This window comes from Heterodontus francisci, chromosome 7, assembly GCF_036365525.1.
Source record: "Heterodontus francisci isolate sHetFra1 chromosome 7, sHetFra1.hap1, whole genome shotgun sequence".
Classification (NCBI taxonomy): domain Eukaryota; kingdom Metazoa; phylum Chordata; class Chondrichthyes; order Heterodontiformes; family Heterodontidae; genus Heterodontus; species Heterodontus francisci.
This window is the reverse complement of record NC_090377.1, coordinates 61324165-61468343: the sequence shown is the minus strand read 5'-3', so window position 1 is coordinate 61468343 and position 144179 is coordinate 61324165. Positions and strand designations below refer to the sequence as shown.

Here is a 144179-nt window from a genome sequence, read left to right as displayed (position 1 = left end):
AAAGCTTCTGTAACTAGGGAGCTGTAAGCACCCAAACCAGAACGTTCCTCCTTACTCAGATTTTAATCAAATGATACAACTAACAGACAAGATGTTTTGTAGGAAAGCCGATGGATATTTCTAGTTTTTGTATTCCACGTACTGGCAGATCTCACGTGGCATTGCTTGCCATCATCAATAAAGGTGTTCTGCTGTGTGGCTATTACAGTACATAGGAACATAGGAGCAGGAACAGGCCATTTAACCCATCGAGCCTGCCACCACCCCCCACCATTCAATATGACCATAGCTGATCATCCACTTCAATGCCTTTATCTCACACTACCCACATATCCCCTTATGTCATTTGTATTTAGAAATCTGTCAATCTCTGCTTTAAACATACTCAATGACTGAGCTTCCACAGCCCTCTGGGGTAGAGAATTCCAAAGATTCACAACCCTCTTAGTAAAGAAATTTCTCCTCATCTCTGTCCTAAGTGGCTTCCCCCATTTTGAAATTGTGTCCCCTGATTCTAGACTCCCCAACTGGGGGAAACATCTTAGCTGCATCTACCCTGTCTATCCCTTTAAGTATTTTGTAGGTTTCAATGAGATCATCTCTCATTCTTAGAAACTCTAGAGAATACAGGCCCAGGTTCCCCAATCTCTCTTCATAGGACAGTCCTGCCATCCTGGGAACAAGTCTGGTGAACCTTCTTTGCACTCCCTCTATGGCAATAATATCCTTTCTAAGGTAAGGGGACCAAAACTGCAGTCTAACCAAGTTTCTATACAATTGAAGCCAGACTTCACTACTCCTGTACTCAAATCCTCTTGCAATAAAGGCTAACATACCATTAGCCTTCATAATTGCTTGCTGCACCTGCATGTTAGCTTTCAGTGACTTATTGACAAGGACACCCAGGTCTCTTTGTCCATCTACACTTTCTAATCTCTTACCATTTAAGAAATACTTTGCACATCTATTCCTCCTACCAAAGTGGATAACCTCACATTTTTAGTGTACATTAATGTTAAAGCACATTGATTTTTGGTGGCTGATTAAGCCAAATTGTGTTTTTATTAAATGGTATTGGGGGATTTTTGCCAGTGTTTTGCAGATCAATATTTTATGATTCCATACATATTTCTGTAAAATCTGTAAATCAGGACCCTGTACCTTTGTTAAAGCCCAGAATGCAAAGAAGGATGGCAGGTAGGGAGTATTAGGTATTTAGCAACCCTGAAGAGGGAGGGTGTTGTGCGATTTACTAGTACTGGGGGATCTTTTGTTTTAATAGCATTGGGTAAGGAGAGAATCCTGATTCTTGACAGTTTTTGGTAGTTCTGGAGTTTAGCAGAGCTGTGGTGCCTATTCAAAACTTCTGCAGCAATGAAGATGGGAGTCCTGGATTTTGGTAGTACTGAGACTATGGTCCTTCGGCATTATGGAGTCAAGCAGCACTATAGTGGGGGTCCTGAAAATTGGCTGCACTAAGTGGGAGGTCTTGGGACCTGGCTTGGGTGGAAAGGGAAATAATTTGAAAAAAATTCTGCTCAGTAACAGTTAACTCAGTGTTTTTAATTAAGTTTTGGAAAATAAATAAAGTTGTGATTTTGACACCAACATGGCTACTTTCATAACAAAACTGAATATATAAAAATATTTCCAGTACTTACATTGCTCTTGTGCCAAAAATGAGCTCAAAAACACTCAAAGGTTAACAATATGCTCTGTTTCCAGGTAGATGCTGAGATGTCAAAATGTGGAATGATGTACATCTCTGATGAAAGAATTTGGAAAGAGGTCTCTAAACCATCTTCCTAGAAATAGTGAAACAAGTGTTTTTGATTGGTTCAGAAAATAAAGAATCAGTTTTCCTTAACGGCTGCATCTCTCAAATTCTCAGTATAAAGAAAATAAAACACAGGTGCTCCAATCAGTGTTCTTTATCTGTCTGTCTGTCTCTGAACTAGTAACCCTCAAGTAAAACATTAGCATTTGATAATAGTTTTCCTCTGAAACTTTAGATCAAAAACATATAAGGCCCAATTTTAACTGTAAGTGAATGGATTTTGAGGGAGTTCAAGTCTCATAAAATCTCTCTTCTGGCCTGTTCCAAATCTTTTATTAAAAAAATAAATAGTTAGGTCCTGCCATATCCTGAATAAAGACATACTTTTGGATGTTGCATTGAGAAAAATAAATCATTTTCTGTTCTTTGATTCACATTATAAAAATAAAGTGCAGGTTCTCTGATCACCACACCCTTTCCTCTCTCTCTCTCTCTCTGGAGCAAAAAGAAAGTACCTGGAAATGGTCATTTCAAAAAAAGTTCTAAAATTCATGGCGTAGCTTATTGTGAAAAGCTGCTTTAGGTGATTTAATTGATTCACTTTCTACCCCTTTCTATTAGAAGTTGCCCTGCACTCTTAGGAATTCTGTCATCCAGTAAAAGAAGAGGCTCAGACATTTGAATGTGGAGAATGAGTCAGGAGGAATGGGAAGACATACTTTGAAGTGAGTACCATGACAGCAATTAGGGAGGGGCAGAGTTGTTGGGTTTGGGGAGAAACATTGTGGAACATGAAGTAGTTCAGCAGTCTAGGTGAGGGAGAAACCAGAGGCAGGAATTTCCCTGCAGGCCTCTGGACCCTGCTATCATGGTCAAATGGGGCAGGCAGAAGCCCACACTGTGGCGAATAGTCACCCAGCTGTGATTTTCCCCGAATTCGCCAATTAGTGGCCAGAGGGCGGATTCACCATCCAATTAAGAACATAAGAACTGGGAGCTGGAGTAGACAATTCAGCCGCTCGAGTCTGCTCCGCCATTCAATGCGATCATGGCTAATCTCATTTTGGCCTCAACTCCACTTTCCTGCCCGTTCTCCATAACCCTTCAACCCATTTCTAATTAAAAATCTGTCTATCTCCTCCTTAAATTTACCCAAGTCCCGGCATCCACCACACTCTGGGGTAGTGAATTCCACAGATTCACAACCCTTTGAGAGAAGTAATTTCTCCTCATCTCTGTTTTAAATCTGCTACCCCTTATCCTAAAACTATGACCTCGCGTTCTAGATTGCCCCACAAGAGGAAACATCCTCTCTATGTTTACTTTGTCAATCCCCTTAATCATCTTATATACCTCAATTAGATCTCCTCTCATTCTTCTAAACTCCATAGAGTAAAGGCCTAAACTGCCTAAAGGATGGCAGACAGGCTCTTGAATCTGGAGGGCCAATCAGAGGCTCTCCAGAACTAAAAGAGCGGAAGCTGGCCTTTCCAGGTAAGTGAAAGCGAGGGCACCCCTACATGAAGGCACACCCTCTTCAACTTTTTTAACTAGATTAAAAAATGCCCTCAGCAGCCGGGCCACCATTGTGAAGGTGGGACGCCTCCACAGGCGGGCTGTAGCTGCAGCTGAAACCAGGCAGGCAGAGAGGGCCTCCGAGGCTGCCTGAAGTGCTGGCCCCCTGGTCTACTGCCAGGAGGCTGCCTCCAGGCAGCTACATTGTTCCCAGTAGCTTCTGGCGAGCTGGAGACTGACTAGAAAATTCCACTCAGCCTCTGACAATAAGCCTTAATAGGCATTTAACTAGGCCAGTTGGCTACCCGCCGCTTGCAGGCAGGTAGCCCGGCCTGCCTCCCATCCCCCAAGCCCACCATCTCACCTCTGAGAAAAAGGCCCGGGGGTGGGATAGAGCCGGCAAACTGACATGCTGGCCAGTGTGCAAATTTACATGTCCATCCACCTCTGTCTCTACCTAAAAATACAGCCCCAGTGTTCTGTTAGGCGAAGGTTATTATGTTTCTTGAGACAACGTTGTGGATAAGAAGGACCATGATATTCTGAATAATATTCTCAAACAAAAACTCGTCAAGAAAGACCCATCATTGGCTCACTCAGGAAGTTGAGGAGAGTATTAGACTAAAAGAAGAGGCTTACAATGTTGCAAAGGATAGTAGCAAGTCTGAGGATTGGGAGTGTTTTAGAAACCAGCAAAGGGTCACCAAAAAGTTGAAAAAAGGGAAAAAATAGAATGCGAGTAAATTAGCCAGCAATATAAAAACAGATTGTAAGAGCTTTTATAAGCACATAGAAAGGAAGAGAATAGCTAAAAGTAAACGTTGGTCCCTTAGAGGCAGAGACGGGAGAAATCATCATGGGAAATGAGGAAATGGCAGAGGCATTGAACAAATATTTTGTGTCTGTCTTCACAGGAGAAGACACAAGTTTCTAACAAGAAATAGGCAGTAACCTCGGGGCTAAAAAGAATGAGGAGATTAAGAAAATTGATATCAACTGTGGAGAAACTTGAGGGACTAAAATCAGACAAGTCCCCGGGACCAGATAGCCTACACCCTAGGGTTCTAAAAGAGATAGTGGATGCACGAGCTATGATTTTCCAGAATTCCTTAGATTCAGAAATGGTCCCATCAGATTGGAAGTTGGCAAATGATACACCACGTTTCAAGAAAGGAGGTAGAGAGAAAACAGGAAACTACAGGCCAGTAGCCCAACATCAGTCGTTGGGAAGATGCTGGAAATTATTATTAAGGAAGTCTTAATATTGCACTTGGAAAAGCATAGTTTGATTAGAACAAGTCAGCATGGTTTTACTAAAGGGAAATCCTGTTTGACAAATTTATTAGAATTTTTTGAGGATGTAACCAGTAGGGTAGATAAAGGGGAACCAGTAGATGTAGTGCACCTAGATTTCCAAAAGGCATTTGATAAGGTGCTGCATAAAAGATTAATAGGCAAGATAAGGGCTCATGATGTTGGGGGTAATATATTAGCGTGGATAGAGGATTGGTTAACAGACAAGAATCAGAGAGTGGGTATAAATGGGGCATTTTCAAGTTGGCAGGCAGTGAATAGTGGGGTGCCGCAAGGATCAGTGCTGGGGCCTCAGTTATTTACACTCTATATTAATGACTTGGATGAAGAGACGGAGAGTAATGTATCCAAGTTTGCTGAAGATACAAAGCTCGGTGGAAAGGTAAGCTGTCGGGCGGACATAGAGAGGCTGCAAAGAGATATAGATGGTTAAGTGAGTGGGCAACAAGATGGCAAATGGAGTATAATGTAGGGAAATGTGAAGTTGTTCACTTTGGTCATAAAAATAGAAAAGCAGAATATTTTTTAAAAGGCCTGTAACTGGTAAGTGTTGATGTTCAGAGAGACTTGGGGGTACTCATACAAGAAACGCATAAAGTTAACATGCAGGTGCAGCAGACTATTAGGAAGCCAAATGGCATGTTGGCCTTTATTGCAAGGGGATTGGAGTGCAGGAATAAAGAAGTCTTACTAAAATTGTACAGGGCTTTGGTGAGGCTGCACCTGGAATACTGTGTGCAGTTTTGGTCTCCACATTTAAGAAAGGATATACTTGCACTGGAGGCAGTGCAGCGAAGATTTACTAAATTGGTCCCTGGGATGAGGGGGTTGTCCTATGATAAGAGGCTGAGTAAATTGGGCCTATATTCTCTGGAGTTTAGAAGAATGAGAGGCGATCTAATTGAGACATACAAGATTCTGAAAGGGCTTGATAGGGCAGAAGCGGAGAGATTGTTTCCACTGGTCAGGGAATCTAGAACACAGGGACACAGTCTCAGGATAAGGGCCGATCGTTCAGGACTGAAATGAGGAGAAATTACTTCACTCAAAGGGTTGTGAATCTTTGGAATTCTCTACCCAGAGGGTTGTGGATGCTCCATCATTGAATACATTTAAGGCTGGGAGAGAGAGATTTTTGGTCTCTCAGGCAATCGAGGGATATGGGGAGCGGGCAGGAAAGAGGAATTGAAACCCAAGATCAGTCATGATCGTATCGAATGGGGGAGCAGGCTCGATGGGCCATATGGTCTACTTCTGCTCCTATTTCTTGTGTTCATGTGTTCTTGTGAAATGTGAAAGCTGAGGGTATTTGGAAGCCTGTGAGGAGCAGAAAGCTTACTGATGGAGCAAGGGACAGTTTGAACAAAAGTCAGGGTCCACAGCCATCAGAAAGTAGTCCAGAGTCTGTGTGGGGTCTGGAGAATGATCTGGAGTTCTTGTTCAGAGGCTAGGGAGTAGTGTGGGCTCTGAAAGGAACTTGGATAGAGGTTGAAGAGTAGTCCTGTGAGGTTGTAGTCACTGCTTTAGGCCAGGGTAGCAGAAATAATAAGGCAAACATCACCAGAGATCTGCACGATTCCTAGGTGTCTGGCTTGGAGCAGCAGCAGAGAAAATTCAGCGAGCAGCGTTAGTGCTGAAACAGTTTGCAATGTATAGGCTGTTCACAAGGAAAATGCACCAGCAGATCACAACAGTGCTGATATTTAGTGCTGAGGTATGCTAGCCAATGACTGAGAACAAGTCAGTGTGAACTAGGTGCATTGAAGTTGTAGGCCCAAGGCACACCAAACATTGGGCCTCAGGCCTCATTAACATCATACTGGCGACCTCCAAACACCAAATGGGGGTCCCCAGGCAGCTCACAGGAAAAGAGGCCAGGAAGATCAAGCTGCTTCATTGCCAGCAGTGGCCCTTGGGTAAGTCCTGAAAGGAATGTGGATGAATGCGAGTTGGCGGTGGCCACGATGGAGGGCAGTGGTGGTCATCAAAGAGGGAGTGTATTGTCAGTGATGCGACGGGGTGGGGGGGGGGGGGTGTTGCGGTGGTTGAGGTCGTGACTGAAGGGTGGACTGAGCAACGGCCAGCAGAAGCCCTTAGTTTTAAAGTGGGGCCAGGAGGAACACTTCTGTTCCTTCCAGCTCTACCTTCAGGCAAGTGTTTTTAACAAACATACCTTTTTGGCAGCCATCTGTCTGTTAGGCAGCACATAGACCTGATTATCCTGAATGCAATCGGCACTGCAAACCAATATTGCAGAGGGGCCCTCAGGAAAGTGTTAAGCCCCTTATTTGCATATGCAAAAAGTCTAACAGCTGCTTTAGCCATGGGCTCTGGTCACCTATCTTTATGCCTCTGGCAATATGCCAGGCAACGCAATTGCAACTCATAATGGAAGTGTGCTTTCTAAGCACCATATTGGAGGCTTATACGTCCATTTAATGACTGAGAAATGGGCATGGTGCCATTGATTTTCTAGGTTATTATTTCTAATTGCAAGTGAAGAATGGCTTGTGAAAATCAATCTGCCAGTCAGGTCAGCTATTGTGTTCTGGATACAGCAGGATTGAGGGAAGAGCTCTGCATGGTCAGACAGATCTGAACCCCTTATTATCTTCTGTGGCATGTAACATGCCATGCAGTGCTCATTTGTCAAATAAATCACTGTGACTCCAATGCTTAATGCACCTCTCACAGCAAATTTTGTGTGTGGCTCATACCTGACATCACTGCCTCACTCTGGGGTTCTTTGCTGCAAGCTTCAGATCGGAATTCCTGATCTTGTGATTGATCATGAATTCTTGTCTGCTTGCAGGAATTCCTCTCCCCAAAAAAAAGCAGCAGTATCAGGAAGTGGCGGCAGCTGGAAGCAGTTTTGATTAGATAACCAAGGAGAAAAGAGTGACTTTGTGAACTGAAGGAACCATATGAAAGTGCCTCTGAAGTGTGGGGGTGAGGGGGTGGTTTGGAGGGGAAAGTAGTTCTGTAAACTGGAAGGCAATGTGTGCCTAGATGAGTTGAGGGAGTTAGTGAAGAGGGGAGTGCCTCTGTGAAAGGGAGAGTGGTGTCCTTGTAGTTTTTGGGCAAGTGATGATGAGGTTAGTCTGTTGAATAAGGACAAACTCAAATGTCACTTAATTTTCCTATAATTTTTGATATTAAAAAATCTATTAATTGTGAAGGTGAAAATGTTCAAAGTTAACTAGATTGAACTATTGTAATGTAAACATTCAACATTTACAAGGTACTATGCCCCGAGATCCCCCCCCCACCACCCCCACAAAAAAAAAACAAAATGTGCCAATGACTTAGGTGAGAGGGGATAGACCCTGTGGACTGAATTTTACCAACCCTTTGGGGATGGGCTGGGAGGCAGGAAAGCTGGCATAATGGTGCGAGAAGGCATCGGGGTGTGCCCGATGTCTTTCTTCTGCTATGCCAGGTTGCCAGCAGTGGGAAAGCTGGCAGATCAGCCACTCGCCAAGAAGCCAGTTGAGCCAATTAAGGGCCACTTCCCGCCTTAACAGGCATTTTGGCAACATCCAAGGGCCCTCTGTCACGTGGCGGAGACCACCCAGTGAAACCTGGCAGCCTCCCAGCAGACTCCAGATAAGACACCCACTGGCTGCAATGGCCACCCCTGCAGCAACAGCGCCACTTGCCCTCAGCAACATTCCCCACCATTCCAATTGCTGGGCCCTGCCTGCCAGGCCCTGGCTATCCCCACCTCACTTACTCCTCTTCGAGGGTGCACAGCTATTGAGGCGCTCTCATCCTGCAGCTGCAGCCTCGGCAATGCTGAGCTGCCGGTCCTCTGATTAGACCAGCAGCTCTTGGGGGTGGGCTGCTGTCCTTAATAGATAATGGCGGCAGCAAAATGTGGCCCACCAGAGTGGGATCACCTCCCGCTTTCGGCCCCGGTGGCGGGACTTCTGCCACCACAGAAAAATTTCGGGCTGTATCTCTAAGTGTATACAGTTCAAAATTTTCTGCCTACAACCCTGATACAGAAGTGCCAGGTTAGATACCTGGTCTGTGCTGTGGTTGTAGATCTCAGCCAGGCCAGCAATGGGAATACTACACATAGCCACTCCGTTCCTGAATTAGGTAGAGGGACAAACTACTCAGATATCACTCCCAGTTCCCACAAAGAATCTCAGTAAATACCATGACTGAATGAAATAACATCCTGTAAACAATAAGTAATTTCATGTGTTTGTACTGTTGAGCAGTTATCCAAACAATAAAACATTAGCACTTTTACAGACACTTTAATTACTGTGTTTTGGAGGTCCAGCATCAAAGCAAAAAGAGTTATTCAATCAACAATGACTGAAACAAGTATTCTACCACACCACCTAAAACATATCCCACTGTTGGAAAGCTGAATCTGCATAGAAAATGACACAAAGTCGTTTCCCTTTTTATATCTTGTTCCAACGAGTTTTCAGTTCTAATTTGCACAATGGCACACCTTGCACAATGCTGCGTGATACTATTACTGCCATATGTTTAAACGCCACTGTTCAAACTGAGTTTCAACAGCAACTGAGGTAAGGAAAATGTTAGGACTGCACAAAACAAAATATACCTCTAATGGGATAAGTAAAGTATGAAAATATAACAGCTGGACACAAATGAACAATTAAAATATAGAAAAAAACTATTGAGGTACAGTAAAGTGATTTAAAAGGTTAAATAAAAACTACAATTACTGGAAATCTGGAACAAAAACATAAAATGCTGGAAATTATCATCTGGAATATCAACATCTGTGCAGAGAACAGATAAGTTAACATTTCAGGTACAACCATTTTGTTTTAGAAACAGTTTTGTCCACTTTAGAGATAAAGCGAAAGTCCTTTTTGGCATAAATCCAGTCATATTTGTACAATCAATATATTGATCATGCTCTGTGTTTGCTCAGCCTTTCCTTCAGTTATCAATTTGTAATTCCTATCATTTTAAGGTGTAACATTGATTTTATTTTTGCTTTCCACTCAAACAGCTTACTTTCTGGACACAAAGCAGAGGAAGGAGGGACAGAGAGACACTAGATCCCTACAGCAGGTGCAAGTGTGGAAATGTTACACAAATAAAGTGAAAAGGTTATAATAGTGTCTCTGTCTCACTTTCCTCTCTCATCGCCAGGTAGGCGCCCATTTGGAGGTGCACCCAGAAGAAATAGGTCTTGGGCCTTATCAGAGAGAGGCACACACAAGGACTTGGAATAAATAGTGAATGCATTGGACAACCTGAAAAGGAGCTGCCAAGTCATGGCTGAGAGAATAGGGGAGTCTTGCTGCAGCATGTGTGGTTTTCTGGCACAAGGCATTTACTTCTCTACAGTCTACCATAGAAAGTTCAGTTTCCTCTGGAAACTGCTAGGCAATGTGAGAGCTTTTGTCACTAGCGATGGCTGCAGTTGGAGGTTCTATCAAAGCTGCCATTCAGACCCCTGCTTCCACCATCTCCTCCAGCTTGGAAAGGCTGCCAGCTGTGTCAACAGGCAGGTTAATAGAACGGATATTAGATAGGTATAATAGATAGGACCTTTGATCGGACTATAGACCACGTCCAGTCTGTTCTCACATAGATCAGTGGGAAGGTTGATCTGCTGCCTCCTGGGAATAGAACTGGCAAAATGAAGCCAGGGCAGTGTGGCTGCATGCTTGTCACAACAAAACAACAACAATTTGCATTAATATGGCAACATTAATGGAACAAAACATCCCATAGTGTTGTCAAACAAAATTAAACACCAAGCCACATAAGGAGATAGTAGGACAGATGACCAAAAGCTTGTAAGTTTTAGTAGTGGCTTAAAGAAGAAGGGAAAGGTAGAGAGGTTTAGGGACAGAATTGCAGAGCTTAGGGCCTAGGCAGCTGAAGGCACAGCCGCCAATGGTGGATCGATTAAAATAGATAATGAGCAATTGTAAGAGCACAGAGATTGTGGATGGTTATAGGGCTGGACGAGGTTACAGAGATAGGGAGGGGTGAGACTACAAAGCGATTTGAAAACAAGGATGAGAATTTTAAAATTGACCGTGGGCCAATATAAGTCAGTGAGCGTAGGGGTGAATGGGACTTAGTGCGTGTTAGAGTATGACAGCAGAGTATTGGATGAGCTCAGGTTTATGGAGGGTGGAAGATAGGAGGCTGGCCAGGAAAGCATGGGAATTATCAGGTCTAGAGGTAGCAAAGACATGGATGAGGGATTCAGCAGCAGATGAACTGAAGCAGGGCCAGAGTTGGCAATGTTATGGAGGTGGAAGTAGGCAGTCTTGGTGTTGGAGTGGATATGTGATCGGAAGCTCATCTTGAAGCCGCTTATGACACCGAATTTGCAAATGATGTGGTTCAACTTCAGAGAGTTGCCAGGGAGAGGGAAGGAGTTGGTGGCTAGGGAATAGAGTTTGTGGTGGGGACCGAAGACAATGGCTTTGGTCTTCCCAATATTTAGTTGGAAGAAATTTCAGCTCTTCCAGTACTGGATGTTGAACTAGCAGTATGACAAATTATAGACTAAGGAGGGGTCGAGAGAGGTGGTGGTAAGGTAGAGCTGGGTGTCATCAAATATGTAGAACTTAACTTGTTTTCTGATGATGTCACCAAGGGACAACGTGTAGATGAGAAATAGAAGGCCGCTAAGGATAGATCCTTGGGAAACTCCAGGAGCAGGGGGAGTGGGAAGGGAAGTCAATTCAGATGACTCTCTGGCTATGACAAGACAGCTAAGAGTGAAACCAAGCACTAGAAAACACAATTGGTAATAGCTGAGTAATTGTGACTGTGTTATTTTGGTAGTTTTTGAAACCAATAAGATTTGGAACCTTTGGATATTGTGTGTGTGCATGCAGTGGTTTGATGTTATGGTTACAGCCCGGATTTGCGGATGAAAGGGAAGGATATTGCAGAGGGTCGCTGTTGGTATGGGTGTGGAGATGTGGGTTGGGAGAACTTCATGCGAATTGCTGCTGAATGCCATTGTCTCTCAATGCACAAGCTGCATAAACCTCACATTACAGTCACTGCCAAGTTGGACATTGAGCTAGTAAAATCCTTCCCAATTAAAAAAAAAATGTGCCTGTCTCATGGGGAGGTGCCCTGATGGCCATGTGTGTGTAATCTATTACTCCTTGGACATGGGGGCAGCCAGCAATCCCAAGAAGCCAACATCTGCTCATGTTGGTTCCTGCTCTCTATGGGGAAATACATGTATGTGCTTATTTTCAAAAGTAAGGACATGATATTTACAGAATAGGGTGTCGGTGAGGCTAAAAACTGCCAAAGAAACCGGCAAGACAGGGGACACAGACATCTTACCAATCTTATTGGCAGGACCTCATACACATCTTGTAGATCTGTCTTCCGCCTGACAGCCAGTCAAATGGACAATCTAGCCAGCAGACAAGCAGAAGGGAACACAGCAGTAGGAGGTGTTGCCTCCTGCAACTAAACTGCATAACCAGGTCAGGAGATGGTAGCATAGTGGTAATGTTACTAGGCTAGTAATTGAAAGACCTGATCTAATACTCCAGAGATATGGGTTAAAATCCCACCCTGGTAGCTGGGGGATTTTAAATTTCAATAATAAAAAAGGTCTTAGATTAAAATGTCATGCTTACTAATAATAATCATGAAACTAGATTTTTGTAACAAACCCATCTGGTTCATTAATGTCCTTTAGGCAAGAAAATCTGCCATCCTTGCCTGGACTGGCCAACATGTGACTCCAAACCCACAGCAGTGTGGTTGACTCTTAACTGCCTTCTGAAGTTGCCTAGCAAGCCACTCTTTTCAAGCGAAATTAGGATGGACAATAAATGTTAGCCTTGGCAGCAACATTCACATCCCAAGAATGAATTTTTAAAAAATGAAAACATTTCTGTCTTCCTTGATGACTTTAGATCCACAACAACCACCTCGTTAAAGTCAGGTGCCAATGGCAGACTTATAATAAGACATGGGTCAATATTTCTTACAGATTTCACAATTCTCTCTAATCTCTTCTGTTAGCCTCATATACTCTTCATCAGCGATACCTGCATCTTTTAACAGAATTATTAACTGTTGCAAAGTAGGGTGAGCAAATTGTCTATGTAACTTTAAGGCAATTTTTTCTGTTATCCTTACCATATGATTTCATTGATACTTGCTTAAGATGCAGATGAGAAACGTAAGGGGATGCAATAATATCCCGACTGGGTAAATTGCAGATCAACCAACTTCCCAAAAATTATTGCCTTATTGAGTTGCATGTCAAGTTTTATTTGTGCCTTTTTCATGGAAGGTTTACTCAACGGCATAGGTGTCTCACTACAGTCTACATCCATACTTGTAAAATGGAATTACTAATCACCTTAAGATGCTATCATCACCAAAACTAAAGCAAGTGGCACTTTTATATTCCTTAACCTTGCAATCATCATCAATACTTAGTGAATCAAGGTAACATTTCAACCAGTCTATCCCACATCCCGGACGAGCCCTTGTCTCTTGGCATTTTTGGGTGGCACAGTGGCACAGTGGCCAGCACCGCAGCCTCACAGCTCCAGCGACCCGCGTTTGGTTCTGGGTACTGCCTGTGTGGAGTTTGCAAGTTCTTCCTGTGACCGTGTGGGTTTCCTCCGTGTGCTCCAGTTTCCTCCCACATGCCAAAGACTTGCGGGTTGATAGGTAAATTGGCCATTGTAAACAAAATTGCCCCTAGTGTAGGTAGGTGGTAGGAGAATTGAGGGAAGGTGAGGATGTGAGAGGGAAAATGGGATTAATGTATAAATGGGTGGTTTATGGTCGGCGCGGACTCATTAGGCCGAAGGACCTGTTTCGGTGCTGTATCTCTCTAAGACTCTATGACCACTGAAGTACATACACTATCTAACACTGCACAATTAAGGGAGTCCACAACTAATTCATTGATCATAGGATTAAAACTCCTCTCTCTCTTCATGTAGCGTCCTTGTCGACTGAGGGTTGCGAATCATGGCTTATACCGTGACATCACTATGGGATAAGGTGAGGAGGCAGGCCCCAATAACTACCTCAGCGAGTATGGAGACTGAACCAACGTTGTTGGCATTATTCTGCACCACAGTCTAGCCTTCTAAGCTAACTGACCCCTAAAAGTCCTTGCGACCAGTATAATCTGCTCAGATTCATCACTATCTTTCTCCTCCTCCTCAGAACTATCTTCCTCATGTGTTATTTCAATGACCCTGCTTCTTTGTCGTGGGCAATTCACTGATGCTTAAAGTCACATCTAAAGCATCCATTCACTTTTCCTTGGGCATTCCTGTGATTCATTCATCTATTATTACTGTTCCAATTCCATCCTTAGCTGATATAACCAGATTTACTATACGTGCTTTCATTACCATTCTGTCTTTAATCCTTCCATTGCATTGACACCTGCATCCGGTATCTGGAATATTTTGAAACCTGGTAACCATCGATTCTTCCATTCTTTGTGTCACAGAAGAATGTCTCATTTGTTCCATGAAGGCTGAAGGGACTGACACTTTCCCCAGGAATATTTTTAAGGTAGCAGACATCTGATCCAACAAAGTCTCCTTCTCCAAGAACTGGTCACCAGTTAGAACCAGTTGCCTGTCCATTTGAGACATTATAGCACAATCTAGTAACTTAAACGCTAGTACCAATACAGGGATCCCCAAATTGAACTTTTACAAATTGTACAAAAGATTGGCAAAGTTCATGAAATGACCATCTATCAAATTCTGACTAGGCCTTACACGCATTTAACAGGCCGTCTTTCTTGTAGTAAAAACAGAACGTGTTAGAAATACTCAGCAGGTCTGGCAGAATCTGTGAAGAGAGAAAAAGAGTTAATGTTTCATGTCTGTGACTTTCATCAGAACCCCTTTCTGTTTTTAGTTCAGATTTCCAGCATCTGCAGTATTTTGCTTTCATCTTTCTTGTAGATTTCATCCAGGAATCGTATTAGAAAGTCCAAACATTCATCACTATCAAACTTACTGGCATCCATCTCAGAAAATACCTTATTTCTGACTTTACCTCATGCAGGAAGTGACAATGCCAAGGCCATGCCTTGTTTTCTCTTTGGTAGAGTAGTAATCCATGTCTGCATAGCAACCTCATTCTTCCATATAGTTCAGACTCCAAGAACATTGGAGGGTAATCATACCCTGACAATTTAAACTTGCCTTCTGCCATTTTCTACAACGGCTGCTTGGATTTCAAGTTTTATGTTTAAAAAGAAAAAAATGATTTTCGGGTGGTTCAGAACAATGTGAACAGTGCAGGTTCAATTCCCATTCTGGTCTGAGGAAGGCAATGGGAAGTCACCTCATATACCCTCTTCCCTAGTCATGTTCATCTCTCTAGGGTGGAGAAAAAGAGCAGAGGACCCGCCCTTGGTGTAGACCATCACCACGGCACTGTGTTACCATGTTAGAACTTGGATAGCCAGGCGGTGAAAGATAAACCGTTGAAGTTAAGTCTTTTATTCACTGATTAGCTTTGATTTGCAGAGATACACATTTCATAGCATGCACCCAAAGCAGCCCTCTTTCAGCCTGTTCCTATATATGAGCACAGGTGAGTCCCCAATTAATACCCTCCACATGAATACAATTAACACTCAATTAATGGGCATGCTGTCCTCTATGTTGGGTATAAGACCAGACTGCAGCAGATGATAATGTATGGTTACAGTCTCAGGATTGAACAACAGCTTCCACAGTCGCGGGCCCATAAAGATGTTGAGGTTTGTGACCCTGATCATGATATTGTCATCTTCTGACGATACAAAGTTAGGTGTGAAAATGATCTGTGAGGAGGATGCAAAGAGGTCCCAAAGGATTTAGACAGGCTAATTGAATGGGCAAGAATGTGACAGATGGCATATAATGTGGACAACTGTGAAGTTATCTACTTTGATAGGAAAAATAGAGAGCAGAATATTTGTTTATTTATTTTCCATGGGATGTGGGTATCAGTGGCAAGGCCATCATTTATTGCCCATTCCTGGTTGCCCTTTAGAAGATGGTTGTTAGCTGGCTTCTTGAACGGCTGCAGTCCGTGTGGTGTAGGTACACACAGTACTGTTGGGGGGAGTTTCAGGATTTTTACCCAATGACATTGAAGGAACAGTGATTTATTTTGGAGTCAGGATGATGTGTAACTTGGAAGGGAATTTGCAGATGGTGGTGTTCCCATGCGTCTACTGCCCTTGTTCTCCTAGGTGGTGGAGGTCACAGGTTTGGGAGGTGCTGTCAAAACAGCCATGGGGCACCAATCACCAATCAAGCAGGCTGCTTTGTCCTGGATGGTGTAGAGCTTCTTGAGTGTTTTTGGAGCTGCACCCATCCAGGCATGTGGCGAGTATTCCATCACACTCTTGACTTGTGCTTCAGGAAGTCAGGAGGTGAGTTACTCGCAGCAGAATTCCCAGCCTCTGACCTACTCTTGTAGCCATAGTATTGATATGGTTGGCCCAGTTAAAATTCTGGCTAATGGCGTCCCCCAGAATGTTGATGGTGGGGATTCAGCCACAGTAATGCCATTGAATGTCAAGGGGAGGTGGTTAGATTCTCTCTCTTGTTGGAGATAATCAGTACCCGGCACTTGTGTGGCGTGAATGTTACTTGCCACTTATCAGCCTGAGCCTGAATGTTGCTGGATCAGATGGATGATAAATGGTGAGAGAATGGAAAATGTTGGTATTCAGAGGAAGCTGGGTGTCCTTGTAAACAAATCACAGAAAATTAACATGCAAGTACAGCAAGCAATTAGGAAGGCAAATCATATGATAGCCTTTATTGCAAAGGATTTGGAGAATAAGAGTAAAAACGTCTTAGTGCAATTGTATAGGGCCACATCTGGAGTACTGTGTACAGTTTTGGTATCCTTGTCTAAGGAAAGATGTTCTTGCCTTGCAAGGAGTATTAATTTTCACTATGCTGATTCCTGGGATGAAGAGATTGTTCTATGATGAAAGATTGAGCAGACCAGGCCTATATTCGCTAGCTTTTAGAAGAATGAGAAGTGATCTCATTGAAACATGTAAAATTCTTAAGGGGCTTGACAGGATAGATACTGGGAGGGTGTTTACCCTGGCTGGGGAGTCTAGAACATGGGGTTTTAGCAGGTTGTGGCTCCTCATGTTATTGCTGTACTACTGCTGCTTCTCTTTCCGCTCCAACAACCATACGAAGGTAGTGAAACTGCTCTAATTTAAATGAAATTTTTACTTCTAACAGGCTTTGTACATCCAAAAAAGACTTCAACAGTCTCTTCCAGAACTCTCAAGAATAAATAATAAATAAACAATAAATCCTGCGAGAACAGATCCTATGTTTCAGCTGGTTACCTATGAGAGCCCCTTTAATAGAGTTCCAAACCAACTCAACTTCCCACAACACCCAGTTTCCTGTATAGGTCCTGCCCTTGGCGGTCTTTCTTCTTTGGCCTCCTTATCTCGAGAGACAATGGATACGCGCCTGGAGGTGGTCAGTGGTTTGTGAAGCAGCACCTGGAGTGGCTATAAAGGCCAATTCTAGTAGTCTGCTGAATTGTCTGCAAAGTGAATTAGGGTGCTATCTGCATCATAGAAGATTACATTTGTGTATCTCTATACATGCTGCCCTGTATATTTGATCTATATATTAAATATCTGCAAAATGAAAAAGTAACATGCATTATGCAAATTACACAGCTAAGCTTTACAGACTGGTATGAACCAAATGTCTTTCCATTTGAATAGTTTAATAATGTGGCTCTGAATCCTAGCAGATGCCTTGGACACCTGCATCTGAACCTGAATCAAGATTGCAGTGGCAAGTGCAAATGAGGTGGTTAGTACTGCACCACCAATTTTAGCCTGTTCCCACCACATTCGTACCCATCTTCTGAAAGAAAAACAAGGACTTTCCAGTATCTTGGCAAATATTCCTCACACAATCATTACCACCAAAAACAGATTATTTCGTCATTCATTTGCTATCTGTGTGATCTTGCAGGGCACAAATTGGCTGTTGTATAGCAAGAGTAATCCATTAGTTGTAAAATGCTTTGGGACTTTCTGAGGAAGATTTATACGAATATCAGTGTGTTCATTCATTCAAAGGGTCATGTTTCGTTTTCAGGATTAATTTAGCAAAAAATGTTCAGTTGGTACTAACAGTACCAAACTGCAAATACAATTCCACGCTTATCTACATTTTTCAAATTAGCAACAGTTGTTATAACTTAATGAGGTCAAAGAATTACAGTGGAGTTTACATAGTTGCTGGTTCATGTTTATTTTCTGTATTGGAATGAACTGGACATTCATTAACATGGAGATAGATGAACTGTATTGGTGAAATTGTAGCAATGTTTCTGAAAATCTTGCAAGAATGAGTGGGTGGGGGATAGGATGTAGTTAAGATATATTTCAAGTAAGTCCTTGTAAAATCTAATTATAAAATAAATTAAAATCAACTGTCCAGGAAAAGGAATGTGAGTGGTTTAATTTTATATGCATCAGCCTTGCCGAATTGGTGGCACCCCTGTCTCTGAGTCAGAAGGTTGTATGTTCAACCCTAATCCCAGACTTGAGTATGCAACCTAGGCTGACACTCCAGTATACATGCCAATGTAAAAAGTTGACAAACAGTGCTGACAACTCACTGAAAGCTAACAGCTCAAGAATGGCCCTGACATGTAAAAACAAGTAGGCTGCACAAGTATCTTGCCTTAAACTGGAGGTATACACAACATTCCTTCATTTGTACCGGAGGAATAAAAAACATAGTACATGAAGAGAAAAGCCAAATATTTAGGGCACAAAATTGTTGGTGCAAATCTAGCATGATCTGAGACACAATCACCCTGGAAAAATTTACTTTTATTTACATTAAAACTGACGCATTACCTTTGAGCATCTTTGTACTTCATAACTAATAGATTTTTTTTTGAGAAAGAAAAGGTGATATTTGAATTATTAAAAAAACTCTTACTTAAAATTCACACTCCCACATTTAATCCCCCCATACACCAGGTCACACCAGCACTCCTCCCCATTTAGCATCAGTTTAGAAAAACATAATGCAATCAGACAGAGTCAACTTTTTTAATGAAAGGGAAATCATGTTTGACAAATTTGTTAGAGTTCTTTGGGGATATAACAAACAGAGTAGATAAAGGGGAACCGGTAGATGTAGTGTATTTGGATTTTCAGAAGGTGTTAGATAAGGTGCCACATAAAAGGTTATTGCACAAAATAAGAGCTCACGGTATTGGGGGTAATGTGTTGGCATGAATTGAGGATTGGCCAACACACAGAAGGCAGAGAGTCGGGATTAAAGGGTCTTTTTCAGGTTGGTAAGCCGTAACTAGTGTGGTGCCACAAGGATCAGTTCTAGGGCCTCAACTATTTACTATCTATATTAATGACTTGAAGGAAGGGACAGAGTGTAGTGTATCCAAATTTGCTGACGGTACAAAAATAGGTGGAAAGGCATGCTGTGATGAGGACACAAAGAATCTGCAAAGGGATAGAGATAAGTGAGTGGGCAAGAACTTGGCAAATGGAGCTCAATGTGGGAAAGTATGAGGTCATCCACTTTGGTAGGAAGAATAAAAAGGCAGATTATTATTTAGATGGAGAAAAACTAAAAAATTGCTGTACAGAGGGATCTGGGTGTTCTTGTACATGAAACACAAAAAGTTAGCATACAAGTGCAGCAAGTAATTAAGAACGCAAATGGAATTTTGGCCTTTATTGCTAGGGGGTTAGAGTTTAAAAATAGGGAAGTCTTGTTACAACTGTACAGGGTGTTGGTGAGGCCACACCTGGAGTTCTGTGTACAGTTTTGGTCTCCGTATTTAAGGAAGGATATACTAGCATTGGAGGCAGTTCAGATAAGTTTGCTAGGCTGATTCCTGGGATGAAGGGGTTGTCTTATCAAGAACGGCTAAATAGGTTAGGCCTTTATTTTTTGGAGTTTAGAAGAAGAGAGGTGAACTTATTGAAACACATAAGATTCTAAGGGGGCTTGATAAGGTAGATGTTGAGAATATGTTTCCACTGGTGGGGAATCTCGAACTTGGGGACATAGTTACAGAATCAGGGGTCACACATTTAAAACTGAGATGCAAAGGAATTTCTTCTCTCAGAGGGTAGTGGATCTCTGGAATTCTCTACTTCAGAGAGTTGTGGAGGCTAGATCACTAAATGTATTTAAGGAGGAGGTAGATAGATTTTTGAAATCTCAGGGAGTCGAGGGTTATGTAGAGCAGGCCCGGAAGAGGAGTTGAGGACTGGGACAGATCAACCATGATCTTATTGAATGGCGGGGCAGGCTTGAGGGGCTGAATGGCCTACTCCTGCTCCTATTTATTATATTCTTATGTTCTTAGTTCACAGAAACATCGCACTCCATTCAGTCCCCACCCTTTCATAAACACACAAGCCTAGAAATTGTGGGTCAGTACTTTCACCTGCAATACTGTTCAGAGGTCACCCACTAGAAATTGCTGGGTCATTTAACTAGAATGTTTAGGGACATTGCAGGCTATGTAAGTTTAGCCTGCAATCCAAGATACACTGGGGCAGGGGACAATGGAAAACACACGAGGAGCTGGGGATAATGTCACTGATGTGTCCTGAATGTTCAGAACATTGGGCTGGGAGTGTGGATGTCATTTCAGGATAGAAATATAGGATACCGGGTGTAGCAACAGGATATAAAACCTTCGTCCTTCGAGATGAGTAAAACTCCCAGAAGCGACGGCTTACCAGTCAAGTTGTATTCGACTCTGTGGGACTGGATCCGCCCAGACCTGCTGGAAGTGTACTAGTGTATTCTTCTTGCCAGCAGCATTTCAGAATCCATGAGGAAAGGCATCATCACCCTCATCTACAAGCAGAAGGGGGAGAGAGCGGAAATCAGAAATTGGCGGCCCATCTCACTGCTCAATGTAAACTACAAGATCATGTCCAAAGTCATCACCAGTCGGGTCAAGGCTGCTCTGGAGTTGGTGATGCACCCCGATTAGACAAGTACTGTACCCAGCAGGAAGATCTCTGATAGCCTCGCGCTACTCAGGGATACAATCGGCTATGTACGGGACAGGAGGGTGGACACCTGCCTCATCAGCTTGGACCAGGAGAAGGCTTTTGACAGGTTATCCCACACATACATGATGGGCGTGCTGTCCAAAATGGGGTTTGGGGAGGGAATCCGCAATTGGATCCAACTGCTCTACACAAACATCAGTAGTGCAGTCTCAATCAATGGGCGGGAATAGGAAAGTTTCCCGATCAAATTTGGAGTCAGAAAGGGCTGTCCTGTCTCCCCTGTCTTGTTTGTTTGCTGTATTGAACTTTTTGCTGAGTCCATTAGGAAAGATGCGGACATGAGAGGGGTGACAATCCCAGGCAGCAGAGGCGCTCAGTTCAAAGCCTCCCTGAACATGGATGGCATCGCTGTCTTCTGCTCGGATCCTCTGTCCGTTCGCAGGCTGATGAGCATCTGCGACCAGTTTGAACTGGCCTCGGGAGCCAAAGTAAATCGCTGCAAGAGCGAGACCATGTTCTTTGGGAACTGGGCTGACCGATCCTTTATCCCCTTCACCATCAGGTCAGGCTACCTGAAGGTGCTGGGGATATGGTTCAGAGGGGCTGAGGCGTATGCCAAAACTTGGAAGGAGCGAATAGCCACGGTAAACCATAAACTGAGCATGTGGGAGCGGCGTTCTCTCTCCGTTGCAGGTAAGAACCTGGTCATCAGGTGCGAGGCGCTCACGTTGTTACTGTACGTGGCACAGGCCTGCCCATACCCAATTCCTGTGCCATGGCGATCACCCGAGTCATTTTCCGCTTTATCTGGAGATCAAAAATGGACCTTGTCCAGAGGGACACAATGTTCAAACCTCTAGATAAAGAGGGAAAAACGTACCCAACGTTGCCCTCATCCCAATGGCTACCTTTGTGTGCAGCTGCATCAAGCTGTGTGTAGAATCCCAGTACACAAACACCAAGTGTCACTACGTGCTGAGGTTCTATCTGTCCACGGTGTTGTGAAGGATAGGTCTGGCCACATTACCGCGGAACACTCCATCCAGTTGGACCATGCCATACCACATATCCTTCGTGGAAAAGTTTGTGCAGAGAAACAACTTTGACCACCAATCCATCAGCCAGTGGTCTGCACAGAATGTCCTCAAGGTCCTACGGGAAAAGGAGATGGTGGATCCTGTTGGATGGTTCTCTGAGCAGACTGCCAAAGTCATTTGGCAGAATGCTTCATTGCCAGAACTTTCAAACAAGCACCAAGACGTAACTTGGCTGGTGGTGAGAAGGCCCTCCCAGTCAGATCCTTCCTGCACGCCCGGAATCTCACCGCCTCTGCATGCTGCCCTCGAGATGGCTGTGGTGGGGAAGAGACTGTTGCCCACCTCCTTCTGGAATGTGCCTTTGCAAAGCAAGTGTTGAAAGAGATGCAATGGTTTTTGTCGAGGTTCATCCCGAGCAGCTAGGTAACACAGGAGTCTGTGCTCTACAGACTGTTCCCAGGGATGTATACCGAGATAAACATCAACTGCTGCTGGAGGACCATCAACTCAATGACAAACGCTCTTTGGTCTGCCCAAAACTTGCTGGCCTTCCAGTGCAAAGACTTGTCCACGACCGAGTGTTGTTCCACAGGTCCAGGACTACATGCTGAAGGACACAGTAAAGCTTGGGACAGATGCCACAAAGGCTCAATGGGGAAAGGCACAGTGTAAGGCCCTCCCACCATTGTACACTGAAGGCCTGGAACCCGTGTAAAACCCCTCAGGCTGTATGCACCAAAATATGGTTTTGCTGTGTAATGCCAATGTACATTGCATGTAAAATGGAATGGAAGGATTGTGAGGCAACGCACGTTCTGTATTGAAGGAAACTGTTTTGAAATATTTTATAATGTATTTTTTACAGGTTTTAATGAATAAAGTATATTTTTGGAAAAAAAATACAACCTGCTGCAGCTTAACATGGAAATGGCAGTATCGGAGGATGGAATACAACTGGGAGCAGGAACGATAACAGAGTGAGCAAGAAAGAGAGATTACAACTTTAGGCAGTCCAAAGTCAATTTTCTTTGGAAGAGATTAGAAGAAGAGGGAATTGACTGTTTGAGTTTAATTCTCCAAAGATGACAGGCCCTGAGACTCCCATAGCTGCAGTGCTGTTTTATGGGAAGGTATGAAACATAGAAACATACATAGAAACAGAAAATAGGAGCAGGAGTAGGCCATTCGGCCCTTCGGGCCTGCTCTGCCATTCAAAAAAGATCATGCTGATCATCTAATTCAGTATCCTGTTCCCGCTTTCTCCCCGTATCCCTTGATCCCTTTGGCATTAAGAAATATATCTATCTCCTTCTTGAATATATTTAATGACTTGGTCTCCACTGCCTTCTGCAGTAGAGAATTCCACAGGTTCACCACCCTCTGAGTGAAGAAATTTCTCCTCATCTCGGTTCTAAATGGCATACAAAGAACAAAGAACAAAGAAAATTACAGCACAGGAACAGGGCCTTCGGACCTCCAAGCCTGCGCCGATCTAGATCCTCTATCTAAACATGTTGCCTATTTTCTAAGGGTCTGTATCTCTTTGCTTCCTGCCCATTCATGTATCTGTCTTGATACATCTTAAAAGACGCTATCGTGCCCGCGTCTACCACCTCCGCTGGCAACGCGTTCCAGGCACCCACCACCCTCTGCGTAAAGAACTTTCCACGCATATCCTCCCTAAACTTTTCCCCTCTCACTTTGAACTCGTGACCCCTAGTAATTGAATCCCCCACTCTGGGAAAAAGCTTCTTGCTATCCACCTTGTCTATACCTCTCATGATTTTGTACACCTCAATCAGGTCCCCCCTCAACCTCCGTCTTTCTAATGAAAATAATCCTAATCTACTCAACCTCTCTTCATAGCTAGCACCCTCCATACCAGGCAACATCCTGGTGAACCTCCTCTGCACCCTCTCCAAAGCATCTACATCCTTTTGGTAATGTGGCGACCAGAACTGCATGCAGTATTCCAAATGTGGCCGAACCAAAGTCTTATACAACTGTAACATGACCTGCCAACCCTTGTACTCAATACCCCGTCCGATAAAGGAAAGCATGCCGTATGCCTTCTTGACCACTCTATTGACCTGCGTTGCCACCTTCAGGGAACAATGGACCTGAACACCCAAATCTCTCTGTACATCAATTTTCCCCAGGACTTTTCCATTTACTCTTGAATTGGATCTTCCAAAATGCATCACCTCGCATTTGCCCTGATTGAACTCCATCTGCCATTTCTCTACCCCTTATCCTGAGACAGTGACCAAACAACCCCTATTGTCAACAAACAACCAATATCCAGTTCTTTTTTATTCTCCATCACAGGAGAAGGTGTCCTACAATAATCATCAGTCACAGTCTACAGACATCCAACACCTGACACCATAGCTGATCCTATGGCCGGAATTTTACCGGCAAGAGAGAAGTACCAACAGTAGGCAACAGGACCACAGAGGCTATTTTACTGGTGGTGGCCAATTAAGTGGCCGCCACTGGGACCGCTGTCCAATTAAGGATGGCGGCCTTCCTTTCTGGGCTGCCGGTCCAATCAGAAGACCAGCAGCTCAGCAGCCTCAGCAGGGCCACAAATAGAGGTGTCCACTTCTGAGGCTACAGGGCGGAGAGGGTGCCTTTATGTTGAGGTGCCCTCAAAGGGTGGAGGTGAATCTTTTTTAATATGCTGGGACCAAGCAGGCAGGCCCCAGTGATCGGTGGGGTGAATCCTCCAGTTGCAGCGTCAGAGCCGCGAGGGCAGCAATTGCCACTGGTGGGCCCCTCCGTGGGCCATGGAGTGACCAGAAAGGAAGGCCCTCCCACCCCGGGAAACTGCTGGGAGGCTGCCTCAATGTACCGAGCGGTCTCCCCAAGCGGCGGCCGGCAGTCCCGACACTGCTAAAATGCCAGCGGAAGCGTAAAATTGCCATGAATTGTCCAGTTAATTAAATTAATTAGCCGCCTGCCCCCAGTTGGTGGGTGGTTGAGCTACTGCTGTTTCCATTTCTGGGAATATCCTGTGGCAGTGGGAAGATGTCGGGCTTCCCTCCCGTCCCTTCCACCACCATTTTACGAGCCCTCCCATCTTCCAGCCCATCTCCAGAGGGCTGGTAAAATCCTGCCCTGTATCCATAAATGATGCCACCAAGTGGCAGCATATAAACACAAGGACTCAAGAAATAGGAGCAGAAGGACACCATATGGCCCATCGAGCCATTCACCACAATCATGGCGGATCTTGGGTTTCAATTCCACTTTCCTGCCTGCTCCCCATATCCCTTGATTCCCTTTGAGACCAAAAATCTATCTATCCCAGCCTTAAATGTATTCAATGATGGAGCATCCACAATCCTCTGGGGTAGAGAATTCCAAAGATTCACAACCCTTTGAGTGAAGAAATTTTTCCTCATCTCAGTCCTGAATGATGGGCCCCTTATCCTGAGACTGTGTCCCCATGTTCTAGATTCCCTGACCAGTGGAAACAATCTCTTCGCTTCAACCCTATCAAGCCCTTTCAGAATCTTGTATGTCTCAATTAGATAGCCTCTCATTCTTCTAAACTCCAGAGAATAGAGGCCCAATTTACTCAGCCTCTCATCATAGGACAGCATCCTCATCCCAGGGACCAATCTAGTAAATGTTCGCTGAAATGCCTCCAGTGCAAGTATATCCTGCACACAGTAGTCCAGGTGCAGTCTCACCAAAGCCCTGTACAATTTTAGTAAGACTTCTTTATTCCTGTACTCCAGTCCCCTTGCAATAAAGGCTAATATGCCATTTGCCTTCCTAATAGCCTGCTGCATCCGCATGTTAACTTTGTGTGTTCCTTTTACAAGTACCTCCGAGTCTCTCTGAACATCAACACTTACCAGTTTCACACCTTTTAAAAAATATTTTGCTTTTCCATTTTTATGACCAAAGTGAACAACTTCACATTTCCCTGCATTATACTCCATTTGCCATCTTGTTGCCCACTCATTTAACCTGTCTATATTTCTTTGCAACCTCTCTACATCCTCCCTGCAGCTTACCTTTCCATCGAGTTTTGTATCATCAGCAAACTTAGATACATTACTTTCTGTCTATTCATCCAAGTTATTAACATAGAGCGTAAAGAGTTGAGGCCCCAGCACTGATCCTTGCGGCACCCCACTATTCACTGCCTGCCAACTTGAAAATGCTCTATTTATGCCCAGTCTCTGCTTCTTGTCTGTTAACCAATCCTCTATCTATGCTAATATATTACCCCTAACACCATGAGCTCTTATCTTGCCTATTAATCTTTTACGTGGTGCCTTATCGAATGCCTTTTGAAAATCCAGGTATACTACATCTACTGGTTCCCCTTTATCTACCCTACTCGTTACATCCTCAAAAAGCACTAATAAATTCGTCAAACAGGATCTCCCTTTAGTAAAACCATGCTGACTTGTTCTAATCATACTATGTTTTTACATGTGCAATGTTAAGACATCCTTAATAATAGTTTCCAGCATCCTCCCAACGACTGATGTTAGGCTAACTGGGGTGGAGTTCCCTGTTTTCTCTCTACCTACTTTCTTGAAAAGACGCATAACATTTGCCAACTTCCAATCTGACGGGACCATTCCTGAATCTAAGGAATTCTAGAAAATCATAGCCAGCGCATCCACTATCTCTGCAGCACAGACGAAGCACAGAGAGCTAAGGATAAGTCCTTGAGATAATCTGATGGTGCAGGTCATTCTCTACATACTGTGCAATAATCCAGGCTAAGAATATATTCAACCTGCCCTCAGTTTTCCACCATTTGCTTCAGGAAAAGCAGAGAGTGATGCTGAGTGAGTCTCATACATGCTAATTCTCAATGGTTCACACTGACAATCAGTGTTTTGGAGATCCAAAATTAGTTTTCTGACAAAAAAAGTAAGCATGAGCTGGACCCAATCGCCCATTTCCTGCTCTCACCAATGGTTCCCCTACTGTAATTTTGGCTGCTAATGGACCTGACTTTTTGTCCTCTCCTCGATTCCACTCATAGCAGTGATCCTGCCCACTGTATATTGAGGGTGAGAACAGGAGTTCCTGCCTACAGTGTACATTGGCTGGAATCACAGCCATTAGCACTGCTAAGGAGAGGAGGTTTTGATCTGGTCCATTATTGGCTGACCCCAGGTAGGATATGATAGCAATAAAGAGGCAATTGATGGCAATGAAGGAAAGAGGATGTTCTAAAACGGGCGACTGATCGTCCTCATTCACAGCTGTCTTGTGATCCTGTAGACTGTCTAGTTGAGTTAAAGGGGGAGTGGGAAAGGAGTGCCAGTATGAACAGGAGGTTGGAGGCGAACTTTCCTCTGAAAAGGTAGGGAGTAGGATTGAGTACAATGACTCTTGAACTGGATCTGAAGGGGCAGAGTACCTCCACGAAATGGGGCTGGATCTGCGAGTGTGTCAATTGGGAAGTGATGGTCGGGCTGGTTTGTTGAAATTCCAAATATTACCCATTTTTGAATTAAGTATATATTAATTCTGAAATATAAAATTGTTTAATTTAATCAGAATGCAAAACTTTTCATGTCAAATGGCAACATTTTACAGAGGAACATGTCCATAGAGCCCCTCCCCCTAAGAAATGCATCCCAAATTTTATGCCTTCATCATTTGGATTTCCCCTTCAAGCTTTCACGTAATTATGCATTTTATCCCCTCCAATACAGGAAGGACACTTGGGTATATCTACAGTTTAAATTACAAAGGCTGTGTGACTACTTATTTTCACAAATCATTGACTGAAAATCAGGACCATTCTTGAAGCTGCTCATCAGCCATTGTTCATTTTCTAGATTGGCTTGGATGGTTTCTTCTTCTAATCTCACTTCTCTTTCTATGAAGTAGTGCCTGCCTCAGATTTCAGTGGAGATAGAAACCTGCAAATGCTGAAAATCTGAAATAAAAACACACAGCAGATCAGTCAAATCTGAAAAGAGGAAAGGCAGGATAACATTTTGGATGCAAGTTCTTTGTTGGAACTAGCAAGGGGTCTAACACAAAATGTAAATCTATCTTTTTCTTCACATGCTAATGATACTGCTGTGCATGTCTAGCATCAGGGTTAGAGACTGACCAATAGCCACAAATAGGTAGAAAGCAATGTACTTGTCAGAGGCATGCAAAAGAGCAAAAGCTTACTATCATGAAAAAGATACTTGAAGGAATTCACCCACAAAGCTGGCTGGAGGTACTTCCCTAATAGCATCACAACTTGCTCCTAGCTTGAGAAACTAGTGTGGAGTTCCTGAGCAGGAGTTATTCGCAGCATAATTACAAGAATGAGGAATGAGTCTTTAATTTATTAAATAAAATTCAGCAGCAGTTATACTTAATTTATTCAACATTCGCCAATGCCACTTATTCATTCAAAGTAACACATTGACTGACTGAGTGGGAAAGGGTAGTTATTTATAATTAAGTTAATGTAAAGGAAGTGGGAAGGATTACTGGAATAATTTATTGGACCAATAATTTATTGATGAATTTCTATGAGACAGTCAAAGAAGACTTATAATTTATTTATTATTGTGCCTTAAAGGGTTGGGGAGGGCATTAATTAACTTACTGGAGAGCTGCACAGGAAGACTGTGGGAAGTAAGTAGCCGCTCAGGAGCTTAAGGGAGAAATTGTATTATTCTCTAACTTATTGATAAGTGTCTTAAAGTGGACAATTAATTAAAAGCAGGGTACGAGACTCAAGGTAAACATGGATGGCTTCCAGTGAATTAGACCAAAGTAAGGAGCACTGTATTCAAGGTACAGTAATAAGTTCAGTAGCAACAAGCAGGGTTCACTAGGTTTCAAGGTATAGTGGCAGGCCAGCAACAACTGTGAGCCAGGCAGAAGCCACAATAGGGTTCATTGTCCTCACTTAATGTACTAGGCGGTAGGAGCAATCTCATACATCAAAAATGTACTTTGTTAGTATAGAAAGTTGAGCCAAACAAGCTCACATATAGGACAGAAACACCGGCTGGAATTTTACAGTGGGCAGACGGGAGCCGGACTCCGAGGTAAATGTCAGTGGCGAACCCGCTTCCGCCCAGCCTGGGGATCCGTCCCGTATTTTATGGATCCCAGGTTTTAATTGGCCCGACGCAGGACTTCCACCCACTTGAGGGAGGAGGTCCCGCCTCAGTGAGCTCTTAGTCTCAGCAGCGTCACCAGGAGCGGTGGCCACTGCTGGGACTGCAGCCCAGCCGACCGGGGAGGATACCATGGAGCCAGGACTGAAGGTAAGTTTGGGTTGCCTCACCAGGGGAATCGGTCATGCCCTGGTGAGGCTAGGGTGGTCGTTTGGGGGGAGGGGGGCGTCTTGGATCCCGGGGTTGGGTTGGGAGGCAGGGCCGACCCTCAATCGGGCACCCTGTGCCCGACTGCCATGCCCTCACCCCCCCGGGGTGCGGAAAGGCCAGCAACTATAGCTAGGTGGCCTTTCACGTCCCTGGCACACCCGCTTGCCATGGGTAAAATACCCGTAGAGGCGGGAGAGGACCCTTAAGTGGCTGTTAAGTGGCCACTTAAGAGTCTTGATTGGCCTCGGGTGGGCGGGCCGTTTCCCACCCCCGCCCCCTCGCCGGACCTCCATAAACTTGGTCAGAGGCGGAATCTAGGCGGGTAGGCCTCTAGAAGCCTGCTGCTCAATTTTACACCACCCTCACGCCACCACCTGACCTGCTGGTGCAGCGTAAAATTCCGGCCACCATGTGGCTTGTACTGATCCACTTTGTAACCTAACAAATCACCAAACCTTTCAATTAGTTCAATTTTTTTTTGGAGCTGCTTGTTCCATTTCTCAGAAACAGGAAATGTTTGTTAACAGGATAACAGGAAATGAAATGAACCCAGTATCAATGCAGATTTCCTTCTTGCCAGCAACATTCCTTATAACCGCAAGAATAAAGAGTAGAAGAGAAAGCAGGCAAATGTGCAATGTACCTCATTCCATCAGAGAAAGCTACCTAGCCAGAAATCATGCTTTTTGAAAGGTTAACAAAGAGCATAGCAAGTCTCCTAAATCAACATTTCCCCAATCTGAGATAAAGGTTTGTCCACTATACACGATAAAAGCTTTTCCCTTCATTGAAAAATTGTGTAATGACCAGATCCCTGAACATCTTGGTGACATTAAAAATCTGCACACATTGTCTAATTGAAACCTTCCTTTCGTAAATCCCTTCAATCGTGGCCAATTAAGCACCATAAATATAAATACGGAAGTACACAGCAGGTTCATCAGCAACTGTAAAGACAAAAGATATGTTAATGTTTCAGATGTGGATTCTTCCAGCATTTTCTATTTTTACTCAGATTTCCTGTATTTGCAGGTTTTTTTTCTTTTTAGTTATAAGGACACTAACAAGATTTTTCCAAATTACGGTCCAGGACTTTAGGAAAATTTGACAAACTGTATTGATGAATAAGATATATCTGTGCCTGCCGCACAACGTTTGGGGTTTTCCTGGTTTAGAGACAACATAAGAATATAGGAAAGTTCAGTAAAAAAAAGAGTACCTGGCTCATTAAAGCAATTTATCTATTAACTCCCCCAGCATGGATCCTGAATGTATCTTGAAAATATATATTTGCTCTATCTACACAGTGTGCTACAAGTTTTGGGATTTTAGATATTCTCAGGTTCAGCAGATCTCACATCCCCATGACCTGGAGTGCACTTTTATTCTGCCAGATTTATTGTTAAACAATAGCATGACCCATAGATCATAACAGCGGACTATTTTTCTGTACACTGATTACTGAGATATGATGCATGCTGACAATTGAAGTCACCTCTCTACGTAAGACAGATTGGAAAAGCATTCTTCTGAGACAAAGCACAGACTATAAACCAATAATTGGTCTATTTACATAAGGCACATGAATGAACAGTACACAGTTTCCAAAACAAGAACAATTTATTTAAGAACAGGTTAGATAGGTTGTTGAGGGAAAAGGGATATAGGAACGTGAGCACATAGGATTAGGACTGTGGTCATATGGAGGATAACCATCAACATAAACTAGCTTGTTTCTATGTTGTAATTTCAATGTAATACTATTTAAACTGGTGCTTGGTTACGAAAAACAGAAACCCAATTGTTATATAAATTCTTTATCCTTTAAACAGATTCATAAAGCTGCAGACAATAATATGTCTGATAATTCACTTAATCTATTATTGACAGAATCCTAAACACATACACAGAGCAATACACATCAGCCTTGCATCTACAAAGATCAGAAACCTGGGTGAAATCTTGTCCATTTGGTCACTGCCTTAACAACGAGACCGTTTTTGGGTAGGAAACCTGACTAACTGATTTGTGCAACTTGTGGTTGCTCTTTCCCAGATCAATGCAATTATTATCCCGCCTCTGGGTTCCCTGACCAATGAGGGAGGGTGGGCAGGATGATGTGCCTAAACTAGCGTTGAAGGATCTCTATTTTAAGGGACATCAGCAGGACTCATAATGGCAACAGTGACTGCAGGAAACAATCCAGTGTGAGGGGACGAAGACCTGCAGCATGCATGGAATAAGTGGAAAGGCTGCCCCTGGTTCACAGGCCTTTTCCTGGAGGTGATGATTCACGCAGTGAGGATACAGAGAGAAGTCCTCTTCACTGAGAATGGCAGGAGGAGGCCAGCCAGCCTCACCAATCAGGTGCAGCTTCAAGGCACACAGGCTATCAGTAGCCAAAGTGTTGTGCCCAGGATGTGGGTTTCAGTGAAGGAAAAGGTTTAATGACCTCATGAGGTCCAGCAAGGTGTGTGTCCTGTAACTCCCAGCTGGCAGCCATCGCTCTCTCACCTCCCTAGCATTCTCCTGTACAGCACTCCTTTGACCGACACACCTTGCTGTCACACACCTTCCAGCCTCCTCCTAAAATCCCCATCTCAACAGCATGAACAATCACTTACAACCTATTTCCCTCTCGCTCCCATTCCTCACAGTCATCCTCCTCAAATGTCTACCCTTCATCCTCAACAATCAGTGTACTCCTCCTAACTCTCTTCCTTTTCTTATTGCAGGATAAGAGAGCCCACAACTCCAAGGAGAATAAGAGAACCGAGGGGGTGGTGTGGAGCTGCAGCCATTGCAACCCTAATCACAAAGGAGGAGGAAGCCCTGGAAATTGGCAGGGTGGCCCCTGTATAGGCCGTTACTGATGGAGAGATGGGGGTGGCCCTGAGATCTGGTGACAGCAATAGATATCACACTGCTACTAGGCACTTAACTGCCACTCATGTTGAATCGATGTCACTAATACATTAATACACGAGTCATAATCTGCACTATGTTATCTTGGAACCCAATTTCACCAAGGTTCAGCACTAAGTCATGTCTTACATCTTTCATGTATTGATGGTGCTGCCAGAGGAGGTGAGGGAGGAGCCTGAGGAATCCTCAGAGTAGCACGAGCACCCAGAGGATGCATTGTCAGATGACTCCTGCGCCCCCTCCACCAGTTCAGATACACACACCTTGCTGGGTCCAGCTTCTCAACTGGATAGAGTAGCACATAGTGAGGAGCATATCACATGTGAGCAGGAGGATGCAAGTCCCTTCAAGATCGGCTGAGTTGGACACAGATGCTGAGCCTCAGGGTTAAACGGGTATTTGTGGAGCAGCAATGGGAAATGTGCGTGCATCTGTCAGAATTTCCAGAGGACGTGCATGGCCTTCACAGAAAATGAAGGAATCCATCTTGAGCATGAGTGCTGCGATGTCATAGGCATGCGCTGATGACCACGTCCTGTGAAAGAGTAGCCAACCTCATGCAGAGACAGATGCAACAGACCACCGAGTGCATGCTGGCCCTCACGAATGGACTGCACACTATGGGCTGAATTTTATCAACCCGTCATGCGTCCCGGTGGCGGGATCAGATGAGGGTGGCGTTGCTGCTCATCGCGTGTGCAGCTGGCTGATTGTGATCATGTGGCGGCTGGACCATTTGAATACAGGAGGCATAAGGCCCATCTTATTAAAGGACGAGGGCAGGGGGCAAGATGCCTAGCACGTCAGTGGAGAACGCAGATGCTGGTGCCATATTTAAAGTGTTGACAGCCCTCCTTAAACTGCTGCTTTGCCTTTGAGGCTGCTTTGCCTTTGCTGCCGCTGTGCTGCTGACCCCCCTGCCTGGAGTTCCTGCACTGCTGACACTCCTGCCTGGGGTTCCTGCGCTGCTGACCCCCCTGCCTGGAGTTCCTGCACTGCTGACCTTCCTGCCTGGAGTCCCTGCACTGCTGACCCTCCTGCCTGGAGTTCCTGTGCTGCTGACCCCCCTGCCTGGAGTTCCTGTGCTGCTGACCTCCCTGCCTGGAGTCCCTGCGCTGCTGACCCCCCTGCCTGGAGTTCCTGTGCTGCTGACCCCCCCTGTCTGGAGTTCCTGTGCTGCTGACCTCCCTGCCTGGAGTCCCTGCGCTGCTGACCCCCTTGCCTGGAGTTCCTGAGCTGCTGACCCCCCTGCCTGGAGTTCCTGCACTGCTGACACTCCTGCCTGGGGTTCCTGCGCTGCTGACCCCCCTGCCTGGAGTTCCTGCACTGCTGACCTTCCTGCCTGGAGTCCCTGCACTGCTGACCCTCCTGCCTGGAGTTCCTGTGCTGCTGACCCCCCTGCCTGGAGTTCCTGTGCTGCTGACCTCCCTGCCTGGAGTCCCTGCGCTGCTGACCCCCCTGCCTGGAGTTCCTGTGCTGCTGACCCCCCCTGTCTGGGGTCCCTGTGCTGCTGACCCCCCTGCCTGGTGTTCCTGTGCTGCTGGCCCCCCTGCCTGGAGTCCCTGTGCTGCTGACCCCCCTACCTGGAGTCCCTGCACTGCTGACCCCCCTGCCTGGAGTCCCTGCACTGCTGACCCTCCTGCCTGGAGTTCCTGTGCTGCTGACCCTCCTGCCTGGAGTCCCTGCACTGCTGACCCCCCTGCCTGGAGTCCCTGCACTGTTGACCCTCCTGCCTGGAGTTCCTGTGATGCTGACCCTCCTGCCTGGAGTCCCTGCACTGCTGACCCCCCTGCCGTGAGTCCCTGCACTACTGACCCTCCGCCTGGAGTCCCTGCACTGCTGACCCCCCTGCCTGGAGTTCCTGCACTGCTGACCCTCTTGTCTGGAGTCCCTGCACTGCTGACCTTCCTGCCTGGAGTCCCTGCACTGCTGACCCCCCCTGCCTGGAGTCCCTGCACTGCTGACCCTCCTGCCTGGAGACCCTGCACTGCTGATCCTCCTGCCTGGAGTCCCTGTACTGCTGACCCTCCTGCCTGGAGTTCCTGTGCTGCTGACCCCCCTGCCTGGAGTTCCTGTGCTGCTGACCTCCCTGCCTGGAGTCCCTGCGCTGCTGACCCCCCTGCCTGGAGTTCCTGTGCTGCTGACCCCCCCTGTCTGGGGTCCCTGTGCTGCTGACCCCCCTGCCTGGAGTTCCTGTGCTGCTGGCCCCCCTGCCTGGAGTCCCTGTGCTGCTGACCCCCCTACCTGGAGTCCCTGCACTGCTGACCCCCCTGCCTGGAGTCCCTGCACTGCTGACCCTCCTGCCTGGAGTTCCTGTGCTGCTGACCCTCCTGCCTGGAGTCCCTGCACTGCTGACCCCCCTGCCTGGAGTCCCTGCACTGTTGACCCTCCTGCCTGGAGTTCCTGTGATGCTGACCCTCCTGCCTGGAGTCCCTGCACTGCTGACCCCCCTGCCGTGAGTCCCTGCACTACTGACCCTCCGCCTGGAGTCCCTGCACTGCTGACCCCCCTGCCTGGAGTTCCTGCACTGCTGACCCTCTTGCCTGGAGTCCCTGCACTGCTGACCTTCCTGCCTGGAGTCCCTGCACTGCTGACCCCCCCTGCCTGGAGTCCCTGCACTGCTGACCCTCTTGCCTGGAGTCCCTGCACTGCTCACCCTCCTGCCTGGAGACCCTGCACTGCTGATCCTCCTGCCTGGAGTCCCTGTACTGCTGACCCTCTTGCCTGGAGTCCCTGCACTGCTGACCCTCCTGCCTCGAGTCCCTGCACTGTTGACCCTCCTGCTTGGAGTACCTGCACTGCTGTTCTTCTGACCAAGGCCTCAAAAGGCCAAGAGCTCTCCGGAAGCCAAGAGGTACAAGGCAGAAGACACCAAGTGACCCCACAGTTCAGCAATGACTCCCTGCGGATTCTCCTCCAGGCTGTCAAGGAAAGGCAGGAGCTCCTCTTCCCAAGGGACGGCATGAACAGACCCTCCCACCTGACCAAGTAAGCCTAGAAGGAGATCACAGAGGAGGTCTGCAGCTGTGAGATCACCCTCTGAAACTGGGTCCAGTGCCACAAGAGGGTCAATGACCTCCTTCGCTTTCCATACCTATCCCATCTTTGGGCTTGTATGTGGTCACAAGGGAGAACATAAGAACATAAGAAATAGGAGCAGGAGTAGGCCATTCAGCCCCTCAAGCCTGCCCCGTCAGTCAATAAGATCATGGCCGATCAGTCCCAGACCTCAACTCCTCTTTCAGGCCTGCTCTGCATAATCCTCAACTCCCCAAGATTTCAAAAATCTATCTACCTCCTCCTTAAATACATTTAGTGACCTAGCCTCCACAACTCTCTGAGACAGAGAATTCCAGAGATTCACCATCCTCTGAGAGAAGAAATTCCTTTGCATCTCAGTTTTAAACGTGTGCCCTCTTCTTCTGTAACTATGTCCCCTAGTTTGAGATTCCCCCACTAGTGGAAACATCTTCTCAAGGAGAAGGAGCGTGACATGGTCAGGGAGTGGCTACAAAGGGGGTGGCAAGGTGCTGAGGCAACAGCAGATCATGTCGGATGTATGACTACATCTCCAAGACAGCTGGACTTCTGTCCTAGCTTGCCCCCTGCACGTCTCTTGATAGCGGACATGAGCAGGAGGCATTCGGGATTCCCAGTCAGGGGCCAAAGGGCTGACACTAGAACGATGTCCTGCTGGTCTCTGTGGGAAGACTAACATTGACCTCTTTCTGCTTACAGGAGAAAAAGGCCCACAACCTTAGGGAAAGGGCGAAGACTGGAAGTGGGATCCTGGACATCCAAGAACTGACCCCAGCAGAGGAGGAGGCTCTGGACCTAACGGGCTCCCAGACCGGCCGATCCATAACAGACGGATAGACTGGAGTGTCCACCCAAGAGAGTGCGAGGGCATTGTCATGTTCTGACCACCGACCTTCTAGAGAACCACATCACGCATGGTTGGCATGGACAGATCCAAGCAGCAGAACCCCGAAATGTTTACATTTGCTCATGCAAGTCATGGTACCTCAGAGGGAAGATCATCTGCTGCCACCACTGGAATCCTGCCATCTCTGAGTACGAGGAGGAAGAATCCTCAGAGGGTGCACTGTCACACTGCACCCTGCACCAGCATAGATACTCTCACCTCAGTAGGTATGCGCTCAGGCTTAGATGCAGGGTCACAAGCGGGTGACAGCACTACACATGCGTCCGAGCTGCTGACAGAGGCCGTGACTGGCGAGGCCACTGACAGTTGGAGGACTGTGAGAGGCCTCACCCCTGCTGAGTCCCCCAGCTGATGACAAGCCTCTGCTGTTGGCGGCACAGAACATACTCGAGTTTCAGAGAGAGGGGAGGGAACATCTGGTGGAGCTGCCAGAAGCAATGCGCTGTCATATGCGGACGATGGAGGAGTCCATCCATGCCATGAGTGCTGCCATGTCTCAGGCAAGCGAGTGCATGGCTTCCTCCATTGAGAGGCTGCTGACCCACCTGGAAAGCCAGATCCCAGAGATGTGCACAGATCTGCACACCATTGCCTTGGCCATGAGTTCAAAGCAGCAATGGCAAGGCAAAAGGGGGACGAGATGAGAGGGGCACAAGGTGCCTGATGTTTTCTCCAGGTCCTCATCTGTCTATGGGAAGTTCAAGTGAGCCTTTAAAGGGAGGAGGAGAGGCTGACCTGCACATCTGGGGCACCCCTAAGGGCGCTCTGAGTGTGGGCAGCGGCTCCTCAGCTCTTCCGTCACTGAGCCCAGCTCCAGTAGCAACAATGACTGAGTAGGTTCCTGCACCTGTGCAGGAACCCCTCAGACAGCTGGGACCCTCCAGGCCTCAGGCACCGAGGATGCCCGTCAAAGTCATCACAGGCCATGGAGCAGTGCATTCAGAAGCCAGTGCAGGCAGAGCATTTCTTTGAAGCTCATGGAAGCGCATGAGGAAGAGCACCTAGACACACTTAGGGCTTCACAGGTATGTGCAACTTGTTATTGGGTATTGTAAACCTTCAATAAATGGATGTCACTTTCCTTGCTGAATCTATCTCCTGCTTTCTCTCCTGCCCTGTCAGATGCCAACTTCATACTTGCTCCCTCAGTGGGCTCAGTGCCATTGCAGGGGTAAGCTGTGTATGGGCACCTTCTCAGCTTTATACATTTACCTGGTGAGCCTTGGTGCAAGGCGTGGGATTGCGACAGTAAAGAGACAACATGCAGAATACACTGAGGTCAGTCCTTATTGGATTTCTTGGAACAGGCATCATGGTGGCAGAAACCAGGTATGTATGAGATTGTCCAGAGCCTCCCCTGCTTATCTCTCAATGGACCTCACCTCCGGTTCAAGGGCTTCAGCATTCCACAATGCCTGCCCGGCATCCTCCTTGTCGGATGACAAATAGCATTCAATCATGTCCTCTTGATGCAAGGCCTCCCCCTCTGCATTGTTAGATTGTGCAGAGCACAGCAGACTACCGCGATACACGAGACCCTCACTGGGGCATACTGCAGAGTTCCACCGGATTGATCCAGGCACCGTTATCTTATCTTCAGCAGCCCAATGGCCTGCTCGATGGTCGCTCAGGTGGAGCAATGGCAAGTGTTGTACCTCTCCTCTTCTGCAGTGCGAGGGTTCCTCACAGGTGTCAGTAGCCATGTCTTCAATGAGTAGCCCTTGCTCCAGAGAATCCATTCCTGAAGGCAAACGAAGGGCCAGAAGTGCTGGCACCTGGGATTACCAAAGTATGCAGGCTTCGTCACTGCTTCCCAGGACGTGGGCACAGGCCTGCAGGAAACGTTTTCAGTGGTCACAGAGCAGTTGAACAGTGATGGAATGGAAAGCCTTCCTGTTGATGAAGATAGCTGGCTGCTCTGTGGGAGACTTGATGGCCACATTCATGCAATCAATGACAACCTGCACCTGGGGAAATCCAGCGATGGCTCCAAATCCAATGGCCCTCTCGGCCTGACTGTCAACGTCGATCCGTTAATGCACATAGTCGCCAGCCCTCCTGAACAGTCACCTCTTTGATGCAGCAGTGGGCTGCTGCCTGGGACACCCCACACATGTCCCCAGTGGATCCTTGGAAAGATCTGCAGATGTAAAGATTGCATGCTACAGCAATCCTCAGACCCAAGTGCATAAGATGACCACAAAAGCCCAGGGGCTGCAGCTCATCCTGCAGCATGGCGCGTAGATTGGTGACAGCCTCCCTGGAGGGTTGCAGTCTTCATTGACACTGGATCTCGGACATCTGGAAGTAACTGAGGCACGTCCGATACATGCTCTGCCGCAGATAAGCCCTTTTTGGTGCGGCCAGCTGTGGTGGCTTCCCTGGTCAATCTTCACCAGCTTTCCCAGCTGCAGCCTGGTCCTGCATCTCTCTGAGTCTCTGCTGTACAGTGCGGGAACTACAAAGACTAGTGTATGAGAGCGGGTCGCTCTCCTCCTGTGCGCTGTCCTGGAGAGATGAGCTATCCTTTGGAGCTTTTCCCTTGCCACTCCCCTCTGGTCACGGGCCAATGCCCCTCTGCATCCACTATTGCCATAAGCGCTTCACCCCCTCTGCACCCACCCTTGCCGGGAAGGCTGCATCCACTTTGCACCTACCCTTGCCATGAGGGTGAATGCCCCTCAGTGCCCACCCTTACCTCGTGGGCTAATGCCCCTCTGTGCCCACCTTTACCTTGTGGGCTAATGCCCCTCAGCACTCACCCTTGCTTCGAGGGCTGGACCCTGCTGTCAGGCAAAGCTGCCACACCCCAATGTTCCCTTCCTGGTGTCATGCAACTCTTCCCATGGCTGCCTTCCCGTGAGGGTATTGAGGTCTCGCCTTGGCACTGCCACCTTTAAAAGGCTGGTGATCTAAAGGCATGCAATCCCCGTGCGCCATTTACTAAATAGGAACCCATTAAATCCAAATCAGGCCTATACAGATATATGCTAAATACCTTGTCTGCATTTATAATCACTGTCCTGTCGCATTGTAGCAGCATCACTGCCTTGGAGCTTTCCCGCCACTGACAAAATACGGATCCAACATCATGATGTTGGGTTGTCGGGCAATCGCCTCCCTCCCAATTTTTCAGACCCCAGCCCTCCATGCTTGCTCCTTTTTTTTCTCCAAAAATATACTTTATTCATAAAATTCTGTAAAAAAAAAATGCATTACGAAACAGTTCAAAACAGCACCAAGTTGACATTTCAGAAAGTGCAAAGGAAATTAGTTTTCTTCAATACAGGAGTGAGTTGTCTCACAACCCTTCCATTCTATTTTACATGCCATGTACATTTTACAGCAAACCTATATTTGGTGTATACAACCTGAGTGGTTTCCCATTGGTCCAGCCCCTCAGTTTACTATGGTGGGGGGACCTTACACTGTGGTCTTTCCCCATTGAGCTTTTGCGGCGGCTGCCCCAAGCTTTAGTGCGTCCCTCAGCACGTAGTCCTGGACCTTAGAATGTGCCAGTCTACAATACTTGCTCTCAGACAACTCTTTGCGCCGGAAGACCAGCAAGTTTCGGGCAGACAAAAGAGCGTCTTTCACCGAATTGATGGTCCTCCAGCAGAAGTTGATGTTTATCTTGGTGTGCGTCCCTGGGAACAGCCCGTAGAGCACAGTCTCCTGTGTTACCGAGTTGCTTGGGATGAACCTCAACAAAAACCACTGCATCTCTTTCCACACCTACTTTGCAGAAGGAGGTGGGCAACAGTCTCTTCCCCACCACAGCCATCTCGGAGGCAGCATGCGGAGGTGGTGAGATTCCGGGTGTGCAGGAAGGATCTGACGGGGAGGGCTCTTGACACCACCAGACAAGCTATGTCTTGGTGCTTGTTTGATCGTTCTGGTGATGAGGCATGCCTTTGCCAAATGACTTTGGCAGTCTGCTCGGGGAACCATCCGACAGGATCCACCATCTCCTTTTCCCGTAGGGACTTTCCCGTGCAGACCACTGCCTGATGAATTGGTGGTCAAAAGTATATTCTGCACAAACATTTCCATGAAGGATAGGTGGTACGGTACGGTCCAACTGGATGGAGTGTTCCGGGGCAATGTGGCCGGACCTATCCTTCTAACACTGGGGACAGATAGAACCTCAGCATGTAGTGACACTTGGTGTTTGTGTGCATCATGTATGCATGTGATATCCTGTCAAAAGCCTTCTCCTGGTTCAAGCTGACGAGGCAGGTGTCCACCCTCCTGTCCCGTACATAAGCGATTGTATCCCTGAGTAGCACAAGGCTGTCAGAGATCTTCCTGCCGGGTACAGTGCAGGTCTGATCAGGGTAAATCACCAACTCCAGAGCAGACTTGACCTGACTGGCGATGACTTTGGACATAATCTTGTAGTTTACATTAAGCAGTGAGATGGGCCACCAATTTCTGATTTCCGCCCTCTCCCCCTTCCGCTTGTAGATGAGGGTGATGATGCCTTTCCTCATGGATTCTGACATGCTGCCGGCCAGAAGCATACTCTCGTACAATTCCAGCAGGTCTGGGCCGATCTAGTCCCACAGAGCTGAATACAACTCAACCGGTAAATCTTTGCTTCCGGGAGTTTTACTCGTCTCGAAGGGCCTGATGGCCTTTGTCAGCTCATCCAGAGTTAGCGGTTTGTCCAGACTGTCCCGCATGCTGTCATCTAAGACCTCGGTGATAGTTGACATGGAGAACTGGGAGGTCGTGCTGTCCAAGGGCTTCAAGTTGTACAGCCCAGCATAAAAGTATTCACTAATCCTTAGTATGTCAGACTGAGAAGACTTTACCGAGCCATCTTCTTCCTTCAGGCTGCTGATCACAGAGCTCTCTCTGTGTACCTTTTGGAAGAAGAAACGCGAGCACATCTCATCCTGCTCAACGGAGTGGACTCTGGACCGAAGATGATCTTGGAGGCCTCCATGGCAAAGAGTGAGGCCTGCTGGCTCTTCACCTCTTGGAGATCCTCCTTGACCTCTACCCCCATCGACTGCAGCCAGAGCAGATTTTGCATTCTTTTCTGGTGTCGGGACATTTCCCTCTGTCGTTCTCTTGCCCTTTGGACACCTTTGAGGATAAAGAACCTCTTGATGTTTGCCTTGATCGCTTCTCACCAGTGAACTGGAGACTCAAAGAGGAGTTTCATGGTTCTCCAACCTATGTAATCCCTTTTGAGTTCCTCAATGTTCTCTGGCATTAACAGCGTAACATTCAGCTTCCATGTCCCCCTGCCAACCTGCTGGTCATCCTGTGACAGTCGGCCAGTAAAAGGCAGTGGTCAGAGAAGAATACCGGCTTGACGTCAGCGGATCTGACCGTGAAAGCACGGGACACAAACAGAAAGTCAATCCTGGAACGGGCAGACCCATCTGGTCTTAACCAGGTGTACCTGTGCTGCGCTCCGTCTGCAGGTTTGCTGAAGACGTCGTGCAGCATGGCATCTTTTACTGTTTCCATTAGGAATTTGGACGTTGCGTCCTGTTTGCTGTCGTCACTGCCGGATCATCCAGCTGCGTTAATGATGCAGTTGAAGTCACCACCAAGAATGACCGGTCTGGATGTCGCCAGCAGCAGTGGGAGCTGCTGGAAGATGGTCAGTCGCTTGCTGCATTGAACCGGGCTTACACGTTGATTAACCGGAGCGGAGCATTGTTGTACATTACATCTGCTACGAGGAGGTGACCGCCCACCACCTCCTTAACTTCGGAGATGGTGAAGTTACATCCCCGCAGCAGAATACCCAGGCCGGAGGAACGGGAATTATTTCCCCCTGACCAGATCAACAGCCTGTGGGACGACCATCGCGACCATTGCCTGTAGGTGCTGAGGTGTGGGATTCCACACTCCTGCAGAAACAGTAGGTCGGCTTTGACCTTGGCGAGGTAATCCATGGTTGAAACACATCGCGTAGTGGATTTAATGTCATGCACATTAATCGAAGCAATCTTTATACTCATTTTAAAGTTGGGTGTTGCCTACCACACCAGGTGTCCTTGCTAGTCCAGTCCTTGGGTATGTTCCTGCATACCCATAGTGTACACAAGCTGTTTCACATTCATCGGGCTCAGTAACCCGTCCTGGTTACTCATGGGGGTTTTGTTCCGCTGAGGTGACATCGAGGGGCGGGGGGCACGATCTTGTAGGCAGCAAGGTGTGGGCTGTCCTCTGCTGGTGGTGTCTTTCCCCTCTGTCCCTCCTCGAAGACATCACTGCTCCCGGCTTCCCAGAGCTGCAGTGTGCCAGACGTTTCGCTACTCTCAGTCTCCCGGAACTGGGGTGTGCTGGGCATCTCGCTGGGTTAGGCGCTTTGGGGGGCTTGTTCTGCTGGGGGAGTTGCTCTTTCAGCTTCTTTGAGTTCTGCCGCTTCTTTTGCAGGTGCCGTCTTTCCGGCTCTTCTTCGTCCAATGAGGAGAAGCTGCTGTAGTCTGTCTCAGACGGTAGCCTCCTCTTACCATTGGTTTGTGTGGTGATCTGTTTCCTTTTTGGAGGCTTTTTCTTTGTTGTTTTCCTTTTTACCACTTGCCACTGACCAGTTTGTCCATCTGCTGCCTCCTCCTCTATTGATTCTGTCTGTTGAGGAGGAGTTTCCAGGCACAGGGTTGGTATTGACTTGCTGGTTGCAGTTACCTCCCCTTTCTTCTTCTTCTCAGATAGACTTTCCTCGCTGTGGGGAGGATTACTTGTCTCCCTCTCAGCACCAGACACGGTTACCGTTCCTTCTCCCGGCCTTTCCTTGGACCTTGCCGCCTGTGCATGACTGAGGCAGCGTTTGGGGCAGATTTTGTAGAGGTGGCCTGCCGCACCACACAGTTTGCAGCACTTACTCTGTTTACAGTCCTTGGTCTGATGGCCTTCCTTCTTGCAGTTCTTGCAGGCGACTGTGTTACAGTTTTCCGCCATATGACCAGATTTGCCACAGGTGCGACAAACTCTGGGCTGCCCTGCATAGACCAAGAAGCCTCCAGCCCCCAATAGCGAAGCTTGAGGCGGGGATGGATGATGGCTCAGTTGGCATCGATCTTCAAGGTCACCTTGACCTGCCGCTTGCTGGTCCAAATCCCAAACAGGTCCTTGACATCAGGACTGCTGCCGGCCACCTCAACGTACCTGGCGAGGAAGGTGAGTACATCCACGACAAGAACATGTGGGATGTAGAGGTGGATTGTCACCACCCGGCCGTGTTGCGATGGCAGCGTGAAGAGTGGCTCCTCTGTGAGGATGGACAGCGGCACCTGGTTTCCCTTCTCTTTGAACACCTTCAGGAACTGGATGCATCCCGTCACATTCTTGAATGTCACGTCGAAATATCCACTACTGGGGAAGTCCTGCAGGCAGAAGACGTCTGCAGCTTGGAATCCACAGCAATCAATAAGGACTTTCTTAATGAAGAAGGTACAGTCAACCGGTGCACCTCCTTCATTCTCCTTCACAACCACCCGAACGGTGTTACGTACTCCCTGGCCTGAAGCTCTAGAATTGGTTACAGCCATTTTACTCAAAACCTACCTGGAACAGGATCAAAGGCCACTGATCATGGTCTCTCCCCTGCCAGTTAAGTATGCCTCCACCCTTGCTCCTGCTGGCTGGATAAAATCCAGCTCTATGGCTGCCAGTTTACACAACATCAATCAAAGCATCATCTTGGTGGCTGACACCACACTCACATGCAGTCGAGTGCTCTCCCGCTCTTGGTTAGCAGGGTTAGTGGGGCCTGAGAGGGAAGATGTCATAAGGGCTGATGTCAGTGGGGACTTTTCTCAAGGTGCCCACACTCTGACAGAGCCATACACGATGTGTCCTGTCCCAATGGCCAAGCCTGCCCCTGCATAAATGCAGTGGGGGGCAGTCTTTGGCGGGACTGTCAAGGGCTCCCAAACACAGAGGACTTCCAGCATGGGCATTTCATGTGTCAAAATAGGGGAATGAGCAGCTCTGCTGAAGCCACAAGGGTAGCACCATGTAGAAGTAATTAATTGAAAGCATTTTAGAAAATTCTTAGTTGCACAAAGGGTGCTAATACATTGTTACTGTTTCATTGATGCTCTTTATTTGAATGAAAGAATCAGTTTTTGTGAACTACTCATTGTCATGGCCTCTATTTTGTTGGATCCCCATTGACCCTAGTCAGTTCCATTCTGGTGAATGGCAAGAGCCATCTTAATGAGGAGGCAAGGCTGTGAATGTGATGGTTGGCTGGGGGACAGTAGGGAAGAGGTTTGGTGGTGTTGAGGGGAGGGCGGGGAGGTTTGCACAGGATTCGGGATGGGAAGCTTTCAATGCTGCAAGCACACTTTTCAAGTGAACTGTGTCTGGATGAGGATGTTGCAGGTTTCTCTGGCAGGCAAGTCTGCAGCTGCAGACATCAGGGGAACGTCAGGATGCTTTTCCACATCCTCCTTCTCGGAGGATGCTGGGTGCTCTCCACCTTCCTCTGGCTGCAACTCCAGTCCTCCCTGCTGTGCCATGTTGTACATGGAACAGCACACCACTACAATCCTGGACACCCTTGCTTGGGCATATTGTGGGGTGCCTCCAAATCGGTCAAGGCAACGGAACTTCATTTTGAGCAAGTCAATGGCTTGATCTATTGTCGCCCTGGTTGGGAGATGGTTCCTGTTGTACCTCTCCTGTGCCTCTGTGATTGGGTTCCTTATTGGGGTCTTCAGTGGGTATTCTTTCTCTCCCAGGAGCCAACCGCTGAGGCTATCTGGTAGTGAGGGGAGCTGTGGAGTCTGTGACTGCCAAAGGATGAATGACAGCTCCCTGGACACTAGGTGCGCACTTGCATTATCCTCTTGCGGTGGTCACATACCAGCTGCTCATTAAGGGAGTGGAAGCCCTTCAGATTTACAAATACGCCTGGCTGTTCTGATGGTGGCTTCATTGCCAGATGGGTGCAGTTTGCAACATCCTGGACCTGTGCAAATCCCGAGAGAGAGGCGAAGCTGATAACCCTCTGGGTTTGTTGGCCTCATTCATCTCAAAATGAATATAGTTGGAAGACATCAGAAACAAGGCATTCGTGACCTGGCTGATTAAATTGTGGTCTACAAATTGTGAGATCCTATATATGTCACCAGCTGATTTCTGCAAAGACCCGGACTTAAAAAAATTGAGGGCTGCAGTCACCTTGACAGCTACGGGCAATGGGTGGCTACCTGCTCCACTTAGGATGAGATCATCCATGAAGCTGCAGAGGACTGCAACCACTTGCAGTGAGAGCTGGAGCCTTCAGAGGCACTGCTGTTCAGAGAGGTCAAGTAGCTGACCCTTGGCCTGTAAACCTTGTGCTAAGGTTATCGCCTCCTTCGAGGTGCAGCCCTGTATTCATTCCCTCTGTTCTTTGCAGCTACAAGTGGCTGCTGGAATTGCTGCCCTTGTCACTATGGCTGCTGAGCTGGAGGATGCTGCACCTGCTTCTCAGAGGTCCAACCAACATCAGAATATATAGACCCCATGTCACCGGGAAGTCTCACAGGCAATAAGGTGAGGTTACCCTCAGAGGTGTCCAAGGCAGTTGATTGAAGTTGCCCAAAGTTGCTATTTCCAATGAAATCAGTGATTTTAGGCTGAATTAGGTTGTCAGTATGAGCCTTTTACTGTGGCTGACCATATGCTTGCTAGTTCTACCCTTTATACTGCTCATATCAGGTTAGTTTCACTCTATGATCAGTTCCCACCATGCACTTGCCTTCTCCAACCTGGCAAGTTGAAGACACAGCATGGAATCCATGGGCTGTTGGGAAAGAAGGATTTCATACTTAAAATGGCTCTTAATTGCCTTTTAAAGTACCTCAATTTCTTTCCTGCCAGACCCATTGGGGTTCCCTGCTGGACTCACAATCTGGTCTGGGGAAAGCTGGAAGAGAGAGGGATAACGTCAGGATCTCTGCATGACATCAGTTTCTGGGACTTTCCCACCCCGAACGCTCCGGAACTGTCTCCACCTAGTTGGGTAAATTTTGCCCCTTGGTTTCTTTATATTCTTTGAGTAATGCTTGAGGTTTTTTTCCAAGTATGTAAGAATCATACAGCTCCGGGAGGCTATTGAGCTAATCCTGCCAGTGCTGGCTCCTTAAGAGAGCTATCCAATTAGTCCCATACCCCTTCTCTTTCCTCAAAGACCTGCAATTTTCCCCCTTCAAGCATTTATCCAATTCCCTTTTGAAAGTACTATTGACTCTGTTTCCACCATCCTTGCATTCCAGATAACCATAACCCGCTGTGTTAAAAAAAAACTCTCCATCTCCCTTCTGGTTCTTTTTGCCAATTACCTTAAATTTGCGTCCTCTAGTTACTGACCTGCCTACCAGTGGGAAACGTTTCTGCATATTTATCAAAACCCCATAATTTTGAACACTGATTTATCACTTATTTCAAATCCAAGAGTGTGGCCTTGCATGGACTATCTAGAAATGCCAAAAATATATAACCCCAGTATCAGTACTTTAAAAAAAAAGGTCAATTATCCCCACTTAATTTTATGAGGTTTGGGCATTAGCCATCAAGTGCTCAAGCCATGATTCTGCCCCCATTACATCACAGACATGATAAAAACTAGTAATCCTGCACTGTCCAAGCTCATCACATCTAAGAGATCCATTTTCATTTCCGTCAAACCTATTCTCACTCCACTCCTAACCACCTACCTCCATTCCTGGCCCCATTGATCACTGGCATGACCTCTCCTCAGTCATCACCCTCCTTATCTTCAAGCTCCATTATCATCCCCTTCTCAAAGAAATGCACCTCAAACTTTGGCGATGTCATCCACAGTCATGAAGTCAACATTTGTTTGGCAAATGCACAGGCAACTCTACCTCTTCATGACTGCTCTTGACTTCTCAACTGCCTCTGGCTGGTTGACTGTTCATTCACTAACTCTCATTTATCTAACAACTTTAAGGTAGAACAATGTCTCAAAGAGATGTAATGAAAAAAATGTATGCTGAGTTAAAGGAGATATGAGATGAGGAAAAAGAAGTGTTTTAAGGCAAGTGGAAGGAAGTGAAGGTGGAGAGATGTACGATTCAGAACTCCAGAGCATGGGGTCAAAAATGGCGCAGAGGGAGGAGGGTATGCATGAAGCCAGAATCGGGGGAATGGAATCTTTTGTGGTGTAGGGGTGTTTATAAGGCTGGGAAGTTTACAGCGATAGAGAGGGGCAGGCCATGAAAGTAGTTAAATAAAAGGATGAGAATTTAACTTGGAGGATTGGGAGCCGATGTAGGTTCACAGGTCAGGAATATTGGGTAAGCGGTACTTGGTGTGGAATAAAGGATAGGCAGCAGAATTTTGGATGACATGAAGTTTATGGAGGGTGGATGATGGGAGGCCAAGTCCCTGGCCAGGAGGGCATTGGAATAGTCAATTCTGAAGGTGTCAAAGATATGGCTGAGGGGTAAGAGTGGAGTAAGGCAATGTTACAAAGCTGGAAGTAGGCAGTTTTCTTGGTGGAGAGGATATAAGGGCAAAAACTCAGTCTGGTTTAATAGGGTTCAGAGGTTGTGAGCACTTTGGTTCAGCTTGAGATAAAGACTGGAAGGGGTTGGAATCTGTGATGAGGAAGGAGTTTATGGTGAGGGCTGAAGACGATGTTATTAGGTGGGGTCAGAGTAAGGGAGAAAGGAATAAAGTCTGTATCAGGGTTAATGTGCATGTATGTGAATGCACGGAGTGTGGTTAATAAGACTGGTCCACGCACAGATTGCTCTGTGGAAATATGATGTTGTAGCTACAACAGAGACCTGGCTGAAAGAAGGGCAGGACTGGGTGTTAAATATTCCTGGATACAAGGTGTTCAGCAAAGATAGGAAAGGGAAAAAAGGGGGAGGAGTGGCAGTATTGATTAAGGAGAGCATTGCAATGCTGGAGAAAAAGGATATCCCAGAGGGGTCGAGAACAGAATCTATTTGGCTAGAGCTAAGGAATAAAAAAGGTACAGTTACATTGCTCGGTGTTGTCGATAGACCATCAGCTAGTGGGAAGGACCTGGAGGAACAAATTTACAGGGAAATTACAGAGAGGTGCAAAAATTATAGGGTAGTTTTAATGGGGGAATTTAATAATCCAAATATAGACTGGGATAACATACTGTAAAGGGCAGTGAAGGGCAAGAGTTCCTGGTGTGTGTTCAGGAAAATCTTCTACAACAGTATGTTGCTAGTCCAAAAAGAAAGGAGGCACTGCTAGACCTGGTTCTTGGGAATGAGGTGAGCCAAGTGGATCAAGTATCAGTAGGCGAGCATTTAGGGGATAGTGATCATTGTATCATAAGGTTTAGGCTGACTATGGAAAAGGACAAAGAGCAATCTAGGGTAAGAATAATTAACTGGGGGAAGGCCAACTTCAATGGGGCAAGAATGGAGCTGGGGCGAATAAATTGATTGGAGTCAAAAGCTGGCAAGAAAACCGGTAGATGAACAATGGGCTACCTTCAAAGAAGAGATAGTTCGGGCACAGTCAAGGTATGTTCCCTCAAATGGGAAAAGTAGAGCAAACAAATGCAGAGCTCCCGGATGACAAAAGAAGTAGACATTAAGATAAAGAAGAAAAAGTGTGCTTATGATAGATGCCAGGTAGAAAATACTATTGAGAACCAGGCTGAATATAAAAGGTCCAGAGGGGAAGTGAAAAAGCAAATAAGGGAAGCAAATATGGGCGGCACAGTGGCGCAGTGGTTAGCACTGAAGCCTCACAGCTCCAGAGACCCAGGTTCGCTTCTGGGTACTGCCTGTGCGGAGTTTGCAAGTTCTCCCTGTGACCGTGTGGGTTTCCACCAGGTGCTCCAGTTTCCTCCCACAGCCAAAGACTTGCAGGTTGATAGGTAAATTGGCCATTGTAAATTGCCCCTAGTGTAGGTAGGTGGTAGGAGAATGGTAGGGGTGTGGTAGGGAAAATGGGATTAATGTAGGATTAGTCTAAATGGGTGGTTGTTGGTTGGCACGGACTCGGTGGGCCGAAGGGCCTGTTTCAGTACTGTATGACTCTATGACTCAAAGAGAGAGCATGAGAGGAGACTGGCAGCTAGCATGAAAAGAAATCCCGAAGTTTTCTGTAGGCATATATATAGTAAAAAGGTGGTAAAAGGAGGAGTGGGGCCGATTAGAGACCAGAAAGGGAATGTACACACGGAGGCAGAGGCCATAGCTGAGGTATTAAATGAATACTTTGCATTTGTCTTTACCAAGGAAGAAGATGCAACCCAGGCAATGTTGAAAGAGGAGGTAAGTCAGAAACTAGAGGGGTTTAAAATTGATAAAGAGGAAGTATTAGATAGGCTGTCTGAACTTAAAGTGGATAAAACACCAGGGCCGGATGAGATGCATCCAAGGGAAGTGAGGGTGGAAATCGCAGAGGCACTTGCCATAATTTTTCGGTCTTCCTTAGACTCGGGGAGGAGCCTGAGGACTGGAGAATTGCAAACGTTACACCCTTGTTCAAAAAAGGGTGTAAAGGGAAGCCCAGCAACTACAGGCCAGTCATTTTAACTTTGGTGGTGGGAAAACTTCTAGAAAAGATAATTCGGGAAAAAATCAATAGTCACATGGACAAATGTGAGTTAATTAAGGAAAGCCAGCATGGATTTCTTTAGGGAAAATCATGTTTCACCAACTTAGAGTCACAGAGAGATACAGCACCGAAACAGGCCATTTGGCCCGCCGAGTCCACGCCGACCATCAACCATCCATTTATACTAATCCTACATTAATCCCATTTTTCCCTCTCACATCCCCACCTTCCCTCAATTCTCCTACCACCTACCTATGCTAGGGACAATTTTGTACAATGGCCAATTTACCTATCAACCCATAAGTCTTTGGCATGGAGTTTTCTCAAGCTTTTATCTCAAGCTTGCTGGAGTTTTTTGAGATGGTAATAGAGAGGGTCGATGAGGGCACTGCTGTTGATGTGGTGTACATGGACTTTCAAAAGGCATTTGATACAGTGCCACACAACAGACTTGTGTGCAAACTTGTAGCTCATGGAATAAAAGGGACAGTAGCAACTTGGATACAAAATTGGCTGAGTGACAGGAAACAAAGAGTAGTGCTAATTGGATGTTTTTCGGGCTGGAGGAATGTTTGTAGTGGAGTTCCCCAGGGATCACTGTTGGGACCCTTGCTTTTCCTGATATGTATTAATGACCTAGACCTTGGTGTAGAGGGTACAATTTCAAAGTTTGCAGATGATACGAAACTTGGAAGCATTGTGAACTGTGAGGAGGATAGTGTAGAACTTCAAAAGGACATAGACAAGTTGATGGAACGGGCAGACAGGTGGCAGGATGAAGTTCAATGCAGAGAAATGTGAAGTGATTCATTTTCGTAGGAAGAACATGGAGAGACAATATAGAGTAAAGGGAACAAATCTAAAGGGGGTGCAGGAGCAGAGGGACCTAGGTGTATATGTGCAAAAGTCATTGAAGGTGGCAGGACAGGTTGAGAGAGCAGTTAATAAAGCATACAGTGTCCTGGGCTTTATTAATAGGGGCATAGAGTACAAGAGCAAGGAAGTTATGTTGAACTTGCATAAGACACAAGTCCGGCCTCAGCTGGAGTATTGCATCCAATTCTGGGTGCCGCATTTGAGGAAGGACGTGAGGGCATTGGAGAGAGTATAGAAGAGATTCACAAGAATTGTTCCAGGGATGAGGAATTTCAATTATGAAGCTAGATTGGAGAAGTTAGTTTTAGAAGTTTTCCTTGAAGAGAAGGCTGAGAGGTGATTTGATAGAGGTATTCAAAATCATGAGGGGTCTGGACAGAGTAGATAGAGAGAAACTGTTCCCACTCATGAAAGGATCAAGAACGAGAGGATACAGATTTAAAGTATTTGATAAGAGAAGCAAAAGTGACATGAGGGAATACTTTTTCATACAGCGAGTGGTTAAGATCTGGAATGCGCTGCCTGAGAATGTGGTGGAGGCAGGTTCAATTGAAACATTCAAAAAGGGATTAGATAGTTATATGAAAAGGAATAATGTGCAGGGTTATGGGGAGAAGGCAGGGGAATGGAACTGAGGGAGTTGCTCTATCAGAGAGCCGCTACGGACATGATGGGCCGAATGGCCTCCTTCTGCATTGTAACGATTCTGTGATTCTGTGACTGCAAAATTCGGACTGTTATAAATTCTGTACAATTTGCTGTGAGGGCTTATTCATGGAAGAATGTTACAACTCTTGCCATTAATATTTATTTCACCAAATGTTCCTAAATGTAACGTTTATGCCTAAATGCACAGAGACGAGTTTTAGGTTGGGCCCAAAACACATAATAAACCTTTACAAAAAAAAACAGAATACTGCAAATGGTATTTGAAGCCAAGGTAGAAAACGTTGGAAACAATCAGCATCTGAGGACAGAGAAGCTAGTTGAGGTATGGCCCATTGCTTGGTGCTGTTTCCGGGACTGCCACTCGCAGCCTCCTTCCACTCGCGGGACTGGACGGGTCATATGACCAGCGGGGAGAAGGGGAAGAGGGTTTGTTACATTCTGGTTGCCACGGTCACGGCTTGGCGTTGCTATGGTGACATTCTGGCAGTTGCGACTGAAAACATTTGGCGAAGCGGTGGTTTCAGACGACGCCCGCCCTCCAGCTCCAGACACAGACCCCCCCACCCCGATCTCGGCGACTGCAGGTAATGGTTATTGTGGCTGCAAAGCCCCGGCCGGGCTCCTTGTTTCCCTGGTTAGAGAAAAGTCTCCAACATGGGCAGCGATTCGGGAGAAATAATTACAAACGGTTATTGGGAGAAATACCGTTACTCACTGACTTAGTTAATCTTTCCTTTTTTAACAGCGGATGTAGGTAGGTCACCACCCCTGAGCAGTATAGACCAGAAATGTCCCATTGTTGGATCCAGAGTTTATGCTAAGTCACTTGATCCCAGGTAAAGCAGCACTGGGGGCGGCCGGGGGAGGGGGCGGTTGGTGAACAACTGATTGCAGTCCCTCTGGGCGGGGGAATGGCCAAAATTCCTGCTTTTACTTGTTACCCATCCACTTCTGTGGCAAGTGTGCCTGTCCGGTCACCATGGGCTCGCAGGATTCGGCTATGCTGTGAAGCTCCCATTGGTGAATAGTCTGTTGACACTCAAATTGGACCAACTTGCGGAGAGGAACTAGAACATAGAACATAGAACATTACAGCGCAGTACAGGCCCTTCAGCCCTCGATGTTGCGCCGACCTGTGAAACCATCTGACCTACACTATTCCATTTTCATCCATATGTCTATCCAATGACCACTTAAATGCCCTTAAAGTTGGCGAGTCTACTACTGTTGCAGGCAGGGCGTTCCACGCCCGTACTACTCTCTGAGTAAAGAAACTACCTCTGACATCTGTCCTATATCTATCATCCCTCAACTTAAAGCTATGTCCCCTCGTGTTTGCCATCACCATCCGAGGAAAAAGACTCTCACTATCCACCCTATCTAACCCTCTGATTATCTTATATGTCTCTATTAAGTCACCTCTCCTCCTCCTTCTCTCTAACGAAAACAACCTCAAGTCCCTCAGCCTTTCCTCGTAAGACCTTCCCTCCATACCAGGCAACATCCTAGTAAATCTCCTCTGCACCCTTTCCAAAGCTTCCATATCCTTCCTGTTGTCTAAATCTATAAAGGAGACAGTGCCTTCATGAGAGAAGAGGAAAGGGAGAACATGAATCAGAATAAAAAGGAAATAACGACAACAGCTACAAACACCCTATATGTGTCCCCTTTTTGGTGAAAAGGAGCAAGAACTTACACACACACACATGTTTATAAACTCATTCTCAGGATATTTCAAAGCGTTTCATAGCCAATGAATCACTTTTGAAGGATAATCATTTGTACTTCAGACAAATGCAGTAGCCAATTTGCACCTGTGACAGAAACCACACATGCCAAATGGGAAATATTAATTTCATCGTATGGAATGTTGCTTGAGAACTTTTTACTGGACATTACAAATCACTTTTAAAAAGCAGAACTGAACAGCTAAAGATGGCCAAGTACATTTGCATATGGGAAGCCAAAGGCCGGCTGGGAGACAGAGGTAATTACCCTGTCTTGCACGAACAACAGGGGTGTGCTCTGATTCAACTACCGAGAATGGTTTGCCAATAGTCATAGAGGGATACAGCACTGAAACAGGCCCTTTGGCCGACTGAGTCTTGTGCTGACCATCAACCACCCATTTATACTAATCCTACATTAATCCCATGTCCCTTACCACATCCCCACCTTCCCTCAATTCTCCTACCACCTACTTACATGAGGGGCAATTTACAATGGCCAATTTACCTATCAACCTGCAAGTCTTTGGCTGTGGGAGGAAACCGGAGCACCCGGTGGAAATCCACGCGGTCAGAGGGAGAACTTGCAAACTCCGCACAGGCAGTACCCAGAACTAAACCTGGGTCTCTGGAACCCATTTTTCCCTCTCACATCCCCACCTTCCCTCAATTCTACCACCTACCTATGCTAGGGACAATTTTGTACAATGGCCAATTTACCTATCAACCCATAAGACTTTGGCATGGAGTTTTCTCAAGCTTTTATCTCAAGCTTGCTGGTGTTTTTTGAGATGGTAATAGCGAGGGTCGATGAGGGCAATGCTGTTGATGTGGTGTACATGGACTTTCAAAAGGCATTTGATGCTGTGCCACACAACAGACTTGTGTGCAAACTTGTAGCTCATGGAATAAAAGGGACAGTAGCAACTTGGATACAAAATTGGCTGAGTGACAGGAAACAAAGAGTAGTGCTAATTGGATGTTTTTCGGGCTGGAGGAATGTTTGTAGTGGAGTTCCCCAGGGATCACTGTTGGGACCCTTGCTTTTCCTGATATGTATTAATGACCTAGACCTTGGTGTAGAGGGTACAATTTCAAAGTTTGCAGATGATACGAAACTTGGAAGCATTGTGAACTGTGAGGAAGGTAGTGTAGAACTTCAAAAGGACATAGACAAGTTGATGGAACGGGCAGACAGGTGGCTGATGAAGTTCAATGCAGAGAAATGTGAAGTGATTCATTTTCGTAGGAAGAACATGGAGAGACAATATAGAGTAAAGGGAACAAATCTAAAGGGGGTGCAGGAGCAGAGGGGCCTAGGTGCATATGTGCAAAAGTCATTGAAGGTGGCAGGACAGGTTGAGAGAGCAGTTAATAAAGCATACAGTATCCTGGGCTTTATTAATAGGGGCATAGAGTACAAGAGCAAGGAAGTTATGTTGAACTTGCATAAGACACAAGTCCGGCCTCAGCTGGAGTATTGCATCCAATTCTGGGTGCCGCATTTGAGGAAGGACGTGAGGGCATTGGAGAGAGTATAGAAGAGATTCACAAGAATTGTTCCAGGGATGAGGAATTTCAGTTATGAAGCTAGATTGGAGAAGTTAGGACTGTTTTCCTTGAAGAGAAGGCTGAGAAAAAAAATCGACACCCTTTCACTTTGAAAGAGCCAAACACCCTGTTCCCCTACCAAGTATGTCTGAAGCACTCTGAAGTTCAAACAGAGATGACATACATGACATACCTGCGGTGTAACACTGAGGTTTTGAATTGTGCCTCAGAAAGGAAAGAGACTGTAACTGAACGCCAAGAAGAAAGCATCTCTATCTCTCTCCAGCAAAGTCCCAGGGAAGCCACGGTGGCAGCTACCAAGCCTCAAGACGACAGAATCTTACAGGCAACCACGAAAAAGACAAATAAAACCTCTGTTCAGCCTTCTGTAACCAGAAAAGCAAGCCTGAATTGTGCACATGGCCTCAGTGAGGACTCCAAGACTTTAACTTCAACTAAGGACATTGAAACTCAATATTTGAATTCCACTTATTACAGACTTTACTTCAACCTACTTCAATACATTAAGAGTATAACTAAGGAGAGAGTACGCCCATAAAAGACTGAAAAGGTAACCTATGTGTACAAGCGGAAGATATTGGTATGGTCTTAATGAATACTTTACGTCTGTCTTCACAAAATAAAGGGACGATGCAGATATTGTAGTTAAGGAGGAAGAGTGTGAAGTATTGGATGTGATAAACATAGGGACAGAGGAAGTTTTAATGGGATTGGCATCCTTGAAAGTTGATAAATCGCCAGGGCCAGATGAACTGTATCCTAGGCTGTTAAAAGAAGTAAGAGGGGAAATATCAGAGGGTCTGACCATCGTTTTCCAGTCCTCATTAGATACAGGTATGGTGCTGGAGGATTGGAGAACTGCTAACATTGTACCTCTGATTAAAAAGGGAGCGAAGGATAGACTGAATAATTACAGGCCAGTCAGTCTAACCTCAGTAGTGGGCAAATTATTGGAATCTATTCTGAAAGACAGGATAAACTGTCACTTAGAAAGGCACAGGTTAATCGACGATAGCATGGATTTGTTAAGGGAAGATCTTGTTTGACCAACTTGATAGAATTTTTTGAAGAAGTAACAAGGAAGATAGATGAGGGTAGTGCAGTTGATGTGGTCTGCATGGATTTTAGCAAGGCTTTTGACAAGGTCCCACATTTCAGACTGGTTAAAAAAATAAAATCCCATGGGATCCAGGGAAATGCAGCAAGGTGGATACAAAATTGACTCAGTGGCAGGAAACAAAGGGTAATTGTTGACAGCTGTTTTAGTGACTGGATGGCTGTTTCCAGTGGCATTCCACGGGACTCAGTAATGGGTCCCCTGTTTTTTGTGGTGCATATTAACGATTTGGATGTAAATGTAGGGGGCATGATCAAGAAGTTTTCAGACGTCACAAAGATCGGCCGTGCGGTAGATAGCGAGGAGGATAGCTCTAGGTTGCAGGATGATATTGTAAAATCTGGTCAGATGGGCAGAAAAGTGGCAAATGGAATTCAACCTGGTGAAGTGTGAGGTGGTGCATTTGGGGAGGTCAAACAAGGCAAAGGAATACATGATTAATGGGAAAATACTGAGAAGTGTAGAGGAAGTAAGGGACCTTGGAATGAATGTCCACAGATCCCTGAAGCTAGCAGGACAAGTCGATAAGGTGGTTAAGAAAGCATATGGAATCCTTTCTTTTATTAGCCAAGGTATAGAATACAAGAGGAGTGAGGTTATGCTGGAACTGCATAACTCGTTGGTTAGGCCACAACTTGAGTACTGTGTGCAGTTCTGGTCACCTCATTACAGAAAGGATGTAGTTGCACTCGAGAGAGTACAGAGGAGATTTACGAGGATGTTACCAGGACTGGAAAATGCCACTATGAGGAAAGATTTGATAGGCTGGGGTTGTTCTCCTCGGAGCAGAGAAGGCTGAGAGGAGATCTGAAATACAAACAAGAAATGCTGGAACCACTCAGCAGGTCTGGCAGCATCTGTGGAAAGAGAAGCAGAGTTAACGTTTCGGGTCAGTGACCCTTCTTCGGAACTGACAAATATTAAAAATGTCACAGGTTATAAGCAAGTGAGGTGGGGGTGGGGCAAGAGATAACAAAGGAGAAGGTGTAGATTGGACAAGGCCACATAGCTGACCAAAAGGTCATGGAGCAAAGGCAAACAATATGTTAATGGTGTGTTGAAAGACAAAGCATTAGTACAGAAAAGGTGTTAACGGACTGAATATTGGACAGCAGCAAGTGCAAACATGAAAAAAAAACAGTGGGTAAGCAAACTGAACAAACTAAGATGAAATGAAATAAATGCAAAAAAAGGGTTGCAAAAAATGTAAAAAAGAAGAAAAAAAGAAAAAACAACTAAAAATGAAAGTAAAATGGGGGGCTGTCATGCTCTGAAATTATTGAACTCATTGTTCAGTCCGGCAGGCTGTAGTGTGCCTAATCGGTAGATGAGATGCTGTTCCTCGAGCTTGCGTTGATGTTCACTGGAACACTGCAGCAATCCCAGGACAGAGATGTGAGCATGACAGCAGGGGGGAATGTTGAAATGGCAAGCAACTGGAAGCTCAGGGTCCTGCTTGCGGACTGAGCAGAGGTGTTCCGCAAAGCAGTCACCCAGTCTGCGCTTGGTCTCCCCAGTGTAGAGGAGACCACATTGTGAGCAGCGAATACAGTATACTACATTGAAAGAAGTACAAGTAAATCGCTGCTTCACCTGAAAGGAGTGTTTGGGGCCTGGGATAGTGAGGAGAGAGGAGGTAAATGGGCAGGTATTACACCTCCTGCGATTGCAGGGGAAGGTGCCATGGGACGGGGACGAGGTGGTGGGGGTAATGGGGTAATGGAGGAGTGGACCAGGGTGTCGCGGAGGGAACGAGGGGAGATCTGATTGAAATGTACAAAAGTTTGAGGGGCCTGGATGGAGTGGAGGTGAAGGGTCTATTCACCTTAGCAGAGAGGTCAGTGATGAGGGGGCATAGATTTAAAGTGATTGGTAGAAAAATTAGAGGGGAAATGGGGAAAACCTTTTTCACCCAGAGGGTGGTGGGGGTCTGGAACTCACTTCCTGAGAGGGTAGTTGAGGAAGAGACCCTCAACTCATTCAAAAGGAGTCTGGATATGCACATCAACTGCTGTAAGCTGCAGGGCTACGGACCAAATGCTGGAAAGTGGGATTAGAATAGGTGGGTCGTTTTCAGCCGGCACAGACACAATGGACCAAGTGGTCTCTTTCTGTGCCTTAAACTTTCTATCATTCTGTATCTATTTGTGTGTGTGTGTGTGCGTGCCTCTCGTTTGAATGTGAGCTTGGATGCATCACGTATTTTAGCAATCTTAACCAGGTTAGAGTGATAAGGTTGATAAACTTATATCTCTCTTGTTTAAACTCAAGAAAACCTGTCTGATTGGTTCATTTGCAACTGTAATTAGAGTGCTCACTGAGTTGGTAAGTAAAACCACTGTGTTTAAAAAGATTATCTCTGTTACGGCTAAACTAGAGAAGGGGCGAAAGAGGAGCCTGAGACCCCTTCCTCACCTGGTTGTGCCACACACAAGATCTCACAAATAACAAAGAAATAAATGACATTTTGGTGATGTTGGTTGAGAGATAACCATTGGCTAGGATACCCTCCCTGCTCTTCAGATAGTGCCATGGGGTCTTTTACATCCACCTGAGCAGACAGACAGGGCTTCAGTTTAACGTCTCGTCCAAAGACAGCACCTCAGTACTGCTCTGTAACATTGACTGGAATATTACGTGGCGGCAGAGGCCCTGCCCACTGGCTTAAAAGTCAGTGGTGAGCCGGCTTCCACCGGGCCTGGAAGCCTCGCAGCAAGTTTAAGTAGCCCAGGCCCTCAGTTGGCCTCAGGCACGACTTCTGTCCCTCCAGGTAGGAGGTCCCGCCTCCAGGAGCTGCTGGCCAATCAGAGGACCAGCAGTTGTTCACTTCCAGCTGTGCCACCGGGACTGGTGGCCACTGCTGGGACTGCACACAGTGTGAGGTACAGCATGGATGCTGGCCCTGCGAAAGGTAAGTGCGGTTTCAGGCCTCATCGGGGACAATCGGCCGGGCTCTGGGGAGGGGGTTGGGGGTCGATCAGGAGGGCGGGGACAGATGCTCCAGCAGAGGTGGCTTGTGCTGCTGTGGTGCCCTCTGAGGTGCATAGGGTACCTGATCAGGAGGGCATCTCCCCTGGGCCCACAAGGAGGCTGCCTAGTATTACTGGGTGACCTCCTCAGTTGACCAAGTGCCCGGCTGGTACTGACAATATACCAGCGGAAGCAGGTATAAGTGAAAATTAATTGGCCACTTAAGGGCCTCAATTGGCCTGGGGGAAGCGGGCTGTTTGCCACCTGTCCCGCTGCTGGTAAAATGGCAGTGGGGAGGGGTTAGGCGATGGGATCAGAGCCACCACCCCACCTCCAACCCGCTCCCAGATGGGGGCGGGGTGGGGGGGGGGGAGCAGGAGGTGGGTGGTATTCTGGCCGTTATGTGCATGAGCGTCTGGAGTAGGGTTGGAGCCCACACTCTTGCAACGTTTTTTTTTATTTGTTCATGGGATGTGGGCATCGCTGGCTAGGCCAGCATTTATTGTCCATCCCTAATTGCCCTTGAGAAGGTGGTGGTGAACTGCTTCTTGAACCGGTGCAGTACATGAAGTGTAGGTACACCCAAAGTGCTGTTAGGAAGGGAGTTCCAGGATGTTGGCCCAGCAACAGTGAAGGAACAGCGATATATTGTTCCAGGTCAGGATGATGTGTTGCTTGGAGGGAAACTTGCAAGTAGTGGTGTTCCCATGCATTTGCTGCCCTTCTCCTTCCAGATGGTAGAGGTCACAGGTTTTGAAGGTGCTGTCAAAGGAACCTTGATGTGTTGCTGCAGTGCATCTTGTAGACGGTACACACTGCTGCCACTGTGCATTGGTGGTGAAGGGAATGAATGTTGAAGGTGGTGTATGGGGTGCCAATCAAGTGGGCTTCATTATCCTGGATGGTGTTTAGCTTCTTGAGTGTTATTGGAACTGCACCCATCCAGGCAAGTGGAGAGTATTCCATCATACTCCTGACTTATGCCTTGTAGATGGTGGACCGGCAATGGGGAGACAGGAGGTGAGTTACACGCTGCAGAATTCCCAGCCTCTGACCTACTCTTGTAGCCACAGCATTTATGTGACTGGTCCAGTTCAGTTTCTGGTCAATGGTGACCCCCAGGATGTTGATCGTGGGGGATTCAGCGATGGTAATGCCATTGAACATTAAGGGGAGATGGTTAGATTTTCCCTTGTTTGAGATGGTCATTGCCTGGCACTTGTGTGGCATGAATGTTACTTCCCACTGATCAGCCCAAGCCTGGATGTTGTGCAAGTCTTTTTGCAAGGCAACCTCCTGCTGATTACCACATATTGGCCCCCTCCTCGGATGATGAACCAGTGCTTCTCCATGTTGAACACCAATTGGAAGAAGCAGTAAGGGTAGCAAGGGCACAGAATGTACTCTGGTTGGGGGACTTCAATGTCCATCACCAAGAGTGGCTCGGTAGCACCACTACTGACCAAGCTGGCCGAGTCCTAAAGGACATAGCTGCTAGACTGGGTCTGCAGCAGGTGATGAGGGAACCAACAAGAGGGAAAAACTTACTTGACCTCGTCTTCACCAATCTACCTGTCGTCATTGATCTGTCCATGACAGTATTGGTAGGAGTGACCACTGCACAGTCCTTGTGGAGACGAAGTCCCATCTTCACATTGAGGATACCCACCATCGTGTTGTGTGGCACTAACACCGTGCTTTTTTTTTAGATTAGAGATACAGCACTGAAACAGGCCCTTCGGCCCACCGAGTCTGTGCCGAACATCAACCACCCATTTACACTAATCCTACACTAATCCCATATTCCCAACAAACATCCCCACCTGTCCCTATATTTCCCTACCACCTACCTCTACTGGTGACAATTTATAATGGCCAATTTACCTATCAACCTGCAAGTCTTTTGGCTTGTGGGAGGAAACCGGAGCACCCGGAGAAAACCCACGCAGACACAGGGAGAACTTGCAAACTCCACACAGGCAGTACCCGGAATCGAACCCGGGTCCCTGCAGCTGTGAGGCTGCGGTGCTAACCACTGCGCCACTGTGCCGCCATCTGTGCTAGATGGGATAGATTTCGAACAGATCTTGCAACTCAAGATCACCCCTTCAGGCAGTGTGTTCCAGATTCCAACCACCCTCTGAGTGAAATTTTTTTCCTCAAATCCTCTCTAAACCTCCTGCCCCTTACCTTAAATCTATGCCCCCTGGTTACTGACCCCTCTACTAAGGGAAAAAATTTCTTCCTATCTATCCTATCAATACCCCTCATAATTTTGTATATCGCAATCAGTTCCTCCTTTAGCCTTCTCTGCTCTAAGGAAAACAACCATAGCCTATCCAGTCTCTCTTCATAGCTGAAATGCTCCAACCCAGGCAACATCCTGGTGAATCTCCTCTGCACCCTCTCCAGTGCAATCACATGCTTCCTACAGTGTCGTGCCTGGAACTGTACACAGTACTCCAGCTGTGGCCTACCTAGAGTTTTATACAGCTCCACCATAACCTCCCTGCTCTTATATTCTATGCCTTGGCTAATAAAGGCAAGTATCCCATATGCCTTCCTAACCACCTGATCTACCTGTGCTGCTGCCTTCAGTGATCTATGGACAAGTACACCAAGGTCCCTCTAACCCTTTGTACTTCCTAAGGTCCTACCATCAATTGTATATTCCCTTGCCTTGTTAGTCCTCCCAAAATGCATCACCTCACACTTCTCAGGATTAAATTCCATTTGCCACTGCTCCGCCCATCTTACCAGCCCACCTGCATCACCTTGTAATCTAAGGCTTTCCTCCTCACTATTTATGACACCACCAATTTTCGTGTCATCTGCAAACTGACTGATCATACCTCCTAAATTCACATCTAAATCATTAATGTACACTACAAACAGCAAGGGTCCCAGCACCAATCCCTGCGGTACACCACTGGTCACAGGCTTCCACTCGCAAAAACAAACCTCGACCATCACCATCTCCCTCCTGCCACTAAACCAATTTTGGATCCAATTTGCAAATTTCCCTGGATTCCATGGGCTCTTACCTTCTTAACCAGTCTCCCATGCGGGACCTTATGAAAAGCCTTACTGAAGTCCATGTAGAATACATCAACTGCTTTACACATGTACACATCTAGTCACCTCCCCGAAAAATTCAATCAAGTTTGTTAGACACGATCTCCCCCTGACAAAGCTATCCTGACTATCCCTGATTAATCCCTGCCTCTCCAAGTGGAGATTAATCCTGTCCGTCAGAATTTTTTCCAGTAGTTTCCCTACCACTGATGTAAGACTCACTGGCCCGTAATTACCTGGTTTATCCCTGCTACCCTTCTTGAATAATGGTACCACATTTGCTGTCTTCCAGTCCTCTGGTACCTCTCCTGTGGCCAGAGAGGATTTGTAGTAGACACGAACTAAACTCACCAGAGAAAGTTAAGTCACATCATTTCAGCTCTATATACCCTATCAGTGACAAGATAAGTGTTAATTGCTGCCAGTTTGTCTTGCTGGCACTGAAAATGAACGATTGCAGGTGTGGAGTCTCTTTCCTTCAGGTTTTAATTTGTGTTGGAGATTTAAAAAATACAAAATTAAAACAATATTTTAAAAATGATTTACTTTTCCTTTCTGTCTCTTTTTTTCTCTCTTAATCCAGTCATCGTTTCCCTCTTTTTATTTCTTTCTGCACCTGATTTGACCTTGTATTCACTAATTCTCACCCATTCTAACTTACACTTCCTTCTCAGTCCTTAATGCTGTTAATTTCACAATCCTTCAATCAACATAATTCCTTGCCCTATAAACACAGGTATTTTATCAGCGACGGCTGGACGGCAAAGGCCCCCAGAACATCACCAGGTAAAACATCACCGGACTTCTTACGGGCTGCAGGGGGGGGGGTTACTCCTGATTGGACACCCTGTGCCCCATGGACGATCGCCCATGGCCCAACTGCCCCACTGCACAACACTCCCTGCACCCACACCCCCCCTCGCCCAGCCAACCGATCTCCTTTGTCTCGCCAGGGACTAGCCAATTGTCCTCAGCGAAGCCTTAAAAGCGGACCTTCCATCCGGGTCAACATCCCTCTTGCTGCCATTGGCTGGGTGCAGGCCTAGCAGTGGCCACTGCTCCCGGTGGCGCTGCTAGGACTGAGAGCTGCCAGCCTACTGATTGGCCAGCAGCTCCATTAGGTGGGACTTGCCACTTCAGAGAGGTGGAAGTCCCACCCAAGGCCACTTAAGGGCCTGGGGAGTGAAAAATCCCGGTCTGGCTCCTCAGGGCCGGCAGAGGCAGGCTCGCCCCCGACTTTTTGGCTGCCTCTTCTCATACAGTATAAATTTGTTGCTTTCCCTTACACTGGTATTCTTGCGATTTGTCCTGATGGGCGCAAGACGAAAAGCTTTGACAAAATGTCTGTATTTTTAACAATATTCAAATTGGTTAAACATGATTTCCCTTTCACAAAACCATGTTGACTCTGCCTGATTGCCTTGAATTTTTCTAAGTGCCCTGCTATAACGTCTTTAATAATAGCTTCTAACATTTTTCCTAAGACAGATGTTAAGCTAACTGGCCTGTAATTTCCTGCTTTCTGTCTCCCTCCCTTTTTGAATAAAGGAGTTACATTGGCTATTTTCCAATCTAATGTAACCTTCCCTGAATCTAGGGAATTTTGGACAATTAAAACCAATGCATCATCTATCTCACTAGCCACTTCTTTTAAGGCCCTAGGATGAAGTCCATCAGGACCCGGGGACTTGTCAGCCTGCAGCTCCAACAATTTGCTCAGTACCACTTCCTTGGTGATTGGGATTTTCTTGAGTTCCTCCCTCCCTTCCATTTCCTGATTTACATCTAATTCTGGGATGTTACTTGTATCCTCTATGGTGAAGACAGATGCAAAATACCTGTTCAATTCATCAACCATCTCCTTATTTTCCTTTATTAGTTCCCAGACTCACTTTCTATAGGACCAACGCTCACTTTGTTAACTCTTTTCTTTTTTAATAATCTATAGAAATTCTTACTGTCTTTTTATATTTCTAGCCAGCTTTCTCTCATACTCTATTTTCCCCTCATTATTAATCTTTTAGTCATTCTTTTCAGCTTTTTATATTCTGAACAATCTTCTGAACTGCCACCCATCTTTACACAATTATATGCTTTTTTCTTTAAGGTTGATACCATCTTTAACTTTTTTAGTTAACCATGGATGGTGAATCCTCCCCTTGGAATTTTTCTTTCTTTTTGGAATGTATCTATTCTGTGTATTCTGAAATATCCCCTTAAATGTCTGCCACAGCATTTCTATTGACCTATCCCTTAACCTACTTTGCCAGTTCATTTTTGCTAGCTCTGCTTTCATGTCCTCATAATTGCCCTTATTTAAGTTGAAAATACTAGTCATAGACCCACTCTTCCCTCCCTCAAACTCAATGTAAAATTTAATCATATTATGATCGCTACTGCCTCGGGGCTCCTTCACTATGAGGTCATTAATTACTCCTATCTTGTTGCACAATACCAGGTCCAGTGTAGCCTGCTCTCTGGTTGGCTCCAGAGCGTGCTGTTCTAAGGAACTATCTCAAAAACATTCTATGAACTCCTCATCCTGGCTACCATGATTATCTCCGTACCTTTCTGACAAGCTCCCATTATTTCTTCCTTTATACCCCATCCTACCACATGCTTACTGTTAGGGGGCCTGTACACAACTCCGACAAGCAACTTCTTGCCTTCATCATTTCTTATCTTGACCCAAACTGTTTCAACATGCTGGTTCCCCGAACTTAGGTCATCCCTCTCTATTGTGCTAACACCATCATTAATTAACAGAGCCACCTCTCCATCTTTTCCTAGCTTCCTGTCCTTCCTAAATGCCATGTACCCTTCAATATTCAGGTCCCAATCTATGTCATCCTGCAGACATGTCTCTGTAATGGCTATCAGATAGTGCAAATAGAAATAAATAAGTACTATCAGTTCATCTGTTTTTTTTCAAATGGTACGTGCATTCAGATACAGAGCCTTTACTTGTGTCCTTTTATTATTTTTGTAACCTCTAGCCTTGTCTGCTGATTTACTCTTAAATTTGTACTCATTGTCCCTTCCTATCACGGACTGTTTATCTTTTTCCATATTAATACCTTTCTCGCTTGCCTTGTCTCTGCTCTTTGATTTACCATATCTTCCCAGATTTGATCACTTGCCCCACTATTTAGTTTAAAATCTTCTCTATTTCCCTAATTATGCAGCTCACTAGAATATTGGTCCCAGCACAGTTGAGGTGTAGACCATCCCAGCGGTATAGTCCCCATTTTTCCTAGTACTGGTGCCAGTGCCCCACGAACTGGAACCCACTTCGACCACACCAGTCTTTGAGCTACACATTCATTTCTCTAATCTTATTTGCCCTACGCCAATTTGCACGTGGCTCAGGTAATAATCCAGAGATTATTACCTTTGAGGTTCTGCTTCTTAATTTGATGCCTAGCTCCTCATACTGACTATGTAGAACGTCTTTCCTTGTCCTGCCTATGCCGTTGGTACCTACATGGACCATGATGACTGGATCCTCCCCCTCCCACTGTAAATTCCTCTCCATCCCTGAGCAGGTGTCCCGAACCCTGGCACCAGGCAGGCAACACAGCCTTCTGGACTCTTGCTCTTTGCTGCAGAGAACAGTGTCAATCCCCCTCACTATACTGTCTCCTACTACCACTATATTCCTTTTTGCTCCCCCACTTGAACAGTTTCCTGTATCATGGTGCCATGGTCAGTCTGCTCAACCACACTACAACCCTCACTCTTGTCCATACAAGCTGCAAGAACCTCAGCAAGGGCTGAGGCTTCTCCACTCCCACCCAGATTGTACCCACTAAAATTTCATCCAGACTTTGAACAAAGTGGATAACATTTTTCAAGTTTTGAGAGGGAAAAAGAAAGCAGAGATTTGGAAACTTACAATTTCATCATTTTCAATGCAGTATCTCTTCAGTGTAGATCATCAGGGTACTCTCTGCTCTATCAGAGTCAGAAAAGCATGAAGTACATTCAGGTTATTGACAATTCCTTGAATATAGCCTCTTTAACAGTGCCTACCTATTTATTGCTCTGCTGGCTATAAATGGTAGTACAGCTTACAGGACTGTGGGAGCAGTGGATCCAAGTTTCAATTCATTCTAGAGACCAAGGAGGTAATTTTAACCTAACCTGTCTGGTGGGAAACCAACAGGTTTTATGTTTTGCTCAATTTTACTTTCCATTGGAATGACCATAGATAAAGGAAGTATGATTGTCCTTGAGCTAAGAGAAATAGTGGGAAAAGTGCACAGCTGCAGAGATGGTATGAAGGGTTCATATTTCTAGTACATTGGGACCAATTCTGGGACTGGAGTGACACAGAAGAGATGAGTACTGAACAAGGCTGGCATCAATGTCCTTGTTGGGAAAGTAACTAGTGCTAGGGATTCAGACATGTTTTCACTGGAACGACGGAGGTGGAGGGGCGACATGATAGAGGTTTACAAAGTTATGAGTGGCATGGACAGAGTGGATAGTCAGAAGCTTTTTCTTAGGGTGGAAGAGTCAGTTACTAGGGGACATAGGTTTAAGGTGTGAGGGGCAAAGTTTAGAGGGGATGTGCGAAGCAAGTTATTTACACAGAGGGTGGTGAGTGCCTGGAACCTGCTGCCCGGGGAGATGGTGGAAGCAGTTACGATAGCGACGTTTAAGAGGCATCTTGACAAATACATGAATAGGATGGGAATAGAGGGATACAGTCCCCAGAAGTGCAGAAGGTTTTAGTTTGGACAGGCATTAAGATCGGCGCAGGCTTGGAGGGCCGAATGGCCTGTTCCTGTGCTGTACTGTTCTTTGTTCTTTGAAAGTGGAATCCAACTGGAGAACAGGGGCTCTGGAGAAGTCGGGACCTGGCTCTTGAATGTGCAGGCTCTGATCTCTGGTGCGGGATGAGCATCATACTTACCTGGATGCACTGAGAACCATTTTGTAGCCTCTGAGACATACGACAGAGGTCACAGCAGAATCCAATGCTGTCCTCAGTGGAATTATTTGAATAGTATTTGATACAATGTAGTTCAGCCTGGTGTGGTGGCACCAGGGCCATCTGCATCCATCCCATTGAAAAAGGGACCTCCTCATCAGTCAGTGCATCCAAAGTACATGCTTTGACCATTAACCTTTAGGCTTGATTCTGTTGCTTTTCCTGTCATTTTCAGGAACAACAGCCAGAGAACAAGAAATTATCAAGAGTTTAACTGGGCCTGCAAGGAATTGGTGTTCTCTGGTACTCAGAATACACACTGTCTTGCCAGTAATATTGCATTAAAGAATTTCATCCAGTAGATGGTGCCAACCTCTTCAAAATGTGGCATGACAGTTATCTGAAATACCACTGATTAAATTAATATGCAGACCACATTTAGTTTTATGACTGGCTAAGCAAAAACTGAAGATAGGAATATATTTAAGTGCATTTTTACCAGGGAAGTGATCAAACTTATCACTTGACCCCGAGGGTAAAAATTCTCATCAGCAAAGTTCATGTGTGCATGATTGCTTAATAGCTTATTGTAACATTCCTGCATGCATTATTTTAACTCATTTATTTTAAGTAGATTGAAGTCTGTGTAAAAATAGCACACACTGGAATGCAGTATAAGTGCATTACATGAACTCCACCAATTGGAATTCCTCCCCACTAAAGTTTTCTTTGTGCAAGGAGCAGAGAATAAAAACGTGTAGTCCATGTTGCAACTAGTGCAGCTTTACATTTATAGCTCTTTAAAAAGCTTTGCTAGTGAACTCCAACAACAAAAAACTTTGTGTTAAGCATGCAGTTATCTTTGGCTTCCGTGAAGAATTGTGATGACTTGGTAATGCTGTTATGGTGGAAGAATCTCACCTCAAGGAAATTTGATTTCAAATGTATAACTTGAGTTCATTGTTATCATGTCTTTGCAGACTATCCCTCTGTTTTAGTCCCATGGGTTTCAATATTCCCCAGTAAAAGGGCAGTCTACTCCCAGATTTCTTGTTACAACAGTTTGTAAAGAATTTTAAAGAGATATACAAAAGCAGCCTGGGAAACTGACCTAACTATTTGGTACCTAATGATTAAGGCAGCCATGACAGTTGTGTAACTGCTGTTTAGTCCAAACTTTTGCACTTTCTTTTTTCATCTTTCCACTCCCCACCCCCACCGTAAGTTGTCTTCATCATCTTTCTTCGCTGTTGCACCTTTTTTTTATTATTGTAGTCTGGACATTAGAAGAACAAGGCCACCCTAACATTTGCAAAAAAGAAACTGATTGCTTTCAGCTGGGCTGAGAATGATCAGAAGGTCCTCGCATCATAATATTCTCTGTTTCATGAGAGAGTATAGCACGGTAATAGAGGAAATGGTAGGATAACCTTGGAGAAGGCAGCAGGATAGTTATGAAGATGTTATCAAATGATTGGAACTGGCAGGGATGGCATCAGAAATAGAGAGGATGGAAACACGGAGATCTCATGAAGAGTTTAGTGACATGGAGCCAACACAGGAAGTTGCCTCTCAATAGAACATTAGGATGGAGGCATCTTGTTGGCAGGGACCTGGGTAGAGAAGAATGGCCTCTCCATGAAGTCCACATCTACAATTTTTTAAAATCAATTTGGTCACTTTTGAGTTTATCAACTGCACAATCAAACATTAGCTTTGATTCCAAAATATCTTCAACCAATATTATTTGTGTAACCATGCCACTATTAACATTGCTTTCTAGTAATCTCATTTACCAATAATAATCACAATATCATGTTTCAAAAATGAATTTTGTCCATGGTTTCTCTTGTTTTTACTTGGCTTTAAAAATACCAGTTTTTAAACAACATGGTCATAGATGTTAGATATTACTAGCACAGGATCCCTTTGAAATGGACAAAGGAACATAACATGTTATCATATTGATCAGGATGTGTGCTGCAGGAAGAAGACTTTCGATCTGAAATAAATCAGTTGAAATAAATAAAGATGCTTTGAACCAGATACGAATATAACTTATCAAATGTCTATTATGGGTTGAAACTGTTAAAATTAGGTTAATCAGATGCCACATATGGTAATCCACATGCCTTGTTTTTATAGCTTGCAATTTTTGTGGTATTGTTCTTCTGACTGTCAACACCAGTGTCCATTCTTCAAATGGATTAAGAGTATAAAAAGCTAGTACATTCCGTATGTCAGCCGTTTGGTTTATTTTGTTCGATTGTAGGGATGAAATCTGTAATTTACGCTTTCATTATTTGTCCAAAGATTGTATTTCTTTTTGTTCAGGATAGGATAGCTTAATTTCTTCCTGAGAAATACTTTCTCGCAAATTATATGAAAAAAATTCAAAATGACTAGCCAAAATGATTTGCTTGATTAAAACGTTGTAAACTGCAGACCCCTGGTTCTATATTAACTCTTCAATATCTTGCATATCCTAGTTGCTTTTGTAAATAACTCTCTGAACAAATCTATTCAATAGATCTGTTATGGAAAGTGTTTGGTATGGCTAACATCTGTCTTAAGTGATGTAATGCATACTAGAATCCTCAGTACTACGCAGAGTAAGTTTACAATAAATGCAAAAATTATTTGCCTAGTGGCTTGCTGTATCCCAGATACTAAATATTTCAGTTTAAGTTGCTGATGATAGAAATAGCAGGCCTGCCAATGGAAGCTACCCTTTGCAGTGAGAACGGGAAAAGTATCGGGAGCAAGTTCAAATTATCTCAGGTTGTTTTGAGTGTCACTTCCTGGAAATCATGTATGATCTTATTGTTTAGCATTTAACAAAGCTAATGATATTTTTTATTCATTCATGGAATGTGGGCAGCGCTGGTATGGCCAACATTTATTGTCCATCTCTAATTACCCTTGAGAAGGTGGTGGTGAGCTGCCTTCTTGAATATAACTGAGTGGCTTGCTAGGCCATTTCAGAGGGCAGTTAAGAGTCAACCATATTTCTATGGGTCTGGAGTCACACCTAGACCAGAACAGGTACGATAGCAGATTTCCTTCCCTAAAGGATATTAGTGAACCAGATGGGTTTTTACAACATTCCAGAAATTCCATGGTCACCATTACAAGTTTTGTATTCCAGATTCATTGAATTTAAATTTCCCAACTGCTATGGTAGGATTTGAACTCATATTTCAGGTCATTAGCCCAGGATTCTAGCTTATTAGTTCAGTAACATAGCCACTATACCACCATACCTCACCAATGCTGGGAAGGGCAAGCTGAAGGAAGTCTTTAGCATAGTCCAAATGTAGATTGCAAGTTACTCCAGCTCCTTTTACTGAACAGCCATATTGTTTCCCATTGTCACCACAAACCACAGTGCTTCTCCCAGCTCCACCACCAATTTTGCTTTAGGTTCTAGTTCCACAGAAAGCTCTGAAAGAAGGCACTGCACGGTCCCAGCCTCTGAATGTTTTCAGTGCTGCTGCTAAAACTTCAACTCCTGTTGCTGTTCCTGTGACATCAGAACACACTCCAGACTTAGGCCAACAGCTCACTATCTGTGTGAACCAAATGCAAATTTAATATAAAATGAAATAATGACCAATATAAGAAACAAGTAACAAAATAAATTGAAGTGTCAAAAATGCGACTCAAGAAAGATTGAATAAAACCATGGTAAAATAGTCAAAAAATCTCTTGGTTGGCGGGAAAGTAAAGAAAATTGTAAAACAAAGGATTCGGGGGTGGGGGGGGGGAGGTAACATGACATGTTTTTGTTATCTTCATTTATTTTATTTTTATTTTTTAATTTTAAATTAAATTTGCATTTGGTCAGCACAGATATTGAGCTGTTGACAAAGATAAACCTACTTTTGTGAGGAGTGAGTGACTATGGGCTGAATTTTATTCGGGCGCCGTGCTGCGCGGCAGCGCCCTTTCAACTCAGCGCGGCGCCCAAATTTAGCAGCCGCTGCAGAGCCCCAGTGATATTACGTGCAGGGACTCATTAGAATCACTGCGCCAAGCCTCCCCCACCCCGGATATTATGTGGGGAGAGGAGGGACATTCGGCGCAGTGAGGAATCCTTTGGCAGCTGTGCAGCAGGTGCTGGGGCCTTATTTTAAGCTCCCCAGCACCTGCTTCTTGATAGCTGTCAAAGAAATACTTACCTCACTGCTGAAGAGTGGGGCTGCTGTCAATCTGGCAGCAAAGCAGAAAGTCCTGCAGAAATCCAGCAGGTCAGGCAGCATCTGTGGAGAGAGAAGCAGAGTTAACTTGTCCAAGTTCACAGACCTGAAAGTTAACTCTGCTTCTCTCTCCACAGATGCTGCCTGACCTGCTGAGTGACCCCAGCACTTTCCACTTTGCTGCCACATACTTACCCTGCTTTGTCCCAGTGTCCTGTGAAATTACGATTCTGTTCTTCCACTCAAGTGTAACATTCCTCCTTGTAGGCATGCTGCACCTGGATGAATAATCTTAAATCTGCACATTCCAGGACGTGAGACTTAAATAGACCATAAAAGGTATTACAGAGGTTTACAGAGAACACACTGAAACAAATGGGAATACGTGGGTGTCACAGCAATGTAAATACGTCTTTCACTAAATGTTCCTCACCAACATGTGTGTCCTTTTCTCTGTGCGAATGATGTGTGCCGGCATGTAGCGCCAATATCACATCCCTTTGCACCGTTGGCCCTTCAGTAGAGCCAACGTATGCAATAACATCATTGCCATGCCACCATTACTCATGAACGTCTCCACAGATGCAGTGACGTGGATATTGGCTCAGTCAGCTGCTGTCTCTCATGGTTTACATAGGGATGCTACAGATGTGGACTGCTGCACAGCAGGTGAGCGAAGGTGATGTGTGGCTTGCAGAGCTCATGTCAGTTCCTATGGAGCAGAGAGCCTTTGTCTGATAAGCCCCTTCCGTACATCCCTACTCACTGCTAGCCCTGCGTGCAGAGCCTGTGTACCATCTGCCCTCCCATGCGTCTTTCATGTCGTAGGTCCTCAGCGTCTTCATAGTCCGAGGAGGAACCCTGTTGACGTCTCTCCTCATCATGCCAGGCCTATTGGATGCGTAGTTGTGCAGAGCAGCAAAGAAAGGAGCTGGTCCGTAGTACAGGGCATCACCCTATCCATACAGGCATTGGAGGCGCTCTTTCAACATGCCGATTTCCTGCTCAATGGTGGCTCAAATAGCTCAGTGGCTGGCGTTGTATCTCTCCTCTGCAGCAGTGGTGGAGTCTCTCACCGGTGTCGGGAGCCATATCTGCAAAGGATAGCCCTTATCTCCAAGAATCCACCACTCCATCTGAGCCAGTTCAATGAACAGTGGTGGCAGCCGGGACTGGCGCAAGACACAGGTGTCATGGCAGCTGCCTGAGAAGAGGTTACACATTCACTGCAAGCATCTGCGGTGTTCACATACCAGTTTCACCTAGATTGAAAGGGCTCCTTTAATGGTGATGTCTGCAGGTGGTAGCCTGGCAGTAGGCCTGATGGCCACATGAGTGCAGTCTATGAACATTACAACCTATGGTTCTTCAGCAATGGTGCCAGAACCAATGGCCATCTGGGCCTGACTGTGAGAGTCTGTCCTGAAGCGGACATTCTCACTGGCCCACCAGTGCAGGGCATTGGTGACCTCCCTGATGCAGCGGTTCACTGCTGACTGTGTGACCCCACAAAGGTCTCTGGTGGGCCCCTAAAAGGCTGCAGAGGCACCAGGCTTGAGAACCGCTGCCACTATGAGGAACAAAGACGTGGGATGTCCACCGGAACCCATGGGCTGCAGGTCATCCTTGAGCAGGGCACAGAGACGTGTCACCAGCCTCTCTATATGCACAATCTCCTCTAACACTGGTGCTCTGACATCTGATGGCATGTCATGTGGGGCCTGTAGATGCACAGCAACTGTAATGGCGAGTTCCCCTCGGGGACTGCTGCTCACGACCAGGGGCCTCTACGTGGATCACACTTGCCTGTTGATATTGCCTCTGGCGCATACAAATCCTCACGTGCAGAGGATCACACAATGTAGGATGAGCCATACCTATTTCTATGTGATAAATAAAGTTGAACCCTGCATGTATTCAAAGGTTCCTAACAGGACATGGATTGGTGTTGACGGATACATCAGCTGCTTTCCTGGATCATCTATGTGGTGTGCCATGGCATTGCCCATCTTGACCAACACTCAGAGTGGCACAACATGACCACATCAAGATCCTACCAGCTGAATCAATTGTCCCCACCATCCATAACACCTTAATGCTGCTGTCCTTTCTGGCACCCTTCCTGCACACAGGGTGCCTAGTGTGCCATTGCCCCCTCACAAACACAGAGTGTACACTGTTAACGGAGGGATGGTACAGGGTACCTCCCTTCATGCCAGCACAGCTTTCCCTCCAGTAATCCTAGACCCCCCCCTTTTCAGAATGCAGAGTTAGACCCCTGTGTATCCCCCTCCCTCCTCCCTTTAAGAATGCAGTGTTAGACCTCTGTCTATCCCCCCTCCCTCCCATAATGCAGAGTGAGGACCCGCCAGCTTTTCGGATCGTGAACAGCACGGCACATGATGGCCACCTGTTCAACGAAAAATCCGGCAGTGTTGGTAGAGAGGTGGCGAGTTGCATAATCAGCATAGATAAGTAATCATTACCATATGCTAATTGTGATGGCGCCGCCATGCAGCAGGGGCCGCAACGAGGTCCCGCCGCCGCCAGTAAAATGCAGCGGTCCCATCTCGACATCGCAGGTCGAGGCAGGCCTCTCCCCACAGCATTTTACCAGCCCCCGCATCACGACCCCCAGCTTCGAGGGGCCGGTAAAATTCAGCCCTATGTGTCTGAAAGAGAGAGAAAAATAAAACAGAAAGGGATCTAATTGCAGACGATAATGCTGCCCTAAGTGAGTGGTTTGAGCATTGGTTCCAAAAGCTAGCTGAATACTGAACACAATTCTTTGAATATGCAGGCCACCAGCAACTTTAACTGATATTTTAATGTCACATATGACTTGTGCAACGATTCATTTAAGCAGTTACAGTCTAAAATTAAAACAAACTGTGCAGGTATTGTGTAAATATTAAAACATGATTTATTTTGTGCAGTTCCAGGGTAAACAATCATCAAGGAGAATAATGACTGACAGTAAAATCCTTGACCAATCTGGTAGGAAGTTTTGAAGTTCATGAGGTCATATATATATTTCAATGTTATAAACAGTTTGTTGTGAAATAAATTACTGCCAGAATAAGTAAATCTGCAATATATTATAGCACATGATTGCACATCTCACTATTTCTTCTTTGTGAGCCATTATTATTGCCATCATTACCACAGTATGCTCTGATTGTCATATTTTGGATTAATTCTAGCAGAGGGAATTCAATAATACACAACCCTCCAGCGTTGTTGCAGAAATGTCATTGTACTTTCAATACAGTTGACACTGTTCCAGCAAAAAGATTATGTGTAGAATCTTTCAATTCCATAGTATTTCTACAATAAAGCCAAAAACACAAATTGAGCTGCATGGAAGTTTTACCTTTATGCTTCCATTTTTAACTCAGAATACTATCCACAAAAAACGTTTCCTAAGTTGTGTGTCTTATGCACATTGATGCAACTACTTTGGTTACATTATTTACCATTGCTTCCTATTTTGACAGTTTAAATCTTTTTGGCATCCAGTCTGTCTGCTCACGTAATATTCCTATCATGCAGGGGAGACGGGACACAATCTGGGGCACAACCTGGAAATAATAGGTTTCCACCCTCTGCATCCTGTGGCCCAAATTCTGCCCAACCTTCTTTATTGCTGTCAAATTTGAGGGTGCATCTGGGAGATCCTCGGCTACCCTAGGAATTAATTCTAGAAGGGATCAATTACTGTAAACTGACTTCAAATGCCCTTCCAGAAAATATTTTTAAAGGTATATGCTATTTCTCTTTGACTCCTTTAAGGCCTCTTCCCCAATCGATGGAATAGCAGGGTGCTGCTCCAATTTTCATTACATTCATCGCATTAGTTAGGGTGGGTGTCTCTGTTGAAGCTGTACTGATGAAGACCCTCCCTCCCCCGACTATTTAAATTGTCCTATCCCCATGATTTGCTTGTCAGTGGCTAGAAGGCCCTCTCCGGCACACGTCCGATGATAGAGCAGGAGCCCTGGAAATTATGGACCAGAGTTCTTAAAAATAAGTAGTTTTGAATTTTCCACCAGTTGTCAGTTCTTAGAAAACATCAAATATTTTGGAGATTTCCTCTATTTTGCAATTGGCTGCAAATAGTGATCAGAGGAAATTATTCCCTTATGTCAGAAAAAAATCTGTGTTCTATGAGTTCTGAATCTGACTGACCCAAATTTAAATGGAATGGAGTTCCTCCAATGATAAAGGTATGGGGCTAAAATTACTTGCCCGGTGCAGCAGACTGCCACTGAAACTTTGTCATAAGTCCACAGGAACGACTGCAAACTCCACTGGGGTCAGTCCTGGAAGGCATCAGAGGATGGGATCCTGATGTAAGTGGAAATTCAGGACCATAGCCACATGTGGAACTGAACCATACAAACGAAGAAAGCTACAGGTTTGATTCATGGCCTATGCTAACTAAGTGAGTAGCAGGTGCAGGGGTGATAATGGACACCAAGAGAATCAAAGGATACAAGGATAGGAAAGGAAAGTGGAGTTGAGATAGAAGATCAGTCTTGATCTTAATGAATGGCGGAGCAGGCCTGAAGGGCCATTGCACATCCTCCTGCTCTTAATTCTTATGCTTTTATATTCTGATGTCATGGTAGGTTGTAGAGTGGAACCACAAAGGTAGTTTTTAAAACGTTACATTTTAAAGTATTTCGCAGTTTATTAGGAGGTGTCTATGATGAGTATTCTCTGGTAATATAATGGATAGTGTGTCCAGTCTTTGGTGTGTGCATTTTCTATTGTGTTAGTGCCCAGATTAGTTCAAAAGGAGGGATCTTTGTCCAAATCCAGGCACGTAAAAATTATTGTGTGTGCATTTTTTGAGAGAATGCGTCATTGTTCACTGGTAGTTTGGAGAGGCTTATACATTAGTCAGAAGGATTAGGAACAGAGCTTCAGAATTTCATGAGTGCTAGAATTTTCCAGCCTCTAATACCAACCCGTCATCCCGATGAGAAGCAAATAATCCACCCATGTCCCATCGACTTAAAAACATTGCAGATTCTGCAATAAATTCAGAACAAAAATCTAATTTAGCAGCGTTCTTTGAATAGATTGCGTAATAAATTATGTCTTCTCAGCTTTGTTGTTGGACAGTGATTATATCCCCCTTGTATATGCTGAGACTCAGTAATGTAATTTACATTCAGCAGTTTATGAACCAAGCAGATCTATTAATAGTTTTATAACGCCTCAATCTCCTTTCTTTACCAGAAGATTGAAGATACACTGTGTTGCTCAATGAGGCCAATTCTTTTTCACCATATATGCATACCTTGTGTATGAGTGCAGTACCAAAGTTTGAGAGAGTTTTCAATGAGACAGTATTTTATGCAGATGACTAATATAAAGAAAAGTTGGTGCTTAATGGGAGGAAGGAATAGGTGAGGTAATAAAGGGTGGGATTAGGTCAAATCTTGGTGGCATTTTAAAAATACTGGCATACACTCCAATCAGTACTGCCATAAAATCTATCACTGAAGTGGCTTTGGGCTAAGCCAGCAGCAGCGTAGAATAATTAATGGGTCATTCTCTTCTCCCTCTTGCCATTTCCCCCCCATTATTATTGCTCTCCGACAGGAACTGAATAGTTTTATAATAGTTGGAAGCTCTTTGGTGCTTCATCCAAGTGACCATTCTAAATATGTAAACTTACAAAGTTTCCCTCCCCACCTCATGTCTAGCAGAATGGGATGGGAAATACCTAGGTAGCACTGTGCTGTCTTCCTGCTTTCCTCCTCCATTTCTGGTATTTTCCACTGGAAGTGATTAGACATAGACATAGAATGCATTAGCCTAAATATGGTCAGGCTTATGCAAAGGCTTGCAAATAACATGCTATATATGTGTTATCTATATATGTCGTAGCTACCTTGGGGCCTAGGAGCCCCTATTCTCTCTTAGCATCCAGCATTACTATGGCACACAGTGGGGGTCATACAATCTGTAAAGGGCTAGCTCAGTGTCGGCAGGCAAGTTGGGGACCACAGCTAGGTCTGATCTGGTATTCAGAGGATTTTAAGATAGATTTTCATTTGCTACTATTATTCAACAAACCTGGATGTAAAATGTCCTATAGAGATGTTAATAATATTCCTGTGTTTACTTTTTATAACAGAGCAATTTAAACCTGCCTTATATATAAAAGAAGAACATTCTAACAATAAGCAACGGGAAACTTCACTGATTCCTGGTCTTGGCTACATGACAACTGGGGAGGAAAGATGCCGAGGGCGGCGTAATGCAGTTTTTGATTCTGATTCTGACTACGTGAAGTTGGCAAAGCGAGGGGGTGTTCCTGGTAAGTGTACTGTGGCTAACCAAAACATTGCTCTCGCAATGATGATGATGATGATGGAGAGGGGTGGATGAACCTCCATCATCACAGCATGGCAAAGGTACACAGGATGGAAGGATTTGGAACAGAACAACCAGCAACTAGATAACATTGGATGTGACTACTAGCCTTGCGCTTTCAATAAGTAAAGGTACCTCACACCTGCTTGTTTTCCTCCCACTGTTCCATACTGCCAAAAACTTCTGCAAGTGCCCTTATAAGACAGAAGCCTGCATTCCCCTGTCATCATCCAAACAACCACTCCCCTGCCCCTGCCAACAAGACAACATAACATAAGAAATAGGAACAGGTGTAGACCATATGGCTCCTTGAGCCTACTCGCCATTCACAACAATCATGGCTGATCTTCTGCCTCAACTCCACTTTCTTGCCCAGTCTCCATATCCCATGATTCCCTGGGAGACCAAAAATCTGTCCATCCCAGCCTTGATTAGACTCAACGGTGGAGCATCCATAACCCTCTGGGTAGACAGTTCCAAAGATTCACAACTCTCTGACTGAAGAAATTTCTCCTCAATCAGTCTGAAATGGTCGACCCCTTATCCTGAGACTGTGCCTCCATGTTCTAGATTTCCCAACTGGGGAAACAAACCTCTCCTTATCTACCCTATCAAGCTCCTTCAGAATCTTAAACAAAAACAGAAAACACTGGAAATACACAGCAGGTCCGGCAGCATCTGTGGAGAGAAAACCAAAGTTAACATTTCAACTCAATGACTTTTCATTAGAGTACAGAATTTTCTGTTTTTGTTTCAGATTTCCAGCATCCGCAGTATTTTGATTTTGCCCTTCAGAATCTTGTATGTTTTAATCTGATGACCTCTCCTCCTTCTAAATTCCAAAGAATATAGGCCCAATTTACTCGGCCTCCCATCATAGGAAAACTCCTCATCCCAGGAACCAATCTAGTGAACCTTCGCTGTACTGCAGGGCTGTCCAACATGCAGCCTGCGGGCCAGGATCAGGCCCGTCAAAGTTTTCCATCCAGCCTGCTGATGTAAACTGTACCGGGCTGTTCCCATTCCTCACCAGGGGTCTATAACTGGAGATGAGAAGTTTTCCATTGTCTTCTTCTTTCAGACCGGCTCTTAAAAAAACAATCACAAGTCAGTTTCACAGCTGACAGGTGCTGCTTGAGAGTGGGAACAGCTATTTCTGAACTTAGTGCAGATTTGGGGTTTTAAGGCGGGTTCCGATTTTTTTTTCAAAGGCCCGCCGTAAAACGCTGAATCTGTCTGAAGTTCAGAAACTGATGTTCCTGATGTCAGCACCTGTCAGCTCTGAAACTGACTTGCGATTTTTAAAAAAACTGACCAACAATTTGCTGCGCGTTCCTGCTGTCTGAAACTATCAGAGAGAGAGAAAGGGGGACAGAGAGATAGAGAGGGGAGATCAGAGAGAGCGAGAGAGAGAGACAGGGGACAGAGAGAGAGAGAGAAGAGGGGGGATAGAGAGAGAGAGACAGGGAGACAGACAGAGGGGGAGAACAGAGAGGGAGAGAGAGAGACGGGGGACAGAGAGAGAGGGGTGACAGAGAGAGGGGGGAACAGAGTGCGAGAGAGAGTGAGAGACGGGGACAGCGAGAGAAAGGGGGACAGAGAGAGAGAGAACAGAGTAAGAGAGAAGGGGGGACAGAAAGAGAGGGAACAGAGAGAGAAGGAGGGGGGATGGGGGGGACATAGAGAGCGAGGATGACACAGAGGTGGGGGAACAATACAGAAAGGGGGGAAACACAGAGAGGGGGGAAACACAGAGAGGGGAGACACAAGGAGAGAGAGAGGGAGCGAGGGTGATCAAGATCACTCCTGACAGATGGACATCTATCTAGAATACTCCGCATCACTACAGCAAGTGTGCGGGCAAACATTGACTACCAGTGCAAGCAAAAAATACCAGGTATCTCACTAAATCAGTGTCCAACATAGTGAAGAGGAAGTAAGTCAATAAATTAGTCTTCTCATTTAAAGCCACTTCACAAAAATGTACATTTGTTGTTGTTTTGATTAATAATAAGATAAATTTTTAATGCCTTTATCTTTTCGAAATTGTCTCACCGGCCCCTCATGTAAGACACAAATTGTAATGTGGCCCCCCACGCGAACAGGTTGGACAACCCTGCTGTACTACTTCCACTGCGTATATCCTTCCTTAGGTGTGGGTACCATAACTGTGCACAATAATCCAGGTGTTGTTTCACCAAAGCTCTATACAATTGTAGCAAGACTTCCTTATTCTTATACTCCAATCCCCTTGCAATCAAGGCCAAAATGCCATTTGTCTTTCTAATTGCTTTCCGTACCTGCATGCTAACCTTATGTTCCTTGTATGGGTACACCCAGGTATCTCTGAACATCAACATTCCGAAGTTTCACGCCTTTAAAAAAATATTCTGCTTTTCTATTCTTACAGCCAACGTGAATGACCCCACATTATACTCCATCTTCCTCCTTGTTACCTACTCGTTAATGCAGAGAAATGATCACAGAATTCTATGTGCACAAATCATAACAGAAAAATAAATTCTGTAAAATGTGCCAGAAATTCCAATCACCCTATCTACAACTGCTTCTTAACACTACACCTACTTTTTGCACCAGCTAACCTACCTTCTTCTACTCCTAATCTACTACTCATGAGGTGCTCCCTTAATGAGATGGAGTTGAGTGGTTGGTCCCCCTGGAGCCTTGGAAGTTTGAGGTGACTCTTGTTTCAAGGATGCAGCTGTCCCATGGAGTACTAGCTTCCAGCTATATTTTGCTTGCAGTAGCAAGGGGTGTCAGATCCATGCCTGTTGCTCCTTCATGAGTAGGCTTTGGAGGAGGCGTTATGGCAACAGGCTCAGTGCCACTCTCTGGAGAGACAGTGACATATTTGATTATTCCTTGCTGTTCACTGGTGCTGGGCACAGGCTCAGAGGAGCCATGGGCCATGTCAGTACAGACCGAATAGTACCAACCAAGTCTTAGAAACCTAGTGGAAGCATTTATAGCAGCACTGTTAGCTGCTACACCAGAAGCCACCAATGTCCTTACAAGCTGTTCCTGTCTTTTTGTTGCCACAGAAATCTCTCAGGTTTTCACAGTCTTCAGGGTGTTCTGCAGATCGTGGAAAGCTTCCTGCAGTGTGTTGCAGATGTGGGTAACGTATCCTCCCAATTGCCTATCATTTCAACCATATGCATGGAAACCATCTCCACTGTCTCCACGTGAGATCCATGCTCCCTAATTGTACATCTTTTGAAGACAAGGCCCCTGACAGCTGGGTCTCTAGTTGATTGTTCCTCCACCCTCTGTGGAGGATAGCACTCTCCCTCTTTTTTCACTCTCAGGTCCTCATTCTCACAAGTGCTCAGTACTTCACACACTGACAGCCTTTCTGACTCACTAGCTACTTCCTTTCGAATCAGTGACTTACTGTTTTGGTGCATGTGCAAGTAAAATGCCATGGCACAGTCAGAGGAAGTGGCAACAATTGGAGCAGTTCTGCCAGCTAATTCCCTTGTGAAAATGCCTTGGTTATTATCATCATGGCTGGCTCCCTTCTTGCAAGGCAACCCCCTGTGATGTGAAACACAGAAGAGCTTGTTTAGCTGTGTCTTCTTTGGCCTCCTTGTCTCGGGAGACAATGGGTAAGCGCCTGAAGGAGGTTTGTGGAGCAGCGCCTGGAGTGGCTATAAAGGCCAATTCTAGAGTGACAGACTCTTCCACAGGTGCTGCAGATAAAATTGGTTGTCAGGGCTGTTTCACAGTTGGCTCTCCCTTTGCGCTTCTGTCTTTTTTCCTGCCAACTGCTAAGTCTCTTCGACTCGCCACACTTTAGCCCCGCCTTTATGGCTGCCCGCCAGCTCTGGCAATCGCTGGCAACTGACTCCCACGACTTGTGATCAATGTCACAGGACTTCATGTCGCGTTTGCAGACGTCTTTAAAGCGGAGACATGGACGGCCGGTGGGTCTGATACCAGTGGCGAGCTCGCTGTACAATGTGTCCTTGGGGATCCTGCCATCTTCCATGCCGCTCACATGGCCAAGCCATCTCAAGCGCCGCTGACTCAGTAGTGTGTATAAGCTGGGGATGTTGGCCGCCTCGAGGACTTCTGTGTTGGAGATACGGTCCTGCCAACTGATGCCAAGGATTCTCCGGAGGCAGCGAAGATGGAATGAATTGAGACGTCGCTCTTGGCTGACATACGTTGTCCAGGCGTCGCTGCCGTAGAGCAAGGTACTGAGGGCACAGGCTTGATGCACTCGGGCTTTTGTGTTCCGTGTCAGTGCGCCATTTTCCCACACTCTCTTGGCCAGTCTGGACATAGCAGTGGAAGCCTTTCCCATGTGCTTGTTGATTTCTGCATCGAGAGACAGGTTACTGGTGATAGTTGAGCCTAGGTAGGTGAACTCTTGAACCACTTCCAGAGCGTGGTCGCCGATATTGATGGATGGAGCATTTCTGACATCCTGTCCCATGATGTTCGTTTTCTTGAGGCTGATGGTTAGGCCAAATTCGTTGCAGGCAGCCGCAATCCTGTCGATGAGACTCTGCAGACACTCTTCAGATGTTAATGCAGCATCGTCAGCAAAGAGGAGTTCCTTGATGAGGACTTTCCGTACTTTGGTCTTCGCTCTTAGGCGGGCAAGGTTGAACAACCTGCCACCTGATCTTGTGTGGAGGAAAATTCCTTCTTCTGAAGACTTGAACACAGAAGAGCTTGTTTAGCTGTGTACATGGTGACATTTCCCCTTGAAATAATAGCTGTTGAGCATCAGTAATACTTTGTAAAAGCTCAGAAAGCTGAGGCGACTTATGATGAGAATTTCCCAAAGTTTTGTTGCCACCTCACCTCCAACCTCATCCATTTCCACAGGTTCTTCTCTCTGCCTACCTATGATTTGCAACACCACCTCTTTATGGGCATTCAGGGGTTTCAGTGCTGCAGCTCCACCCCCAGTTATATTTTTGTGGCATTGGTTATTGGCCGGCTTTTCCTTTTGGAGGGAGAGAACACAATGTTAAGGGCATGTAGGTGGTATGGACAGTTTCACTCATTTGAGTGTATAGATCCAATGTTGATAAGATGCATTGTCCCTTCAAATGAAATGTCCGTGAAGAGTGGTCCTTGTGGCAGGCAATTGGAGTTGCCAGAGTGTTTTCGAGTAAAAAAGGCACTTCAGTGTTTGCAGAGATTGCTTTTTGCAGAATTGAGTTCTCCTGATACCCAGATGCTGGAAAAGAAAGAGAATGATCAGTAAGGACCTAGTGAAGACTGTTTGTGTGATAGAGGACAAGTATTAGTAAGAATGCCTTGACTTACCTTAGCCATCCTTATGAGTTCATTGAACCTCTTCCTATACTGTGTGCAGTTCTTGGGGTGATGGAAGTTGTCACCTTCCTTCAGACAGCCTGAACCCCTGTGTTATGGGGCTTCCTGTCTTCAATGGCTAGCGATCTGCTGCTTCTGTCCTCAGTTCAGCCAGTAATACCTCCAAAAATGCATCTGAGAATCTAGGAAACATTGTAACTAGTCCCCTGCCCATGAGAAGGCTGATACTGCCATTTCAAAAATTGCTAAGGTTCCTCCTGCTCCTTAGAAAGTAATGATGCCTTTCAACTCGCTGTAGCCTTTGCAAAGCTTCAGCAGAACTGAATTTTCCTCCCTTCCCAGTGTCAGTAAATCTGTCAGGAGCAGTATTACCAGTCAAAGCCATCCCTGCCTTGGAATGAGGGGACCAGGAGGAAATTTTAGTTAGTTCATATTCATGTTGGCAGCTGTATTCCTGCTCCACTGCTAATCTGCCAATGGGTGGAGAATTTAGTCCACCATTTTTGTAATATATTATTGATTATTTAGCTACAACAATACAGGGAAATGCCTAGAGATGGGTTAAATGCATTTTCTTTGTTTTGCCAAGATTTATTAACTTTTGGTGGGTTGTCACCAAAGTCAACATGTGCTCCCTTCAAGAAACCTGAGTGGTTGACTCCTGAATCTTCACTTCAAGAAAACAAACAGTAAGTAGCTATTAACATGTCTACACATGACTGCAAAAAGGGTACTTTTTCATATCAATCCTCTGAAAATGAATAGTGATGGAAGTAGAAGTAGGTTTTGTATTCATATTCATGCCATCATTAAGTCCGCCTATTTCCCCTCTGTAACATTGTCCAACTTCGCCCCTGTCTCAGCTCATCCGTTGCTGAAACCCTCATTCATGCCTTAGTTACTTTCGACTTGACTATTCCAATGCGTTCCTAGATGGTCTGTCACATTCTACTCTCCGTAAACTTGAGGTCATCCAAAACTCTACTGCCTGTGTCTTAACTTGCACAAAGTCCTGTTCCCCTATCACCCCTGCGCTTGCTGATATAAACTGGCTCCCGGTCAAGCATCTTCCTTTCTGGCCTGAGAAGGAGATCCCGGGACGTTCCCAGCTGTCTCTTTTTGTCCCAGGCTACTTGCCTTCCTTTCACCCTCCCACCTTCTATTCTTCTCGGGTTTGTGCGGGTGACGGACAAAGGGTTTGGGCTTGTAAACAAGCTTGTAATCATCAGCGATCTCAGCTGCCTGTCTGGCTGTTAAAACCTTCTGGTTCTCTACATGGGTTCTTACTAATGGAGGGAGTGAATTTTTTAATTCTTCCAGGAGAATTATTTCCCTAAGGGTCTCATACATGGCCTCTACCTTTAGTGCCCACATCCAACAATTAAAGTTAATTTGCTTTACCCTCTCAAATTCTAAATAAGTCTGCCCAGGCTGTTTCTGGAGGTTCTGAAATTTCTGCCTGTATGCTTCAGGGATCAACTCATATGTAGTGAGAATAGCCTTTTTTGCCGCCTCATAATCTGCAGAAGCCTCCTCAAAAAGCATGGCATAAACTTCATGAGCTCTGCCAATCAACTTGCTTTGCATAAGCAGTGTCCAGCTTTCCTTCGGCCATTTCATCTATCTAGCTATCTTTTCAAAAGAAATTTAAAATGCCTCTACGTCCCTTTCCTCAAACTTCAAGAGGGCTTGCACAAATTTAAACAGGTCTTCACTGGGTCCTGGGCTGGAGTCAGTTCTTTTCTCACCAGAATTTTCACTGGAGTCAAGGCCATTCTTTTTTTTTATTACTAGCTTTTTAAATTCGAATTCCCTTTCTTCTCTTTCTCTTTCTCGCCGTTCTGCTTGCTCCCTTTGAAAAGCTAGTTCAAATTTTCTCATTTCATTTCTCCTTCCTGTTCGTAGTGCTTCAATGAAACAAATTTTAGCTAATTCAACTGAATTATCATCTGGATTGCCTTTTCCTCCTTCCAATTTCAAATGCTGTGCTATTATGTCTGCTTTCTTAGCCCCTGGTTTTAACTCTAATGCCAACATTTCTGCCAATTCCTTTAGCCTAGCCCTGGTTAAGTTTTTTCAAATCACTCAGAGATAAATCCTCCTTCCCCAGCAAGGTTGTAGCAACTGACAAAGACATTCTGGTAGTGTAAACTTTAATGCACAAGACACCTGGTGTTTTCCTTTTCCTGTTTTAATTATTAATACCCCACTTACAATTGCGCACCGGCTTTGGGTTATCCCGCACAGCGTCTCCAATTATATGTTATGACCAAGGCGGGAGTATACTATCTTTCTCTAGTTCCACTTCTCCACAGCTCACAACATATATTTAAATGTTTATCCTGTTACTGATATGGTCAATCATATACTCTATTCTTTACCACAGAATAAAATACACCAACTAGGTTTCTTTCACAAACAACAGAATTATCAGTTTATTATAAAACAAGACTTATCCAGTAAAGAGACAAAGCATTAACACACAGTTTGAAATATGAATGTAAATAGATATTCCCATCTAGCTACCCAACACACGCGCGGACACACACTCTCACACACCAGTTAGATAAAAAAATGTTAAAAAAATTTCTCTGCAGAGATTCACTATGCAAAAAAACAAAAAAAAATACTTTGGCCAAATATTTGGTAATTCTTGAAAGAAAAGGAGAAGATATGGAAGGATATCAGTTGTCCTTTGGTCTGGCATTCAGGTACACGGAGACGGGTCACTAGGATCTTTTCAGACGCAGTTCATTCTGGAGAGATCGAGAATTAGTCTGATAGGCTTTCCAGGAGAAATGCAGCATCAGAGGTTTCAGATATAACACTCGATACACTGGGCTTCACAGAGACAAGAGGAAGGAGGCGAGCTGGGTGCTTTTCTCTTGGCAGGCTGATCTCCAACTGCCTTCAAAACAATCCACACCCCAACTAGAAAATCAAAACCTCCTGACCACCATAAATCTTGACATGTCATGTCACTTCTCAGTAAACAACTCTGCCAAGTGACCAAGGCTTCTGTTGTTTATTCATCTTATGGCATGTGCTATCCAGTAAAGTCCTTCCGTTGACCTTTTAAAAAAAACACATCCATGGAATCTCTTCATTTCTAAAACATGAGTCCTCAAAAAAAAATTAAAAATGGAAGCACTTTCATAGCAGTGTATTAAAATCTGGCTTATGCTTTCATATACTCTGTGGGCTATCACAGTCTGCATCCCAAGACAAGTTGACATTTTTTGCAAGACTGCTCGGAGCTGCTGAGGATGACTGTATTGAGGATGAAAACAGAGCTTTTAGAAATTGAAAAATAATTTATAGCCTAAGGGCACTCATCCCTTATATAAGATATGTACATGACAGGCAGTTCAGTTCCAATCCATTTTTTGCCCAGGGTGCTCTGGGTATCATCTGTGTTCCTTCACTCAAAGTTATCTTTGATATGCACGCCACCTCCCAAATTCTAAACATAAGGAGCATTGGCCGAGATCTTTGTATTTGGTATATTAAGTTATAGCTGCAGGGAGAAGGAATGGTAACAGGAACATGAAGTCTGACACAATTGGTTCTGGTGGTTGCTGGATGATTTTAATACTACCTGCCGAGTGACTTACCCATTGAGGTCCTGCATCAATCCCGCTGATTTCTATTGGGAAATTCAGCAGCGAAAGGATGACAGGAGCTGCTAACTCCACAAAGTAAGGGCCTTTTGCAGCACTCTTTGTAGGCAAGGAATAGCAGGTGACAAGGACATTAACCTAAGGTTGGCAGGGTCTTGCTTTAGATAGGCAGATCAGGGTCCGATGGCATCATGAGTCCCTGCTGTAATTTTAACTGGTGGCCTGAGTAAAGGAAGCTTTTGTGGCTTTCCCAACAGTGGGGAGTCAGTGATTGCGACTGGAGGGAGAGAGAGGCCATTGCAGCAGGTTGAGGAGAGAGAGGCCACAATCGGTAGGGGGAGGTTGAAGACTTCCTTGAGTGGCCAGGGGGAACAATTCTGTTCTTCCTGGCCTACAAAGGATTGCTAGAAAAGGCACTTACCTTTTAGAATTGGCAGCTCCTGCCTTCCTTACACTGTCGAGTTTCCCAACCCCCAGGACACTCACACAGCAGCAGTGAATTTGAAATGGGGCTCCCAATTGCACAGTGAGAGCCTGTTAAATATGTTGTGAATTGGCCCACCTCTCCAGAGCAGAAAACTCAGACATTAAATAAGAACACAGGAAATAGCAGCAGGAGTAGCCCATACGGCCCCTTGGGCCTGCTCCACCATTCAGTACGATCATGGCTGATCTTCCATCTCAACTCCACTTTCCTGCCCAAACCTGATATCCCTTGATTCACTGAGAGACCAGACATCTATCTAACTTAGCCTTGAATATACACAGGCACTCACAGCTCTCTGGGGTAGAGAATTCCAAAGATTCTGACTGAAGGAATTTCTCTTCATTTCAATCACAAATGATCGACCCCTTAAACTGAGACTGTGTCCCTGTGTTCTAGATTCCTCAGTCATGGAAAACAACCTCTCTGTGTCACCCAGTCAAGCCCCTTCAGAATCTTGTATGTTTCAATGAGATCACCTTTCATTTTTCTAAACTCCAGAGAGTATAGACTCAATTTACTCAGCCCCCTTTAATTGGACAACCCTCTCATCCCAGGAACCAATCTAGTGAACCTTCACTGTACTGCCTCCAAAGAAAGTATATCCTTTCTTAGATATGGGACCAAAACTGCACACAATACTCCAGGTATGGTTTTACCAAAGCCCGATACAATTGTAGCAAGACTTCCTTATTCTTGTACTCCAATCCTGTTGCGATAAAGATCAACATGCCATTTGCCTTCCTAATTGCTTGCTGTACCTTGTACGAGTACACCCAAGTCTCTCTGAACATCAACATCTACAAGTTTCACACCTATTATAAATATTCTGCTCTTCTATTCTTACTAGCAAAGTGAATGACCTCACACTTCCCCAAATTAAGTTCCATTTGCCACCTCATTGCCTACTCACTTAACCTGTCTACATCTCTTTGCAGTCTCTTCGCAGCTTACATTCCCACCTAACTTTGTATCATCAGCAAACTTGGATATATTACTGTCAATCTCTTCATCCAAGTCATTAATATAGATTGTAAATAGCTGTGGGTCCAGCACTGACCCTTGTGGCACTCCACTAGTTACAGCCTGCCAACTTGAAAATGCCCCAGTTATCCCTACCTTCTGATTCCTGCCCATTAACCAATCCATGCTAATATATTATTCACAGCTCCATGACTCCTTATCTTTTGTATTAACCTTTTGTGTGGCACCTTATTGAATACCTTTTGGAAATCCCAAGTAGACATCTGGTGGCTCCCCTTTATATACCTTACTAGTTACATCCTCAAAAAACTCTAATAAATTTGTCAGACACGATTTCCCTTTTGTAAAATCATGTTGACTCTGAATGATGATACTATAATTTTCCAAGTGCATTGTTAAGACTTCCTTCATATTCCAGCATTTTCCTGATGACTAATGTCAGTCTAGTTGGCCTGTAGTTCCCAGTTTTCTCTCTGCCTCCTTTCTTGAAAAGCTGTGTTACATTTGCTAAGTTCCAAACCTCTATGACTGTAATAGAATTTAGGGAATTTTGGAAAATCATGAACAATGCATCCACTGTCTCTTCACCTACCTCTTTTAGAACCCTAGGATGTGGGTTAGTTTTTAGTCCCTTAAGTTTCTCTAATTCTTCTTCTCTGCTGATAGTAAGTACATTAGGTTCCTCACTCTTATTAGCCCCTTGGTTACCCTTTATTTCTGGGTTGCAGTTCACAATACTTCCAAGTTTTATGTCATCTGCATATTTTGAAATTATGCCCTGCACAGTCAAGTCTAGGTCATTAATATAGATCAAGAAAAGCAGTGGTCCTAGTACCAACCCCTGGGGAACCCCACTGTATACCTTCTCCAGTCTGCAAAACAACCATTCACCACTGCTCTCTGTTTCCTGTCACTCAGCCAACTTCATATCTATCCTAACACTTTCCCTGTTATTCCATGGGCTTCAACTTTGCTCACAAGCTATTATGTGGCACTTTATCAAATGCCTTTTGGAAGAGCATATACACCACATCAACCATATTACCCTCATAAACCCTCACCGTTACCTCAATAACATACTCAATCAAGTTAGTTAAACACAATTTGCCTTTAACAAATCTGTGCTGGCTTTCACTAATGAATCTGCATCTGTCCAAGTGACTCTTAATTTTGTCCAGATTACTGTTTCCAAAAGCTTTCCCACCATCGAGGTTAAACTGACTGGCCTGTAGTTGTTGGATTTATCCTCACACCCTTTTTTGAACAGGTGTGTAACCTTTGCAATTCTCCAATCCTCTGACACTATCCCCGTATCTAAGGATGATTGGAAAATTACGGCTAGTACATCTGCAATTTCCACCCTTACTCCCTCAGCATCCTTGGATGCATCCCACCCAGTCTTCGTGGCTTATTAACTTTGCGTACAACCAGCAGTATGAATATGTGCACATCCAATTTCTGCATCTATTGTCTCAATTTTTTAAAAATTCATTCATGGGATGTGGACATCAGTGGCAAGGCCTGCATCTATTGCCCATCTCTAATTGCCCTTGAGAAGGTGGTGGTGGGGCCACCTTCTTGAATACAGCTGAGTAGCTTGCTGGTCCATTTTAGAGAGCACTTAAGAGTCAACCATATTGCTGTGGGTTTGGCATCAGTTTCAGGACAGATCAGGTACCAATGGCAGATTTCCTTCTCTGAAGGACATTCGTGAACCAGATGGATTTTTATGATAATCTGGTAGTTTCATGGTCACCATCACTGAAACTAGCTTTTAATTCCAGATTTATTTATTTAACTAAATTTAAAATTGCCAGCCACCATGGTAGGATTTGAACTCATGGCTGTGGACTATTGGTTCAGGCCTTTAGGATTACTAGCTCAGTAACATAACCACTATGCTACTATGCCCCAAAAGCAAATCAGTTTTGGTTTTCCATTGCCCATCCATGACTCCAGAATATTTAAAAAGCCGAAACAAGGCACCCAGAATAGTCAATCTCAAACAGCATCATCAGCCATTATGTGCCCCGCCTTCCATTTCACCTTTCTTATCCACATACTTTGTAACATCATTTTCATATACTGCTTCTTGGCCCTTCTTCCATTGAACAGTCTATTCTCCAATACACATCTTCTTTCACCTTCTGCCTAAGAATCATCTGTGGAGTTCTGCCCAGGATAATCCGTGGACATTATTTGGTATTTGCAACCAGGCACCACCTTTCTCCAGCTTACTTGCAGGTGGGAACTAAGTTACTACTTTCAACACTTGTACCATCCACAGTATAGAGTGATAGGGCAAGTACTCAGAATGCAGCTCCAGATATTGGAGTAATGCACAGTGGAAATCATCATGTTCTCCTTCTTACAGGACAGTGCAGATGAAGCTTCCAGATGACATGTCTAATGACACAATCCCAGACGTGTCGGAGAGTGGAAATTACAAGCCCTCATCCACTCCCTTTGAAACAACTGACACATATTTAAGTGAGAAGGAAGAAAATCATGGTGACTCAGGAAATAGTAAGGTAACATTACAGACCATAGATAGCCAACCTAAAGCAGCTGCATTATAAAGGAGAAATTTGTAATATTTTTGTGAACATGATGATACCTATTTTCAATAACACACAATGTATTTGCATGGTTTTGATTTGTGGGCCCATTGGATATGGTTTTGTTTTGAATGTCAATACAGTACTTACATTCTGAATGATGGAAAGGTGGATTCGGTGGCCACCCAATTCTCTCATCTCTGGGACATGAGTTCAAATTATCTTGCTTCCTCTGTATCCCATGAGGTACGTAAATGAAAAAGAATGTGGACAGTACAACGTATTAGCCTACAACATATGTCCTAATGGATTTGTTCCAAGCACAAAACTGTCCACCAATCAATACAAGTTGATATTAAATTGTCAATTTTCCTCAAACCAAAAGCATAATTGGTGTGCGAGATAGCATATTGTAAGCTAGATTAAAGGAAGCTTAAGGGATGATTTTAATTCTACCTGCCCAGTGAAAACAGGTGATTTACCAGCTGAAATGGATCCCACTTTCTTCTGTTGTAACCTGCTTTTCTGAGCACGTGCCAAGGACACCAACCTGAAACCAGCAGGGTTCCTCTTCAAAATTGCAGATCTGGCCCGAAGACATCATCACACACCAAATTTAATTTCAACTGTGGGCTGTGTGGAGAAGCCATTGTGGCTTTCCCACGAGGAAAAGGATCCTGTGCCAGAAAAAGCCATTTTTAAGATTTGTGTTTTTACTTTCCTCGCAGGGCCAGGAGGAGCAGGAGTGCTTCTTCAGGTCCCATAAGGAAGGTTTAGACCTTCCCTGGACCAGGCATTCCCCCCCCCCCCCACCCCCCCAATTTGATGCCAGCCAAAGACTTTGTGTCACCCAAAAATCTTCATCGGCCAGCCGGCCAGCCAGCTGGATTTATGATCGTCGTAACTCATTAAAAGCTACTACATATAGAGATAAAGAAAACAAGCTTTCATTTATATAGCACCTTTTGGATCCTCAAGGCCACTCAAAGCATTTCATGGCCAATGAATTACTTTTGTAGTATAATCATTGTTGTAAAGTAGGAAACCACAACAATTTGCACACACCAATGAGATGAGTTAATCTGTTTTAGTGGTGTTGGTTGAGAGATAAATGTTGACCAGGACATCAGGAGAAATCTTTTACTCTTCTTTGAATTGTAGTGTGGATCTATTACATCCTCCTGTGAGATAGGACTTCAGTTTAACATCTCATCTGATGGATGGCCCCTCCAACAGTGCAGCAGCCCCTCAGTACTGCACTGATGTCAGTCTAGATTGTGTACTCAGGTCTTAGAGTGGGGCTTGAGCCAAAGCTGACCTGGTATCAATAAAATCTGTAATTTTTACAAGCAATAATATGTGGCACCAAAAAGGCCATCAAGGTACCTCACCAAAAGCCAACTGCCTGTATAAACAAGAAGAACTTTTATTACTGTGTCTGACCACCAGACTGATAGTCATTCTGAGTGTCCAGGGAGTGTACATGGTTTTTGAGCAGCTTACATTGTTTTAAGTTGACAAGAGATGTCCTGCTGGGAGACTAATGAATTTAGGCTGGCTGTTCACATTAGTTTGCATCTCCTGCACATCAGTGGAGTGCTATTATAATGAGGCCCATTTCACCACCCATGGCACAGTTAAGTACACCGTAAGCATGCTGAAGGAATGCTTCCACTATTTAGCCCACTTCTGGCCCACCAAATTATCAGAATTGTTACCATGTGCTTCATTCTACATAATTATACAATATAAAGAGGTATCAACATGCACATGGAGAAGTAGGAGAGCAAAAGGGAAGAAGATACATGAGAATACTGCAAAGAAGAGAAGGTAGAGATGGCACTCCACAATAACCATGTAGGACAGGTGTTTGAGCCACTGTCATTGAGAGTTTTCTCAATTCAGGAACCGCTCCTTTACATTGGAAAATTGCAACATGTCATTCTGCTATTTAAGAAAGACGAGACAGGGAAACCAGGAAATTATAGACCAGTTAGCCTAACCTCTGTTGTCGACAAATTACTATAGTGTCTAATTAAGGATGGGGGGTTGAACAACTAGAAAATTTTCAGCTGATCTGAGATAGCTGGCATAAATTTGTAAATTATAGGCCAGGTCTGACAAAGCTTACTGAATTTTTTGAAGAGGTAACCAAAGTGGTGGGCAGGGGAATGTTCTGGATGATATCTATATGGATTTCCAGAAGGCATTTGATAAAGTCCCTCATAACAGACTGTTTGCTAAATTTGAAGTTCATGGAATTGAAGACAGATTATTGACCCAGTTAGGAAATTGGCTGAGCAACAGGAGTTAGAGAGTAGGGATAATGGGCAGATACTCTAATTGGCAGGATGTGACCAGTGGAATCCTGCAAGGATCTGTGCTGGGGCCTCACATAGCCACCGTATTTATTAATGACTTAGATGATGGGATAGAAAGCCACATATCCAAATTTGCCAATGACACAAAGATAGGTGGCATTGTAAGCAGTGTAGACAGAAGCATAAAATTACAAAGAGATACTGATAGATTAAGTGATTGGGCAAAACTGTGACAAATGGGGTTTAATGTAGGCAAATGTGAGGTCATCTACTTTGGACCAGGGTACTTTCTAAATGGTGAAAATCCAGAACAGTGGAGGTCCAAAGAATCTTGACAGTCCAAGTTCATAAATCATTAAAATGCCATAAACAGATACAGAAAATAATCAGAAAGGCTAAAGGAATGCTGGCCTTTATGTCTAAAGGATACAAGGGAGTAGAATTCATGCTATAGCTGTACAAAAACCTGGTTAGACCACACCTGGAGTACTGTGAGCAGTTCTGGGCACCACACCTTAGGAAACATATATTGGCCTTGGAAGGATTGCAGCATAGGCCTACCAGAATGATGAAATATAAACAGAAAATGCAGAAAATACTCAGCAGGTCAGGCAGCATCTGTGGAGAGAGAAACAGAGTTAACGGGCTGAAATTAATGAGCACGGAAAAGGATGCCATTCCCGTTCATCATGTGGGAGGCCGCCCCACTGCGATTATGTGGCGGGCGGACATTTTACATAGGGGAGTCGCGGGTCCCCTCCAATCACATGTCATTTGCAGCTTTGTGCAGCCTATAACTCTGACTGGTTTCTGTATGCCACCCTGCCCCCCCCACCCGCCCCCTCACCCCACAAGTAGGGCAGAAGATGATGGCCGAGGCATGACACAGGGTGGCCGCATGGTTCAGTGATGGCTCCTTGCAGATTCTCCTCCAGGCTGCAAGGAAAAGGTGGGAGTTTCTCTTCCCCTGCGATGGCAAAAAGAGGTCCTCCTGCCTGATCAAGCAAGCCTGGGTGGAGATTGCAGAGGAGGTCAGCAGCAGGAGTCACCCAACATAACTGGGTCCAGTGCAGGAAGAAGGTCAACAATCTCCTACGTTCTGTCAAGATGAGTGGTCCATACCAATCGCTTTTTGAACATTGCATGTGACTATGTGGGAGGGTGTGTGACATAGGGAGGATAGCAGTGCAACAGAGATGGCTGAGGGGCTAGGGTTTCATCTCATCCTGACAGATGCATGGCTGGATCGCGGCCACAGGCCACCTTCCTTCATAGCTCATCCCCCCCACAACTCCCCTGACAGCATATGTCAGCATGAGATAAATCAGATCCCCCAGTAGGGGATGAGGGCCTGATAAGAGAAAAGCTGTCTGCTGATCTGTCTGCCATTCTCTACTATCTCCATCCTTCCTCTTGCAGGACAAGAGGGCCCGTAATAGGAGGGAGTCGGCCCGAACTGGTGGAGGACTCTTAGATCTGCGTCCACTCACCTCTGCTGAGGAAGAGGCATTTTTGCTGGCGGGCACCCAGGGCACTGCGCTGACTCAGACAGGGAGATTGGAGTCCCTGCACAAGAGAGTGAAGATTGACTTCCGTTGGCATGCACATTAATGTTGGAGACCCACATCGCGCATGGTTAGCATCAGTTGATCTGCACAGCCTAACGCACACATATTTGTGTTCTCTCATGTCAGTTGCCATTCACAGGGGTCCACAGCCTTAGGGGGCAGTCGTCCACCTCTAAGGAGGAGGACCACTCAGAGGATGTATTGTCCCATGACTATCCTGCACCCTCCACCAGTGCAGATACTTTCACCTTGGATTCAGCATTAGAATCATTGTCACATGCTGGTGAGAGCACCACACATGCTCGTGCAGCTGCCTAAGGCTGAGACAGCCGAGGCCTCTGACAGTCGGAGGACTGTGAGTGGCCAGGCCCTTGCTGAGCCCCAGGACCTCTGGTATTGGCAGCATAGGGCCTGCTGAAGTTGCAGGGAGAGGTAAGGCAACATCTTGCAGAGATGCCAAAGGTCATGTGCAGCCATGAGCGGATGATGAAGGAGACCATCCATGCCGTGACAGCTGCCATGTCTCAGGGCTACAAGCACACAGCTTCCTCCATCGAGAGGTTGGCAACCTGATCCTGCAGATCCGCGCTGATGTTCACACCATTGCCTTGGTCGTGAGCTTAACACAGCAGTTGCAAGGTGAAAGAAAGAACAAGAACCCGGAGGCTTCGCCACCTCTTGGTCCTTCTCTAGTGATCAGGGAGGCTCAAGAAAGCCTTCAAAGGGAGGAGGAGAGTCTGACAGCCACAGCTGGGTCTCCCCTCAGGGCGCTCTTAGTGTGGCCACCGGCTCCTCAGCCCCTCCATGTAAACCCAGCTCCAGTAGCTATGACGCCTGAGGAGAGACCTGCACCAGTCCAGGCCACAGGCAGCCAGAGGACGCCTGCCAAAGTCATAACAGACCAAGGGGCAGCCTGATTAGCAGCCTGCCTCCAGCCCAGCTTCTGCCGCAGGAATCGCACCACGTAGGAGCCCAACCTTGAAGATGGCCCACCTTTGGTTCCAGCAGTGCGAGCAAACAGACCCATCACACAGCAGTTTTCCATCCTTATACTGACCCCACCAAACCCACACAGCCCCCTTTGCAGAGGCCCCAGGACCCCAGACTCCCCTTGCAGAGCCCCTAGGACCCCGGACTCCCTTGCAGAGCCTCCAGGACCCTGGACCGCCTTGCAGAGTCCCCAACAATGCTGTCACACAACGGCCTCCAAACCCTGTTCCCCTCTGCAGCAATGCTCAAGACTGTCTATCCGTCGCGGCAATATTGCCTCTCGCCTCAGTGCCACCAGGTTTTACCAGTCGTGAATCCGGAGGCACGTAAGTGCTGCCCGCCATTCACAGAATCACTCACCTATCACTAAATCATTTGAAATTATATTTTAATGCCTGTAAATCGGCCTTTCAGCAATTTAAAATAGGTTCTTGTCACATTGTGCTTTCCCGCCACTGACAAAATCTGGAACCAACGTTATGATGCCGGATTTCTAGGCGGACGGTTGCATTGTGAACCTCCATCCCCCATGCCACTATATCCACCCTCGACAGCTGAGTTAAATTCAGCCCAATGTTTCAGGTCGATGACCCTTTTTCTACCAGAATGCTACGTGGACTCCAAGGGTTAAATTACAAGGAGAAATTACATAAATTAGGGATGTATTCCTTGGAATTTAGAAGGTTAGAGAGCGATTTGATTGACATTCTCAAGATATAAAGGGGAACAGACAGAGTAGATAGAGAGAAACTATATCTGCTGGTTGGGAAGTTTAGGACTGGGGCCATAGTCTAAAAAAATTAGAGCCGTGTGCTTCAGCAGTGAAATTAGGAAATACTTCTGCACATAACGGGTGGCAGAAATTTGTAATGCTTTTCCAAAAATGGCACTTGATGCTGGATCAATTGTTAATTTTAAATCTTGGAATGATAGATTTTTGCTATCCAAAGGTATTAATGGATATGGGGCAAAAGCATCAATAATGATCTCATTGAATGGTGGAACAGGCTCGAGGGGCTAAATGACCTACTCCTGTCCCTCTGTAACTACTTCCGTTAATATCACCACACTCTCACCTCTCCTTCCAAACTCATTTACTACACAGTACCTCCACCATAGGTAATGGCTTCTGTGCTTCTCTAGGACCCAAGGATTTCAAGGCTTAGAAGGTTTTTTTGGCTTTAGAAACAGGGAATTAACTGTAAATAACTTTTAAGTTTATCTACAATTTTGTCTTTAGGGTAACTCATCTCATTGGCAGGTAATTTATCCCAAATTCATAACCATTATTGATGTAGAAAATTTGGAAATTGCTGTGCACTTAGCCAGTACTGAGGCAGAAAGTGATTTAGATCTTCATATCACAATTCAAGAACAAAAAGAATACTGTTCCCCATTAAATCAATCGAGGTGTTCACTATCTGAACATATGACCGATATTAGTTGAGTAAAATTCTTTGCACATATAGGAATGTGGAACATAAATTTATAGTATTTCTCCAGATAACTAGAAGTCTTAAAACTTTTCATTTGAGGGACTAGAAAGGAGGGAATCATGAAGTCAATGTAAAGTGCTTTGCTCTCCGGTAATATTTTTCTGTAAGCAGTGAGTTGATACTTGCTTTGATAGAAATTATCTTGAAGGAGCTAATGAGCCTTTTAGTCTCATGCAATCAACAGAAATGCAGTCATTAACTTAGGATGCTTCAAAGATTTTTATTATTTCAGCTGTAGATGTCTTGATATAGTTCCATCACACCAGCAGCTCAGTAACTCCTTCCAAACAGTTACCTTATTGTGCTATTGGTATTGAATGCTCAAACAAAATGTTCCTTTTAATAATTCTGCTGAAATATAGATCCTGCTCCAAAAAGACTGTCAAAGGTAGCCTTGATTTTTACAGAGCATGCTTATGTTGGATGGGAGAATGTGTGGGCAGTTTTCAAACTCAGCTGTGCCATTAGAGCAGATGCCAAGCCATTGGCAGGCACTTCACACAGGGAGAGAATAAAAATCAAAGAGCCATTCATTTTAGGTTATTGTTCATTTTCTAGCAGCCATTTATTGAGTGTTATCACATGAGGCTTGGGAGCAAGGTCACCTGTCCATCCTTTCCAATGAGAATAATACATGGAGTAGGAAGATTAAGAACAGAGGAAAGCTTCAGATAAAAATATTCAAAATGAAGTTCTCGTTATTATAGTCAGTTATATTTAATATTTGCAGGAATAATGAGCACATTAAAGTCAGTTTCAAGATTGTTCATGCACTTTTTCCTTTGGTGTAATGTGTTCAGTCAGGGACTCCTGAAATTGGTAATAGGAGACAGCGAGACAGGAATGTTCCATCTCTACTTCAGTTGGAAGCTATGACATTAGGTACTGAACCAAATCAATGGACAATGCAGCCTGGCATACCAGCTAGTGCAGCAAGGTAAGTGCTACAGATTATAACAGAATTTTAAGATATCAATTAGAGAATGCTGGCAATGTTTAATCTCCGACTTCCTCTGTAACAGCAACCATAAAAGGTAGACTTCACAATAAATGTTGCATTTTTGGCATTCCAAATAAACAAGATTACAATTTTTGAACTAGGATGTATGTTGAGTTCTAGGTCATGGATTTGTGCCTACTATGCTCCCCTCGATGGGTAGTTTGCAGCCATGCTGTCAGAGAGACTGGATACGACATGCCAGGGTGAATGGAAAAAACTGAGGGCATATTTCCATGGACTCTGCGCATATGCTTCATCACAGTGGGTTAGAATTGCATTGTCAGATGCCAGGAAAGTAGACCTTACTCATACATTCATAGAATCATAGAATGGTTACAGCACAGATGGAAGCCATTTGGCCCATTGTGTCCATGCTGGCTCTTTGCGAAAGCATCTCAGTGAGTTCGACTTCCCTGCCTTTTCCCTGTAGCCCTGCAAATCTTTTCTCTTCAGATAATTATCCAATTCCTTTTTGAAAGTCACAAGGACAATTAGGGATGGGCAATAAATGCTGGCCTGGCCAGCGACGCCCAAATCCCATGAATGAATAAAAAAAAAATTGAATCTGCATCCACAACACTCTCAGGCAGTGATTTCCAGATCCTAAACATTCGCTGCGTAAAAAAGTTTTTCCTCATGTTACCTCTGATTCTTTTGCCAATCCCTTTATATTGGTGTCGTCTGTCTGGTTCTCGACACTTCCACCAATGGGAACAATTTCTCCCAATCTACTCTGTCCAGACCCCTCATGATTTTGAAGATCTCCATCAAATCTCCTCTCAATCTTCTCTTCTCTAAGGAGAACAACCCCAGCTTCGCCAATCTATCCTTGTAAATGAAGTCGCTTATCCCTGGAACCATTCTCGTAAATCTTTTCTGCACCCTTCCTAAAGTGTGGTGCCCAGAACGGAACACACTATTTCAGTTGAGGCTGAACTGGTGTTTTATAAAGGTCCACCATAACTTCTTTGCTTTTGTACTCTATGTCTAAATTAGAGGCATTGTTACACTTTGTTAACCACTTTCTCAATCTGTCCTCCCACCTTCAACGATTTGTGCATATATTCCGCAGGTCCCGCTTTTCCTACACCCCCTTTCAAATTGTATCCTTTATTTTATATTGTCTTTCCTGTTCATCCTACCAAATGTGTCACTTCACACTTCTCTGCATGAAATTTAATCTGTCATGTGTCTGCCCATTCCACCAGCCTGTCTATGTTTCCTGGAAGTCAATCACTCTCCTCCTCAAAGTTCACAGTACATCTAAGTTTTATGTCATCGGCAAAGTTTGAAATTGTGCCCTGCACAGCCAAGTCTACATCATAAATATAGATCAAGAAAAGCAGTGGTCCTAATACCAACCACTATATACCATCCTCCAGTCTGAAAAAACAACACTTCACTACTACTTTCCTGTCACTCAGCCAACTTCATATCCATGCTGCCACTAACCCTTTATTCCCTGGACTTCAACTTTGTTGACAAGCCTGGTATGTGGCACTTTATCAAATGCCTTTTCGAAGTCCATATATACATCAGTCGTATTATCCTCATCAACCCTCTCTGTTACCTCATCAAAAAACTCAATCAAATTAGTTAAACACGATTTGCTCTTAACAAATTCATGGTGGCTTTCTTTAATTAATCTACATTTGTCCAAGTGACTTTTAATTTTATTCCATATTACTGTTTCTAAAAGCTTTCCCACCACTGAGGTTAAACTGACTGGCCTGTATTTGCTGGTTTTAACCTTATGCCCTTTTTGGAACAAGGGTGTCACATCTGCAATTATCCAGTCCTCTGGCACCACTGCTGTATCTAAGGAGCATTGGAAGATTATGGCCAGTACCTCCACAATTTCCATCCTGACTTCCCATAGTATATTCGGCATCTGACCCAGTCCTGGTGACTTATCAACCTTAAGTACAGCCAATATTTCTAATTAAAACCTCCTCTTTATCAATTTTTAGCCCATCCAGTGTCTCAGCTACCTCCACTTTCACTGACTTAGGCAGCATCTTCTTCCTTGGTAAATGCAGATGCAGAATATTCATTTAGTACCTCAACCATGCCCTCTGCTTCCATGCACTTAGCGAGTTTTGAGCTAATTAAGGATAGCCCAGAATGAATTTGTAAAAGGCAGATCATGCTTGACCGAGTAATTGAATTTTTTGATGAAGTAACGGGGAAGGTTGATCAAGGGAATGCGGTGGATGTTGTCTATGTGGATTTTAAGATTGCATTTGATAAAGTACCACATAACAGGCTGGTTAACAAAATTGAGGCTCATGGAATAGGAGGGTCAGTGTCCAATTGGATAAAAAAAAATGGTTTATGGACAGGAAACAGCAAGTCGTGGTAAATGATTGTTTTTCAGACTGGAGGATGGTAGACATTGGTGTTCCTCAAGGGTCAGTGCTAGGATCACTGCTTTTTTTGCTATATATAAATGACGTGGATCTTGGAATATGGAGTAGAATTTCAAAATTTGCTGCTGATACTAAACTTGGAGGATTGGCAAACAGTGAGGATGATACAAACCACCTGCAACAGGACATAGATAGGCTAGCAGAATGGGCAGACAAGTGGCAGATGGAATTTAATACAGACAAGTGTGAGGTGATGCATTTTGGCTGAAGGGATAGGGTGAACCAATATAGACCTAATGGTGCAGCAGTAGAGGGACCTGGGGTGCATGTGCATCGATCTTTGAAGGTGGCAGGATATATTGAGAGAGTGGTTAGTAAAGCATATGGGATCTTGGGCTTCATAAATAGAGGCATTGAGTACAAAAGTAGGGAAGTTATGCTAAACCTTTATAAAGCTCTGGTTAGGCTCCAACTGGAGTATTGTGTCCAGTTCTGGTCACCACACTTTAGGAAGGATGTGAGGGTCCTTGAGAAGGTGCAGAGGAGGTTTACCAGAATGGCTTCAGGGATGGAGGATTTTAGTTACAAGGTTAGGTTGGAAATGCTGGGTTGTTCTCCCTGGAGCAAAGGAGATTGAGGGGAGATATGATGGACGTGTACAAGACTATGACAGGCTTAGATAAATTAGACAAGCAAAAGCTGTTCCCATTTACTGATGGTACAAGGAATAGGGGACACAGATTGAAGGTTTTGGGCAAAAGGTGTAGGGGGAATGTGAGAGAGAACCTTTTTACACAATGAGTGGCAATGAACTGGAACTCGCTGCCCACGAGGATGGTAGAAAAGAGACAGTCAATGATTTCAAAAAGAAAATTGGATGGGTACTTGAAGGACATTAACTTTCAGGGCAAGGGGATCAAGCGGGAGAGTGGGACTGACTGGATTGCTCTGTGGAGAGCTGGCATCGACTCGATGGGCATAATGGTCTCCTTTGCCATAAATGACTCATGACTCTATATCTTTCCCATTAGTCAGTGGCCTATAGAATACACCAGGTAATGTAATGGTACCTCTATTGTTTGTTAGCTCTAACCAAATAGATTGTGTTCTTGACCCTCTAGGACATTCTCTTTCTCCAGCATTGTAATATTCTCCTTAATCAATACTGCCACCCAAATTTCTTTCTTTCCTTCCTTGATCACCTTGTATCCAGGAATATTTAGTACCCAGTCCTGCCCTTTTTTGAGCCAGGTCTCCGTTATTGCCGATGCATCATATTCCCACATGGATACCTGCGCCTGCAGCTCACCACCACTACTCTGCGCATCCACATACAAGCACAGAAAAACTAATTCAGACCTTATTACATTCCTTCTTACTCTAACCCACCTAATACCTTACTGTTTCCGACTCCAATGCTATCTGTCTCTCCCAATTCTCTGTGCAGCTTGTTTTTCCTCTCTAATGTTACCTCCTGGTTCCCATCCCCCTTCCAAGTTAGTTTAAATCCTCCCCAATAGCACTAGCAAACCGTTCCGTAAGGACACTGGTTCCAACTGTTCAAGTGCAACCCATCCAGCCTGTACAGGTCCCATCTTCCCCCAGAACCGATTCCAATGTCCCATGAATCGAAAGCCCTCCCTCACCATCTCTCCAGCCACGCACTCATCTGTTCCATCGTCCAATTTCTGTACTCATTGGCACATGGCATCGGGAGTAATCCGGGGATTACTATATTTTAGGTCCTGCTTGCTAGTTTCTTTCCTAGCACCCTAAAATCTGACCGCAAGATCTTATCCCTCTTTTTACCTATGTTGTTGCTACTGAGGTGTGGAAATACCGAAAGAAGGAAAGGGAATGCAATTAAGTTTAATGTTTTAAAAATATATATACATTTCTTCTAGTTTTTCACTGCCAATTTTCTGCCCTACCATGAAGACACTGGCCTTTTGCTGACATGCGGTTCCACAGCCAAATGCCTATTATTCATCTGTGGCATTTGTCACTGAGTGTTCGCAGATGATTTTCCATGGGAAGTACCATACCTAAGAAGCTAGACACCATCTAGGACAAAGCAGTCCATTTGATCAGCACCCCATCCACCACCTTAAACATTCATTCCCTTTGCCACTGGTGCAGTGACAACAGTGTGTAACATCTCCAAGATGCACAGCAACATCTCGCCAAGGCTCCTTCGACAACACCTTCTAAGCTCACGACCTCTACCACCTAGAAGGTCAAGGGCAGCAGACACATGGGAACACCACCATCTGCAAGTTCCCCTCCCAAATCACACACCATCCTGACTTGGAACTATATCGCTGTTCCTTCACTATCGCTGGGCCAAATTCCTGGAACTTCATCCCTAACAACACTGTGGGTGTACCTACACCATACGGACTGCAGCAGTTCAAGAAGGCAGCTCACCACCACTTTCTGAAGGGCCTTTAGGGATGGGTAATAAATGCTAGCCTTGCCAGTGATGCTCACATCCCTAGATCAAATTTAAAAAAGCATTTAATTATCTAGGAACATAGGACTCAGGAGCACGAGTAGGCCATTCAGGCCTTTGAGCCTGCTCCGCCATTCGATAAGATCATGGCTGATCTGGTTGTGGTGTCAACTCCACTTTCCTGTCTGTCCCCCCATAACCCTTGACTCCCTTGTCTATCAAAAATCTAACTCAGCCTTGAATAATTTCAATGACCCAGCCTCCACTGTTTTCTCGGGAAGAGAATTCCACAGACTAATGACACTTTGAGAAAAATATTTCTCTTCATCTCTGTCTTAAAAGGGAGATCTCTTATTCTTAAATTGTGCCCTCTGGTTCTGGTCTCTGCACAAGAGGAAGCATCCTTCCAGTATTCACTCTATCAAGTGCTGTCAATAAGATCAACTCTCATTCTTCTAAGCTCCCAATGGGTATAGGCCCAACCTGTTCAACATTTCTTCATTAGCTAAGCCCTTCATCCCCGGAATTAGTTGAGTGAACCTTCTCTAACTGCTTATAATGTAATTATATCCTTTTTTAAATAAGGAGACCAAAACTGTACACAGTACTCCAGATGTGGTCTCACCAAGATCCTGTACAGCTGTAGCAAAACTTCTCGACTTTTATACTCGATTCCCCGGCAATAAATGCCAACTTCCATTTGCCTTCTTAATCACTTGCTGTACCTGCATACTAACCTTTTGTGAATCATGAACTAGGACACCCAGATCCCTCTGTACCACCGAGTTCTGCAATCTCTCTCCATTCAAATAGTATACAGCTTTTCTATTCTTCCTGCAAAAGTGGACAAGTTCACATTTTCCCACACTCCATCTGCCAAATTTTTGTCCAGTCACTTAACCTGTCTATATCCCTTTGTAGACTCTTAACCTGCTCTTGACAACTTACTTTCCTTCCTATCTTGGTGTTATCAGCAAATTTAGCTATCATATATTCGGTCCCTTCATCCAAGTCATGATACAAATTGTAAATAGTTGAGGCCCCAGCATTGATCCCTGTGGCACTCCACTAGTTACAGCTTGCCAACCCAAAAATGCTCCATTTTCCCTACTGTCTGCTTCCTGTTAGCTAACTAGTCCTTTATCCATGCTAATATGTTACCCCCAACAGCATGTGTTCTTATCTTGTGTAGTAACTTTTGATGTGGCTCCTTATCAAATGCCTTTTGGAAATGTAAGTACACCACATCTACAGGTTCTCCTTTATCCACCTTGCTTGTTACTTCCATGAAGAACTCTAATAAATTAGTTAAACACGATTTCCCTTTCACAAGACCATGTTGACTCTCTATCTCATCCTATTATGATTTTCTAAGTACCCTGCTATAACCTCCTTAATAGATTTTAATAATTTCCCTATGACAGATGTTAGGATAACTGGCCTATAGTTTCCTGCTTTCTATTTCCCTCTTTTCTTGAATAAAGGTGTTACATTTGCTATTTTCCAAACCACTGGGACCCTTCCAGAATCTAGGGAATTTTGGAAGATTATAACCAAAGCCTCTACCATCTCTGTAACCACTTCTTTTAAGACCCTAGGATGCAGTCCATCTTGCTCTGGGGACTTGTCAGCCTTTATGTCTAATAGTTTTCCTCGCATCTTTTCCCTGGTGATGGTGATTGTTTTAAGTTCCTCCCTCCCTTTCACCTCTTGATTTTTGAGTACCTTTGGCAGGTTTTCTAAGTCTTCTACAGATACAAAATGCCTATTCAATCCCTCTGCCATTTCTTTGTTTTACCATATCAATTCCCCAGACTCACTCTCTAGCGGACCAATACCAGCTTTAGTTACTCTTTTCTTATTTAAATACTTGTAGAAACTCTTACTATCTGTTTTTATGTTACTTGCTAGTTTTTCTCATACTCTACTTTGTTCCTCTTTCTTTGTCATTCTTTGCTGGTTCTTAAAATCAACCTACCACTAATCTTTGCGGATTTGTACTGTGTTTATTTAATTTGATACTATCCTTAACTTCCTTATTTAGTCACGGATGACGCATCCTTCTCAAAGACGCTTTCTTTCTCACTAGGATAAATTTTTGCTGAGAGTTATTAAATATCTTCTTAAAAGTCTGCCACTGCATCTTTACTGTCCTACCTTTTAACCTAGTTTCCCAGTTCACTTTATGTAGCTCTGCCTTCACACCCTTGTAATTACCTTCATTTAGGTTTAAAACACTAGTCTTAGACCCACACTTCTCCCTTTCAAACTGAACATGAAATTCTATCATGTTATGATCACTATTACCTAGAGGCTCCTTTAGCATGAGGTTATTGATAATCCTGTCTTATTGCACATTACCAGGTCTAGAATAGCCTGCTCCCTATGTGGCTCTGGTATGTATTGCTCTAAAAAATTGTCTTGAATACACTCTATGAACTCATTTTCCAGGCTACCTTTGCCAATCTGATTCGCCCAGTCTACATGTAGATTAAACTCACCCATAACTAATGTGGTACCTTTCTTAAATGCCCCATTTATTTCTTTCTGTATACTCTGTCCTACTGTGTAGCAACTGTTAGGGGGCCTTTAACTATTGCCACAAGTGCCCTCTTACCTTTCCTATTTCTTATCTTTACCCAAACTGATTCTACATCTTAAATAAAAGCAAAATACTGCGGATGCTGGACATCTGAAATAAAAACAAGAAATGCTGGAACCACTCAGCAGGTCTGGCAGCATCTGTGGAAAGAGAAGCAGAGTTAACGTTTCGGGTCGGTTCCGAAGAAGGGTCACTGACCCGAAACGTTAACTCTGCTTCTCTTTCCACAGATGCTGCCAGACCTGCTGAGTGGTTCCAGCATTTCTTGATTCTACATCTTGCTCTTCCAGGCTAAGGTCATCCCTCTCTACGGTACTAATGACATCCTTAATTAACAAAGCTATCCCACCATCTTTTCCTAGCTTCCTGTCTTTTCAAAATGTCAAATACCCATCAATATTCAGGTCCCAGCATTGGTCACCTTGCAACCATGTCTCTGTAATGGCTATCATGTTTATTTCCATCTGTGCTAACATTTCATCCATTTTGTTATGAATGCTGTGTGTATTCAGATACAGAACCTTTAACTCTGTCTTTCTTCCATTTCTGCAATCTTATCTGCTGGTGCAATCTTATGTTTCTCTGGGAACTTGAAGTCTAAATGTTTTTCTACAGTATTTTGTTATAGAGGCTGATTTTTCAAATATGCAAAAAATGGATTTGAGCTGGCAGCTCAGTGCACAGGCTGCACCAAATATTCCTCCTAATTTAAATAGCTACTGGTACTTAAGAAACTTGCACGGAGAGATTGACTTGTAATGCATGTGACTGGGGAACAGAAAATCAAACAAGGCAGCATCTCTTAAATGTTAAAGAGCAAATTGTAGCAGCAACTAAAAAGTCGACTAATTGTTCACAATGCTACAACAGAGATATCTAAATAGCACTGCAACTCTAGATGGTAGTGGGTTGGTGGGTCTGCTGGAGGAGTTGCATCAATGGAGAGTGAGGAATTTTGGGGATGAAGGCTATCCTCCAGTAAAAGCATAGACGAATGCATGGAGGAAAATGTACTGGCAGCTCCACAAGCAGCTGGCCAGACCAATATTTCCAGACACCGCTTCTAGCAAGTGCCAATGATGCACACACAGTGACGCAGTCACTTGATACATTGGCAGGGTCAGGAATGGAGGTCATAGGTGGGCACTCCTCAGTACTTACAGCAGCAGCATGATCTGACAGACATTCAGGGAATGTATTTACTTATATTTCAGTAAAATGGACATTGTGACATCAGCAGGGGAACACTATCATTATCTGGCTGATTGCATAACCATGTTTATTTGTATTAATGGTTCATGCCCTAGCAGGTACTTTTTATTAGCAGAACACTGTATCCATGAAATTGTGCTGAACAAATGTTTTTGTTAAGGAAGAGACATGTGTAATTTTTCTCATGTGTAAGTGCCTATCAGTTTCCTCCATTTTTATAGCCTGTCTGTTAATCCACTCTGTTCACCCACATTACTATTAGCTATGTGTCCTGCAGTGTGACTGGAAAATAGGAATATATGTATGTTTGGAGGTGAGGTTGTAGATGAAAAATCCTGTCTTGATAAGATTGGGCCTGCTGTTCTTTCTTAATCTATAAGATCAGATTTTATTTATTTTAGTGTAAAGTGTTCAATTATAAAACCACACTTTTGATTTGTGTTTGATTTAAAAAATGATCATGAGAAACAAAAACATGTTTGGGGGAGAAATTTGTTCACTTCGCACACGACACAGACTTACCTCGATTCCCCGGGGGCAGGCGACGCAGCATGCTGCTTTCTGCATGATCCGCAGGGTGCTCTTCAATGATAGGAGCAGTGCTGTGTTAACAAATTTCTTCACCTCTCTGTTTGTAGAGAGGATGTGGTAGAATGAGAAAAACAAGAGAAGAAAATCACTTGCAAGTGTCAGCCTTGGCTCAGTCATAGCACTCTCACATCTGAGTCAGATAGTCATGAGATTAACATCCAATGCAATATTGAGGGAGTGCTTTACTCTCAGAGGTACCATCTTTCCAATGAGATGTTAAACCGAATCTGCCACCTCAGATGGGTGTAAAAGATTCCAGGGTACTATTTGAAGAAGAGCAGGGGGACGCCCTGCCCATTATCTATCCCTGAACCAACACCACTAAAAAATGTTATCTAGTCATTTACTTCATTGCTGTTGTAGTATGTTGCTGTTCACAAATTGGTTGGTATGTTTACCAACAGTGCAACAGTGATTATACTTCAAAAGTGCTTCATTGGCTGTGTAGTGCTTTGGGACATCCTGCAAACATGAAAGATGGTATATAGGAACATAGGAAGAGGTGTATGCCATTAAGCCCCTTAAGCCTGTTCCTCCACTCAATTCGATCATGCCTAGTTCTATTTACCAGCCTTTGTTCCATATTCCTTGACACCCTTACCTAACAAAAATATATCAAATTCAGACTTGAAAATTTAAATTGACCCAGTATCCACAGCATTTTGGGAAAGCGAGTTTCAAATTTCGACTGCAATATGTCAAGAAGTAATTCCTGATTTCACTCTTAAATGGACGAGATGTAATTTTAAGTCTTCCACTTCACCACCCCCAGAAAAAATTCTCAGGATCTGCCCCCATCAAAAAATGCCTTTATCATTTTAAACACCTTGATTAGTTCACCCCTGAAACTTTTAAACTCAAAGGAATACAAACCTAGTTAATGCAATCTGTCCTCATAACTTAAACTTAAAGTAGTGGTGTAAATGCAAGTTCTTTCATTATCTCCTCAGGACACCCTAAGGTGCTTCACATCCAGTGAAATCTTTTGAAGTGTAGTCACACATATATAGGCAAACACAGTCATGATTCTACATATGCATCTAAAAACAGAAAATAAGATGAATGGTCAGTTAATGATGTTGAATAAATGATAAATGTTGACAAGGCCACAATCACTTCCCTTGCTGTTCTTCAAATAGTGCCGTGGGATCTTTTAAGTCCCCTTTAACAGGCAAACAGGAGTTCAGTTTAATGGCTCTTCAAGAACAAAAGAACAAAGAACAGTACAGCACAGGAACAGGCCATTCGGCCCTCCAAGCCTGCACCGATCTTGATGCCTGCCTAAACTAAAACCTTCTGCACTTCCGGGGACCGTATCCCTCTATTCCCATCCTATTCATGTATTTGTCAAGATGCCTCTTAAACGTTGCTATCGTACCTGCTTCCACCACCTCCCCCGGCAGCAAGTTCCAGGCACTCACCACCCTCTGTGTAAAGAACTTGCCTCGCACATCCCCTCTAAACTTTGCCCCTTTTAAACCTATGTCCCCTAGTAACTGACTCTTCCACCCTGGGAAAAAGCTTCTGACTATCCACTCTGTCCATGCCGCTCATAACTTTGTAAACCTTTATCATGTCACCCCTCCACCTCCATTGTTCCAGTGAAAACAATCCAAGTTTATCCAACCTCTCCTCATAGCTAATGCCCTCCAGACCAGGCAACATCCTGGTAAACCTCTTCTGTACCCTCTCCAAAGCCTCCACATCCTTCTGGTAGTGTGGCGACCAGAATTGCACGCAATATTCTAAGTGTGGCCTAACTAAAGTTCTGTACAGCTGCAGCATGACTTGCCAATTTTTATACTCTATGCCCCGACTGATGAAGGCAAGCATGCCGTATGTCTTCTTGACTACCTTATCCACCTGCGTTGCCACTTTCAGTGACCTGTGGACCTGTACGCCCAGATCTCTCTGCCTGTCAATACTCCTAAGGGTCCTGACATTTACTGTATACTTCCCACCTGTATTAGATCTTCCAAAATGCATTACCTCACATTTGTCCGGATTAAACTCCATCTGCCATCCAACCGGTCTCTCTCCTGCTGTATCCTTTAGTTTAGTTTAGTTCAGAGATACAGCACTGAAACAGGCCCTTCGGCCCACCGAGTGTGTGCCGACAATCAACCACCCATTTTATACTAATCCTACACTAATCCCATATTCCTACCACATCCCCACCTGTCCCTATATTTCCCTACCACCTACCTATACTAGGGGCAATTTATAATGGCCAATTTACCTATCAACCTGAAAGTCTTTTGGCTTCTGGGAGGAAACCGGAGCACCTGGAGAAAACCCACGCAGACACAGGGAGAACTTGCAAACTCCACACAGGCAGCACCCAGAATTGAACCCGGGTCGCTGGAGCTGTGAGGCTGCGGTGCTAACCACTGCGCCACTGTGCCGCCTCTGACAATCCTCATCACTATCCGCAACTCCACCAACCTTTGTGTCGTCCGCAAACTTACTAATCAGACCAGCTACATTTTCCTCCAAATCATTTATAAATACTACAAACAGCAAAGGTCCCAGCACTGATCCCTGCAGAACACCGCTAGTCACATCCCTCCATTCAGAAAAACACACATCCACTGATACCCTCTGTCTTCTATGACAGAGCCAGTTCTGTATCCATCTTGCCAGCTCACCTCTGATCCCATGTGACTTCACCTTTTGTACCAGTCTGCCATGAGGGACCTTGTCAAAGGCTTTACTGAAGTCCATATAGATAACATCCACTGCCCTTCCTTCATCAATCATCTTTGTCACTTCCTCAAAAAACTCAAATCAAATTAGTGAGACACGACCTCCCCTTTACAAAACCATGCTGCCTCTCGCTAATAAATTTGTTTGTTTCCAAATGGGAGTAAATCCTGTCCCGAAGAATCCTCTCTAATAATTTCCCTACCACTGATGTAAGGCTCACCGGCCTATAATTTCCTGGATTATCCTTGCTACCCTTCTTAAACAAAGGAACAACATTGGCTATTCTCCAGTCCTCTGGGACCTCACCTGTAGCCAATGAGGATGCAAAGATTTCTGTCAAGGCCCCAGCAATTTCTTCCCTTGCCTCCCTCAGTATTCTAGGGTAGATCCCATCAGGCCCTGGGGACTTATCTACCTTAATGCTTTGCAAGACACCCAACACCTCCTCCTTTTTGATAATGAGATGACTGAGACTATCTACACTCCCTTCCCTCGGCTCATCATCCACCAAGTCCTTCTCTTTGGTGAATACTGATGCAAAGTACTCATTTAGTACCTCGCCCATTTCCTCTGGCTCCACACATAGATTCCCTTCTCTGTCCTTGAGTGGGCCAACCCTTTCCCTGGTTACCCTCTTGTTCTTTATATATGTATAAAAAGCCTTGGGATTATCCTTAATCCTGTTTGCCAATGACTTTTCATGACCCGTTTTAGCCCTCCTGACTCCTTGCTTAAGTTCCTTCCTACTGTCTTTATATTCCTCAAGTGCTTCGTCTGTTCCTAGCCTTCCAGCCCTTACGAATGCTTCCTTTTTCTTTTTGACTAGGCTCACAATATCCCGCGTTATCCAAGGGGTTCCCGAAACTTGCCAAACTTATCCTTCTTCCTCACAGGAACATGCTGGTCCTGGATTCTAATCAACTAACATTTGAAAGACTCCCACATGTCAGATGTTGATTTGCCCTCAAACAGCCGCCCCCAATCTAAATTCTTCAGTTCCTGCCTAATACTGTTATAATTAGCCATCCCCCAATTTAGCACCTTCACCCGAGGACCACTCTTATCCTTATCCACAAGTACCTTAAAACTTATGGAATTATGGTCACTGTTCCCGAAATGCTCCCCTACTGAAACCTCGACCACCTGGCCGGGCTCATTCCCCAATACCAGGTCCAGTACGGCCCCATCCCTAGTTGGACTATCTGCATATTGTTTCAAGAAGCCCTCCTGGATCCTCCTTACAAATTCTGCCCCATCTAAGCCCCTAGCACTAAGTGAGTCCCAGTCAATATAGGGGAAGTTAAAATCACCAACCACTACAACCCTGTTACCTTTACATCTTTCCAAAATCTGACTACATATCTGCTCCTCTACCTCCAGCTGGCTGTTGGGAGTCCTGTAGAAAACCCCCGACATCGTGACTGCACCCTTCCTATTCCTGAGCTCCACCCATATTGACTCGCTGCACGACCCCTCCGAGGTGTCCTCCCGCAGTACAGTTGTGATATTTTCCTTAACAAGTAATGCAACTCCCCCACCCCTTTTACATCCCCCTCTATCCCGCCTGAAGCTTCTAAAGCCTGGAACATTTAGCTGCCAATCCTGCCCTTTCCTCAACCAAGTCTCTGTAATAGCAACAACATCATAGTTCCAAGTACTAATCCAAGCTCTAAGTTCATCTGCCTTACCTGTTATACTTCTCGCATTGAAACAAATGCAATTCAGACCACCAGTCCCGCTGTGCTCAGCAACATCTCCCTGCCTGCTCTTTCTCTTAGTCCTAGTGGCCTTAGCTACTATGTCCTCCTCATTTATTTCACTAGCTGTCCTACTGCTCTGGTTCCCACCCCCCTGCCACACTAGTTTAAACCCTCCCAAGTGATGCTAGAAAACCTTGCAGCCAGGATATTAGTGCCCCTCCAGTTTAGATGCAACCCGTCCTTCTTGTACAGGTCCCATCTGTCCCTGAAGAGAGCCCAATGGTCCAGATATCTGAAACCCTCCCTTCTACACAAGCTGCTCAGCCACGTGTTTGGCTGCACTATCTTCCTATTTCTAGCCTCACTGGCACGTGGCACAGGGAGTAATCCAGAGATTACAACCTTAGAGGTCCTGTTTTTTTAAAACTTACTACCTAACTCCCTAAACTCCCCCTGCAGGACCTCATCACTCTTCCTGCCTATGTCGTTGGTACCGATGTGTACCACAACCTCTGGCTGTTCACCATCTCCCTTCAGAATGCCCCATGTCCATTCAGAGACATGACCCTGGCACCAGGGAGGCAACATACCATCCTGGAGTCTCTTTCACGTCCACAGAAGCGCCTATCTGTGCCTCTGACTATAGAGTCCCCTATAACTATTGCTCTTCTGCGCTTTGTCCCTCCTTGCTGAACAACAGTGCCAGCCATGGTGCCACTGCTCTGGCTGCTGCTGTTTTCCCCTGATAGGCCATCCCCCCCAACAGTATCCAAAACGGTATACTTGTTAGAGAGGGGGATAGCCACAGGGGATTCCTGCACGGACTGCCTGCCCCTTCTAGCGGTCACCCATCTATCTGCCTGCACCTTGGGTGTAACGACTTCTCTAAAACCCCTGACTATGATGCTCTCTGCCACCTGCATGCTCCTAAGTGCATCCAGTTGCCGCTCCAACCGATCCATGCGGTCTGTGAGGAGCTGCAACTGGGTACACTTCCTGCAGATGTAGTCGTCCGGAACGCTGGAAGTGTCACGGACCTCCCACTTCTCACAGGTGAAGCACTTCACCCCTCTAACTGACATTTCTAGCACTAATAAATAAATTAATTTAAGATAAATAAATACTTATTAAATCCTTACTAAATAGTTATAACTATATGGTCCCTAGTGCTAGATTCCTACTATAAATATTAAATGCTAACTAAATACAGTAATCTCCTCCCTCTGGTTTAGTTACTCAACTTATTAATTAGTTAATTAGGGTATTAATCAATTTTTATCAAAAAAGAGGCAGCACCTCCAACAATGCAGCACTCCCATAGCATTTACTGAATTTCCACCTCGATTATGTGATCAAGTCATGAAATAGGTCTTGATACCACAATCTAATGGCTCAGTGGTGAGAGTACTATTACTGAATTATGCTGAAGGGTTTATGTGTTGGTGCATGGAAAATATGAGAAAGAGTAAAGAGTATATGCATGTCAATATAAAAAGAAGAGATGATTGTCTGAACTGGTTAGGGTGAGCTGTTTATTCCTAGTTCCACAAAGGTAACAGTTATTTTCATGAACTACACAACTGTGGTGAGAAACCTGCCCCTGCAGGAAATTCTCCCACAACATTGACCCAATTTATTCGGACTGGTGATCTGTGATTCCTTGTCCATATTCTCTATCTATGCTCACAAGTGAAAAAATTACCAATTGGGCCAGTTGTCAGAGGGAAACCAATGGATTGTTTTCAGACATGAACCTGAGAAAATACTATCGAGCTGGTCCCTGCAATTAATGAATCGTTGATTTACAGAAATAAATGATTAAATATTAGTAATCCAGAACTTGAACGAGATCAAGGTTCAAGATTCTGTGTGTGCCAATAAGGATCAATGTCCAGTTTCTAAAATTTTATTAACTTCTAAAAAGTTTTATTTGCAGGTTCACCTGTTCCCAATAAATATGCATAATGATTAGTAATTTGCCAGATTGATAATTTTCACTTACATGCAGCAGGATATTGTGTAACAATATGAAGTTCAAGCTCTGTTGTGACACTGTCAAATAGATTGAAATGTCTGTTACTTTGTTACATGATTTCTTTATTTCAAAACTATGCTTCCAAAATGTCTTCTGAGTTGTGTATAAATTAATTTCACATTAGCTACAGTTTATAAGATATGTCAGAGTTAGTTAAATCTTCTGTATTGTAATATACTGTGTTTGATTTTCTAAATAACAGATTTACACGTAGAAAGGAACCGCCAGTTAGCATGCACAAATTGCTTAGTTTTGGCTATGCTGATGATTGGTTTTTGGAACGTAAGGATGTGAAGAACAACAAAGAACAAAATATGGGTACTGTATCATAGTTTACCAAAACTGGAAAACTGAATGACTATGACTGAGATTATTTTGTATAACTAGGCTCTTTATGCTGGTATATGCAACACTGCCTTGTAATTTGTCTGCAGGTACCAGATGTTGAGAAGAAATTTACCTGCCACTTTTATGTTACGTGCTCAATGGGGAACACTCAGATACCTGAGACATTGTTCGTCTAGACTGAATACAAGAGTGATACTGCCTATATAACTAAATTTGTCTGCTGTCTAGGCAACGTTGAGGATGGTGGAGTAGGCATTTTGATGTTGCACTCGGAAAGCCTTTAGGCAATATAACCAATGATACCCATAATGCCACTGTACATCATGCATAGCCACCCTGTAATGATGAGCTTGAGTGCCAAAGGCCAAAGGAATGGTGTCATGAGAAAAGAAGGCTCGTGTTGTGGGTCTTCGTAGCTATGTCTCAGGATCCAGAAGCTGGGCCCTCCATTGAATTCTGGGTGAGCAATTCACCACCACATCCTGTCATCCTGCTTCTTTTCTTCCAAATAAACCTAGGATAGAGGAATTTCCAGTGGCACACCTATACTGTAGAAGCAAATGTGGGTGCCAACTATCCCTAGGGCCTCCTTAATACTTATGGCCATATTTTTACCCTTGAACAACAGTAGAGCTCCCAAAAGATTGCAGTGAGATTCAGATAAAAAGAGAGAAACAAGCTTACAGCCACTAAATGCCAGCAAAATAACAAGAAGCACTGGGTTATTGCGGGGGTAGCTGCCCTGATCTCGAGCTAAAATAATTTAATTGCCTGCACCTCCTCCTGGAACTAGGGAATGCAGCACTTTAAAAACATAAGTTAGGGCCCAATGCAATTTTGGTGGAGACCTGGCCTAATGGATCTCCGGCCATTTTTGTTTCATGCTGCACCTATAATTTAGGCACACTTCTGGGGCAGGGAAAAGGAAAATTGCTGATATATTTACTAGCATCAGTTACTTGTATCATTCACGAATACAATTTCAAAATCCTAAGGGAGAAGACTCCCCCACCTTTTATAATAAGTGTTCAAGAACACCCTAAGCTGTTATAAAATTATGAAAATTGATGTATTCTTTACAATTGCAGGCATTGGAACATTTGCAAAAATTTAATTTTTCACAAAGGTTGGACTTTTTAACATACTCATAGAATCATAATTATAGAATTGTTACAGCACAGAAGACCATTCAGTCCATTGTGTGCATGCCAGCTCTCTGTAGGAACTACTCAGCTAGTCCTACTCCCCTGCCTTTTCCCTGTAGCTCTGCAAATATTTTCTCATCAGAAAATTATCCAATTCCATTTTGAAAGTCACAATTGAATCGGCCTCCAACATACTTTCAGGTAACGCATTCCAGATCCTAACCACTTTCTTAGTAAAAAGGTTTTTCCTCATGTTGCCTCTGGTTCTTTTACCAATCATCTTAAATCAGTGTCCTTTGGTTCTTGACCCTTCAGCCAACTTCATATCCATGCTACACTGTCCTTTAAATTCCATGGGCTTCAGCTTTGCTGACAAGCCTGTAATGTGACACTTTATCAAACACCTTTTCGAAGTCCATGTTTACCACATCAACTGCATTACCTTCACAAATCCGCTCTGTTACCTCTTCAAAAATACTCAATGAAGTTGGTCAAACACGATGTGCCCTTAACAAATCTGTGCTGGCTTTCCTTAATTAATCCATGCTTGTCCAAGTGACTGTTAATTTTGTCCTGAATTATCGTTTCTGAAAACTTTCCAACCACCGAGGTTATACTGACAGGCCTGTAGTTGCTGATTTTATCCTTATACCCTTTTTGGAACAAGATGTAACAATTGCAATTCTGCAGTCCTCTGTCACCACCCCTGTATATAAGGATTGGAAGATTGTGACCAATGCCTCTGCAATTTCCACCCTTACTTCACTCAGTATCTTCGGATGCATCTGATCTAGTAGCTGGTGACTTAGCAACTTTAAGTATAGCCAGTGTTATGATCCTGTAGTTTATTTTTCCGGGAAGTATGCAGTGTGCCTTTAAGGTTGGAAAAGGATTAGTACTGTTTTAAGGCAGCAAGCTCCAGAATTGTGAGTCAAAGAGTGCATTCTGGTTGCCCTTGGATATAGCCATTCGGAGAACAAGGACAAAGATACAATGTTGCCGATTGCTTTTTGAAAACTAGCTAAAAACTGGCTTTTGACACAGACAGACAGCTGGACCAGCATGAACCTGACAAAGTTCTCTGATAATTTAAACTGAAGGAAGGTGAATTTTAGACTGATCACTTTTTCACCCCTCAAAATTCTGAAGCCAAATTGATTAATTGAAGTGTTTGCGGGTTGTTGATTGGCTGAGGTCATCGATGGACGAAAGAGGTGAAGTTTTGGATGTTGGACATTTCTTTTCCCCCATCGGACGGCTGTGAGGACTTCAAGCAACCTTGGACTGTTCCACATTGGAAGATTCCACTTCAGCAGGAGCGTAAATCTGCAAGGACACTAATTTTTTTCTATTTTAATTGTTGTTTATATCTTAGTAGTGTTTAAGAATTTAGTTTATCTAATTAAACAGTTAATTTGTTGATCTAAAGACACCTGGTTTGATTAGCCTCATTCGGGGGTTAATAGATGGTCAATTTGGCTGTGGTTTTCTTTAATTTGGAAAGCTTGAAGTGATATGTTAGGCGACCTATGGAGTGGCGGGACTGATTTGACAGTGCGTTGCTCCCACCACAATCAGAATTATATATTTTGATTGGTGGCTTTGTCAGTCTTAACATTTTAATTCAGTAGCTCGTGTCTGGGATCTGAATCAGACTAATTTGGAGGGCAAACATTTGAAATGATATCAATTACTCATTTCTGGGATAACATATTTAAATTGGGGTCCTGCGTTTGGCATCATATTTATTTCTCACGTTTGAGATCTTAGGAATTGGAAACTCGATTGTTGGGATCTAAATCTAACACCAATTACAAAGAAATAAAAGAACCAGGTCTCTTGTAGAATAAGGTACAGTTTATACCATTGAAATGGCGTTAGTGGTTTCAGCAGAGTTTTTGAGAAAGCAGAATGTTTCCCTGAGTGACTTGATAACTTTAACTAAGAACAAATTAAAAGAATTGGCAGCGAAATTGGGGTTGGAATTGAAATTAGGTGCCAAAAAAGCAGAGATAATTGACATAATAGCCGAACACCTGGAATTAGTAGAAGATGATGATGAAGCTGAAGGGGAATATGAGAGACAAGAAAGGGAATATGAGAGACAAGAAAGTAGTAGGTCCAAGAGTGATGCAGTGGTATTGGCTAGGATTCAGTTAGAAATGAAAAAACATGAGGCTGAAAAAGTATTAAGAAAACTTGAATTGGAAGACAGGGAGAGAGGGAGGGAATTTAGGCTAAAAGAGATGGAACTAAGACAAAAGGGTCAGGAAGAATCTGAATTTAGATCAGGACCCAGCGAGAAGTTGTTTAAATTTATACAGGCTCTTCCTAAGTTCGAGGAAAGGGGCATAGAGGCATTTTTCATATCTTTTGAAAAAATAGCTAAACAGGTGAAATGGCTGAAAGAAAGCTGGACACTGCTTATGCAGGGCAGGTTGGTAGGCAGAGCTCATGAAGCTTATGCCATGCTTCCTGAAGAGGCTTCTGCAGATTATGAGATGGCAAAAAAAGGCTATTGTCGCTGCATATGAGATCGTCCCTGAAGCTTAGCGTCAGAAGTGTCAGAACGTATGGAGATTGGCTGGGCAGACATATTTAGACTTTGAGAGGGTAAAGCAAATTACTTTTGACCGTTGGATATGGGCACTGAAGATAGAAACCACATATGAGAACCTTTGAGAATTGATTCTCTTAGAAGAGTTTAAAAACTCCATTCCTTCAGTAGTGAGAACTCATTTAGATTACCTGAAAGTTTTGAAAGCTAGGCAAGCAGCAGAAATTGCTGATGATTTTGAGCTTGTGAATAAGCCAATCTATTTTGTCCATCACCTCCATAAACCCAAGAAGGATAGAAAGTGGGAGAGTGAAAGGAAGGCAAGTAGCCAGGGACAAGAAGGAACAGCTGGGAGTGCCCCAGGATCACCTCCTCAGGTCAGAAAGGAAAGTGCTGAGGGTAGAAGTGAGGTTCGCCACCCAAAGTGTTATCATTGCCACAAAACGGGTCATCTTCATTTAGTGTGCTGGAAATTGGGAGGTAAACCCATAGGATTTGTTTGGGTACGCAAAGCTAGTGCAGAGGAAAATACTGACTGAGAGTATAGCAGACCAGGCTATAGCTTTAACAACAGCTGTGAAACCAGATACTAAAACTGAAAGGAGTGTCGAGGTTAATAAAATACCCAAGAGTTATAATGAATTTTTGTCAAAGGAGAGAGTAACTCCATATCCTGTAAATGAGGCAGGAAAACCTGTCATTATATTCAGGGACACAGGAGCAACCTAAACAGTCTTGCTAGGGAAAGATATGAGATTTCCACCATAGAGCGCCTTGAACCCTAAAATTTTAGTTAATGGAATTGGCGGGGAGAATATATCCGTACCTTTGTATAACATATGCCTAGAGAGTGACTTAATATCTGGGATAGTAACTGTAGCTGTTGTCCACAGTTTACCAGTAAAGGGAATTGATCTACTCCTAGGAAATGATTTGGCTGGATCAAAAGTATCAGTTTCTCCTATAGTTACAGAGGGACCAATTACGAAAACGGAGCAATTACAGGAACAAGTTCTGGGAATATTTCCTGAGTGTGTAGTCACCTGAGCAGTGGCTAAACAGGATCCGTTGTCAGAGGTAAAAGGGGTACCACAAATAGATAGCAAGTGTCTGAAACCTTATTTGGGGATTTAGATAATCCAAATGAAATGTTTAACAGATCATCTAACATTGCAGCACAGAAAGCTGAGCCAGAGATATACCAAATAGCACAGACAGCTCTGTCAAAAGATGAGGCAAAAGGAGTTCCGGAAGGCTTTTGTATGGAAAACGAGGTTTTGAGGAGGAAATGGAGACCGCCTCATAGACCTGCCGATGAAGACTGGACAGTTGTTGAACAGATAGTGGTACCACCTAAATATTGCCATGGATTATTAAAGTTAGCACATGACATTCCTTTTGCAGGACATAGGGGAATTCAGAAGACCAAATCACGCATAAGCCAACATTATTACTGGCTAGGTCTTACTAAGGATGTGAGACAATTTTGTAGGATAATCCATACCTGTCAAATGGTGGGAAAACCACAGTCTACCATAAAACCAGGGGATGAAGTGTTAGTGTTGTTACCATCACGGGGAGAACCCGTGTGAAAACCCGGTTCAGTGGCCCATATAGAGTGATCAAAAGAGAGGGTAAGGTAGATTACTTGATTGACACCTCTGATTGCCGGAAGAAGAACCGGTTGTGTCACATTAATATGCTCAAGCAATATTACCTTAGGGAGGAGGATAAGCCAGAACAGGTATGTTAGATAATCGGGACTGTTGAGAAAGAAAAGGATAGTGAGGATGAGGCAGAAGCAGGCCTAGGAAATTCTCAGATTGAACCTCCAACTATCCAATTAGTGAATATGGAATGGCTAGGAAAATTAAACAATAGGCTTTTACATTTAGAGGCAAAACAGCGTGAAGTCCTCACCAAGGTTTTCACAATGTTTCAAAAAGTTTGTAAGGATCAGCTAGGATGTAAAACCTTAGCCACACATGATGTGGGTATAGGGGGGACCATTCCTTTGAAACAACATCCTTGCCTCCAGACAGACAGGCCCAGGTGGAAGCAGAGGTACAATACATGCTGTAGGGCAGCTTAGTTGAACTTAGTCAGGACAGCTGGAATTCGCAGATGGTCTTGATTTCTCAACCTGGTGGGACGGCTCAAACTTGCAAAGACTCTAGAAAAGTAACTGTGGTAAAGAAGGCAGACTCTTACCCAGATTCTTATTTAAAGGACTGTATGGACAGAGTGGGCAAAACAATTTGAATTAAAGAGAGAGATGTGTTGGAAGGATACTGTCAAATCCCTTTGACACACCAGGGTAAGAAAAAAATCAACTTCTGTTACACCAGACAGGGTTTTCCAGTGTCAAGTGATGCCACATAGGTTAAGGGGTACTTGAGAAACTTCTCAGAGAAGAGTGAACCCAGTAGTGGTCAGTACTCCTAGCTGTGCAGTTCACCTGGCTGAGCTGATGGAGAATAGGGACACTTGGAAGGAAAACACGAAACAACTGGAAGACTATGCTTGGAAATTTGAAATGGGTTAAGTGGGACAAACTTTGAAAAAATTTCAAGCCGAAAATGTTCTGGTGGAACTTGTTGCTGTAATCTTACCATTTTAGAAGATTGTATATTGGTAAACATGGGAAAAAATGTGTTAACATATTTTTTCAATTTGTATTTTTTACACTTTGTAATGAAACGCATTCCAGGAATGGCGTTTCATTCCACCAGGGGCGGAGGTGTAATGATCCTGTAGTTTTTTTCCCTTTTCCGGGAAGTATGCGGTGTGCCTTTAAGGCTGGAAAAGGATCAGTGCTGCTTTAAGGAAGCAAGCTCCAGGGACTGTGAGTCAAAGAGTACATTCCCATTCAGAGAACAAGAGCAAAGATACAATGTTGCCGATTGCTTTGTGAAAACTAGCTAAAAACTGGCTTTTGACACAGAAAGCTAGGCCAGCATGAACCTAACAGAGTTCTCTGATAATTTAAACTGAAGGAAGATGAATTTTAGACTGGTCACTTTTTCACCCCTCAAAATTCTGAAGCCAAATTGATTCATTGAAGTGTTTGCGAGTTGTTGATCAGCTGACATCTTAGCTAGATGGAAGAGAAGTTGAAATTTTGGATGTTGGACATTTCTTTTTCCCCATCGGACGGCTGTGAGGACTTCAAGCAACCTTGGACTGTTCCACATTGGAAGATTCCACTTCGGCATGAGGGTAAATCTGCAAGGACACATTTTTTTTTCAATTTTAATTGTTTATATCTTAGTAGTGTTTAAGAATTTAGTTTTTCTAATTAAACAGTTAATTTGTTGATCTAAAGACACCTGGTTTGGTTAGCCTCATTAGGGGGTTAATAGATGGTCAATTTGTCTGTGGTTTTCGTTAATTTGGAAAGTTGAAGTGATATGTTAGGCGATCTGTGGAGTGGCAGGACTAATTTGACAGTGCATTGCTCCCACCACAATCAGAATTATATATTTTGATTGGTGGCTTTGTCATGAGCAGTCGGTCATAACACCAGCCTTTCTAATACCTCCAATTTTTAGCCCATCCAGTGTCTCAGTTACCTCCTCTTTCGCTATGACATTGGCAGCATTCTTGGTAAATATAAATGCAGTCATTTAGTACCTCAGCCATGCCTTCTTCCCTCTATGCGTAAATCCGCCTTTTAGTCCTGAATCGACCCTATTCTTTTTACTACCCTTTTACTCTTGTATGGGAGGTTCTCCAGCATGTCCATTTCCACCATGGAGTTTTGATTAAGTAGTTCGACAAAGTGCTCTTTCCACCGGCTGTTGATAGTGTCCGTGTCTTTGAGGACAGACTTGCCATCTTTGGATCTTACCGGTGTTAGTCCATGTGTTGAGGATCTCTCTGGTTGCGTACAAGTCGTGTATGTCAGCAAGCAGTTGAATTTCCTCAGCCTTCTCTGTCCATCATTTATACTTCAAATCGTGGGTTCTTCTTTGAACTTCAGCTTTGGCAATCTTCTTTTCTGTGGAATTTGGATCCTGATGCCAGGTTTGGAATGCTGTTTGTTTACAATCGATAAGTTTGCTTATTTCTGTATCGCTCTCATCAAACCAGTTGGTGCCTTTTATTGATGTGTCTGAGGATCTCTTGGCATGTATGAGTACTAATAGATTTCAATGGTTATCATTGCTTGATGGTGTGACCATCTGTTCCTGTGGTTTCCGATTGATTTGTTCTTGAAATTCCTTGAGCTTGATATCCTTTGACAGACCAGAAATCTTGAACTTTCTCCATACCTGTCGCGGCTGTTGGTTCCTTTTGAGGGCTGCCTTAAGTGCCAAAACAGAGCGAATAACTTGATGGTCTGTCCAGCATTCTTCGGCCCTAACCGCAGCACATGTGCATATCTTTTCAATCCCTGTTCCTGGCTATCACACAGTCTATTAATTGCCAGTGTTTTGATCTTGGATGTTGCCAGGATGTCTTGAAACTTTTTTTTTTGGAATAGGGTGTTAGTGACTACAAGATTGTATTCAGAGCAGAGGGTAAGGAGGTGTACACTATGGCAACTCCACGCTTTCCAATGGCGTTCGGCCAAAGGGTGTGGTATTGAAATCACCCGAGAACTATGATCTTTGACTGTGATGGTACAGCTGTCAAATGTACGTCTAGGTTGGAATAGAAGGTTTCTTTCACTTCATCCTCAGAGTCCAAGTTAGGTGCATAAGCACTGATGAGGGTGACAGACTGATTGCCTTTGAGCTTAATATTAAGTGTCACAAGACACTCATTAATCTCAAAGGGGATTTGGGTAGTCTCTTCATAAGTTTGCTTTTAATGTTTCTGTGAGTTTCAACCACTGATGGGTGATCCTGCTGGATGCTGTTTTCCAGCCTGGTTTGGAGTGAGGCAGGCTATTTTTAGGGCACCTTTTCTAGCCCCTTCTCCTAGTGAGGTGAGCAGAGCTAATCCTCAAGAGGGCTGCTCAGACACAGCTTCAAACACCGAACCACCCTTCAGCCTCAACTAAGAGTGGAGCGGTTAATTGGCTTTGTTAGACTTTGTGTCAGGTTGTGACTAGAAACACCCAGATGTCATGATCCTGCCCCCATCATCATTAGCTGATCGCCAAAGTATTTGTGAAAATTTGCCATCTGTAGAAAGATCTGTGTGTGGTGTCTTTTAGAGTGGGTTACACACAGTCTTGGTGGGGCATTGCCTGAATTCAGTGATCAGGCGAGTCTGTATAATTATTAATGACCTGGACCTTGGTATACAGGACACACTTTCAAAGTTTGCAGATGATACGAAACTTGGAAGCACTGTGAACTGTGAGGAATAGGATGGGAATAAAGGGATACGGACCCCAGAAGTGCAGAAGATTTTAGTTTAGACAGGCATCAAGATCGGCGCAGGCTTGGAGGGCTGAATGGCCTGTTCCTGTGCTGTACTGTTCTTTGTTCTTTGTTCTTTGAGGTAAGTGCTTCAAAAGGACAAGTTGGAATGGGCAGACAGGTGGTAGATGAAGTTCAATGCAGAGAAATGTGAAGTGATTCATTTTGGCAGGAAGAACATGGAGAGACAATATAAAATAAAGGGAACAATTCTAAAGCGGGTGCAGGAGCAGAGGGACCTAGGAGTATATGTGCATAAGTCATTGAAGGTGGCAGGGCAGGTTGAGAGAGCAGTTAATAAAGCATACAGTATCCTGGGCTTTATTAATAGGTCCATTGAGTACGAGAGCAAGGAAGTTATGTTGAACTTGTATAAGACACTAGTTCGGCCTCAGCTGGAGTATTGCATCCAATTCTGGGTGCCACACTTGAGGAAAGACGTCAGGGCATTGGAGAGTGTACAGAAAAGATTCACAAGAATGGTTCCAGGGATGAGGAACTTCAGTTATGAAGCTAGATTGGAGAAGTTAGGACTGTTTTCCTTGGAGAAGAGAAGGCTGAGAGGTGATTTGGTAGAGGTAGTCAATATCATGAGGGATCTGGACAGAGTAGATAGAGAGAAAGTGTTCCACTCATGAAAGGATCAAGAACAAGAGGGCAGAGATTTAAAGTATTTGGTCAGAGAAGTAAAAGTGACATGAGGAAAAACTTTTTCACGCAGCAAGTGGTTAAGCTGTGGAATGCGCTACCTGAGAACGTGGTGGAGGCAGGTTCAATTGAAGCCTTCAAAAGGGAATTAGACAGTTATATGAAAAGGAATAATGTGCAGGGTTATGGGGAGAAGGCAGGGGAATGGAACTGAGGGAGTTGCTCTTTCAGAGAGCTGGTGCAGACACGATGGGCCGAATGGCCTCCTTCTGCACTGTAACGATTCTGTGATTCTGTAATTGAGGCAAGGCCCTGCTGCAAACTATCGTCCACCTTCACAGCCATCCGGTGATCCACCATTGAAGGATTTTGTTGTGGTAAGACTAATTGAATGGCGGTCCTTACTCGCCATGCCACAGGGTGCTGTGAAGTAGGTTTATGGGGGTTTTGAATGATGTAGAGGCACCACCCTCTACCTCGCCCACCCTAAATACTCTCCTGCTGCGGTCCGCAACTGCTTATTTGTGCGGAGAGATTCTGCTTATTTTGCAGCTAGCCTTCATTTCTGGAGTTGTTCCGACTATCTGCCACTCATCGATGGGATTGGTAGCTGCAGCTCACCCCAGCATACAGTCAGAAGTGAGCTAACCAATGATCCAACACTCGATGAAGTGATAAACGCTGTCAACAAGATGAAAGAAAATTTCTAGTCTTACAGTATCCCTGCAGGAATACTGAAACACAAAGGAGATATACTGATTCCTCAGATATGTGGACTATTTGTGAAGCTCTGGCAAAATGAAGAAATTCCAAGTGACCTTAGAGACACCATGATGATCACAATCTTCAAAAAAGGAGACAAGTCGAACTGAAGCAACTACAGGAGCATAGCATTGCTCTCAACTGTTGACAAAGTCCTAGCTAGAATACTTCTTAATCGCCTCTCGCCAATTGCAGAAGAGGTCCTCCCAGAATCACAGTGCAGCTTCCGACCGCCAGAAAAACAACCAATATAATCATCACAGCACGCCAAGTTCAGGAAAAGTGCAGTGAGCAGAACATCCCTTTGTACATGGCTTTTTTCGATCTCACAAAATCCTCAGTGAATCAAACTGCCCTTTGGAAGATGCTACAGCGATATGGATGTCCAGTTAATTTCACAAACTTCATTCATCCTATATAACAATATGAAAATAACAGTACTATGCAGTGGCTCTTCGACAGACCCCTTCCCTGTCAGAACAGGCATCAAACAGGGTGTGTCATTGCACCAACACGATTCTCAATCTTCCTTGCGGCAGCTTTCTACTGACAGGTTCCCTCCAGGGTGTGATAATAACTTATCACACTGATGGTAAACTCTTCGACCTCAAACAGCTGAAGGCCAAAACCAAGACAACAACCGCTTATGTAATAGAACTACAGGGCTAGATTTTATGCTTCCAGCGGGGGTACTGATGACAGGCCAGAAAGGAGAGGGGATCCCCACGTTGGCCGTTTGGGGGACCTGAGCTGCATTTTACGCTACTCAGGCAGTTAATTGCTCAATGCCGGGGACCCTGAGGATCCCACCTCCAAGAGCTGCTGGCCAATCAGAGGGCTAGCAACTCAGCAGTCTCAGCAGCGCAGGATCTTGTGAATCAAGTGGGAGGACAAAAGAATACAAACATGAGCATTCTCCAAGGCACAGATATGCCAAGTATTGAGGCCATGATAATCTCACATCAGCTGAGATGGACAGGGTATGTTGACAGAATGCCCGACTCAAGACTGCCCAAACAGATGCTCTACTCACAGCGACACCAGGGAACCTGTTCACACAGGAGCCACAGGAAATGTTTCAAAGACAATCTCAAAGCCTCCAGGAAGGTCTGCTTTATTACCATCAACACATGGGAGGCAGTTGCCCAATTGCACCCAAAATGGCAATTCATCATCAAATAGTTGTAAAGACCTTCCAACCAACAAGAACAGCCACTGAGAAAGAACAGCGAGAGAGATGAAAACAGGACAGCTGTTGAAGCCAACAATCAGCCACCACCTCTACCGGCCAACAACCATTGTCCTCACTGTGGGAGAGCCTGCAAAGCTAAGATAGGGCTCATAAGCCATCTGTGAACCCATAGCCAGCACTGACATCTCACTTCCACCCAGCCATCCGCAATGAAGAATCATCCTCGAAATGAGGGATTGCTGATGATCACTATTTATATGCCAGAAGCAGACTTTTAGATTCCCTTTTATGTTGGCTGCCAGTCTCTTCTCATGCTCTCAATTTGTTGCTCTTATTTCCTTTTTTCCTTCCCCTCTGAACTTTCTGTATTCAGACCGGTTCTCACTTGTGTTATTAAATTGACATTTGTCATACGCACCCTTTTTCTGCTTCATCTTACTCTCTGAAGGCGGGTGGACACTAAAAATAGCAGCATGCCAGTTACCTATTACCATTCCTGCCGCCGGTGAGTTTCATCAGGACGGGGAAAGGCAGGCCTCAGAAACCCGCCTGATTCGGGAATGATCCCAATTAAAGTGGTTAATAAGGTCTAAAATAAAAGCAAAATACTGTGGATGCTGGAAGTCTGAAATAAAAACAGAAAGTCCTGGAAGTATTCAGCAGGTCTGGCAGCATCTGTGGAGAGAGAAGCAGAGTCAACGTTTCAGGCCAGTTCTGATGAAAGTCACTGACCTGAAATGTTAACTCTGCTTCTCTCTCCACAGATGCTGCCAGACCTGCTGAGTATTTCCAGCACATTCTGTTTATAGTTAATAAGGTCGTTGAGAGCTCGTTGATGGCCAATTTGGGATTTTGGGTGGGGGTGTACGGGTTGCACGCTAATTCAGGGCAGACCAGGTGCGTGGAGAAGGCAACACAACGGTGAAGCAGTCAATGCCACACCATCAACTAAGATGGGACCATAAATGGGAGTGTGGCTGAGAGGGACACTCAGCCATTGGCACACAGGTGCCATTGGGTGTACACAGGTTGCAGTTGAGTGATCTATACATACTCAGGCAGTGCAGGGGGTTGTCATCCTCCTGGCATGGTGGGGGCATAAGAGGAGAGGGTAAGGCTTCCAGATATTATAGGGAGTCCAGCTGAGTGCAAGGAAGGCAATACCTGGCACTGAGAGCACAGCTCTCAGATTTTGGGTCTAGTGGTGATGAGGAGCAACATCCTTAGCAGGAGAGGCAGAGCCCTGGGCATGAGGAGGACAGCGGAGAGGGACAATGGGCAGGAAGGTAACAGAGGCCATACCTTCAGCATAGGATGTGCTGGCAAAGACAGAAATACCTGGAGATGTTGGAGAACCAGTGCTCATCTACAGATAGCAACATATTTTCACCCTCTCCACCAGGAATACCTTCTACGATTTGCTCTTGGAGACCAACCTGGCAATCTCCATGACTCCCTTCACCATGTCAGTCACAATGTGGAGGCGGGGCACTCCTCCTGTCAGCACCCTTTCTCAGACATTATGAGCCCTTTCTCCTGCAAGGACAAAAGAGAGTTAATCCTATGTCAGTGGCTCATTGACATAGGAAGCTGCATGTTTCAATGCTGACAAGTCCTCAACAATGCTAGTGGTCTGAGCCTTGCTGGGAGGACAGTAAGTACCCTGATCACACATTCCTCCCATGTTCAGGAGCAGCATACGCCCTCAGGCTCCTCAGCTGGTGTGACTGCAGGAGGCTCAATACTCAGAAGCTGTCATGAGGATCTGGCATTTCACTCATCTTGCCAGAGTAAATAAGGTCATGGATCCTTTTCTGGCACTGGATCCAGTTCCTCTTAACCACACTTTGGCTCCTGACTGCCTCAGCAACCTCAAACCATGCCAGCTTTGTTTGGGAGGGTTGCCTTCTCCTGACTATAGAAACCATCTACTCTATCTAGGCCCCTTATAATTTTGTACACCCCAATTAAGTAAACCCTCAGCCTTCTTTGTACTAAGGAAAACAACCCTCGCCTATCCAATCTTTCCTCATAGCTGCAATTTCCCAGCCCTAGGAATATTCTTGTAAATCTCCTGTCCACTCTCTCCAGAGCAATTATGTCCTTCCTGTAATGTGGTGACCAGAACTGGACGCAATACTCCAGCTGTGGCCTAATCAGCACTTTATACAGTTCCAGCATTACATCCCTGCTTTTGTATTCTATACCTCGGCCAATAAAGGAGAGCATTCCATATGCCTTCTTCACCACTTTATCTACCTGTCCTGCCACCTTCAGGGATCTGTGGACATACACTCCAAGGTATCTCACTTCCTCTACCCCTCTCAATATTCTCCCGTTTATTGTGTATTTCCTTGCTTTGTTTGCGCTCACACTTCTCCGGATTGAATTCCGTTTTCCGCTTTTCCACCCACTCGACCAAACCATTGATATCACTCTGGAGTCGACAGCTATCCTCTTCACTATCAACTACACGGCCAATTTTTGTCTCACCTGCAAATTTCCCAATAATGCCTCCCGCATTTAAGTCCAAATCATTTATATATACCACAAACACCAAGGGACCCAACACTGAGCCCTGTGGAACACCACTGGAAATCCCTTGTTTCCTGTCACTGAGCCAATTTCTGATCCAATTTGCCACATTCCTATTTATCCCATGGGCTTTTACTTTTCTGACCAGTCTGCCATGTGGGACCTTGTCAAATGCCTTACTAAAATCTATGTAGACAACATCCACTGCACTACCCTCATCAATCCTCCTTGTTGCTTGTTCAAAAAAATCAATTAAGTTAGTAAGACATGATCTTCCCTTAACAAATCCATGCTGACTATCCCTGATTAATCTGTGCCTTTCTAAGTGACAGTTTATCCTATCTCTCAGAATTGATTCTAATAATTTACCCACGACCGAGATCAGACTGACCGGCCTATAATTATTTGGCCTATCCCTCGCACCCTTTTTAAACAATGGTACAACGTTTGCAGATCTCCAATCCTCTGGTACCTCGCCTGTATCTAATAAGGATTTGAAGATGATCCTCAGCGCATCTGTTAATTCCTCCCTGGCTTCCTTTAACAGCCTGGGATACAATCCATCCAGCCCTGGTGATTTATCCACTTTCAAGGATGTAAGACCTTCTAGTACTTCCCCTCTCATTATGCTTATCGTATCTAATATTTCACACTCCTCCTCTTTAATTACAATGTCTGCATCATCCCTCTCATTTGTGAAGACAGAGACAAAATACTCATTAAGAACCCTGCCCACATCTTCTGCATCTATGCATAAGTTACCTTGTACACCTGTGATAGGCCCTACCCTTTCCTTAGTTATCCTCTTGCTCTTAATGTACTGATAAAACATCTCTGGGTTTTCCTTGATTTTACCTGCCAATATTTTTTCATGTCCTCTCTTTGCTTTCCTAATTTTCTTTTTTACTTCACCTCTGCATTTTCTATATTCCTCTAGGCTTTCTAAAGTATTAAGTTTTTTGTGACTGTCATAAGCTTTCTTTTTCTGCTTTATCTTACCCTTCTAGATAACCAGGAGGCTCTAGATTTGGCAGTACCACCCTTTCTCTTTGTGGGGACATTTCTACATTGTACCCTAGAATCTCGCTTTTGAATGCCTCCCACTGGTTTGCCACTGATTTTCCTTCAAGTAGCTGTATCCAGTCCACTTTTGCCAGATTACCTCTCAGCTTTGTAAAATTTGCCTTCCCCCAATTTAGAACTTTTATTCCTGTTATGTCTTTGTCCTTTAAGGTTATATTTAACTGTATTATGGTCACTATCTCCAAAATGGTCACCCACTGCTACTTCATCCACTTGCCCAGCTTCATTTCCTAAAACTAAACCTAGAATTGCGCCCCCTCTCGTTGGGCTTGTTATGTGCTGGCTAAAAAAGTTCTCTTGAATGCAGTTCAAGAATTTTGTGCCCTCTGTGCCTTTCACACTGTTTGTATCCCAGTTGATATTAGGGTAGTTGAAATCCCCAACTATTATTGCCCAATTGTATTTGCACTCAGAAATTTGCCTACATATTTGTTCTTCTATCTCCCTCTCACTATTTGGGGGTCTATAGTACACTCCCAGTAGTGTGGCTGTCCCTTTTTTTATTTCTGAGCTCAAGCCATACAGCCTCATTTGATGATTCATTGAGCATATCGACCCTCTTCATAGCTGTAATTGATTATTTAACCAATAATGCTACACCCCCTCCTGTTTTTATCCCCCTCTCTATCTTGCCTGAAAACTCGATATCCAGGGATGTTGAGCTGCCATTTTTGCTCCTCTTTAAGCCAAGTTTCCGTTATAGCAATGCTATCATGCTGCCATGTGTCTATCTGTGCCCTCAGCTCATTGGCTTTATTTGCAAAACCCCTTGCATTTAAATAAATACCTTTTAACACTGCCCAATTCCTGTGCTGCACACATTTAAACCTTTGCTTCTTCTGTCTTTCAGTATCATTCGCTAATTTTCTGCCTCCCGTTCCCTGCTCTGAATTTGTCCTATCTGAAATTGCCCTCAGGTTCCCATCCCCCTGCCAATCTAGTTTAAACCATCTCCAACAGCACTAACAAACCTTCCTGCAAGGATATTCATCCCGGTCCTGTTCAGGCGTAGACTGCCTGGCTTGTACAGGTCCCACCTTCCCAAGAACCCGTCCCAATGCCCCAGAAACCTGAAGCCCTCCCTCCTGCACCATCTCTCCTGTCACACATTCATCTGGTGTATTCTTTTTTTATACTCACTAGCACGTGGCCTTGGGAGTAATCTGGAGATTAACCACTGCACCACTGTGCCACCCATAGAGCAACCTTCCTTCCATACACTTCCTAATGTAGCTCCAAAGTTCCATCTGCAAAGCATGGTGCTTTTGCCCCCTGCTGCTTCATATTTTGAACTTTGTAAAACCTTTGGCTGCAAAAAAACAAAAAAAAACCCCTCTCTGGCTCCTGCAGTCCTTGTAACGGTTGCAATAATTCCATCCTTCGCCATCAAACAAGCTTCCAACAGAAGGCCGAATCCAGGCTGGGATGGCCAGGATGTGTGTCTGGCAGTGCCCATAATGCAGCATTCCAGAGTCAAAAAAGCAATAATTGGAAAGTCTGCTCTATAGTCACTATCTGCCCTGTTTCAGAAACAGAAATTTTCTATTTTTAAAGTCAAATACTTTCCTCATCTTCATTTGAAAGAATTAAAACAAAAGGTTTATTGAATGTAGAATGTACTATTTGAGCAGCAAACAATGTTCTCCCTAATCTCAGAATTTGGTTTCTTTAGAAGAATGTTCAATTGCTGTGAAAGATGAGGTTTTGCCTGAGGAAAATCAGCCCATGTATAGAGGAAAGAGGACGACAGGCATCAGAGGAATTGGGAAGAACAAAATGACTGCAGAAAATGATTCTTTCTTTAAAATCTTTGGCGAACACAGGCAAGATATATATTCATACCTAAAAATCTTATGAGTGAAAAGAAATTACTTCTCTTCCTTTCAAATCTACCCTGTCTTTACATGGCAGCAAAGTTGTGGGGTCTGTAAAAATATGTTTTCCTTTTACTTCCTATAAGTCTGCACAATATGTGCCATTCCCTAATTTCCTGGGTCAGATGTCTGTCATTCATGATATATGATTAGCTGTTCAGAACATGAGATTAGCATAAGGTGCCTAACCTGTCATTTTTAACCTTCCTGTGGAGGAATACCTACCCTTTGTTTGGTTTCTCCCTCATGCTGGTGGGACAGCATCATGGACACAATTGTGTGTCTTGGTGTAAGCCTATGTTATATTATTTTATAAGTGTTGGAACTCTTAATACAAAATAATTGTGCTTCCTCAACAAAACCAACCAATTTATGTTGGATGTAATAACACCGAATACAGTTTATTAATGCGCTATATTTTATGGGAAAACCTATGGGGGCCTTGCCCTTGGACATCCTTTGGCATGCACTGTGGCTGTGGGCAGATGTTAGGTTCAACCTTTCATACTCCCATTATTTCCCCCTTTGGAAGTACATCATAATATCTAAGTTTGAAGTTTGCACCAGAAACTAGACTGATATGCTACTCAAATCATCTTTCAGTTTTTGGGAAATGTAGCTCTGAATACATAGATCTTGGGGTTGAACTCCCGCCTACTTTTTAACTATAATTAGCAGGAGACATTTCACCAATTTTGTGCTTTTACCTCCTTTATTTTCCTCTTTAGGCCCCTGAAATTCATCCACACAAGTATACGATTAAAATCTATACTATGCTGCACTGTCAGAGGTGCTATCTTTCAGATCAGACATTAAACCACGGCCCCATTTGCTTTCTCAGGTGGACATAGACAATCCCATGGCACTATTTCGCGCATGAGCAGGGGAGTTATCCCCAGTGTCCTGGCCAATATTTATTCCTCAATCACCATCACAAAAACAGATTATTTGGTTATTATCACATTATTGTTTGTGGGACTTTGCTTTGCGTTAATTGACTGCCGCATTTTCTACATTACAATGGTGATTACACTTCAAAAGTATGTCATTCATCATAAAGCTTTGGGGAGTCCTGAGTTCATGAACGGTACTATATAAATGGAAGTCATTTTTTCTTGCTATATGGAGAATATTGAAGTCTTTCTGCAGTGGGTCACAGAAAATTCCTTGCCTCTTTCTTGAACAACATTATACTTAAGCACGTCGCTTCAGAAAGGTTTTCATAAGACAGCCTGTATGTTCTGGGGGGTTCAGGTGGAAAAGATGTGAATGCTTTGTAGGCTGCATCCTCTTTAAATGGTGCCCAACTCTGCTTAGCTCCATCCTCTGCTTGCTGTTTCATGATAATGCCATATAATGATATGCCCATGGGAATGCTGTTCCTGTTGCTAGAATCCCTGACTATATGTAGGCAGTCTGAAAATGCGAATTGACTCTGTCAAAAGCAGTGAGAAGCAAGTACAGTATTTGTATTCAGAAATCTGGGGAAAAATCACTTCAAAAAGTGTGTTTTGGCTTTAGAAACCAGTGTTGAAACTCTCCATATTCTTCAGGCTCAAAATCTCCTCATTTCCACCTTGACCAGATGACAAATGCTATGCCTCATAAATCTCTCTTTAATTACTCACAGTGCCTTAGCATTGCAAACTCGGGAACTTATGACTGCTACACTACTGGACCTCACTCTGCCATATGCAAGTGAGATCAATGGGGACTCAGCAGTTGGATAATAGGAAGGCCCAAAAAGCAGGAGGGAACACATCCAAAGCATTTTGACAGCAGAAATCAAACTGACACAACTTACACCCAATTTACCTAAACCATTTATTCGCTAATGCACTGAAAATGATGAGGAAATTCCCCCATTTTATTACATTTGTAAACCATGACTTCCCTTTTAGAAATCCAATGCTGGTTGTCCTTTATTAAGTCATGCACTTTGCAGCGCGTACAAATATTAACCTGAGGATAAGAGCAACACACACAATGTTACTTTAGTGACCAAAGAGTGATTTATTTCTTGCTTAACTGTTTTTTATGTTTCCTGATTTTTCATTATAGATCAAACCTTTACATTAATTTTCATTAACATGCTCTCCAACATTCTGTTTTCCTTTCCATCCTTCTGATATATGTCTAATCTATATGAAGAATATACATATATGCTCTAAAGTAACTTTGAATTCAAAATCTAAATATTTCAGTGGAGGTCTTGATCTAAAGGTTGTTTTGATTATCATATCAAAGAGAATGCCATCATCTGCAGCAGTAGACACAGAGCCTGAGCCATGTAGTAGGAATGCATGAATTTCGGGTATGGTCTCGCCTAGTGGAACCAGCAAGACGTTAAGCTAGGGTTGTCTCTCTCTCAGTGGCAGCTGCTGTTTGGAGTGGAGCCAGGACTGAGGTTTAGTTAAAGGTTGGGACGTAAAGTGTATTAATTTGCTCTACTAACGGAACCTTTTCTGAGTCAATCTTAATCTGTTCTGGACTTCCAAATTTCAATACAGTTTTTTTGCATTCGGGACTGAATTTGAGGGCTGATGCCCCAGTTTGGCACTGCTGGCACAGAACTACAGGAAGAGAAAGTTCTGGCGAGGATGTTGTGGCTTGATTTTCTATTCAATGTTCCTATACTCCAGAAACCTCTCCCACAACATTCGTACCACACATTAAAAGTGACAGTTGTGCCACACAAGTGCCAGGCAATCTCCATCTCCAAAAAGAGAGAATCAAACCATTTCCCCTTGACATTTAATGGCACTACCATTGCTGAATCCCCCAGCATTAACATCCTCAAGACTACCATTGACCAGAAACTTAACTGGACCGGCCATATAAATACTATGGCTACAAGAGCAGTAACTCACTTCCTGACTCCCCAAAGCCTGTCCATCATTTACAAGGCACAAGTCAGGAGTGTGATGGAATACCTTCCACTTGTCTGGATGAGGGCAGCTCCAACAACACTCAAGAAGCTTTACACTATCCAGGACAAAGCAGCCCGCTTGAACAGCACCCCATCCACCATCCTAAACATCGACTCTGTCCATCATAGTGGCAGCAGTGTGTACCATCTGCACAGCAGCAACTTGCCAAAGCTCCTTCGACAGCACCTTCCAAACACACGCCCTCTACCACCTAGATGAACAAGGGCAGCAGCAACACCATCACCTGCAAGTTCCCCTTCAAGTCACACACCATCCTGACTTCGATCTATATCACCATTTCCTTTACTGTCATTGGGTCAAAATCCTGGACTCCCTCACAAACAGCACTGTTGGTGTCCCTACATCATATGGACTGCAACAGTTTAAGAAGGCAGCTCACCATCACCTTTTCAAGGGCAATTAGGGATGGACAATACATGCTGGCCTTGTCAGCAATGCTCACATCGCATGAACGAATAAAAAAAATAAAACACTGTCACAGGCACCTTTACACACTACTCATGAAATCTAGATCTCAAGAACTACCCAGTAAGTTAAACCCCATTATCCGTCCTCCAGTGCTGCCATAACCTAGATTTCCCAGAAACATTCCCAATACTAAAAAATCCCACCACCCTCCCATAACTGCTGCTATGCCCGATAATACCCATTTATACCACTACACTGAAGCTCCATATACCTACATCCATTCTGCTACATGTTGCCATATATCTTCCTGCATATCACAGACTTTGAAAAGATGACATAAAAATTAAATTCATAAGTTAAAGAACCGTCTAACTCAGCCTTGAATATATTCAATGATCCACCCTCCACTGCACCCGGGGAAGAGAATTCCAAAGATTAACAACCCTCTGAGAGAAGAAATTCCTCATCTCCTTAAATGGGAGATCCCTTATTTTTAAACTGTGCCCTCTAGTTCAAGATATCCCAACGAGGGGAAACATCCTCTCAGCATCTACCCTGCCAAGCCCTTTCAGAATAGAACATAGAACATAGAACAGTACAGCACAGTACAGGCCCTTCAGCCCACGATGTTGTGCCGAACCTTTAACCTACTCTAAGATCAATCTAACTACCGACCCTTCATTCTACTATCATCCATGTACCTATCCAAGAGTTGCTTAAATGCCCCTAATGTATCTGCTTCTACTACCACCGCTGGCAGCGCATTCCACGCACCCACCACTCTCTGTGTAAAGAACCTACCATCTCCCCGAAACCTTCCTCCAATCACTTTAAAATTATGCCCCCTGGTGATAGCCCTTTCCACCCTGGGAAAAAGTCTCTGGCTATCCACTCTATCTACGCCTCTCATCATCTTGTACCCCTCTATCAAGTCACCTCTCATCCTTCTTCGCTCCAATGAGAAAAGCCCTAGCTCCCTCAATCTTTCTTCGTAGGACATGCCCTCCAGTCCAGGCAGCATCCTGGTAAATCTCCTCTGCACCCTCTCTAAAGCTTCCACATCCTTCCTATAATGAGGCGACCAGAACTGAACACAATATTCCAAGTGTGGTCGAACCAGGGCCTTATAGAGCTGCAGCATAACCTCGCGGCTCTTAAACTCAATCCCCCTGTTAATGAAAGCCAACACACCATACGCCTTCTTAACAACCCTATCAACTTGGGTGGCAACTTTGAGCGATCTATGGACATGGACCCCAAGATCCCTCTGTTCCTCCACACTACCAAGAATCCTGTCTTTAAGCCTGTATTCCGCATTCAAATTCGACCTTCCAAAATGAATCAGTTCACACTTTTCCAGGTTGAACTCCATCTGCCACTTCTCAGCCCAGCTCTGCATCTTGTCAATGTCCCGTTGCAACCGACAACAGCCTTCCACACTATCCACAACTCCAGCAACCTTCGTGTCATCGGCAAACTTGCTAACCCAGCCTTCCACTTCCTCATCCAAGTCACTTATAAAAATCACAAAGAGCAGAGGTCCCAGAACAGATCCTTGTGGAACACCACTGGTCACCGAGCTCCATGCTGAATACTTTCCATCTACTACCACCCTCTGACTTCTATGGGCCAGCCAATTTTGTATCCAGACAGCCAACTTTCCCTGAATCCCATGCCTCCTTACTTTCTGAATGAGCCTACCATGGGGAACCTTATCAAACGCCTTGCTAAAATCCATATACACCACATCCACTGCTCTTCCTTCATCAATGTGTTTTGTCACATCTTCAAAGAATTCAATAAGGCTTGTGAGGCATGACCTGCCCCTCACAAAGCCATGCTGACTGTCTCTAATCAAACCATGCTTTTCCAAATAATCATAAATCCTGTCTCTCAGAATCCTCTCCAATAATTTGCCCACTACCGACATAAGACTGACTGGTCTATAATTCCTAGGGTTATCCCTATTCCCTTTCTTGAACAAGGGATCAACATTTGCCACCCTCCAATCATCCGGTACTACTCCAGTGGACAGTGAGGCCGCAAAGATCATCGCCAAAGGCGCAGCAATCTCTTCCCTCGCTTCCCATAATATCCTTGGGTATATCCCGTCTGGCCCCGGGGACTTATCTGTCCTCATATCATTCAAAATTTCCAGCACATCCTCCCTCTTAACCTCAACCTGTTCGAGCATATCAGCCTGTTTCACGCTGTCCTCACAAACGACCAGGTCCCTCTCACTGGTGAATACTGAAGCAAAGTATTCATTTAGGACTTCCCCTACCTCCTCCGACTCCAGGCATAAGTTTCTTCCACTATCCCTGATCGGCCCTACCCTCACTCTGGCCATCCTCTTGTTCCTCACATAAGTGTAGAACGCCTTGGGATTTTCCTTAATCCTACCCGCCAAGACTTTTTCATGTCCCCTTCTAGCTCTCCTAATTCCATTCTTCAGTTCCTTCCTGGCTACCTTGTAACCCTGTAGAGCCCTGTCTGATCCTTGCTTCCTCAACCTTAAGTAAGCTTCCTTCTTCCTCTTGACTAGCTGTTCCACATCTCTTGTCATCCAAGGTTCCTTCACCCTACCATCCCTTCCCTGCCTCATCGGGCCAGGGAATATCACCTCTCAATCTTCTAAACTCCAATGAGTATAGGCCCAATCTGCTTGACTTTTCCTCATAAGACAAATCCTTCATCCCAGGAATCAGCCTAGTGAACCTTCTCTGAACTGCTTCCAATGCAAGTATATCCCTCCTTAAGTAAGGAGACCAAAACTGTACATAATACTCTAGGTGTGGTCTCATGAATGCCCTGTACAGTTGTAGCAAGACTTCCTTACTTTTGTACTGCAACCCCATTGCAATAAATGCCAGCATTCCATTTGTCTTCATAATTACTGGCTGTACATGCATGCTAACATTTTGTGATTCATGAACCAGGACACACAGATCCCTCTGTACTGCAGCATTCTGCAGTTTCTCTCCATTTAAATAATATTTTTTCTATTCTTCTCGCCAAAGTGGACAACCTCACTTTTTCCAACATTGTTTCCTATCTGCTAAATATTTGCCCACTCACTTAACCTATCTATATCCCTTTGCAGACTCTTTGGGCTGAATTTTGTGCCGTCGGCGGGGCTATTGGCGCCGGGGCTAAAAGACGGGGGGAGGGCCGCCTCGGCCATTCGGAGCACCCCCCAGCGCAATTCTGCGGTGAAAGGCCAGTTAACAGCCCAGTGCCAGGATCCTCATCCTTTTAAAGATGGGGATCCCTTTTCCAAGAGCTGCCAGCAGCTCAGTAGTATCGGCAGCGCCATTGGGAGTGGTGGCTGCTGCTGGTGATGCAGAGGCCTTGGACTCGTTTTACTGAGTAACTTCCCTGTGTGGCGGAGGCCCCCCTCCCCCCACCTCCCACTGCTGGTTATATGCAAATTTCTTAGACTGCAGAAGATGAAAAAAGCAAACCAACCAAACTGCTTAATTTAAAAAAAAATTATCATCTATCTTTTATTTCTCTCAGCAACACCACTAACCACCAACACCACCCCCGCGCACCGCCCCCCCACCGCCCCCGCCACTCCCCGTAACCTCCACAGCTAGTCCCAGGTAAAAAAATAATTGCTAAGGTATAAAAATACAAAAAAAAATTACAAAAATATTTCAGCTTACCCATAAAATGCATCCAAAAAGTTTCAGCCCCTGAAGGCAAACTTCTGCAAGGAGTGTGATGCTTGAGTTTATAGCTGACCCCAAACTGCCACACACTGTTCCCAGCATGGCTTGCCCCATAGCTGTCCCACAATGCCCAATCCCAACGTGTTCTTCGCCTCTCAGCCCCAACTTGTTATATAGCATTGAAAACTGGCTTTAGGACAGCAACAGGCTGGAGGTGCAGGATAAATATGCTGACAGTTCAAGGGCAGAACTACAGACCATGGCAGGTTAAGCCCAACACCAGTGTAGTTCGAACCATGAACCATTTACAGTGTCACCAGACCTGTGAGCCTTCCTATGCCACCAGACTGCGGCAGTGGTTCTCAAACTTTTTTGTCCACGGACCACTTAGGTGAGGCAAAAGACCCGGAGGATCATCTACCAGTCCTACCCTACCCACTTTCACTTGCCACCGCAAATAAACTCAACAGAATTAATGGGAAGAATGGGGCTGCTTTTGATGATGTCTGGTTCCAAGCTGCAGAGATTCAGTCTCATGTCGGGCTCCAAGTTCACCCAGTTCCTCTTTTTTGTTTTCAGCCCCACAAATGTTGAAAATCCAATCTTGCAGTTGTATGTTGTCACGATAATATAAATCTTGCTTATAAAACTAAATTGTTGTTGCTCACACTTATAACCACTTATACCGTGCGCACAGGAGCCAGTTTGGTTATGTGACATCACGTGAGTAGTGTGGATGAGGGTTCTGGCCTGATTTCACATATGGCCTTGGCCATGGCATCGTGCATCAGTGACTTGCATTTTGGACCAGCCCGTGGGCCACCTGGAGGACCTTCCCAGACCACTCGTGGTCCGCAGACCACACTTTGAGAACGACTGGACTATGGAACCTCATCCAGTACCACAAGATCGGCCATAAGGGCCACCAGAATTTGGGACCCACCCTGTTGAATGCCACACCCCCTCCAGTGCTGCCAGAACCTCACACCCTGAGTGCTGTTACAGTCAAGGACACTTCCCTCCTCTGCCGGTGAACCCTGGGATTCCACCCCATGAATCTCTTCACTGAGCCAAACCCCACATTTCTGACAAGCTAGTTTCTCAAACCCTAGGTTCTCCCTCTCTAGTGCTAACAAATTCCATTTTGATGGCAATTTCTGAAGCTGGGAATTATTTTTTGCAGCAATTGCTATGAGGCAACGCACACCCAAACCAAGAGGTCCAAGGATTGCCAGGAATAGGTCCTCAGACCTCGTCTATATATTTGGGGTGAGCCGTTGGCATCTGTCATGCCTGCACAGGCAGCTCGCCTCACAAGAAAAATCAATTTTCAGCTCCCTGGCACTGGTCCTCAGGTAGGTTGTGGGATGGGGAGGGGATTGGAGCGAGCAATGGGCAGGGTGTTGGTCGATCATTAGGACTATGGCGTGGGAGGGAACACTCCAGCTCCTCCTTGTTTCAGGGAAATAAATTGAATTAAAACTTACCCTTAGTTGGTGGCCACAGGGGCTGCTGAAGAATCCTGAGTGAGGCTAGTTCTGTTCAGCTTCTGGTCAGCAGTGACCCCCAAGTTGCCTGCTTTGTTAGTACCATTGAAGGTTTCGGAGAGTTAGCTTGGTTTTCTCCTGGTCAAGGAGATCAATAGAGATCACTTATATGGCGCAAATGTTGGTTGTCACTTGTTAGCACAGCCCTTGCTGTTATCCAGGTCCTACTGCAGATTGTCAAGGGTTGCTTCGTTATCAGATGAGTTGTGAATGAAGCTGAACTTTATGAAATTGCCAGAAAATGGGCTCAATCCTGACCCTATGGTGAAGTGAAGGTCATTGGTAAAGCCGCTGGAGATGGTTAGACCAAAGACACTTCCCTGAGGAACTCCTGAGGCCTCTTGGTGCCATACTTAGTCGATTATTAACTAGATATCAAGGGAAGCTACTCTCACCTCTCCTCTGGTGGTCAGCTCTTGTCTCCATGTCTGGAGTAAAGCTCTGATGAGGTCCAGAGTTGACTGCTTCTGATAGACCCCAAACTGAGAGTTGGGTATGCAGGACCTTGGTGAGCAAGTGTCATTCAGTGCTGGTGACTCCTTCTGTCGCTTTAATGATGATTGGGAAGATGCTGATAGGTTGGTAAATGGTCTGTCTTTTGTGCATTGGACATACCTGGGCAACCTTCCTTATTGTTGGTGCAATGTAGATGCAATGTCATAGCTGTACTGGAACAATTTGGATATGGAGGTAGCTAACTGTCATGTGCAATTCAATCAGAATGTTGTCAGGGCCCATAACCTTTGTCATGAACTGAATTGGCTGGACCTTAGTTCAGTGGTGTTAGGTGTTATTGTACTGGTCTAGCAACCTGGAGTTTAGACTTCCCTATGCTAGCGAAATTGAATTCAATGAATCTGGTAATTCTTGAAAGCTTCCTCATTGTCATAAAAACCCAATTGTTTCACTAATGTGCTTCAGGGATGAAAGCCTACCCAGTCCAACCTACACATAACAGGAGCCCCATATTATGTGGCTATGTTAGCTTTTCAAAAGAACTGTAAATATTTTAAATGCATATTTCAGCCTCTCCAAAACTGTTTATGGAAAAAAATGACTTTACAATAAAGGTAGGTACAAGAAATAGAGATTGTGGTGTAGCACTCAAACCCACAATTTAATAGCTGGCAAAGTGGAGATGCTGCTGCATGAGATGCTTGTGAGAATTGTCCTATTTACCATTCCAAGCCCCCCATCCCAGAGGACAACAGAACTGTATGGCTGGCAGGAGGTGATGACCAGGCTTATTTCTGTGTGCACTATCCACAAAACCTGGTAACAAATTGGAAGAAGGTGGCACATCTTAAGAAAGCTGCAAAGGTAAACCAATCCAGCAGTACTGCTTTGCAAGTACATGACCTATATTTTTTTTAATTCTTTCATGGGTTGTGAGCGTTGCTGGCAATTTATTGCCTATCCCTAAATGCCCTTCAGAAAGTGTTGGTGAGCTGCTTTCTTGAACCGCTGCAGTCCATATGGTGAAGGTGCACCTACAGTGCTGTTAAGGAGGGAGTTCCAGGATTTTGACCCAGTGACAGTGAAGGAATGATGATCTAGTTCCAAGTCTGGATGGTGTATAACGTGGAGGGAAACTTGAAGATGGTGGTGTTCCCATGCACCTGCTGTCCTCCTACTAGGTCACAGGTTTGGAAGGTGCTGTCGAAGGAGCCTTGGCGAGTTGGTACAGTGTATCTTGTAGATGGTACACACTGCTGCCACTGTGTGCTGGTGATGGACAGAGTGAAAGTTTAAGGTGGTGGATGGGGTGCCAATCAAGTGGGCTGCTTTATCCTGGATGATGTTGAGCTTCTTGAGTCCTGTTGGAACTGCCCTTATCCAGGCAGGTGGAAGGATTCCATCACACTCCTGACTTGTGCCTTGTAGTTGCTGAACAGGCTTTGGGGAGTCGGGAGGTGAGTTACTCACTGCAGAATTCCCAGCCTCTGATCTGGTCTTGTGGCCACTGTATTTATGTGGCTGCTTGCTCCAGTTCAGTTTCTGGTCAATGGTAACCCCCAGGATGTTGATGGTGGGAATTCAGCAATGGTAATGTTGTTAAATGTCAAAGGCAGATGTTTAGATTCTCTCTTGTTTGAGATAGTCATTGCCTGGCACTGGTGTGGTGTGAATACATGCCTCAAACTGTTGCCCAGCTGTCTGTTGCACATTTACTGCTAGCCCATTAAAATAATTATAGGAAGTGAACATCGTAATTTTTCATCTGCAAAGTAATTTTATCAAGACTAAGCTTCTCTTACTTAGAAATGGTGGATTTAGAGGTATTGTTTAATACTGTAAAGAATATCCTTCTTCTAGAGACAGCCATTTTTCTAATGAAATTGGACGCACTGCATTAATTCAGAGGTTATCCCGTTCTCTTTCTTTCCAAGCACCAGAGACTTCATTATGTTACAAAATAGAAACAGCTAAACCACCATATGAAAGGGCCAAAACTGTGATTTTACCTTCTAAAATATTGGAGTCATTTAATTATGTTTTAGTTTAGTTTAGTTTAGAGATACAGCACTGAAACAGGCCCTTTGGCCCACCGAGTCTGTGCTGACCATCAACCACCCATTTATACTAATCCTACACTGATCCCATATTCCTACCACATCCCCACCTGTCCCTATATATTTCCCTACCACCTACCTATACTAGGGGCAATTTATAATGGCCAATTAACCTATCAACCTGCAAGTCTTTGGCATGTGGGAGGAAACCGGAGCACCCGGAGGAAACCCACGCCCTTTTGTCCTGAAATACCCAAAACCTGTGAGAGTAGACATGGATCCTCAGCTTGAGTTTGCTAATAATGGAACACCAGAGCAAGAGTAGTTTATTCTCCAGAAAACGGTGGGGTAGATTTTTGTCTTCACCACCTGGGTGGAGATATGTCGAGGTGGATTGCGCACCATTTGTAAAACCTGCATGATTTTCATTTCTTTAATTTCAATGAAGGCAAAAATCTATCCTTGTCGATTTAGGTAATTGGCAATTGATTGTGAGGTAGGAGGCAGAACAGGGAAAGCCATTGCAGCTGCTTAACTTTTCTGGACACTGGCAAAAGAATCAGAGGTGAGATGGAGAAGTTTTTTTTACAACACACATTGTTATGTCCTGGAATGCACTGCCTGATGGAGGTAAAAGCAGATTCCGTAATGACTTTCAAAAAGGAATTCGCTAAATACTTGAAGGGAAAAAATTTTCAGGGATTTGGGGAAAGAGCAGGGGAGTGGGACTAAATGGATAGCTCTTCCAAAGAGCTGGCATAGACATGATGGGCCAAACAGCCTCCATCTGTGCTGTATCATTCTACGTGGGGGGCTGGGGATCTGAAAATTTTCAGACGCACTGAGACTGACAGCAGTTTGGTTAAGTATATATAGTGCAGGTCTCAGTAAAACGTTTTTTGAAAATCGCAGAGAAAATTGCTGTCAAACTCCAGAAATCTGAGATCTACAGAAGCGCATTATTCATGTAAATCCAGAAAATTCATGGGAGCAGATCTTTTGCATGGGGTGAGCGGAGCTGTGTAAGTCAGCTGATCTATCTCAAAAATGGCACAAATGATCAAGGAAATTCATGCTTAGTTATATGTTGTCAAAAAACCGACGTAAATCAGTTACATGCTAATTTCCTTGGAAATACCAGCACAACTCTACTCTTATGCTATAGATGCACTGAAAATGTCCAGGCAATTCAGGACCATTTACAAAATTCCAGTTGGGGCCAAGGTAGAATCCCAGGAAATCTCTGGTAAGGGGACTGGATAGTGCGATGGAATCCATTTCCTCTGCAATACATGCAATGTTTTCTGCTTTGGCATTTTTGCTTTTGAATGGCAATATCCTTTCCCTGACTATCACGCTTCAAGGGGCAAGTCTAAGGAGTTCCTGGGGTACCCTGGCAATTCTGCCCAGTAAGCCTATTCTTTCTTCTGTCTTGCTCACATGTTTACTCTTGTGATCCAATTAGCTGCAGGTGAGTGCGCCTTGAAATAATGCTTCAGTGGTTCTGAGGTACCAGTGCTGCTCAGTTTTACTGGCAGCTCCAGCAATACGATTTGTGTGAATTTTGGTGGGGTGTTCCCTAATTGTGTCATTGGACCCCAGATTAAAAATATTTATGAAGTGCCTCAGCTACCTCTGGAAAGTGCATGGTTAAAATGTCTGCCGGTGGAAGCTTGGCAGGAATGCAGCAGTAAGTAGGCAACCGCTGTTTTAGCTACACACCAACCCTATTCCCTTCGGGCAGGCAAGATTAAATCCAGGCCCAGTATGTGTGTGAGAACTGCATATGAAATTAGGTTTCCAAAAATATTAATTGATAGTAAACTGCTATTTGTTGATGCCCAGTTTAATAAAATGTTATTCTTGCATACTAGGCTGAATGATATTCCTGGGAGCGTGGAGAATCGTCTGCAGTCTGAAATTGCTCTTGCCTGAGACTATGGCAGACTATGGGGGAAGATAATAAATAGTTTAATATAAAAACACTGCTTGTTTTTGCAGTACTGACATTTTTATATTTGTCATCAAATTGATATTTGAGTAACTGAATAATACATTTACATGAATGAATAAATAAAATACTATTCTTTCACACAAAAATACTGTTCCAGTTTAAGATCGCCTACATTTTTTGAGCTGAACTTGTATCACTCCATGCAAATACAATATTTAATGTTTAATTAAAACATGAAGATTATTTTGTGGTTTGCACTTTTATTTTCAAATTGTATAAATGTTGAATTTAACTCTAATACAGACAAAATAAATGCTGTGTAAAGATTAAATGTGGACTCGATCTTGAATTTGACTGGCTTTAAAAGGCAGATAAAGAAACTTGGGTTATTTTTATTAGTTCATGGGATGTGAGCATCACTGGCAAGGCCAGCATTTATAGCTCACCCTAATTGCCCTTCAGGCAGTGGTGGTGAGCCACCTCCTTGAACCACTGCATTCCATGTGATGTAGGTATACCCAAGTGCTGTTTGGGAGGGAGTTCCAGGATTTTGGAAGGAACAGTAACAGTGAAGGAACTTTTTAAAATTCTTTCATGGGATGTTTAATTTTAGGGCGGGGAGACAACATTTTTGAACTGCATTCAAGAGAATTTT

At 44.6% G+C, this 144179-nt stretch overlaps 1 protein-coding gene across 1 annotated transcript; it reads left to right on the top strand.

Annotated features, from left to right (window-relative positions):
• The first annotated feature begins 51448 nt into the window (after window positions 1–51448).
• c7h7orf57 (chromosome 7 C7orf57 homolog) lies at window positions 51449–143752 on the top strand. The gene is made up of 9 exons (XM_068034537.1): window positions 51449–51555; window positions 73504–73564; window positions 76719–76901; window positions 82863–82962; window positions 89736–89892; window positions 97095–97231; window positions 113164–113279; window positions 130276–130426; window positions 143445–143752. The coding sequence occupies exons 2-9, from the start codon at window positions 73534–73536 to the stop codon at window positions 143503–143505; spliced, it is 936 nt and encodes a 311-aa protein (XP_067890638.1). The 5' UTR covers window positions 51449–51555; window positions 73504–73533; the 3' UTR covers window positions 143506–143752.
• The last annotated feature ends 427 nt before the right edge of the window (window positions 143753–144179 follow it).

Bases quoted from the DNA above. Each gene is read 5' to 3' on its own strand.
- c7h7orf57 (XM_068034537.1), top strand. From the start codon at position 73,534: ATGACTGACAGTAAAATCCTTGACCAATCTG. The intron at 97,232-113,163 runs GTAAGTGCTACA...TCTAAATAACAG, and splicing joins ATACCAGCTAGTGCAGCAAG to ATTTACACGTAGAAAGGAAC. The intron at 113,280-130,275 runs GTACTGTATCAT...TGGTTTCTTTAG, and splicing joins CAACAAAGAACAAAATATGG to AAGAATGTTCAATTGCTGTG.